The following is a 144,179-nucleotide window of genomic DNA, read 5'->3' on the forward strand; positions in this document are numbered from 1 at the left end:
TATTTATATAATCGCACACTCAATTATTTTACTGTTATATTAAAAATCGCAATCGTATAATGTCTGTCACAAGATGTTCTGCCAGGGTTTTAGCTATAATAATATTATCTAATAATAAATTTTGTCAGATTGTTTTTATCGATTAATCGGTTAGATTTATTAAACTATTTCAACATTTGAACACTAAATTCTTTCTTGATTAAAATCTTGGATTAATATTTTTTTTTGATTTTTTCATACTTTTGACAATTGAACAGCCCTACTCTCGATTGTAAGTACCATTATTGTTTTATTGGATTTCATTGGCCAATTAAATTCCTCACAATTTTTTTCACGATAAACACAAATACGCGTTGTTTTTAATACTGCGTGGTTAACTATTTTAGAATTTCAATTTAAATATTACTCGATTCGATTGAACTGCAGCAATTCAATATTGACTTTTTTTCTATTGGATGATATTGATTATTGGTTTATTTCTGGATGACTTATAATATAAACCAGGAAGTCGTGATAGCTGAGACGTAGAGTGTATTTTTTTATAGTTGTTTGTTCAATAGAACACAATTCTAGCGCCAAGAGTTATTGACATTTTAATATAACCATAATTGTGTAGTATCAAATATATTTTTTAAATATTTAATTACATAATTACCTTCTATGGTCTACGACTGGTCACATTTCAAAAATGATTTTTAATCGTAAGTTTTTTTTTTAAATTTTGATGAAATTGAAATTGAAAATTAATAATATTAGCTTCTCAGTATCTAAGTAGTGGTTGCTTATTAATAATAATAATGTGTAGTCTTACAATTATAAATTACCATTCTGCTGTATAGCAAGTGCTAGTCACTCGAGTATATCACTTAATTTAGTAGGTTATAATGGTTGTGTTAAATTAAAATTTAATGATAAATAATCATTGCATACGACAAACGTTTCTTAGCGGGAACGGTATAAAAATATTTTGTAATATAATTATATTGCTATTTGTAATTTATTTTTGTTTTAATAATACGATAAGTTGATTGTTCGCCAATAACCAATCACATATACAGGTAATAATTATTATAGTATTATATCGTAAGTTATTGTTATTAGCTTATTGTAAGACAACATGTCCTACTATACAAAACGGTGTGAATAATAAATGTTCATAGTCGAAATATCCTGAGATTTGTCTATATATTTTTAAATTTTCATTGGGTATGTAAAAATTGTGTAATTGTGTATATTTAACCATTATACAATGATTTACGTATTGGTGAGGAGTTTAAAATGTTTCAATGTTGAATTTTAATCGACCAACAAACATAATAAAATTACTAAAATCGTTATTTTTCATTTAAATTAAAATATCGTTGACATTATATTTTTTTCAAGTATCTTGAACTCGATATATTATCTAAAAAAACAAATTATATATTAGTTAAATATTAATTATATATGAGATTTTTATCCATTATAATACCAATATGCTATACAATTTTTATTAACATATAACATTATATGAATGATAAAATAATATAATTTTAAAAATGTTGTTATATTATAATACTGATATTTAAATCATATTTTAAAACAAAAATATTATTTTTATATTTATACAATGTAATTTGGGTATGAGTTTGACATATTTTATACATACGTTTTTCTATAGATTCATTCATGACTATTGATGCATTGTAATTTATAACCAATAAATTAACGGCCGTAGCCATTTTCCTCCAAAAAAGAGATACCGTTTTCCACCACTGTCCATTTTCCTCCAAAAAAAAAGGTTGGTTTCCATTTTCCTCCTCATTGTTTTTGACTAAAATTATGTCTATTTTCCTCCAATATTTTAGCGAGTGTTGTAGTGTTGCGTTCCGTATATATAAATATATAATATTATATGGCTAAGATCACATTTTGCGCGTATCTGTTGATTAAATTCTGGTCGTTTAATTTATAGGTATGTAATTACAAAAAGTAAAATAATTATCCATATTATGTCTAATTTTTATTTTCTTTAAACATGTATTTATTTGTCGCTTAAAATGTCCTATAATTATAAAAAAATTTATTATTATATACTGTAGTGATTTTACTATATTTTATATTTTACATATTGTCTGGTTGCGTTATCATCAAACACTCATCATTAATATTATTATCTAATTTTGTATTATTATTTTATTTATTGATTAATGCATCTTTATCGGCGTACGTATTTTTTTATTATATTCATTCTCTTTTTTAGCCACCCGTCAAGTCCAGCGTGTATGGTGGATTATTATATAACGAGTATAATAACTATACTGGAAATATTTAATTTGTTCTTTTATTTTTAATTTAACATTCTGACAACGAATGACGATTTTATTATTTTATTTATTAGAGGAAAATATACAGTGGAGGGTAACGGTATCTCGTTTTTGGAGGAAAATGGACTCGCGCCCAAATTAACGATAGTATTTTTTGTAGCTTTATACTTTTATTGCTAACAAACAAAAGTTTTATACGATTAATACTGATCGTAGTATTAATAAATAACAAACTATGACCATACATATTATTAATATTTATAAGTCGTCGAGATCAACTATATTAAAATAATAATAATAATAATAATAAGGATGAATATAACATTATAACACATCACGTTTATAAATATAATTTTTATCGCATTAAAAAAAAATTATTAAATTAGCAAAATGAAGTCGAATGTTGTTACCTATGTACAATTAAAGAGTCTCAGAAATGTTATATTTTTTTTATAAACAAAACTCAGTTCGGAGTTGTTTCTCAAGTATAATGGTTTATTATTGTTTTTAGTTGTACCATTAGCTCAGCGGACCACGTGTACATTTTTGTAAAAAAAAAAAACACAACAACAACAATAATTATTTCGAGCACTAGCTGTCCTAGCCCGCTGGTATACAGCGTACAGCTACACGAGTTGTACAATTAATAATATGAACTCCCGTGTTATTATTTCTTTATTTATCTGACATTTTTTAATTAGTATTAATTATACCTCACGCTGTGAGTCATACCTATTATGACTTATGAGAACAACATGCTCGACAAAGGTGACAAATATACGAGTATTACGTTATGTCATATCTTTCTCCTTCAGTATATCCAACTATCAAACATATTTCAGGCTACTTCTCTCCGTCCATTGCCAAATCTCGCCAATCCTTCGCAGGCTTAACTTATTCCACATTGCTCTTTACCCGATCTAACCATATTTTTCGTTGGATTTTATCTTTCCCTTAATGTTATACTACAATATTGGATCAAGGGCTCCTTCCATTTTCCATGCATGACCGGTCCACTGGTGCCGAGAACGTGAAAGTGAAACACATTTATAAAAGATATAATATTATCCATCTACTATGGGAAAAAGAAAAAAACATTTTTTTTATCACATATCTTAAAAAAAATATTATATTTAATGCTATAATAGCATCCCGGTTCAGATCACATTTATTTCTATAAAAATAAAAACGTTATTTTTTGTCTAGAAATTTTTATTTTCTTAAAAAAAATAAATACACCATATAGGTATTATTTAACACGTCGCACAGAAGAAAAATAATTTTTAACTACGTTTTCGTAACGTTATAAGTGTTATAACATATGTCCATTTGAGTAGAACAATTACAATGTCTACAGAGTGTGGGATCGCAGATACATAACTGGGCATCACACAAATTACATAATGTTTTTTTTTATAAATGTAATAATAAGTTTAATATTGAGAAATTTCAATGCCGATTTGTAAAGGGTTTATCAAAGAAAATTTTAACGAGATATTGAGAACATTTATTTTCACACCAATTCAAAACGTTTTACAGGAAGTACCTGCAAGCCATGTCATATTTGATAGTTGCATATTATCCATGCAGTCATGCAAAAACTTCATTAAAAATATATTGTTGACGATTGGCAACTATTGCTTAGAACGGAAATTTAGAGTTCAAACATTAAGCTAAGACATATAATGTACACACACACATACACACACACATATATATATATTAGACCATTAATGTTAGATTAAACGAAACAGTTTTAAAAATACTATAATACTGTCTATTACTTAGAATAGGTAGGCACTGTTGCCATGGCTCGTAACAGCACTATGAAAAATAGCTACTGATAGAATATAGACACGAAAAGTATTGTTATTTAGGGCATTATGTAAAAAATTCATCTGACATTTTACATAAGTAGTCAGATGAAATACAATATATAGTATTATTATTTTAAATGTATTTTTCACGATTATTATAAAAACTACATATTTTATAAATTAAGATAAACAATTATTCGCTACATTATATTTAACGTTCTACATAATTACTTAGGTACCTCACATATTTTATAATATTATATTTATATCATAATAATAAACCGTTATCCCTATAGGTTTTTAAATTTGGTAATATTTAATTTCTTTTCTTTTTTTTTTTTTTTCTTTTTGATGAAATAGATTAATTTTTAGACTGACTAGTGCAAGCGAGAAACAGTGTTCAGTTTTCTAGAATAGAAATCTAAACCATATTATTGTACATATATTGGTTAATCGGTTATGTTACCGACATAACGTCATAACATATGAAAATAAAATTAACAACTCACGAAGTCGTGAGTAATGGAAACTGCAATATGCCTGCAACTACCCGAAATAATAAGAGAAAAATATCAGAGGAAAAAATATCCGAGAGGTAAGAAAATATAATATTACACATTTTATGTACAATATAATATTATTGATGATGAATTCGCAGTGGCCGCGTACAAATGTATTATACTATTATCCGTTGCAACTCTGTAAGTATAAATCTTAATGAGAAAATCGCTATCTGAAAATCGGTTAAAACGCTGTAAGATAAATAACTAAATATATTTTATCGTACATTTGTAACTTGTTGGTATAACTGTATAAATGTAAAATATTATGATATTAAACGTAGCAGACGACGAGTAGGAAGGAAGGATATTTATCAAAACGCGATGTACAATATCTATACCAAACGCATTTACGACGTCTTGTCATTTGTCATTGTAACGTTGAGTTTATTTCAGAGTTATTTACGTCATTGTCAAGTATATTATCATATTCTAATTTACTTAGTTCATCGTTGATTTATTATATTAACTTGCAGTATTTCCAATTAAAAATATTTTACGAAATTCAATTAATATAACGCAGTGTTTTTTAGTAGGTACTCTAAAGAATATACTACAAAGAAAATCAAAATTTTTCTTTTCAGAGTAAAACCTAAATATAGTTTCTATCCTTAAAGATGCTAATTATTATATAAACGAAATAATATAGCTCACGGATGGTAATAAAACAAATTTAATATTATCTCTGACAACGTTCTGAATCCACGACGAACAAATCGAACAATAATATTAATCCAACTCAAACGTCAAAACGGTGTGTAATACCTACACAAATCGGACAAAGACATTAGATACAAGTGATACAACTTTATTTACCAACGACTGGTGGATGGCCTTTTTATGGTTTTCTGCCCACTTGTTCCCAAATCCCTTTTAATCTGGAATTTCATAATATAATACAGATACTACTAATATAGTTGTGTCACGCAATTTCTGCTCGCAAAATCTCTCTCATCGCAGATTCGCAGAATACGATATTCGCTGGAATAGAGAGATTGGAAAAGAACCTGCGCCGCTGCTTCTCCGTCGACTCCTAGCGATGGTTACAAAAACAAAGTTTATTTCTAGTTAAACCTAACCAACTAACTTTCCCGCTCTCTTTAATTAAGATTTCCAACCGTATCACCACTGCTTACATATACTACATTATTATTTATTACACGCTTCCCAACTGTTTAGCTGCAGTCAATAGCGCATTCAATAATACGGCCATAAATTATTATTTTTTCTTTGAAGTCTATTCTAACCCACCCCTTTTTAAGACTGTCATCATTTTTTGGGGCAATAAAAATGGTTCGGTTTTCAACTTTGAGAGTGGTTTCTGGTAGAAAATTGGCTACAGGGCAGTCGAATAAGCATCAGCCGAGACATTTTCGCGGTAATAATATGGAAAAACAGTTTTTAATTCGGGTGGACGTATATTTTTATGATTTAATTATTACTGTCATTATTATTTTTTTTTTATCTTTCGGTGTTAAAATATCAAAAAAACTTATTCTACGTAAATATAAATATTATATAGACAGTTATTTCATTTCTCGTTAGTGCATAATACAATCAAATTCGACCTATAGATAATATTATACAGCCATGCAGGTATAACAATATAATATTTAATAATAATAATAATATAAGATTGGCGTGTGTGATGACAGCGAACAAATCCCGGTGACAGACTATACGTCTGATACCGCCGGCGGCCCGTATAGCTATATTAATTTTCCATAACCCGCGGTACTTTAAGCATGGCTACCGCGTTGGATACCTGGTTGCTGCTATTGTGCCCGGTATCCATATTATAACCGTATATAATATATAAACTATTTAATAATGCGATAAAAAGGTTTAACTCCGTAAAAAATAAAACAAAAAAAAAATAAAAGCTAATGATAGTATAGTTATTTTTTATAGGTATTCGATCATAAAGTTTTTGAATGTATAGACGTTAATAATTTTGCATACTAAAATACCTGCGCAAGACATAACTCATATCCTCACCGCCACAACGTTATGAAATAAATTGTTATTTAAAAATATTAAGAGTTTAGATTCAATTAAGAAACATAAATAAATTTAATAATAAAATTCACCAATTTATTTTAAATTTATTTTAAACCAAGAGTCTTACAATATTATCTTGAAAATAATTGTACTCTATCAACAATTATACTCCAGTATATTAGGTATTGTAAGTTTTTAAATTCATTGTTGTTACGTAGTGGTAGTAACTATAACAAATTTGTCGATTTCTAATATGACGTATCGGCAACAGATTCATACCAAACGGGGAAATATGAGAGGGTTTTTTTGTTAATAATATATTGGACACTACACTTAGTTATAACAAGTAGACATTTAACACGAATTAAAATAAAATGTTAATACAATAATACATTTTACTTTACCGATGACCTGTGGGTAGCAAACGTCGAACAATTGATGACACGAGACTACTTCAGCAAGCCAAAGGATTATTATTGTGCATTTTATAAGTGTACTCAAAAATAGTTTATACTTAAATGGCACACGTGTCTATACAATATAATATATATTTATTATAACACAATATAAATACTTTAATGGTAGCCTGCACCATTATACTGTGATTATACCATTATTGGGGTTTTTAATAATAACAATTTAATTTTGTATACATTGTCAATTAAAAGTAGGAAATGTTAGTGGGATTTGCCGCACCAGTCGTTAACCATATGGTTATTTTACTTAAACAAATCACGAGTCTATGAATAAATTACCTACTATATTTAGTGAACGTTTACTCATTCACTCATACAACTTTAACATCATTTTCATGTCATCGATAAAATAGCTAAAAACCATACTTGAGAATTGGGATGTGGTTTTTAATTTTAATTTTTTTATCTATACCTTTGTTGTCATTCATAGAATTTTTACCTAAAATAGACGATTTAATAATTCCTATTGTACGTCTATCAAGCCATTTCATTGGATTTCATTTTTATAATTTTCGTTTAGTTATTTACTTTCATTATTTTAGCATCTGTTTTTTTTTTTTTTTATTAGATTCAAGTATACGATTTTTGGCTGTTGTTCACTGTCCACTCAAGTCGTTGAATCCAGAAGTCATACGTTTTTATTTTTATTGTTTATAATTTTTTTTTATCGAAAAATAAAAATTATTTTTACAATGTTTTTGATTATGTGTAAAATATTTTAGATAAATTGATGTAAGTACTTTGTTTTTACGACTAATTTTAATATTCAAATTATAATTTATTACTTGAACTTTAATTAAAAAGTCATAATAATCGTATATATCATAATATTTACCATTGATTTAAAATTTAATACAGTATATTATATTACTCCGTCCTGCATAATCATATTATGTAAAGCGAAATTACCAAACGAATGCCCAACTTTGCTATTTATTTTCTATATAACTGCTTTTTAGCATACCTAATTAGTTTTTAGTGATAACCATTAACCATAGCTAGAGCTTTCAATTCATAGCATTAATTACCAAAAATATATACAAATTACAAGATTGAAGATACATATAGTTTGGAGCACATTATAATAATTAATAATATATGATAATATCATTAACGAAAATCCAATATATTTTAATGACGCAGTATATGCTCATCTCATTTTGCTTCAATATAATAAAATAATTCAAAAACTAATATTTTTTAATTTTCAAGCATACCTAGGTACTTTAATGCCACATTCTCAAATTCTTGAATTTTTTTGTGCTTCTTAAATACAGTAGAAATGCAAACTTTGTTCTATCAAATGAGCGTCATAATTTTTTATTGTAAATTATTTAAGTAGATATATTTTCTAGAAATCAAAATCAAATTCAATATTTGAAAAGTATTATAGGTACCCTATATTAATTGACAATTAAAGATATACTACTAATCTATCAACATAAATGATTTTTAAAAACAGTTACAGTATATAATAAATACTATGTCAAACATTACCTCTATTTTAAATTTTTGTTAAACCTTAGTATAGATATTTTAATAACTGAGTATATGACACTACGTGTTCGAATTTTGAATTAGTTACTTCAACATTTTCAAAAAAATTATTCAATTAATAATTCTTAATAAAAAATGGAGGTTCTTATTTCAAAAACATAATTTGTTTCATTGCAGACACTCTTTATGTAGTACAAAAACATTCGAGAATTTTTAAATAAGGTATATCTTTGAGTAAATTTAAAAATTTAAAAAATCAGAATTTGAATAAATTCATTAACAAATGAGAAAATTAGTGTGATATTATGGTTAATTACCCTGTACACAATGTACACATATGACTGCTTGATGATTTACATGATTAGCTTAATTATTGTGAATAAGTTAATACAATATAAATATTGTATTGTTGTATGATATTAATATTATTGTAATTTATAAATAATACAATTTATTTTTTGTATATTAGATTCTGAGCAGAGCAATGAATGTATTTTTATTTTTACTTAATATTGTAAAATTATATGTAGTATATGGACTAATGTTATTCCCTACTGTAAGCAATGATTAAAAACAGTAGGTATATAAATCGTTTATTCAATAAATATTATAAAAAAAAAATTTACATAACAATATGACTGATATATCGTGTGATATCAATTTTGATTGCGTTATTTTCATCTCAACAGAAACAGATAGAACTAACTGTAACGCAACAAAATTTATCATTAACGCGTGACACTATATACGCTTTTTGCAAACAAACGTTTAAGTACCCGATCAATGTATTATTATAACGGTGAAGCGGGTAATCTAAATTCGCTGAGAAGTTTATGGTGAGGAAAGGCTGTGTCATTGAATGAAAAATTGCTCGTTTTGGATTGAATGAAAAAAAAATAATATATAATATTACTACGTATATTGTTAGTGATTTCCTTAAGACTGTCGGATCAATATATATATTTTTAAATTATACATAAATACATACATACATTGTGAATTGTGATCACAAATATAAATTGTCAAATTTATCGCCGATGGTTTTCTTCTTTTTTTTTTTTTTATTGGCTCAAAACAGCGATAATTGTATTCAATTTTAAACTATATAACGACAGACCATTGCATTTAAATCGTAGTAAATGCTTGTGAAATAAAATGTTTGACATACTTTGTAGATGTTTCAGAGTTGATGAAATGCATCTTGCATACTCGCTCTAAAATCTGGTATTATGCGTGAAATCAAAATGAGTACAAAATTAAATTATGATTAGAAAATCATATCATTTAATAATCATATAATCACACAATATGATAAAATATGCATGATATGCCTACCATCATATTTATAACTATGATAAAATAATTCATTATTAATAATTAATTTTTATATTATCTAAAAGTCTTAAGTGATTCAAAAGTGATCGGTATTTTCCAAGATCGAAATTTATTGAACATCTTATTATAACTACCGCTACCTAGTTAATAGTTATAAACGTGAAACCAATTGGATTATGTATTTGTCATATCAATAAACTATAACGATATGTAGATAGGTGAAAATAAATTCTGTTAGAAAATAATATTAATATTCTGACCCCGGGTTTTCATTTGTCTTTCAAAATGTAAAGGAAAATCCAATAACCATCACTATAGAGTTCCTTTTAATTGAATGGTTATGATAAAATATATATTTATGCACACCGATCGTACGATATATAATGCACCCGAGTAGCTAAAACGGAATAATAAAGTATTTCGATATTCGTCATCAATTGTGAAACGATGTCAACAAAAACGTTACGGTAGGTAAAATATGGCTCTGCAGTTCATGAAAGCTGAAAATCGAAATAGCAGCTGTTGGGCTTCTCGTAGTGGAAGTCTGGTGCGGGGCTCAAAACATAATAATACAACACAATCACATTCCCCGCCGCGCCGGCCCAATCGAACGGCTCAACAGCACTGTCTACCTGCAGGAAACTCGATGTCTAATAATAATGTCTATAATATTATATTAATATATAATACATTAGGTATTGGTATAGTGTTACGGTTACGTGATATACCGTATAATAAAAAATCGTTACCTCTCCGACGGTTCGGAATATTCGATATCCGAAAACCTTAAACAACAAAATTATAGACAGATAATATATATAATATAATATTATAAACACATACTTGAGTACTTGACGTATGTGGTTACAATACCACACGAGATACATATTGTATATTTCACGAGTCCTTTACCGCACACTTACAATATCCGCATAGCATGGTATGGTATATACACATATTATATTAACCTAAGACCGGGTGGATGGAAATCCTAAGAGACAAGAGTAATTAAATTATCCATACGATTGAAAACCGCACTACTGTGTAATATCATTGATTGTGCATAAATTATTATACATCAATCAATGGTAATTGATACGATTAATTAGCGGAAAAACATAAATCGGAATATCATAATATAGTAATATAAAAACAAATAAATATTTTAAATTCTAAATGGATGAAGAGTATTTTTTTTTGTGGTTTTTTTATAGTAGAAAAATAATTTGATCATCAAATTTAATGGAATGATTAAAAATTTGCGGAAATGTAAAATATAAATTGAGAGAAAACAGACATTTTTACGCAAAACTAGTTTTTAACAAAATCGGATTTATTTAATAATTATAATTATTTTTTTTTTTTGTAATTTAAAAATAAATAACCGTAAAGTTTTACTATTTTCATAAAATATTCATGCCAAATATAATTAATACAAAAAAGCATTTACTAGACATATAATTTTGGCTCTTTTTGTGCTAATTGAAATTTTTTAGTTTTTTTTTTATACGATTAATTTTTTGTTTACGATTAAAAAATTCTTAAAAAGTATAATACGAGGTTTTTTGTAAGTCATTGCTCTTCTATTAAACAAAATCCTCTTAAATTTAAACTTATGATTATTTAGATATTTCAAGTTCAATTTTACAAAATGGGATACCTAACTCATATTTATGAGAAAACAAAAAATAACGAATTTTGTTATTTTGTTGTAACTCAAAAATTAGTTGTTATACCTAGGAACTTGAATCAACTCATTAATTTGAACAAAAATTAACTTAATCAACAGTATTACTAATATTATTGTAAACTTTATTACAATTAATAGTAACAATATAAATTGGTATCATAAATTAGTATTATAGTTAGCAATCCGAATATTAGCTGATACCGGCCTACCGGACCTACACTCAAAATTGATTTCTGGATTTTCGTTTTAACAATTTATCATCAAAATTTAACTCATCCATTATAGTGACTTATTGAATAACGAAGAACACTTGACACTTTCAGTTCAACATAAATACCCAATAATATTTAAATATAACAATAGAAATCGTTTAAAATCTGTTATTTTTGATCTATAGTTTTAATGATTCTTTTTAAGTTTTCAAAAGTTTGATAACGTAAATTAATAATTTATAATACATTTATATATATATATATATATTATTGAAAAATTACAGGGAACTTTTACTACTTCTATTTTAAGATACCTACTTTACTTAAACAATTTTCTATGCAAATATTGGTGATGAAAACATATCATAAATGACCGATTTTTAAATACTATATATTATATAAACATTTAATATTTTTTTGAATTTTTGTTTTTATAAATGTTAACGAATAATTTTCTGTTAGAAAGCTTAAAAATATAATATACGGTTCCTCGTAAGTCAGTGTTATATAAATTCAAAAATATTGAAAATAGGTATTTAATATTATAATAATATACAAAATAATTTTGAAGACAATGAAAGTTAAATTTTTAATATTCAAACTAATTTTTTTTTTTTTTTATAATTAATATTATTAAATAATAATATAAGTATATAATAAATAATATAAATATTATTATTTTATGCACCGACACAACAATATGTATAATATTAAAAGTATTTTGACTATTTCCAAGCTATTCATTTTACTACAAACCTATTCACTACGTTTAACGGTATGTTGAAATGGACTTATAAAATAATGTATATTATTTCACTTATTGGTGTGTCATATGTACTATGTAATACATGTAATTTTTTTACCAAACACAAATTCAGCCTGCTTTAGTGTTATAGTAGTATTTTGGAAATCAAAAACATAAATTACCAAAATACAAATAATTAATAATAAAATATAATCCTTAGAAATAGAGACGATAAATCGATCCCACTCAAAATATTTCGATTTCACTAGTTTTTTTCTATATATAATTCCTATAAGAATATTATATTGAATAGATAGGTAATCAATGTTTTTTTTCCTGTTATTGGCTTCAACACGCCTGATATACATATTATTTTTCTATCAAAACATTTTATTATTATGTTATAATTGATGACGTAATAAAAATTAGAATTTAAGTTTGGTAAATTATTTATTTTATTAGGTAAAAATGTTCAATTAATATTAATAATATTTTAACTAGCATACTGTAATAATACGTACTATTATAATTATTATGTATGATTGACAGTTCATTCGTCATAAGATATTACGATGTGTACACTCCACTGACTACTACTAAACAAACATTAATCTATTTCTGTTATTTCAATATTTCAATATTCATCATACATGACTACGCATGAATACAGACCAGTGACGTAATAATTAGAACTTGGCTCAAAGTATGCGTAGGATAGTAACATAAAATAGTAATTTTCAAATTCATTGGAAATTAATATGACGTCTTGAACAACATCATTAATATGGGGTGATTTCCTTACATCACGCGTGTAGTACTTATAACGTATGCAAGATCATAATTTTGAAGAGAATTACCTTGTAGGTAATATTTATAATTACCTTTGAATCTTCAGGTTATTTGTTCTGTGTATAGTACCTAGTCATAGAGGAAAAACACAATTTAGACAACTTATTTAAAAACTATTAATATTTAGAATGAAATATCTTGTATATTATTAAATATTATACAGTATTTTGTAATTGTACAGTATGCTGTAATTCGAAATTTAATGCAGATATTGTAGTGCAGTTTTTATCAATGCGATGTATGACTAATAGTCAATCTTTTATAGTGGTCTGAAATAAAAAATAATAAAAAGAACACTTAATTTTTTTTTTTTAAAGACGAAAATCGTCATTTTGTAGAGTTATTTATTTGTAATAAGAGAAAAAAAAACAATTTTAAAATCAGATGAATTTTGAATGAACGATATAAACTTCTATTTAAAAAATACAGCATAATATATTATGGTAAAATCATATACAATTTTGGTAACTATAATGCAAGATAATCCAAATAAAGAAATAAATAATAAATATAGGTACACAAATCATTGGAATTGTATTTAATATTTGTTTAATAATATTATTGTTCAAATGTGTTCACTGTACATTGTTAATTATATCCAAGTTAATTTTAACTTCATAGTGGTAAAAATATAAACAATAGTCATATTATACAAAAATCATAATATTATGCTATATTTTTTAAACAGAAGTTTCTTTCGTTCATTCAAAATTCAACCGATTTCAAAATTGTTTTTTCCATACACAAAAAATAAATAAATAGCTCTAAAAAATAGTTAATTTTGAATTTTCAAAAAAATGTAAGTTGTTTTTGACTTTTTTTGATTTTAGATCGTTGTAAAAGGTAGGATATTAGACATATATTGCATTAAAAAAATTTCACTAGAATATCTGAGTTATTTTTCGAAGTACAGCCACTGACTTTCCAATTAATTGGAAATTAATCAATTGAGAGCGAAGGGAACTGGGATGTCATAAAAAATACCGCCTCTTAGTATCATATAGCACACTAGGTAAACAAAAAAATAAAGAGAGAATAAATGTTTCAATAGTGATTGTAGAAGAGTATTTGAGCGAAAGATATTATGAAAAGAAACGAAGAACATCTAAACGGATCATACAGAGAGAGAGAGAGAAAAGAAGCTGTTTGAATGAACTATTGCATAACCGCACTCAAGAAAGAATATGGATTTTTTTCGTAAAAATTAAAAATTATAAACAAATTAACACTAATCTGTCAAGGATATAGAAGACAAAATTTAATAGACTCAGATGAGAAAGTAATAAGATGAAAAAATTACTTTGAAGGACTGTTTAATAATGAAATACCAGTGAGACTAGTGCCATCATGTATAGATCATAGAGCGGAACAGTAGATAAACGATGTATCCATGCAAGATGTCAAAAAAGCTATCAACAACCCGAAAACTTAGAAGGCACCTGATGGAATACCGGCCAAACTAATAAAATATGGTGGGGAAGCATAACACCAAGCAATACAAGAGGTATGTCAAAAACTATGGAAAGATAAAAAAACTACCAGAAAAATGGAATAATAAGGTTATTATTTTCCCACTTCACAAGAAAGGTGACAAACTTAATTGTAATAATTACAGAGGAATATGACTGCTGAACACGGTGAATTAAGTGTTCTCAAAGATACTAGTATACTACTAGGAAAGTCACAGCCTTTTGCGGATGAATTTATAGGGGAGTACCAATGTGGATTCCAAAAAAAGAAATTGATAATAGATCAGCTTTCGGTAATTGGGCAGGTTATTGAAAAAGTTTGAATACAAACAAAACGGGTCGACCGCATTCGTCCGGAAAGCTTTTATAATATTATAATGTACGAATTAGGAATTCCAAGTAAGCTCATTTCTCTGACAAAAGTAGTGTGTATGAATGGCACAAAATATCAAGTGAGAGTCGACCATTTACTATTTGAAGAATTCCAAGTTATGACAGACTTTAAGCATGAAGACGCGCTTTCACCACTTCTGTTTGATATTGTGCTAGAGAAAGTGGTGCGGAGTGTACAGACAGATGATTATGACGTAGACATAAGCAAAAAAAGATTAGCATTTTAAGTTTTATAGATAATTGGTAACGATAAACAGGATAGCACCTTAACACTCATTGATGAGGCAAAACCAATCGGGCTGGCTGTGAATCATAATAAAACCAAAAAAATGGAACTACTGCCAACCAAAAACCATGGCGATAATGCGGTAATTAAAATTCAAGGACATATATTTACGTATTAAGGGGTTACTATCATTGATAATAATTTCAGATCAATCGTATTAAGCAGAAAGGAAATATTTTTAACCAAATACCTCAATTATAAATTGTTTTCTAGAAGATAACCAAAATGCATTTCTAGACGGTGATGATTCAGCCCTAAGTTAGAGACCAAGAGGATATCCAAAAAAAGCGACGGATAGATGAAATAAAGTAGGACTTAGAGAAATACCAAATTTTGAAAAAAAAGTACAAAATCATGAATAGTGCAAAGAGGTGTACCAACACTTTCAGCCGTAATAAACTGTAGGACGACCACCTAAAAACCTCAAACCACCTAACTTTGAGCAGCTATAACTCCTTAACAGTAAATGAAAAATAATAATTTGAACGTTAAAATTCATAAAAAAAAAAAATAGGCCTACTATTTTATGACATTTTAAATATAATTTGATATTTAAAAATCAAAAGTTGATAATGATTTCACTATTAAATATAAGGGTGAAAAAAATTAAAATGTTACACAGTTTTAGAAAAGCATGACATCAAAAATTTTGAAAAAAAGTCAACGCTTTTTGAAATAATGAGTGTTTAATGATAAAAGAATCACCCTGTAACTTTATCGATTTCGGAGATTCATTTTATGTTTATATTATTATAAATTGATTTATCCTAGTTTTTGGTAAACTTGTGGGGAGGGGTGTGAAGAGAGCAGAGCACAGAGTTCCCTCGAGTCAGCGAGCACTGGATCAGTGCACATATCCCACTCACTACCTAAAATGAAATATCTTAAAAGCGCCCGTTAACCTTTCAAACTGTGAGTTAAAAATACACACCTATATGTTGTGTAATAATATTATATCACATATATCTAACTCAAGAAATATATTCCGAAATAAACCGAGAAACGATGGTCGATATAAATGAAAATGAAAAAAAAAATATAATAATAACACTCAAACACGCCGTGCATTTGTAAATTATCTCAGTAAAATCATTTCGGTGGTTACACTTTCACGCTGATAGCATTAAAATAAATAAATATATATATAAATAAGATGTATTCCTTAAAGAATGCTTTCTACAGACAATAAATCATATAAATATATATTCTAAAAGAACTTCATTCAGCATTTATTTATTTTTAGAGATAGCTTTTCAATCTTGAACCCAGGCAGAGACCTAAGAAGTAAGAAAGAACCCGGTTGAAAGCATTTTAGGACGCAAAACCACTCACAGTGTTATTTATATAATTTTAAGTCTATTTTTTATATTGTCGGTAAAAGGCCTTTAAGCCATTTATGCTTTTTTCGTTTGATTTCTGGTGAAATCTAAAAATATGTTTCAAACGACGTGACAGCAGTCATACGGGTATACACTTATACGTGAATATACATGATACTACATTATTACCTATTCATATGAATTTATGATTAAATAGTAATGTACGCAACTCGTTGTTTAATATTGTATATTTTTATTATTTGCGTTTAATGTTTTCATATTTGTAAATTTTCTTACGTCTCTTGTGAACTTGCCAGTACTAGATTCGTAATCGACTTTAAAAAATAAACATTACAACTATAGTATTACGTAGATATATGACGGTTTTCTGAGTTTTCTCTCAGTTTCTTATGTGTTTTAACTGTTTCAGGAAAAATACTAGTATGTTGCTAAATATTATAAAAGTTATGTAGATTCATTATCAATCTTACTTGTTGAATTATATTAATAATATTAAAAAAAAAAAAAAAATGTAGAATTTGAATTGAATGGTTTTAATATATCAGAATTTGGTATGGGAGGTACATTGAAATAATAATATTATATTGAATGTGCATTATTTATAGGTACTATTGTGCATATTTTTTTAAGCATTGTGTCTTAATATTATAAATGAGGTTATACATATATAACAAAAAATATTGGAAATAGTGCTGCGCATCATAATATACTATAGGTGATTCATTTTACGCAAGATGGTCGTTATTTTAAGTACTTTTATTTATTTATTTTTTTTTTTTTACCTATTATTACTTAAAAACAATATTTTTGTAAAGAAATATATTTTTGCTATTCTTACGAACGTTGTTTATTTTAAATGTTTAAATTTATAATTACAACTCACATTTTTAATTTTTCATTCCAAAGCAGAATATTTTTTAGAGTACTTCTGTACATAATAATTACATTTTGTATAAATAGTTTACGAGTTAAAAGTATTTAAAGTTTAGATGAAAATAATGGAGTGGTACAATGGTACTCCCCTCATCTAAACATTAAGTACTTATAAAATAAAACACTTATTACTAATTAATTACTTTGACGAAATTTGATTTTTATGGAACGAAATTTTTTCCGAATAATATTCTGCTTAGGAAATAGTAAATAATAATATTTTCCAAAACGTAAGTGTTTTGGTAATGTCTTAAGTTAAATAGATCACCCGTAGCAGGTACAGATATACTATATATATTATAATATGATAATGTACAAAATACGTTTTTATAAAACAAAATCCATTATTATTTAAAAACGAATACAATGTGTCTAATACGATGTCCCAGCATAACGGCCTTAACTGCGCTTACTGTAAAATGTACTGTTTTGGATAGATAAATAAATTATGTTCATTCATTATTCATATAAACTGGGTTGCGAATACAATTTGATTGCAACACACTTCAAGTCTAATAAATTATTTACATTAGGAATACATTTTTTACAGCAATATCATTTGCAATATTGTATTCCAAACAATAACAGCAATCGCTTCCCGCTTTAAAAACTTAAAAATGATAAATGTTGCATCGTCGTAATAACATAATGTTGGTGTATCATCGATTATTATTATTAAGTATGATTTTAACTTTTTTTTTTCAATTACTCATCGTGTGAAGTAAGAAGGAGATATGTACTTATTGATTTTTGTAAGGATGTTGTTTTTGTTTTTCTGTAAGATTTTTTTTTCTTGTAGTAGAGGTAGGTAAGTCAGATCATTAATTTTACCAATTTTGATACCAGGAAATTTGATTTAAAATGTCGCAATTATTCGCAAGATGAAAACATTGAAAACTTTTCAGTTAATTAAAATAATTTTAAATGTAATATATGGAACAAAAGAGATCAGATTTCAATTAATATTAATTAAGTATCTGTGTTTTTTAAGATTTTTTCCTTTTTTGAACTCTGAACTTCAAATTTACTTTGACCTAAATAAAAATAAAAAAATAAAAATGTTTTCTTCGTCTTTGAAATAATTACCTAATGTTTCTGTAGGTATACTATACATTTTTGAAAGGTATGCACTTACATATAATTAATTTTAAAATACATAAAGTTATTTTATAATCACAGTAAATCCAGTCGTTGACATTTCAACTTCTTCAACACAAATAATAAACATTTCTTGTTTTTTAACTATGATCCTGTAGTTGAGTAATTTATATTTAACTATCTGTTTTTGAACAGAAAAGTGGATCTAATAGTCAGCCAGAATGTAATCTAAAAAAAAAATACATATCAAATTGTTTTAAAGACAGCAGAATTAAGGTATTCACAAATTGACACTTTAATCTAACTTATAGCTAGGAAATACATTTGCGGTACACGTCAATATTAATAAAGATTTAAAACTCAGGACTTTGTGAACAATTTTGTCCACAGTTATGAAAACAGCTGTTAACACAATTACTGAAAACTAAAATGACGACCGATCATAATTGATTAAATTTCTTTCAAAGATGAAACAAAATAATTAAAAGTTCTATACAGTACTTGATTTACCTAATACCAGAGTTATAAATAAATAAATATGAAAAAAAAAATTGGTGACGTAGAAATATTGTGTAGTCATAATATTATACTTTTTAAATATTTTAAGGTGATTTAGGTAAAATAAAAAGCTGATAGAGAAGTCGCATACATTAGTTATATAACAGTTTCATATTTTTCATATGAATATTTTATATTATGTGTTACTGATTCTTAAATTATTTAACACAGCTTTTTTTTTCAAATTTTTCTAAGCATGAATCTTTTATATGCATCGAATGACGTTTGCTCTCATCAATATTTCAAACTTTAGAAAGTCTCCTGCATGTGGTGCGTATATTTATTATGCAGTCAATGTATTGTCACGAGTGAGTACACATGTTGCCGACAAATTATTATCATTTGGGTCCTAAATAATTTATAAATAATTAAATATTATAGAGTATAACAATTAACCAGGAAATAATAATATTAAATAAACAGAAAATGTGTTTTAAGTTTTGCGATGAATACAGAATTCTATTAAACGAAGTACAATTGATTTAGTGATCGCATGCCTTCAACGATTTTGTTAAAATCAAATTAATCAATGTTATTATAATAAATAAGATGTATAAGATATACTGTATTTATTGTTGATTGAATCCAAATAGGTTAAGTAATTCTGTATTGTTATTTATTATTAGATTTTATATTTTTTTCCATTTGGTAAACAAATGATATTATTTTACCAATAGGTATTTTTATATAATACGATACACGAAGTTAGAAGTAATATCGTAATACTTAAACATTAAATCAACGATTGTATTAAACGAATAACATACTCGTAATTTATGTTTATATTGTTTTATTGATAAAAATATAGAAATTGATATTGAAATTTAAAAATGTTTGAATACTTAAACAAAGTCATAAATAAGTGATTCTTAAATCAATAATTAAAAACAATTATTGGAAATATAGTCACATTTTTTTTTATATAAGCGTTTAAATTCAACATTTTACGAAATTCATCAATCATGAACATTTTCAATTATTTTTAGTTAAAAATTAATTACATTTCTATTTTAATACCGAAGGTTTGAAAATTAAATACAAGACTTGTTCACTAGAAATAAAATATAGTTTAGCGTGTTTTACGTTTTTATTATATTTATTTCTTGAGTGATTAAAGTTTAAATGATGATGACATTGGATAATCAAAAACGTTTAATAACGATTTATCATTCAATCGTTATTATTATTTCGTGATTATTCAATAATCGTAAACTTAAATCATTTCACCATTGTTTAAATCATCATTTTTTATTTATTCACAATGAGATTTTAAATATCCCGAGCCTTAATGTAAGCGAATTATTAGTAGTTTAAAATTTTCAATTTTTTCTTAAGTTTTTTTCTATAACATTATTTTATAATGTTAATAAAAAATGTTTTGTTCGGTCAAAAAGTTTTAGATTTAAACACAGATTTTCTATTAGTTGTACTTATAGCAATTTAAAGTTTTTGAAAGCAGTCGATATTTTCTGTATTAGCTTTTCAAGTTTAATTATTTATAAAACTCGTATAGAAACAAATAAACTATAAAGATAATTTTTATAAAAAAATATTATGCGCGGGGAATGGAAACTTTTTTTGCTATTACTTTACACGATACACAATATTATGGAATAAATGTTAATAATATTTAGACTGAATCCAAGCTATTTAATATATTATGTCTCGTATTTCTGTTCACGCCGTTTTACGGTACGAACCCATAGCGAAACCACAGCCACGCGAACTGGTACGGATAAATCCTGCGGCGGTGTTCTCCTTATTGCCAACCGCGGTTTCGTGGCCGGAATAGATCGCGTCCTCGGATCGCGGATATGGGCACGTCCTGGGTAGCCGTGAATAATGAATAAGCGGTCTCGTAAAATTAATTCCGCACCCGACGACGGAAGGTCCTCCGTCCCGGAACGGCCGTCCTTCGTCCCGGAGCACCACCCCGTCGGCGATGTCTCGATGTCGTTCTCGTCATCCCTTCACCCGTTGCCCAGTTTTACGGGGGGTGGCACTTGTGAGGGAAGAGGGGGAAGCGGCGAATTTGACACTGCGGACGTCCCCTCCCGCGTAGTATCCGCGACACAGCGTCGGGTGTGTGGGTGGTCTGGTCGGTTCGTCGTGTCGCACAGCCCTTTTTTGGGGGTTTGCTGGTGAGCTATCACGTTCGACCCGCGATAACAGCTGCGTCTGAGAACGGCAGCGCCGGTTAGAGGTTCGGCCCGGGGCCGTGTGTCACGCCGAGGCGCGGCGGTTTCCGCCTCCGTAAGCGAACCCTCGTCCGTTGGGTTGGCTTCGTGCGAGTTTGGGGTGTCGTCGGAGAAGCCGGCGATACCATGACCGGCGGGTCCTGGGACTTGTCGCGTGACTTTCGAAGTACCTACGCGGGAAACGGCGCCACCCCAGGGCGGCGGAGTCCGTCGGCCGCATATCGACGCGTGGTTGTTTGTCTGTCGTCACGTCACCCGGACGGCGGCGGCGGCGGCAATTTAAACCTATTTTAAATTAAAAGTCAATAACAACTAGTTATTATGCCTATACAGTATATACGAAATGTACGACCATAAAAATTACTATCATTATCCTTAATGCATGCGATACGTTTTTGAAAAAAAAAACCAATTTAATCTTTAACCTTTTAGTTATTAGTAACATAAAAATAATTTATTGCTAATGTTTTAATACACTTTGCAGTACAGGGCGGTATAGGCATAATTTTATTCACGACATAATGAATTATACGATCGGATTTCTAAATAAATAAATCGACAAAATAAATAAATGTATATTTATTTTTATTTTTAAAAAGAGAATCTTAGTATGTAGTAAAAAAATAAATAAATAAACGCCAACGGGTGATACCACGAAATAATACAGTATATTATACTTAATAATCAATTTTAATGACAAATATAAATAGTTATCAAATCACAGGTAATGATATTTATCTTATAGCAGAAGGTTGAGCTTTAATGTCAAACTATCAAAAAAATAATTTCAGCCTTTTTGGCTCGGCATAATATTATAATGAAGAGGTAGACGAATGGGTACCACAGTGTGTACATTAGGTGTCGAGTAGAACTCGTTATTGAGTAAATCACTATAATGGATTTTGTTCAATGATATTCCATTATGTATACGATGAAAAACGATTCCGAGCGAAGACTGTTTAACTTTTGGTAACCGTGGTTACAAAACAGTCATGTTATTAATAATAATATTGGATTTCCTTAATTTTTTGTTATTATTTCCGATTATAAAACTTTAAAGGGAATTTTCAATTTTAACCACTTAAAGATACAAACTAGATAAACTTTATATTCAAAACTACCCTCAAAGTATAAATTGAAGCGTTTTTTATCAACTACTTATTGTGTACACCGCACATGCATGTAATATTCCAATACATATAATAATCAAATAAATTAATAATTAAAAAATATATAGTGAATAGTACCCACATTATATGCAATAATAATCCATTTCTAATAAATGTTTCATCTAGTCTACCATGGAATTAACAATACAAATATACAAAAAGAATCAAAATATTTTGAAAATATTATCATGTATATAAAATGATAATTTCAATATTTAATGAGAATATCAAGTATTTATAATAAAATATCAAAATTCGTTTGAGGAGAATATACGTTAACGATCTCATATACTTCACATTTAAATAAAATCTATTTTAATAATATATGTCGCTTTACTAGAGAAATTGTAATTATGAACGCTGCAAAATAGGTAGTTTGTATTTATACTGCACACGTGACATCACTTTTTAGTTTTTAGTTGCTTTTCTCAAATGTCCTCAATTTTTTTTTAAATAAAATTCCAAAGATATTTAAATGAAACTATAAATAGGAAAATAAATATATTAATGTAAATAAATTCTCACATAAATTAAAAGCTAATAATTCAAATAAGTAATATTTTAATTAATTATTTTTCATAATCATTGCCTATTGCCTGTGTCCTTTTATAATACTATGTTAAAATTACTTCAGGAAAAGGTTTTTTACCAAATTTAGTTTGTAAAATACTCCTAAAGCTATTTGTCATTCAATATTTTATAAAATTAATTGAAATATGTATATGTATACATATGTACACTAAACAATGATTGTTTATGTACCAATGTCTTTTTTTTAAAACTAAAAAAATATCTATAAAATGTATACATTAGTTCCAATTATAAATCTTTAAATTTCATTTTATACTGCTTGTCTTAGAAATAAAAAAGAATAGTTTAAATATTTTCACTACCTGTACCAAAGAATATGCACCTATTATAATTGTATAAAACATATAATACAGAAATAAATAAAATGTTTCGTCTGCATCCTTTGTCCACAAGAAAGTTTGAATTTACAAAATACAACCATTAAAATATTAAACAAATAAACCATTTCATCCCAGCTTAGAATGATGAAACCTTTTATAAACAAAACAAAATAAAGAAAGTACAGTTTGTTACATTTTGAGAAAATCATAAACTAAAATATGTTCTACAGCTGTACAAAGGAGGGACAATATTCATCCCTATTTGAAACTCAAATATTATAAATTGTTCAATTAATAAGTACAACATAATATATATTGCTAATAATTGTGCAATACTTAAACAATTATTTCTTATAATTCACTATCTTGTTGATATATTATTTATTTTGAACTTATGTAAAAAACAAAAAAAAACTGCAATTTTTTTCATTCGTGTGTTTATATTCATAACATCGTAGACCGCACTAATCTCGTAGTAAAAATTCTATTATTTTCGATAGTTAATCGTATTATAATGATTCAACATTTAGTGATTTTATTTAATCAATAATACTGATTTCGACCTGAAACTTTTGATTTTTTACGTCACTATTCATGCGAATTATTGACAAACAGAAAGTGATTAATTATTATATACTTTACAATTCCTTAGTCAGACCTATCTTGTGGCGCATGAAACTATAGTTTGGAACTCTTGTGGTATAATCTACGGTCATATATTATGTTCAATAAAAAAGTCAAACATAGATTTCTACGCGACTATACTTTATCTAAAGTTTTGATCAAATCTTTCACCCGATAAAGTAAACTAGAATATTCTGAACGACTATTAAGTTTACACATTAGCCTTAGACTCTTAGAGTATAGAAGATAATTTTCAAACACGACGTTAATTTATAGTCTGTTAAATAGTAAGATTGATGTTAGTGGTGTACTATCTTCAATCAACAATTGCATCTCAACATACTATTATCATATATCAAGTGCTATTATTATTTATTTTTAAAAAAAAACTGCATCAAGCGGATTATGACTTTCCAATAAATAAATTTGTGCAATTTGCATGGAATAATACCATAGGTTTTTTTTTACCGATAACCTATTTACCACAAAAACGTACGTCTTTATGTAATCCGTATAAATCTTAAATATCATTCAACATGATATTGTTATAATTTCTGTAATCCATCGAGATATATAAATGTTTGTTTTGTTCTTTCTTGTTTAGTTTTATTTTTTATTTTCTATAATAGGTATATTGATATATATTATATATATATATTATTTATTTTATTTGCGGCATTTAAGACTTTTGGGTGCTTATAAATAAATAAATAAATATTTAGATATGTTTGCTAGCTACTAAAGTTACCTCCATAAACTATATAATTTGTTGAGAATATTTAAAGTATCTACTAAATCCTCTTTGTATTATACCAATTGATAGTATGTATAATGGTGTGCATTTGTATAATACACATTATGTATCAAATCGGATTACACGCGCTTTATAGAATTATTTAATTTCTTTATTTCATTATTTCAGTTACATTTTATAGATTTATTTTAAATTTTTTTGTTACTAAATACACAAGTCATTACGATTGATTAAATCATTGATCCAAATGTATTAATTACTAGAGAAATCGCTAAGTTGTAAAGCGGCGTATATATCAATATGTGTACCTCGTCGATGAGTAGGTCACTGTTATGGGTGTGTTAAATTTGAATTAAATAATAAATTATTGCACTCGAAAAACGATTTCGAGTCTAGATCAGTCGGATTATATTACTAAAATAATTTATTATATATTTATATTTCCAATAGTAATTTATTTTACTATTCGTAAAACGGTAATTGAATTATATTTTGCCATATTCATATTAGATATTACATTGTTATTAACTTGTAAATACAATGTGTGCATAGAATTAGTATAAATAGTTTAAAATATTTTGAAAATGTCGTTAGGATGCGAGGAAAGGTAAGCAGTTTTGAGGAGTAATCATAGTCCAGCTACAAAAGTTTTTTTACTATATTTCCTATTGAGTAATTAATTAACAAAGACATCAAGAATAGGTTTTTTTTTGAAAAAATTTGGCAGTGTCGTGTTAGTCCAGGAAAACATTTTGAGCAAGTATTTTTATTATATTAGATCAAGTTTAAATAGTTTAACGACGAAGGTCATTAGCTAGACAATCCCAAGATTTGTGTTTTGCATTTTAATCACTACTAATTATAAAATTATTATGGATTGTATTGGGATTATTATCAGTGTGAGAGTTTAAAAAATTTGTTGAACGCTATGCAGAACTATGGCTGTATGGAGTTTATAGATTAATTCAATTACTATTCGAATTTTGGCACTTACGCTTTTTGGAACAAAGAGCAGTTTGAACGAAATGATTCGCAATTTTACTCCGAAAATGAAACAACGCGGTATAACACAGAGTCAAAAATACACGTGGATCAGACGAATACCACCATGAGAGTAAGAAAGAAATTTGATATTTAAACGAAAAATAATGATTTTAGTTATTTTGTTGTAATACAAAAAATATTATTCGTAAGAACTTGAAACTTATGGCTACTATATTGTATATCGTTACTTACTATACAGAATTCAATTTTCAAAATATTTATATTAATTTCAAACTATTTATACCACGAACTTATATAATAAATACTAAATTGTTCTTTGCAGAACGTCGGTATTTTGACTTAAATTATTATAATTTATGACCCAATTCGGAAATATTTTATGAAACAATATTTTTATTATTGTTATATAATTATTTAGAAAAAATTGTTTGATTTTATACCGTTTTGTCAATAGAAAAATCGAATTTCTAATTGCAATATAATAATAATATCACGATAAAACATTTTTCTCAAATTTGACACGTCTGTTATACGTATATTAACCACTAACGAGGTACACACAGTATAATATAGCAGAGTGACATCCCCGGTTTTAATCATTGTTAAATGATGTTAAATTTTAATACATTTGCATGAATTTTAAAATAAACGAAATTTAATTTTAATATTATAATATGCGGTACAACATTTGTATAATACGTACAATGTATATAATACAAAATTAATTATAGTATGGTTTAATACGCATGGCGGTATTCTCGGTATTACACATAGTATGTATGTAGTACATATTATACACGTTTGATACAAGCTATAAAAATGATATAATAAAAAAAAAATAAATGTACAGGTGCTGTATTTCTACATCACTAAGTATATAATTTTACATCTAATATATTGTTAAAAAAAAATCAATAAACGCGTGTTGGTGACTGATGGATATGAATTATTAAGTCTTTTCTTTTGTGTAGAGGCTCGCTTTTCAGATTAAATGTTTTAAAATTTATTATTGATACTTTGATCGTGACCATGTTGATGTCTTGACGGTTATTATTTTTTTTTTTTTTTCTAACAAATATATTATGTTTATAGTTATTTCGTAAAATAAGGTATACGTTCAAACTTAAAATCTAAATTCACACATAAAAAAATTAAAATTTTAAATAATTATTGTGCGAATATTAAAAAAATTAAAATTATAAGACGTGTAATGTGTACGTATTTTATAAGCATGCATTACAGTGCATTTTTAGAGCATAACTAGTTTAGATAGATACATTTTTAAGCCTTTTGAAACTTTCAATCATAACCTATAGGCATAGGTACGTAATATTAAAACACCTGTATATGATTTATTTGTAAAAAAATCTGTATGTTTTGTACTTAATATATTAATTGTTTCTAATACATTTATTAAATTCTATTAATATTTTTTTCAGTAATAATAATTTTATTGCAACTTCAATACGCAGTTAGTACATTTTATAAATATTTAAATACTGTAGCATTCACTGTTAACTAATTTTATACCGGGGGAGAGCAATTCTTATTAATTAAATTTATATACATATATATATATGAGAATATAGAAGTAATAATTAAAATTAGATTACCTACAAAATAGTACTATTTTAAAATTATAAATTTAATATAATAAAAGAAAAAGAAACAAAAATCAAGTATTTATGAATACTTGTGAAATGTTTCAAATTACTTTAATAAATTCGATAGTAAATCAAAACGCCTAACATAACTTTTGAAAGATTTCAAATTATAAAATTTGTTTAGCCTGTTTAGGTTGATATTCAATGTTTAACATAGTTTTGAATCTTTGAATAAAGTACTGTATTGGCCAAATACTTTACTATAATCGGATAATCGCATATTAATATTATGTAGGTATAAGGTATATGTTTATATCTCGCCCCATATTCTGATATTCACGATATAGGAAGGGAACTAAATATTTGTATTTATAAAATTCAATTAAAGTAGATCAATTAAAAATAAATTTATAATTATTTATCTTTAGTTTCTTATAAATCAAAGTGGTGCTAATTTGCATAGACAGATTTTAATAAATATTTATTAAATGTATAGTAACTATAATTGCGTATTTATATTATCAAGATAATATATATTGATTTAATTTTAGGAATATTTGCACAGGAGCAATGGTTATTGGTTGTAGTTCTTTGCACCTAGTCTATAATATTTATACTAATAATTCTTAAAATGTTTCTGTGTGTTATTTGTCGAGTTTATTATTATGATGATATTAGATTGATATAAATTACAAAATATAATTAAAAATAATCTATACAGCTTACAAGCTACAGGTATTTCTTGATGTAATTCCTTTGTTGAAATAATAAGTATAACTTTACAAAGGTGAAATTAATAATCTTATAAGTAAAAATGAATAACAAGATTGACTAGAATCATTACATTGTATTAGTTTCTTTTTAAGTGGAAATTTTGTGTTTTATTGTCAAAATTTATTACTAATTAATGTAAATTAGTTTATTCAACTGTGTTTATTTTTGATGCAAATTATTATATATACATATACATATGATATATACAAGACCGTATGGTGTTAAAGTTCACCTCTCCCCCTCACCTCACAAAAAGTGGTTTATTTTCGAAGTAAGACTTTGTATGTATATATATATAATTTATAGCAGAAGGTTAATGGACACTTTGTATGGTGAAAATAAATGACTAATACATTTTAAATGATGATATACTATTATAGATTACTTAATACTTTAGATCAAACGCACGCGATCTCAATTTCGATTCCAATCAGTATTTGTTTGGTGATATTTAAGGGGACACAATTATTTATACATTAAAGACAATTTTAAAACCATAAAATAAAAATTCAGGGCTATTTTACCATTTTCGTCAGTCTACACGGGTATAAATACGATGTATAGAATTATCCAAAATGTATAAAAAAAAACATGAACGAAATGCAAAAGAGTGAAAAATGATAACACCTTTAGCTTTTTTACCAATATTTGAAGAAATACCCAATGAAACAGTTAATATGTATTCGTATAATTCAAGATATATTTCCCTTTCCGTTTAGTGAGCATTTAATGAATACTATAATACATATAGATATAGTGTCTAATAAATCTTTTAAATTCTATGAATTTTTTTTAGATTCAGTGTAGAGTTATATTATTATAAATGCATTTACATTGAGTTATATTTTTATGCCTGTATCTTCACCTTTTGAGACAGTAAAAAAGTTTTCATTTCTATTTTTGGGTATAGTTTCTGGTACTAAATTGAATTTAGTTTGTACTTTGAGGGAGGGAGCCCCCCACCAGTAAAAATATTCCATTCATTTTCTTAATATTCGGAGTTAAAAAAAAATAATAAAAAAAATGGGAATTTTAACACCAATTTTTTGCACCCACTAGTGAAATCCAGTTGTACATCATTTTTTTTAAACATTAATTGAAATAAAAATGTTCTTTCTGTAGGAAAGATTTATAGGTACATAAATATATGTTCAACGACATTATGTAACACCTGCAGGCTGTAGTCGAAACGTAATTGGATGACATTTAAGTTAATAAACGATATAGTAGATATACCCAAATACATTTGTGTATACTTTTACCGGGAAAAAAATTGATTAAATTGGTAAAATGTTTTATTATTATTAGTAGTATTATTATTTAAACGATGAAACGTATAATATATATCCAAGACGGTACTATTGTTTTTACGACATTATTATAATGACAGAAAATAATGTATATATTTGTTGTTGTTCAATAATTGTACTTATGTAAGAAAGCAGTATTTTACCAATATTATTGTACCTATTCCTATACGATATATACACACATTGTATAATGCGCACAAACTATATTAATTATTACAATAATATGAAATCGGTGTACGTAATAGCACCGGAATATAATGTAATAATTTATTATATAATACCTACCCACACAATAATAATAACATGTAGTGTTGCGATGCATGTACAATAAGGTGTAATAATATATTTGTCGAAGTACATATGTACATAATTACTTAATATATATATATAAACATAATATGCCTTACTTATATACGAATCACATCAAGTGTGACTTTAGTTTTAAACCGTATAAATTATCCGGATACCATAGTTTAACCCCTATTACATACATAGTGTATACCTAACTATAATATAATGACGTGACTGTATTTTTAATAAGCGTGTAATAGGGGTGGTTTCGATGCCGGCGACCGCGGCCGACGGGGTAGGGTTAGTATAAACGATATTATTTTCGCCTAAGTACATATACACATGCGTTATTATGTGGTCAGCAAATTTACGCCACTTGTAAGTATTCATCGTGAATACGCACACACTCACACGCCCACTGTAGCGGTGGCGGTCATGGTGGTGGTGGTGGCGATGATGTGTTATGTAAGGGGTTTAATTTATATATATATGTGTGTGTATGTGTGTGTATGATACATTATCTATATAAGAAATTATTACATAATTGGATTACGCACGCACTTATGACTTATACACGCGTCGAGTGCTTAAATAGGTGTCATCCGGGGGGGTGGGGGGGTTTATATATGTATAAATTCAATAAATATTGTATATATAATACGCGTATTACGATACATAATACAATATATAGTACGAGGACGTATCGCTTACACATACACACACACGCGCGCCGCTTCCTTCCGTCCGACGACACGTCGTCGTAATAACAAACGCGAGCGCGTGTAGGGTAGTATACCTATATCTCTCCCGTCGTCGTCGTCGTCGTCGTCGTCGTCGTCGTCGTCGTCGTCCAATATATACTATAATAATACCTACGTATATACGTATATATATATATATATTGCATATAATATACGGAGTCGACGATGTGTATTATATTTAAGTCTTCACTGGCCGGAAAACCTTTTGGAGTTTCGCGGGGCCGACGTTAAGCGCGCGCACACACACACATACACTTACTCGCGATAAGGTTTTACTTTTTATACACATTTGTGTGCGCGTGTGTGTGTGCGGGGTATATAATAGGTACGGCGCGTGTATGGCCAGCGACAAACGTAAAACGTGCGGACTACGATTAGCAGTTGTCGGGTGCGGCGAAGACGGCGGCGGCGAGCGAATGGACTGCGATCGCAAACGCGAATACACGAGATGATAATATTATAATAATAATATGTCATATACTGTTAGTCTTTCCGTCAAAAATCGCGATAAAGTTCAAGTCGACACGGCGCGCGTGAACGACGACGGCGACGGCGATACGATTGTGCGACGTGCCGTGTGTAATATATACGTCGCGTCATGACGACGTCTGTCGTGTACCCATTACGACTTACGAGTATATTGCGCCGAAAACGGGACACGAAAATCACGAAAATCACGAACACGATTTATTTTAGACATACGCGACGGCGACGCGTGGCCGCGGTCTTCCGGTGACGTCCTGAGCGTCGGACAGTGCAACGCAACGGAAACGAAGCTAAGTAGTGTCATTAATATTGTATTATTATTTTGTTTATGTTGAGATACGATGATGTATATTTCTGCCACGAAAAACCATTACGTTCCTCCGACCCGAAAAGATAATATAATTATATAATATTTTATTATACGTGGTATATAATTATATTTTATACGAATGAGATATAAATAGGCAGGGGGACACGGGGGGCAAGATGAGACACTTATTATTGACTCGTTGTGATATGTTGAATTTTTAAGGACAATTTTTAATTTATGTACCATTTATAAATCGGCGTTCCTTAGTTTTAAAATTGCTCACTATAAAATATTTAAAAAATACTATTGAATTCGAAAAAAATTATGTAAAAAAAAAAACAGAATTTGTCCCATCTTTCCCACACCATGTAGTAATGTAATATATTACCACGTATTATTATATTACCATGTATTATTTTGGGCAGATAAATTCCCAATTTATATATTTTTTCAAATATACATAGGAACTTTAAAAAAAATTAACACATAAATATTAAAAAAACATATTTTATTTTATAGCCAGTCTTTGGTAATACTTAAACAGAACATTTGAAAGTTATGGACAACAACATTTGACAAAATAAGTCGTTATGAGACGAAAATAAAACAACACCGTATCAATCAGTTATCATAAAATTATTATTAACAATCATCTAGCTTGCCTCCATAAAATATTCCAAAAAGGTTTCAAATATATTAATATTAATAATTATGGAGGAATAACGCTGTCCCGACTTACATCGTACACTCATCTTGCCCCGTGTTCCCATACCTATATACATGTGTTGTATTGGGCTCGAAAGTTATTTCATTAAAAACTCATAAAATTGATTCGATATTGATATACTTGATTTCCGAAATTGTGCCATAAAAATGTATGGAACGAACTCGCAATGAAACTGACTGAGCAAGGACAGTATATAACGAATAACTGTTCGAAGGACCCGACGGACTAGAATGTAGGACGAAGGGATTAAGGCTTTTCAATAATGATTAAAAAAAACGAGATAATCAGTTGAGTTGACCACGTCGAATACAATCATAGTATACACATAAAAGTTCTATAATTATATTATGGTGATACGTCTTGTCTTAACGTCGGTAGATTAATATATTATATATATAAATATTTTTTTTTTTCGTATTTTTATATTTTTCTAGTATCACTTTATACGTACTACTAAACATACTACACTGATATAAACATTTGGAATGTAAAAGAAAATTAATGCAGTATAAGCAAGAATATGCCTAAAATTATAAAAATTGTGCTAAAAATAAAAAACCATAAATAAGTTCACATTACTTAAAAGTAAAAATGGGTTTATTTAGTTATGGACAGATTATTTTTTAGTTAAAAAAAAATATAAACATCATATTATGCAACAATTTCTGTAATCTATATTCTATTTACACAGGTGCATTATTTTATCATACAAAAAATCTATTAGTTTTCAAAAATATTTTTCCTATATAATTTTTAGTCAAAATAAAAAAAAAATATATTTTTTATTATTTTATACGCTATACTTTTTAAGTTTTTACTTTTTTGAACGACAAAATAAATTATAAATTTCATCTTCTGAAACACAATATTTTTTTAAGTATTCCATACATACAAACCGAAATTCCGTCGGGTAATTTATGAATTATAGGTATTTAGAATTTAGTTGAGTGAAATGGGATGCCTTGTAAAATATCGGTTTACCTCTCCGATTATCATAAATAGTTATAACTTATAACTCATAATATAAGCTATCTATCAGAATTTCGATTTTTATGTATCAAAATAATTCTAAAAATATTCTACTTCAGAATATCAAATTATAATGTATATTCTCATTCAAAAAACTAAGAACCTAAAAAAAAATAACAATATTTTTTTTAATTATTCATAAAGTGTTCCAGACAAAAGAATCTAACTTATTGATTACAGTTTTAAATTTAACAATTGATTATGAAAATTATTTACAGAGATTTACTAAGGTATATAAGACAAATGTCAAGTGCATAAAATAGGACTATATAATAGATAATAATAAATATTATGTATGTTTATTTATTTTTTTTATTGTTGTTAAACGAATTCATCGTGTACCCTTGACACACCCTGACCACCCTTGAGTCGTCGGAGAGTAGGTCTATATTAAATGTTAAAAAATATAATTAAAAAAAAAAAAAAAACTATATTTTATTTTGACTGGAAATTGTGTAAGAAAAATATTTTCAAAAACGTTAATATATATTTAAATAATGAGTGTTGTTCGTTAAAAGGACCACCCATATATACTAGGTGTATATGTTTATTACATTAAAATGGACGAGAAGTCAAAGGTTATGTGTCAATTTGGTCGAAAGTATTTTATGCATTTAATCAGGGTTAATACTTCCATCACGTTCTCTCAAATATTTAAAACCACATATTTTATAGCTGTATTTATAAAAAATAAATAACCTAACGTTTTTCCATTATATCATCGTTACCCTATAATTATTTCAAACACAATGTACATTGACAGTGGCAGTAAATGAGAATTAAAACATAGTAAGTTTCATTAAAACATATTGTGATAGACGACAGTGTAATATTAATCGTTGAACATATTATATAATATTATATCATGTACATAATATTATTGTCGACATCCAGGCCGATTTTATGGATTTTTCTCGACTATATACTCCTCGCCAGTTTTACGACGCGCACCTCCCGTCACAATCAATTGATTTTTATGCATTATATACACAGGAGTGGATTTATGTTTTATATGCTTTTAAAACTCATGAATTACACGCCTAAACGCTAAAAATTGGAAAATCAATATACTGGGTGCGAATAACGCGTATTTAATATTGAGTTCATTCTAAAGACAATAATAATAATTCCTCGTTGCACTTGTTTTTTTTGTTGACCGTCGGAGGTTCGTTTTGTTTTGTAATAATGTTCCGACATTTTCTGCGTCCATAGATTCAGTTTTGTTATAACAAAGTTTAGGTTATATTGTTAAATGTTGCTTATTTATTATATTTTCTAGAGCTGTTTTCATAAAAATTTTTATTGAAAATTATTAAACGCCAAAGTATAAGTACAATTGCCACGTCAACTCGACATGACAAAAGCATTCTAAATCTGCAAGACTATGACGTTACAATGGACTCTAAAATTGATTTCCTTTTATGGCTATAAAGCACGTTGTATAAAACTCGATACCTTTTAAGAAAAAAAAAATCAATAATTTTGGAACATGAGTATTATAAATTAAATGTCATAACTCATAATGTCAATCGTAAGCCATGTCCGAAAAAGTACATCTATGATATCTGACTAGTGCTGTACTAACTCGGATTAAAGAAGAGTAGTAGAGACATGATCCCCCCCCAGACATGATCTCGGGATGGTAGCACTTATGTTTAGAGAGTCGATATTTTTTCACAGTTAGGTATTAATTTTAAGGCACACGTTTTAAATTAAATTTCAAAAAATAAAATAAAAATATTCTGTAACACTTAAAAAATCTATTAAACGAAAAAATTATAATACATTTATATTTGCTAATAATATGATAAGATACGAAAACTAGGAAAATGGGAATTTTAAACAAAGGTCTATATTATAGGTTTATGTTTTATTTTTATTATGATCCACGATGAGTTGTCTATTGCTATTGGGTTTTAAATATATTACATTCGTACCTCGTAATAATATTAGTAATTATATACATTCCTACTTATGTTTCCAGTTTTATATAAATTAATTATTTTATTTTTGAACGGTATACAACTAAAGAAAAAACCGTAAAAAAACCATAATTAAAATTATTTTTTAGAAGTGAGGAGTTGGGTTCTAGTTTGAAAGTTAAGAAGGGCCCGTTAAGACTACTATGTTGAAACTTTAATCCTGCTTTGTTCGCATCACGTATGTATCTAACACTGAAATACTGAATTACATTATTAGACGTTCTCTTAATAAATCCCAAATTCCAATAATTATTGCTGTACCACATAATAATACGCCATAATATAATATCGTATTCACCGTAATTTAATTTTTTTTTTTTTAAATAATACCACGTGTAGTCTATAATGTATACACATAGGTGGTATATAATATTAAATAATATTATATTTTGTGTGCACGTTAACGTTCACCGCGTTCTTAATGAATATAATATTTTAATCGGATTTGTTGTTCATAAATCAAGTCTATTATTATTATTATTTTGCGTATTCATATAACGCATAATATATACATATATTGTACAATGTACTTTGTAGGTACATACATAATATAATATATAATATATATATTACGTGCTAAATGACCGTACGGGGAAAACAATAATTAATCGTCTGCGTCGGTCAGCCCGATGAGACGTAAACGTTTATTGGCATCTGGTGAAAGACGAAATGTAGGTTATAACTTTTATTATTCCGGTAGACGATATGGGTAATAGTTAGTGCTATACATATATAAATTGAAGTGCAGATTCGCTGTGATTAAAACAGCAGCCGTTTTGTTTTTTTTTTCAAATTTTTGCGTCGGCTGTCCTTCAACGATTTTAATCATATTCAATAATATATAGTCTTACGGTTTTTTTTTTTTACAGTATAAAATATACCATCTTTCAATATTATGATAAACGCTCGGCCTGTGAAAACAAAATTATTTGTGGGAGTGGGCATTTTTTCTCGGTTAAAAAGCTTGGAAGTTTAATAAACGATTACTCATCAGTTGTACTTATAAAAATTGAAAATTATCATCGAAAATACGAGAGCGCGCTTTTAAAGTTCAAATTTCAATAAAATCACAAAAACTTGTATACTGTTTAGAAGAAAAATATTTTAAACATTTTTGACTTCAATATCTAGGACTTAAAAATATAATACAAGTTTCCCATCCTAAATTGTTTTAACGGTAATAACTGTAATATAAAAACATCAAAAATAAATAGGAACTTGAAGAATTTCTGGTCTAAGTCTTTGTGGATTGTTGAACGAAGAATTGAGAATTTAAGGATTTTCGTATGATATTTATTTAAATAAATCATATAATAATATAATAATACAATTCAGACGATGCGAGATAGGACTGTGCACGTTAGATCTGAATCAACACGGGAAATGCTGTGCGGTATCAAACGGTAAAACGATTAGATTACAACCAAAGCCAAAGCCTCTCTTAAAAAAAAAAAAATAAAAAAAAAAATAAACTTTAATTTTTATCATTATACGAACGATTGTTTGACTAAGCGCACAAAAAAAAAAATACCTTAAAAATCGTTCCATTGCTTTATTGTGCAGCCTTTATAAACAGTTAAATTATTGCAATGACGAAGGCTGACGTTGACGAGAGGTCTTGCACTTAACCTAAATCTAATGCATTCGAAACATGATTAATTGAAAATGGCAAGTTTTTGAAATTCTCGTCGTTTAAATTCCATCATTATATTTTCGTTAATTATTTATCAACATTTATTCGAAATATTACTATTTAATTTAAACACACAATGTACATAATATAATATATCAATCTAAAGTTTAAAGCGGTTGTGTGATGTATTGATGTTAGTTAGTAAGTTCGTAATTAAAATATTTCAAAATAATTGAATCTCATTATTTCTCACTAGAATACATTATATTTCAAAATATTTTAAAGAATCTCAAAACCTTTAAACAACTGCCTCCCACAGTTACATCTAATAATTTACACACACATATTATGTAATATGTTTGTTGAGAATATTATTATTTATACTTTATGATTAGTTAATATTATATTAAGCGATTAAGTAATAGATTTATGTATTTTTTAACTTTAATTTTTTTATCACTTAGTTATAAAATAACCATTCGTAATAAATTCAAATGCTGTAAGATATGTGTATAGTTGATTGTGTGGGTAGGCGAAGAAGCCATCCTTTGAAGGAACTCTGTGTCTTTGTGTCTGTTTATTTATCTTAAAGCAAAGAAAAATACTGTTACTGATATAGTAACGATATTTATTGCTTAATATTTTCAATTTATAATATGACAAATTTTTTGTTTACATATCACATAATATAATTTCTCCGGTTTATTACAAAATAAAATATTCTTAATTATTATATAACTTTGTAGTTTATTATAATTTAAAATAGCTTCTTTAAATCTGGATAGAATACTCACATCGGATCTTGAGCACTTGTTTCGCTTCACTCGCCTCAGCCCAAAACAATAATTTTGTTTCGCTATATTAAACAAAAACAGGCAAATAAAATAAAACTATTCAACGAATGACCTCGCATTCTTGAGGTAGCTTCCCTATTGAGAAAATAGAAAAATAACTCTTCAAAATGACACCCAACATAGATATTCGATATTTAGTATTATATTATAACATAATTCTATTTTGGCCAAGTGATGAAATTTTGTGTGCTTTCATTTTACGAGAGAAAAATGTTTACAAAGGCATAAGTGAAAAACTAATAATATTAAGAGCAATAGCTATATTCTCTGACTCGAAACCTAAAATGGTAAAATGAGTAAAACGTGAACAAAATACAATTTCATTTTTTATGCTGTGAAGTCGATATTTACTTTAACTATAAATATCTACATACCTCCCACCCCTTGACGTATAAAGATATTCAAATTATTATGATATTAATAAGTATTAATTTACAACTACTGTTAAATTATTAAAAAATAATTGAAACAGTCAATAATATTATTAATAACGATTATTGCATTGTAATGATTCAATAATAAAGTGGTCAAAACTATGGAATATTCCATCTTGCGATTCCACCTTGAATTTTATAGTTAAACGTATCATAACATTACAGGCGTGTGCTTATTTATCCAATTTCATGTATCTCCTAATTTCTTCTAATACTTTTTCCATCTTGAAATACAAACTCGTTTATGCGTCAGTAGTTATATGATGTATATGATATCAACTTTAGCATCAAAAAAAATAAGTAGAAAAAACAACAGGAAGTGGTCGCAGTGTCGTGATTATTAGATTCGTGAGGGGAGGGATATGGGACCGACTCTCTCGCTTGGCTTTATATTTTTGCAGATTATTTTAGAATTTTAAAACAAAAACGTTTTCGAACAATTTTGTACTACAATTACGTTTTACAAAACTAGGTACTGAATTTCTATAAAAATCCGAATGTACCAAACTATTTCGTAAGTTTAGTTTCCAGTTTTCTCGTGTGTTTGTTCATTGATGATTCTGTTATCAATAACCATCATAACCTATAAATATATATATATATGAAAAATGATCGTACATTTTGTTAGTACTCGTTAATTTTAGAAACCAAAAAAGCTATCGAAGCCATATTCTCATATAAGGTTCAGTTGGCGTTCTCCGAGGTTTTTTTTTTTTTTTTTTTTGGTTAAAGGGTTAAATGTTACTAAAATAAAATAAATATAAATATATCATGTTATACGTCATAAAATAAACAAAAATTTATTTTATTTTACACGTGCAAATACAAAAATTCTTTACTGATTGCAAAATAAATTTTGATGTATTGATTATAATATAACGTTTTTAAAGTCAGCTATATAATATATTATAACTATTTCAAGTTTTCAATGCAATAAAAGTATTAATTACTATCTGTTAGTTTACGTCGCTATAGGTATGTATATTTTTTTGATATTGTTCAATAATATTATTATGTAATTATTTTTGTTCAAAATGAAGTACCCTTTTCTACATATTATATATAAAAAAAACAATAAAATTACGTTCTTTACATAAAACACTGATATTTCCTAAAGCCTTAATTACGCTACTGTGCATAGGCCTGGTATATATATATATACTCTAATATAATATATGTAGATTATACACACTGCACACTTTTTTGTCACTTTTTTTCTCATAATAATATCCGTTATCATTTTACAGACGTTGCCATGTCTCAACTACAGTACCAGCACAACCCGAAGAGACGACGTCAACCCACAGCCACCTGGTACCGGTAATAAATCTATCAGACAAATCCGTAAAGTACCACGACGAGGGCTGCTAACGTAGCTGCTGGACACTGCTCAAGATTAAATAATAAAAGTGCGAGCTCGGGCGCATGGTCATAATAATAAAAAAAAAAACTAAAAAAAACCATGCGCTCAGCAACGGCGTGCAAATAACTCTTGTGCGTGTGACAGCGGCTATTGTGGCAGCGCCCCGCAGACGACGTTGACCCGACCGGAAGGATGTCATTGTGAACGATATCCAGTCGTCCCGGAAACGATCGTACAATACTACTACCTATGTATAGCGCACACACAAACACATTTGATGTAGCTGCTGGACACTGCACAAGAATTACTTAAATGTCGCCACTTGGACTTGTATAATAAGTCACATTATACACACGAACAGTGGCGGCGCGCACACGTCTTGTGCGTGTGACATCGGCTATGTCGGGTGTGCGCATAACTACGACAGTGCTGCTGCAGCAGCTGTTGATGTACTGTAGTGTCGGATTATCCGATTGTGTTATTTTACCGATTTATTCATAAGCTGCACTCAATATAATGAAAGTGTAGTGGTTATAATATATATATATATACATAAATAGATCAGATTCGTTGACTTGAGAGAATTCGTGTGTGGACATGAAACAAGTTCATCTTTTTTCGCGATTCACTAAAATTTCTCGTTTTTAAATGTACTGTTTGCATACTATTTTTTTCGTTTTGAAATAAAAATATTTGATATCATTTGTATAGTTAACTTATAAAAAAAACTTTAAACCGAAGTGATTATATTTTTAAATCTGTAGGAATGCGAAGAAAATAATATATATTTTTCTAAATATCTTGTTCGCATACGAATGTTGAAAGAATTTTATATCATTTTATATTTTATGCGTATTATAAGGGAGTTATGGACTAAATAAAAGAATACATTTAAACAGTTAAAAATAATGTTGATAGTAAATCGTTTTTAACTCAAACACTTTTTATTAGGGTATTTATCATTATTAACCATTATTATTTTCCATTCCCCAACTAATATTACAATACGAGGCAGTAGCACATAGAGATCATAAACAACCATTATTTTTTTTATATACAAATTTCGTTTTTATTGTTTAGTTAAAATGTATTTAATATTTAACAGTAAGTTTCCAAATTAGATCAATTATATTTCATTTATTTTATTTTTACTAGGTAACATTTATTTTTTTATATAACTTTTAAAAATATTAATATTTTTTTCAAGTCTATAATTTTGAAATATTTAGATACTTAATTTTATTGACAAACAATCAATTTTTTGTACAAGATAAAATAATGTATAGTATGTCATAATATATTTTTTATAAGATGTTATGTGTTTATTTTGTTCCTATTGGCTATTACCACAAAAAAATTTGAACCTAAAAATGTAATGTATTGTATTTTTTTAGTTTAAAAATATGTCATACTTGTTAAGTATAACTATAAGTATAAACTATAAATATATATATAAGTAGTATAATATGTTATTAATTTATGTATTTTATTATAACTTTTAATTAAAACGTATTATGTTTTAGAAAATCAATTTTAAATATAATACTATAATATTTATTTTATACTTTAAGATATATTATATAACTCAAATTACTCTATCATATAAGTTAAAATTTGACATAGTGTAATGTCCAGTTAACGCTGTACCAAACCAGGTGTTATATGACAACTAATATAATTGTGAGTCGCCAACCATATATACCACCGAGGTCCACTATTGGACCGGGTGGTATATTATATCATATATTTTGTGTTGTATATTTAGTTTATAAGTGGAAGAGGAAATGTTGAAGGTTATATTTAACTATATTTAATAATAATAAAACGGATTAGAGTTCGATACGCTTATTTACTTTGGTAGGTAGTAGAGGAAAGCCTTGCAGAAGTGCTTACAAGTAACACATCTCCACCTAAAAAAAGAAAAATTAACACAATACAATTTGTTCACACTGGCCAATATATAATAATACAATAATATGATTAATAATACTCAATATATATATATATATAATAGTATTATAAAGATACGACTGATACAAATTACGGTAGTAATAATAACAGTTCTACAGAAAATAATCTCGTGAGAGGGGATCTCGGATGCTGGTAGACGCCCAGTTTTCATATCATTATTATTATTATTATTATGGTACATTGATGGTAATAACAATAATAATGATGGCAATTATAGCTATACGATCACAATGCAAGGTAGCAAAGGAATATATATATATTTATATATATATAATGTAGAACGCGGACAGATACGCAGAACACAATACACAATATTATTACCTTGTCGGGTGTTTTGGAAAATCAGCCAGAAATCGCCGACCGTGTGGAATGTGGGTCGTTTACTCTATATTATATTATGTCGATCGTGGTATCGTCTTGTTCAGTCTGTACCGAGCCGCACGTGAATACAAATTTTCTTCCCGTGCCGGTGTGATTTGTTCCGGGTGTGTACCGTTCGAGACAACGAAATCCGGAGGAAGAGGAAATAATATATCATATACACAAGTACTCGGAGAGATAATTAAACGTTTTTATATAATATGTAGTGCGTGTGGTGGCGTGGTGGTGGCCAAGCAAACCGCCCGTTATATACCTAATGGCAAATGATAAAAAAAATTGTCACATGTAATGATTATATATATTATGATGACAAGCATTTTATATTGTATAACATTATTACGACGTTACAGTCGAAGTGTGTATTGCAGTATTGTATATGTATATAACGCCTAGACATTATACACAATGACAAACACGATTTAGGTAATGTGTTATTATCTGCGAATAAAAATAATATATTACTAGTGCATTAGTTAGTAATCCATTCCGTTAACGTTTATTACTTAAATTAATAACTTCATGTTATAGCAATACAAAAAAATAATAAATTATTGAAGTATAATAATAAATTAATTTTTATGTTTAGTAAAATTATTTTAAGTACATTTGTACAAAAGTCTGGCCAATCTAATAAATATACATTTTTATTATCGTGTAATCGAAATGTATTTTGTAAAAATCACGTGTAACGTACAATCTTGATGTTTTTTTTTTTATGAAAAAAAACCAACTTCTCAAAGTTTAATTTTATACCTATTTCGCATAATAATGGCTTAAATAATATATAATAATATACAAAATATCAAATTGTTTACTGTTTTGTAATAACTTGTTTTTCAAATTTTCAGTTGTTATGACATCGGTTATCATGACCTTTTTTCCTGGTACTTTGAACGTCATTATCAATGATTTTTACTGGATTTATAAAACATATACTAATATGTATCTTTTGTGTATGCGAAACGATGCCTTAAAAGAAGTAAATATTTCCCAAAACATTAATAAAATATATTGGATTTTCAAGGAAAGATTTGAACATTTTTCGAGCGACCTGAAATGTGCCATAACATACATTTATTTACTACAATACATGATATTATTACGTATATAATAATATACGCACAGAATTCTCTAAAAAAACTGCCACAGTACCATAAGAATTATTTTTATCATATATTTATATATATATGTTTTTGGGCCAGAAATAACATTTATTTTTCTGACTGTGTTTGTGACGTCATCTGTATTCCTCAAATTTATACTATCCCACTGTTATTATTGATTTTTAATCTGAATTTTCGCAAGGTTACCTCTAGCAATCAATGGTTATTATAATTACTGCTATATTTAATCATAATTTTAATAACATATACAGCATAAATCGTTTATATAATGACGTTAATACAACTAGGAATAATAGCTCATAATAACCGATAGTCATAACAAAAGAAATTTAAAAAAAGTTACTACAAAACATTATATTATATTTTAATTACAAGTCATTTTAACTATGTTTACTACCTTTTATTAAAATTTATAAAGTGTACTCATTACATATTAAAAAAAAAAAATTTGTTACTTTTGTTTGTAACATGTTTTTTTGTTATAAAAATGTTGCTGTATTTTTGTTTTTACTTTTTCAATATCCGTTTTGAACTTTTATTATTAATAGTCATATAATTTGACACTGGTTGTTTAATTCACTCATGCGTCATATTTGTAACTTTTATCTTTTTTTTTTTAAATTAATTATCTATTTATGTATACATATACAATATACATTATCTTTTATTCATTATTGTATCATTTTCAAACTAAATATTTAAATTATTTTATCCGTATTTATATGTATATATATATATATCTATTATCTAAGAACTGTTACATTATAAATCATAAATTAGAATATTTTTTCTCATGCTAAAATTCATTATTGTTATAAAAAATAAAATAATGTGAACTGTATATTGTGTGGATATAATAGATGAGCTACCTATTTGTCTAAATTTTCCAAAAAAAAATAAAAATAAAAATGTCATTAAATCCGTATGGTTATTATAAGAACATCATAACATTCGGTACAAAATAGTATGTATAATATAAGTTTTTCCAGGACCTTTAATTTTAGGTCGTTAAACCATGTAAATACGGCGTCATAACATAAATGGTTTCTACTGTATATGATTCAATGTTTTTGCGTGCAACGGAGAAAATATCAAATTTTTTATACTATGATAACATTAAAAATTCATCTTGGTTATACATGCGTCAGTTTTTGCAATGATATTTTATTAATATGTAGGTATACTGTATAGTAAGTATACTTAAAATAAAATCATGTTTTATCAAACCATTACAAAAATAATATAGGTACCATAAATATATTTTTTTGGAACTTTTAGAATTAATGTGATTTATCTTTAAAAAATAATTTTTTCTAACTTATCAATACAAATAAGTAATTTTTATTTCTATTATTGATACATATCTTTCTATATAACCGACATAATATGCTAGAAAAAATATTTAAACAACATAAACTACCACAACTATATTACACTGAACGAAGCGACGTATAAAGATACACTGCAAGTTAAAAAATACAATTTAATTGTATACCTGCTTGTTGGTCATATAAATTAATCAATTTTAAAAGCCATAAAAATATTAAATCTAAAAAAGTAAATAAATGAGATTCAATAATGGTATTTTCTGGTACACACTACTGTACACAGTGGTTCTAATAAATGGTTAATTTAACATTAGCAAGTAGTAACATACTGAGATTTAATTTTTTGATTCCAATAAAAAGTTGATTCTATGAACTATTGATCACATTTAGCAGGGCTCATTGTATATTATATCTAGATTGATCCCTCATGCTTACCTAATTTTTATTTTTCATTAATGCAGTTATTAGTAATAAGATTTTTGGAATTTTTATAAATAGGTAATATATTTAAAGACTGTATTTTCTAATTCTTGGAAATGTTTGTACTATTTAAGGAGCTTACTATCGACATTCAATATTACAATTTTCAAATGTCAATCATCCTTTTCTACTGTTATTCCACATTATTTACCGAAATTTTAGTAGATAAATTTTCTGAAAATGTTGACGTAATTTATATAAATCTATCAACATTTGTAATTTATAAAAATGGTCCAAGTATAAAACATTGTTAATACTACAGATTAGCTGATATTATATTTTATATTATACTATATAAAATTATAAAATCATTTTTAAGGACTATTAGCCTTAATACAAACAGTTTAATAACTAAAAAACTACACGTTTGAATTTTGAATTAGATACATCAACATTTTCAAAAGAATTGTCCATAATTCACATTAAAAAAGGGTTGAATCTTATTCAAACCACAGAAAATTTTATCGCCACTCAGCAGTTAAGAAAATGTATGAATTGAAAATATGGTCTTTTACTATATTTAAAAATCACAGTTTTAATAAATTAAATATTAAATGGTGGTTAGCATGCTCGGTGATTCATTTGGTACATAATATTAAGTACATTTGTATATACGTACATAGTAGGTACATACCGTTCGTATTATTATTAGGGACTATTATTTCCGAATTTCATCCTGTTTGGGTAGATTTACCTATCGTGCATTTATGTTGTATATAATATAATGTGCGCAGGGCTTTCGTCAGACGACCTACGAGTGCCGCCATCACCGGAGCCGGATATTTAGCGTACACAATGCAGCACTCTCGGTGCATAGAAACGTTTGATGTCTCGTCGAAACAAAAATAAAAACCTGTGTGAATATTATTAAATTATACATAGACTATGGGAGGACGTGGCACAACGAATTGAATCGCTACTAGATTTTAATGAAAGCAGAAAACATAACCGTACACAGTAATAACGTCAAAACATAGAATAATATACAAAAGAGCTCAATTCGTGTTTTTTTTGTTTTTAAAATATAATCCTATGATAAATGTTTGGTGTATCGCTAGTTTTAAGTTATATTTATTATATGATCGATTTATAATGTAAAACGATTGTGTCGTTTATGCAGTTTTCGCGGCGTATCTACTATGCTGTCTTTAAACGCACCACATGATACGAAAACGTAAAAAATAAAAAAACGACTTCTTACAAGTAAAACATCATTTCCACGTTAAAGTGTGCACCGGAAACAATGTAGATACGAGATGATCAGATCACTAGCTATACTATTTCCGAAAAAAAAATAATTGACAAACATGGACAAAAACAAATATAAAAACCGCATAGCTGTAAAACTAATCTCGCGTTTGTTGTTTCGTTCGGAATCTAAAAAAAAATCAAAAAAAAATCCAACAAATACCACGCTGTTGCATTAGCCTACCAAACCTAACTATCTAGTGTTAGGTATACAGTTTTATATGTATATTGAAATCTCGCAGACTGTAGCATACAATATCATGTTGCAATTTTAATAATCCTATAATCATAATTGATTTAGATCTTACTAGAAATAATAAAATATTAAAATTAAATTTATAGTATAAACTGAAACGTGGTTAACAGAAAAAAAAAGCTCATATTATTATATTTTGTCCCGTTAAATTATGTGCATTAGCTAGGGAGTCTTGACCGGAAGCAGTTAGTGCACCACTACATCAGCGTCCAGCAACAGTCACGGGCAACCGCGTATTTAAGAAACAAAATGTAATTAGTTTAATAAAACAAAATTGTTTTTTAGATAAAAATTATATATAATATAATTAACATAACACTTTGCTTTGTTGTGATATTTCAGTATACTAACCTACTGCAGTTTTATATTTAAAAAACAACGTTTAGTATATTATTAAAACTTAATTAATATAAAATTCAACTAAAAATACACTTGAGCAATAGAATGTTTGAAAGTGCAAATGATATACTTCACATGATGAACGTTTTATTTTTCTATTTTACATAAAATTATTTTCTAACAAAAAATCAAAAAATATAATATTATGTACTTCTTATAATGTAATTAAAATCAGACTAGAAATATATTCACTTATAATAATATTAATATTGGATAGGTAGATATTTATGACAAATTAGAATAATAATATATTGTGTATACGAACGAAACGATATGGATATACCTTTAGTATTTTTTGGAACAATAAACTAATACATTTAACTCTACACGGTACACGTCTATGGTATATCTACAACAACAAAAGAAACGATGATTCATCGATTCACGCGTAACGAAACGATTTAAATCGATCATGATCTATGAACGCAATGATATGATAGAATACAACGTCAGTCGACCGCACTTTAAACTCTCGTTGTACCTATAAGCTAAACGTGTAATGTAACTGCAAGTAGATGTGTAACAGGTTAGTCAGTAAGTCATGATGAAGTTAGATGAATATATTCTTATATTATAATACATACATATTGATAGTGACAATTAGAATTGGCAAAATATATTCAAAAACTTCCAAAGGGAATATCCAATAAACCCTATAGGTATAATTAAAAATACCAAAAGTAAAATTAAATTATAATATTATGTATAAATAAAAAAAAATATATTTCATTAAAACCTTAGATGACGTATATAGGTAATAAAAAATACAAATTTTATAAGTAAAAAATTCAGTTTTTGTCAATCCTATTTATATATGAAATATCAAAATTCTAATTCTCAATCATATATGCATATATGTACAAACATTTTGTCTAATATGTATAATTAAGATCAGTTGTATTAAGTTATGATCATTTTTAGCTTTTTCAGTTTTTCAGCTCCATAATTATGTATTCAAGTCAAAATTTTGGAGTATAGGATATTACCAGAATTTTTTTTTCATACATTTTATAAACATCATAAACAACCTATAAATAATCATTTCTTTCCGAAATTGTGTATAGAAGTTCAGAATATTTATAAATCATAATCAATATCTCAATAGATATACATTTGTCTTCAATTGTTAAATATAACTAGGTATTTATTTTACATATTTTACTACCACAAATATTACTATTGGATGTATGGTTCTCCCTCTACATAGGCCTAAGTGGGTAAATAGTTAAAAGAAAAAATTTTGGACCAAACGGATATTACCCCCCTCTCCCTAGAAGATGAATCGGATCCGTTACTGAAACATTTACTTTTGTGTTAAATATTCATATGAACACGACTAATAAATAATAAATACAAAATTCTATTTACTGCCACGCTTACGAATTTCTACTACTTATTATGTTATAATATTTATGTATATGTGAGTGCAGTGGTGTATTGCTCAACAAATTTGTGAGTATTATGTCAGTAGTAAAAACCTGATAATAAAATTTAAAAAAAAATTTTCTCTTTAAATCATAAAATATCAATCCTAAATATGTACATTATTGAATAGTATTTTCATCAAAAACCATTAAATGTTTTATGCATATTAAAAAAAAATCTTATATTTTTATTATTAAAAAAAAAAACACACATCATTGTAAAATCAAAATAATAAAATATTAAATAAAATATTCATCTAAATTTATTAAAAAAATAAACACCATTATATACGTTTAATAATTTTACGAACCTCAATACGACCGAAACAAATTATAGCGTAATATAAAACATAAGAGTTGGGAAGCTGGGACTTTTAATCTTAGGTCATTAAACCTAGGTAGGTATTATATGTCTCTATTACAACTGGTGTCATTATAAATATTTTCTACTGTACTAGTATTTTATTTTACTAATTTTCAACTCCCAAATTCATTCTTTCAGTAAATACAATAAAAAAAAAAAAACACTTCTATATAACTATAATAATGATCATAAATTGTATTTATTCCTCATGGACGCGTTCCGTAGATATGTTTAATTGTTTAATAAATAACATTATATTAAAATCAGCCTTAAGCAGGTATTGTTATTTGATTAAGATTTTGTATTTATTTTGTTGAATATATTTATATCTTTGTAAGTACATCTACCTCAAAATTATTTAAACATAAAATAATACCACAGAACAATGGAAATTAAACCGATTGAAGTATTTACTTAAAAACAATTAAAATGAGTTATTTTCAAACGTTTGTTATTGTGATGTTTATAATAATATTCTAAGTTTAAATAATAATTAAAACAACAATATTGAGTTAATTTATCATACATTTTCGATCTGTGTAGAAATAAATTAAAAACTAAGTTTTGACTAAAAATCTCATGCTATTTATTATAAAATTAAATATTTCGATAAAGTTTCCTTTGAGGAAAAAACCAATATCATTATTACAGTTATTTAGAAGTGAATTTATATTATCTACTGAAACATTGACCAAGGGGTTGCAAATAAGTGAAAAATACGTATAAAACATGTGTATACTTTGTGTGAAATATGTTTAAAACTTCTCTATCGTACAGTATGTGTAATGGATGCGATTAATTTGAGTTCAATGATAAATCATTGTCTGCAAAAAACGACTGTGAGTGGAGGCAGTCTGCCAGCCTAAGAAGTATGTACCTATCTGTTATTATAATATGTTTACACTGATATAATAGTAACTTTACTATTAGTAATAAGGTAGGCATTGTATACGGTTTAAATAAACAATAACATAACTGTTGTTTTTTACGCAAAACCAGTTTTCGATTAAATCGATTTTGTTTTATCATTGGAATACAAAAACTAATAAACGAGACTTGAAATGAAAATTTTATATTTATTTTAGTAGTATTTACTAAAAAGTAAAAGGGTCCCAAAGGTCTCGTATCACCTTTATTAATATCTTCCTAAAATGCTGTATTTATTAAAGTAACGAGTATGGAAATTCTGTTTGAATGGTATAAAATTCAATTTATTTTTTCGAAAATTCAAAAATTATCAAAAATATTTTTTGTGCAATTATGTTTTATAAATTTTCAAAATATCCATTTTTTGATCATATTTTTAAAACAGTTCAAAAAAAATATATTAAAATCGAATAAATAACCAAGCTATAGAGCCAATTATATTTTTGAATGTCTAAGAATAATAATTATGTTACCTAGCAAAACATGAATTTCATTATTTGATCAATCTCGATTGAAACGCCGATTTTTTTTATGACAATCTGTAAATATTTAACTATTAGTGAATCTTTTAATTAAGATAAAAAAATTTCAATTTTTGGAAACTGGAATTTTATCTGTCTGTCATAATAATTTAAAACAAATGAATTGTTTTACATTTTAATAATAAAATAACTAGTTAAACCTATCTGTAATCGTGATAATGTACTCTGATTATATAGAACTTTTAACTTTGAGTGGACTGTAGGTATATACTAAATAAAATAATTTGTTTTGTTGTTGACAAATAGTATTTGATACCAATCAGGAGTATAATTGTAATGTTTATTAAACGCTTTAATAATACATATTTCGAATGGAGTCGAAATCGTTAATTTTTTTTTTTATCTATTTTTGTATGGAAATTGATAATATTTTTGTTTTTAAATAAAAATGCTTGAACATTTTATACAAATAATACAATTCATTTTTGTTATTTAATTATTATTTATAACATATTAAACCTAGAAACAAGATTCTTTCCACTTTGACTACAATTAAAATTGTCTATACACTGTGAAATTTTCAAAGTATTTAGAATAATTACTAGAAAAAACCTAACTAGTTTTTCTGAATGTTGATAAAAATGTTTAGATTGGATCAAAAAGTTAATAATTAATTATTAATTAATAAAAGCTGATAATTTAACAAAATTATAAATCCCAGTGACAGTATAATAATCCCACATAATTGTTTAGTACCTATAGAAATTTTAAATTATGACAATTGCATAGCTATATCTCAATTGTATAAGTGTTTGAAGTCAAAATATTGGCAAAATTCGACAAAAAAACAAACATTTAAAATGCATATATTATTTTTTAGTTTATTTAATAGTTCAGGCTTGAAAAGGTTTCTCGTTAATATTTCTTACAGAAGCTTAAAGTTCTTTATAACACATATGTAAAATTTATTTTTTAAAGATATTTGAAGTTCGAATTTGAAAGAAATTGGATATTTAAGTGAAAAATAATGATTATTGTTTCCATATAAGTATTATATTTCGAGGGGGACTTGAAACCGTTACGATAAGTATTATATTTTACCAAACACAGTGACAATTTAAAAGTATTTACATTAATTTTAAGCTATTGACTAAATACCGTGAACCTCTTCACACTTTTCAACGGAAAAATGATATTGATTCTAAAGTCAATAATAATAATAATAATAATAATAATAATAATAATAATAATTCATTGTGATGTGTATACTATTATAATGGTTAAAAACATAACGATGTTTTCAACAAGTAATCATTTTACCTGCCGTATTACTAAAACTAAAATAAATTACAAATGTAATATATAAAATGTAATATTATACATGACGCGTAATACAACATACACACTACTGATATTAGCTAACTGACTGTCATATATCGCAGACAATGATTTATCATTGGATTAAAGTTTATCCACATCCATTACAGCAGTGATCGGGGTACAATCGACACCTAACGCTTATTTTGTAGCAGAGTAGCAGAGCGAATTTCCCGATGTTTAATACATATATTATTATACTTTGGCTGTCGGTCGGCATTGAAACACATATCTCGTACAAACATAATAGTCACGCGTGTCTAAATAAAAGAAACACTATAATAGTAATAATAGTCGGCATAAGTGGGTAGACGGACCTTTTTTAATTTTTTAATTTCATAGTTTATGGATGAAAGGAGAGGGAAGTATATATAGGTAACTGACACTGATGCCTTTAACTGAGAAAGTTTACCTCTAGCCACTAATTATTTGTTTATAAATGTAAATTAATAATGAACGAAAAATGTAGTTTAAAAACAAGTGTTGTTTATATTTAATTAAAAATGTTTTTATACGGAACTTCATAGGTCTATCTAGATACCAGTAGTTCTTCATCAGTGTGTTTTATGTACATATATAGGAATATATAGGACACGGAGTGTGTCGTGTCAAGGAGCGTAATCGTTTTGATATTTAATACACGCAAAAAAAAAAAACAAAAATGTCTGAACTCGAGTTCTACGTGTAAAATGTGAATTTCTTGTCAACTTATTAAACTCACCAACTCGGGAATTTCGAGTCTATACTCAGATATCTCATCAACTGTATAGTTATTTTAGATTCTTTGTAGAGCGATGAATGTATTGATTTTACAGTAACATGTTTCTATGTAGGTTTCTTCATAATATGTTTTGTGTAGAAGAAAAATAGTCGAGGAAAAAAAATTAAGAAAAATTGAAATGTTTACCTAAAATTGTTCACTACATTTTCTTTTGTAATTCAAAATTGAATAACATACTATAGATTCATCAAATATTCAATATTATTTAAGGTTTTTATTTAATTTATTTTGTTCAATCTATGTATAATAAAGTTATTGTTTGTAAGTAAAAAAGCTTGAAAATGTACAAGGACCATCATTAATTATTCTTACTACAATTAAAAATATCTAAAATACATCGAGCAAAAGGGTTTTTATATGCGCATAAAGTTCAAATTAAAACTGGGATTAAAAAAAAAAATAAAAGTTTGATACATTTTTAAAAGGAGATTGAAATTCAAATTGAAATTCTATTTTTAATAATTAACTAAGCGTAATAATTAACTTACATATAAGAAAAATATAATTTCTCTATAAACAATTTTTGTTATTTTGTTGTAATTCAAAAAATATTAATTGAAAAACACTTTGAAATATTCCATTTTACTGAAATCATTCACATTAAGATTTTAAAAATACTTACGCTAAATAAAATTATAGTAGTTTGAATTTTTTTGATTTTTTTCCTATAAATGTTGACAAAAATTGTATGCCAAGTCAAAAAGCTTTGAAATTTAAAAACAGATTATTTATATTATGCTGTACTTAAAGAAATTTAAACGATTTGAAAATAGTAAAAAAATATTGTACCTATAAGCTATTAAAGTTCAAATTTTTATAATATTCATAAAAAAAATCCAAACATATCAAAATGCGTTTGAAATACTGTTTGAAGAGAATCGAAACTTTTCGATAATAGACACTTATATAAATATTTACTATACACATAACATAATACAATATTAATAATATTTAGATTAAATTTAAGCTATTTGTATCACGGACCTATAATTCACGCCGGTCTACGGTTTATCGGTACTGACTTTGTGACAAATTGTTAATAACAGTGAGTAATAATATTACGATAACTACTATTTTATTATATTTGCGATTTATTGTGAGGAAAAAATAGTTAATTATTAATAAAAAAAAAAAAAATAAATCACTTATAAAGTAATAATACACACGAAGCATAATATATTCTTAGAAGTATATGCTGATCAGAATGGTATTTCATATGAAATGATTTATCGTTGTGTTTAAATGTAATAATACATGCACTACTGCAGCTATCTACTCGACGATGAGGTACCTACACTCGACACTTAATATACATCAGAGCAACTGCCTGGGTTTTTTTCAAAATATTATTTTATAGGTACTTATATATAAACCGTTTGACTTCTACACAAGTACCGGTATACTTGGATTATTTTATAAATAGTATACAACTATTGTTCCTATTTACAAATATGAAATATACCTATGTATTTTAATATAAAAACCATACCGTGACATTGTCCATTAGGCGTTTATAAAATTATAAAAAGTATTGATGCGATGAAAAAGTTGTTGAGAGGCATTCGTCAAGAGTCGAGACAATAATACGAAACGAAGCTCAGCATAAAATGTTCATTTCTGTATTAATTCATAATTCTTAGTTTTGTGTTTCGAAATCATCTCTATTGGATCTAATCAGTTTTCATTCCTCGATACTTTCAATATTATTTCAACTAAATTTATTGTCGAAATACTCATAGTAGTAGAATGTACGCGTGCAAAATCTAAAAATAATTGCGATACTTTTATATTATTGAAAGAAGATCTGAGTGTAGATAGTTTTGTAAGTCGTTGGTCATTTGTACTTCCTGCTTGGAATTCTAAGAAGGATTTTATAAAACTCAATTCACCTTTCAAAGGTTAAATGTGTAGTAAATATGACGTTCCTATTATAAACTTTCAGATCCTTTATGCGTCTTCCCTTTAACAACAAACTTTGACTTGAACCCAGCTTTCCGTGGTTGAAAATTCTCACCTGAAACTCCCCGACATTTATAAAATATATAACAATATGCACGGTTATAATAATAATATTTGTAGAAATTATGAAAATTTTATTATTTAAGTTAGGGTTTTAAAATAATTAACTTAACTAGATTAACTTAAAATAACTAGTCTTTTGTTTACAGTAAATACAAAAACAAGCGTACCTACAAAATACATTTTGACTTACATGACTAATACATGACTTTTTACAATAAACTGTTTTTTTATGTAAATGGTATATTATATAGTTATTAACTAATACACAATGTATGTAAGTGTATACGAGATAAGGGAGGTTATAATTTATCATAGAAAACAACAAATTTGATAGGGGAAAATTAACCATATAGTTAGTAAAAATAAAAACCCAGAATTATATTTAGATAATGGTATTAACCGAACATAAGTTACCTATTATTTGTGATTTCTATTGATCAATATAATAATTTATAAATAAATGATTACAGTCTTAGAGTTCTTTCAAATAATAATATAAAATAGGTATTTCATCAAATAAAAATAAAAATATAAAAATACCATAGATTTCATTAATATACAAATAATATATTATATAGTTACAGATGATTGACGATTTAACGTTATAACTTATAATTTTAATGCTGTTGAAAGAAAACACAATCAATATTATATATTTTCATCATACAAATATCACTATTTCAATTAAAATTACGTAAATATTATATTTTCATTTATTTATTCAAATCGAATTGCAATAACACACAAAAAATATGATTAATAGTTATGAAAATATAAAATCATAATAGTTGTGTATTATGTTTATTTATTGGGAATTATTTATACACTCATATTGGACCTATTACAAATGAAAAATAGAAACAAAAATCGAAGTTTGTACTTGAGAAAAACCGTAGGTCGTGTATTTTATTATGAACTGATATTATGTTAAACGACATGTCTACATGACGTAGCTATAATTACATCGATGAAACTAGGTTCATGGATTAAAATTAAAATTTGCCTACTTTAGGTTGTTGTATATCAGTCACAAAGGTATGCATCTCCGGTCATATTCAGTGTAATATATATATTATATCTTTGTGGACAATTTTCGTGCTGGAGTACTAGAGAATTATCCGCTATATAGTTTGGTTGAAGACATGAAAGTTTTCATGTGAACTAATAAAGTGATAATTATTCAAAACTATACCAATGTTTCAAACTTATTTAAATCAATTTTTTTAATAATCTAACTTAGTAGGGTTTCCTTTAAAATGTATTTAATATGAAATGGTTACGGACTTAAAACGAATACAAATAGGTTTGAATTGTATTAAAAACAATGTAATATTGTACAGAAACATATTCTTTCATAATTGCAATTAAAGTTTTAATGAAATAATATAATTTTTTAATTTATACAATTTCACTGGAAAACAAAAAAAATAAATAAATACAATTTGTAGCATTAAACGTTATAAATTGTTAATTTTATATAAAATACATGTCGAAATATAATTAATTTTTTAATATATTTTTATATAATATCATATATTTATTTTTTAATTCTTATATAATTGCCGTCGTTCTAATTGATTTTTATATTAGTTATTTATAGTATAACATTTCTCAATATTATCCAATAACAAAATATAAATAATTGATTAAGTTCTCCAATTTCACCCACACAAAATATATAAGTACTTTGGTGGTGAATGGGGCCAAACCATTGTTGCTGTAGATCATGATAATTTGTTATGATTTTTTTTTTTATAAATGATCATGGTTTTATTATTTTAAGAACCTTTAAACTGAATTCTGACCAAATAAATGTATATTATTAACTAATATACGAATATCGTAATTATTACAAAAATATGTAAATAATATGCATTACAATTATTAATTTATTACTCGTCAATGAGAGACATTTACAAAATAAAATAAATCGTCTTTTTCAATTAATTCAAAATTTAAATTTATAATTAAATACATTTTTAAATTTATGGACTTGCAAAAATATAAATAACGAATCAGGTATACACTCGATAATAAAAATGCGGGGAAATCGCATTATGGTATGGTTAGATTTCCTAAATTAAAATATTGAATGTACCTCTCAAGGTTTTGAGATTATTGCAAAATGCATTATACGTACTCGTACTTTTCTTTTGACTAAAGAAATGTTTGATGATTACCGATGAGGTACACGCGCGGCGCTGACTTTGGTGAATGATTCTGAACTCATATAATATAGTCATTAGAAACACACATTTCTCTTTGGAATCCCTGGCCCGGTCTTAAGCGCGTGCCCTTAATTCATTCAGGGTTCATTAGGGTCAATCCAGCCACCCACTCTATAACTTTAGTCGGCGATCAATTTTAAAGTGCTGCGCGGGATACCATTGCCATTTAATCACATTTCTTGTCGTCTATCCGTTATCAATAAACATGTACGCGCGCGCGAGATGGATGGCCCTTCATTTTTAATTTAATGTATAGTAAATGTATAGTTACACGGCATTCAATCACTGCTACATTGTTATAGTATACTCGTATACGTAAAATAGTATTATTATTCGCGTATTTTCATCAGCAGGCTCAGCCCCGTACCATAATAATTAATGGTAGATAAATATTATATCAGATGTTGTGCGAACTATACACATATATATAGATGATGCTTATAATATATTCATGTTATACAAATATTTATGCTTGTAATATCGTGTAATTATGTATTAGACAAAATTAGTGTACGGTTGCCGAAAATAAATTTTATTTACTTTCGACATACGTAGTATAGGTTGATAATATTTTTTATTATTTATTTATTTATTTATTTATTTTTTTTGATTAAAACATGCGTTGATACTTTAAGTAGGTAATAAATGCCCTTCGAACCTAAACTACTAAATACTCGTATAACCGTTTACGATAGAGGAATAAAATATGTATTTAATAGCATGTTTATCGGGCTCGCTACATAACGGATATGTGTATAACAAGCTGATAATCCGTTCTATATGATTGCATAATATTATATCATATTATTTTATTTTCTACTCGTGAAATAATCTGATCGTTTTTAGTGAACAGTTTTCGACTGAAGGCGCATGTGTGATTTAAAAATGAAAACGACTTATCGATGGGCGTGTTTGGCGAGTTTGATATAAATTTAAACTTGCTTGGTATATATATAATATACGGCGTGGGTATAAACATCAGAACTGAAGATTAGTTTCAAACTCATTCATAGTTATGAACGATGCTAAATATTGTTAACAAACGGACGTTGTTGACATTGTTTGATTGAAACTGTATAAAAAGAGCAAACATTCTTCGCTCGCTATAGATCACTGTTTCAACAGTGAATGGGTGGGCGGGTATAATATCAACTGAGGTGCGATTTAATATTATGTTGTAAAGCGATTAAGAGTGGAATTATTTGGACAGTAATTTCTGGAAAATGTAGAGGAAAAAATTAAAAATATTATCCGACACCTGCAAAAAAAGATTAAAAAGGATTAAAAATATGTTTATATGCTTAAACCAATATTATTTAATTGAGATTTAAGTTATCTAAAATTAAAAAATAATTTCAGTCATGGCAGCTAGCTGTGTATATTTATATTATGGCAACTGTATAGGTAGGTACTCATAAATACAATTGCAATTATAATTTACAAATAATCCAATCAGTATCTACTGCAGGAATTGGACATTTTTAATTGTTTTGGTAGGTTTTATATGGTTGAAATTCAATAGAGCTATTTTTTTCTATTAGTGTCTTTTGATTTTTAATAACGTATGGATCATGTTTATAAAAAGGTGAATATAATTTTAGAAAAAAAATTACGTGATATAGCTAAGAATCATAATTTTATACTTATAAGTCATTAAATAATATGGTAATAAAGCTGTTAAGTTTTAACAGTTTCAGTTACAGTATTAATATTATTTAATTTCGATAGTTGTAGACATTTTTTTTTTTTTTAATAATGTTACTAAAAACTATAATATCATTAATGGAAATTTAAATTTAAATCTGTAATTAAATTTCCTTTCAGTCTTCACATTATGTTTACGAGAGCTATGATTGTCATCACCTTTTTCACGTTTTTCGTGAAAACATTCAATGCAATACTTTAATATAAGTTTGAATTCGAATTCTATAAAAACAATAACGCTCTGAATGATTTGAAACATTTGAAACATTTTGTGGTTTTTTTTTATTACCGATATCAAGTTGCATTGATTAACAAAATGTCGACATGGTGGAATAATATAGGTCAGTAGTAGGTACATATAAAAATTATATTATTTTCGACTTCAGCGTGAATACGATTCCGAGTAAAGCCAAAAATGAAAACATTATTAAAACATAATTATCTATTATGCATAATTAATTTCAGAACAACAACAAACACTATTATAAGCAAGCAAACCGAGTTCAAAATCGATAAAGTCCTCAAAATTTGGTCGCTATACTTTGGTTTTAAGCAAAGTATTTTCTTTTCAAACAAGGCGGTTCATTTATCATGAACTCATGAACCATTCATTATTTCAAAAACTATTAACATTTATGAAAATATTTCTTTTATCCGTATAATTTAAAGTCAAAATACATTTTTTTTTTTAGTATTTATTATCCTTATATTTTTTTAAGTTTCTTATTTTTTTGAATGACTACATACATCCGAAAAAGAATATTTTTCAGTGAATTTCCATAGATACAAATCTAAATTCAGACGAGTAGTTTACGAAATAACTACTATTTAAAGTTAGAAGAGCGAAGTAGTAGACCATCATTTTGCGGGGTATCTCCGTTCTTCACCACTCCGTCAACCAAAACTTTAAATTGTTATAACTCATAATCTACTCATCTGAATAAAGTTTTTTGTACATAAAAATACTCCAAAAAATGTTCTGCTTTATAGTAAAGACTTACATATATAGCGACAAATAATATTAAAAAAATTTACACATATCATTGTATTATACAGAAGCTCAATGTAAATAATAATAGAAAAATCGAATATCCAAATAAAATAACAATGAGTATAATAATGATACAATATAAAATAGCGTGTTACGAGGCGTAATATAAATACCAACGATTAACTCTTACCGAGTATTACATAGGACAAATATCATACTATACAGTATTATAGAAATTACTATTCAGCGTCTGTTGTACTACAATGTTAATAGTTTACTCATATACTACAACTAAATGTGATATGGGGCGTTTTGTTTATAATTCCAACAGTTGTTTTATTTCGAAATTGGAAATTATGTAAAAAAAAATACTTTCAAAAGCATTAATACATTTTCGAATAATGAATTTTGTATAAAAATTATTTTATGTTCCACAAAAGGATCTTAAGGATATGTCAACCCTCAGTTTTGTAATACGTCTATAATTGTGTTTACAAAGTCTGTTTTCCTCAAGTTTGTTTTCCGCATATAATTGTAATATTCCTAATAACATTAGCCATGTGTATATAGTACATATTATATTATATACCTAACTTCAGTGTATGCATAAAGTGTAATGCGTATACTATCGAGTGTATATATTTATTATAATATATTGTACTCAATACACACGTTATATTCTCGTATTATAAACATTGACCCAAATACCCATTTTTTCTTCGCAAACGGAATGCAATTCTCTATATCTTGATTTCGTTTATGGCATATCATATTATCATTATTGTCAACTTTGACCACGTAACCTTTTTCGCAAAGGAGTAAAAGAAAATGGCTTTTCCACGAATATTTTATTATAAATGTCTTCTGAATATGTGTCGGGTTATTTGTTTAAGTAAATGTTTACTGACATTCGCCAAATCGTGATTGAAACATATTTTTATTTCTTTGATAGGTACGTATAGTATAAAATAAATATTATAGACACCGCAATATCACGATTTTATTATCTATTATAGTCGTCTGGTGCTGTAAATTATTTTTCAATTTTGTTGCTAACTAATGTATTAAGATTTTTACATAAATATACGATATTATTATGAACATTGATATTCGACAACAATATTTCCGATCCACAAAATAGATAAAACAAAAAAAAATAACAAATTTGACAGATATTATTGTTGCAGTACACAATTAATTTTAGTATTCTAACATCGCAAGCACGTGTGTGTGTGTGTGTGTACGTATCGATATTGTATTTCACTGTATATTAACCTTCCACATATAATATTACTTATTAGGATATAACTTTCGATTGTTACACGGATGTAGGTATCAGTATATGACGTCAATGGCGGTATATAAATAAGGTTTTTCGATGTACGTAAACACACTTGCACACAAAACGTCATACTGTGCTCGATACGGTCCAGTAAGTTATATTATATATGTTTCATGTTTTATATTATTGATTATATTATTACAGTGTTAACATGATCATATAAAGTCGTATCTATTATATTTATTTACATTAAATACTTGAAAATTAAATCTTCTCGAGCAACATTTTTAACGGGTATCGAATAAAATTAAGCGTATTATAAAAACAACAAAAAAAAACAAATAGTTCTAAATTAGGTAGATAATTATTGTTATAACTATTAAAACTATAAGATAAACGCATAAAGTATTATGGTAATAGATATTGACTGTATAGAGTCGTGAATGTCATTCACTATATGAAAAATGAAAACTTTTAGAATTTGATACGATAAACTCGGTTTTTTTTTTTAATTTCAAGTGTCAACATATCCCTATCAAAATATGCAAACATTAAAAATAAAAATAACTATAAAATAGCAATATTTTATAATAATACCGTAAAAATAAAAATGTCGATATTTTTAACATATTATCTTACACACAATTTTCATATAAAAGCTATATAGCATGAGGGTTAAATTTTAATCAAAAAGATAAATTTAGAATACGGTTATAATAAAAATATTGACAATTTTTCTTGTTTCATAAAATGTGGTTGTTGAAAATTCGAACATTATAGGTAGTTGAAAACAATTATTCTGAACAAAGAGCTTTTCTTTATGTTTTAAGTTTACTTTATATAACATTACGTACACAGAGAATCTAAAGTAAACCAGCTATGGTAAACATGTAGGTAAGAAACTTTATGTTATACGTATAAAGCTTATAAAATATATAATGTCTGGCATTAGATATTGTAAAAGAAATAACCATCCAAATTAAATTACATCTTGTGCCATTAATAAACAGATGAAATAGTTTCAAATATCTGGTTTTGCTTTCTCTTCCAAAAAATCTCAATGTATAATTTTTACTAGAAAATGCAAATACGAATTAAAATGGTCGTTAAAATCAACGGATATCAACTAGGCAATTATTACCAGTTATTGCGTTTGAAATTATTCTTTTGTATATTAATAAATAGAGCTCTAGACATTTAAGGGTCGATAAACCAATTGCACTCAAAACATTTTACAAAGCCTAAGGAAAACTTATTAATTAGTTACCTACAATTATTTCATAAATTAATGCACTAACCGATTTTTTTAAAGATATTAATACGCTTAATATACCTAATGTTATTTTTTCACATTTAACAAGTTAATTTACTTGTGTGATCATATGTGCATAATAATAATAACGTTTCATAGAATTCTCGATACTGTTATAAAATATATTATAATCGGTCAAAGTAAACAATTGATCAATAAATAAGTTTTTAGTTTTCAAGTATTTTAGTGTGTACATTTTTTATGTTGATGGAATTAGATCGAAAAACAATATTTCCATACCTAAAAGTAGGTAAATTTGAATACAAGGGCTATTAGTATACTGAACCTAAAATTTAAGGACCGCAATTGGTCCATTCCCACTCGATATTATAACGCAATAAAATTGTATTAGGTATTATGTTCAACAAATTATACTCGTAGTAGACACATAGTATTATCAATCATTTAAATAATCAATCTCTCCACGCCTAAATAATATAATAATTTTCTCACGTTCATTTAGTGCATTAAAACTCATATGTTTGCGTGACTCTATAGGTATAGCAGATCGTTTGATGGATCAAAACTTGATGTCTGCCCTGTGCTTTGGTAAAATGCTAATAAATCATAAATTAAAAAAATTGACGTGATACATAAATTTGGCGTTTGAATATATATCGGAGCTTATTGTTCGAGTCGTACACGATCAAGATTATTTATAACCTAGCAAACATCCTTCTATTCGGTATAAGAATTTCAAAATTAACGTGAAAGTCGTTCTTCTATTATAATTTAGAATATAATAACTATGATCTCAAACTTTTCAATGTGCAATGGTCTGGCCGAAAATGGCGTTGACATAGATGAACATGATTCAAATAAATGTCAAAATTCAACATATGATGTGAACTTATATTTGGTTGACTACATGAATTCATAGGTAGAAAGTTAGTCATGCTCAGTTGACAATGAATATTTTTAAGTTATAAGGACATGATTGACTACAGATATAGAGGTAATAGAATCGAGTATTCCTAGATTCAATAATATACTTAAAAATATAATAAACATGCCCAGTGAATTGACAAAAATATTGAAAGAAAGTGTGTTTATGTGAAAGGCATAATGTAGTGTTAAACAAATAGAAATAATGTTTTAAATTTTACAAATTAGAAAAACATTATTATTCTTTCTTAATCGATAATACGTAGTTATCTATACAGGTGCAATAATGAAATATTTACAATGAAATCGCGTTCTAATGGTTTCATTTAATCAGTTGATAGAAGACATAATTTATTTCGTTACAAATTAATATTTAATTATGTATGTAAAACACATAAAATGTACAATTATGACAATGAATAAATTTCTTTTTTATTATAAATTCCAATTATTTTCTTCAAAGTACAAATAATCAAGTCTAGTATAACATTGAATAATATATAATTTGGATTTAATCATTTTATAGTTAAAATATGTATTTATATTTTGTTGTCTTTATTAGTTTGAAATAATGTCAAAGAGTTATTTTTATACTGACGAGCGTTTTTATGGAAAACTTTTTTAGGGATCGGCAAAGGAAGGCTCAAAGCTTTTTTAGTACTTTAATTGAAAAACATGTTTTGATTTAAAATAAAAAAATAATAAACTATACATTAGACAGGTGAAGTGAATCTGATGAATAAAAAATAAATTAAAAGTTAAGTATGAAGTAGGTTGCCAAATTATTCTGAACTGTCGAGATAAAAAAGGTTTAAAATTTATTTTATTAAAAATAAACAAAAAAGTAAGATGAATTAAATATTACACAAAAATATATTAAAATATTAATAACTCGAAAATTACTAATTCAAAAATCTCCTCTCAAAGGCCGAGATAAATATATTCATACTTCATAGCACTATAAATGTTATGTATATATATATATATCAATATAGCTGATGATAACAGTTGCTTACTATAGTTAGTAGTTATTAGGGATGAGAAGTTATAGGATTTGCATATTTTTTTCTATATCTTTTATTTATAGCTAGTTTAGCTAATAATCTGTTCTATAACCTAATGAATCGAAATTTGGTATTTAAATTTTGCATATTTTTGCATATATTGGTAGTTTTCTTAAAAGTTGCATATTCATGTTTTTTTGTGCATAAAAATGCATATTTAGTAAAATTATGTGGAATTTAATACAACTGACATGAAAAATTTATTATTTTATAGAATTGTATGTGTTCGTAGTCTGCAATAATCAATAAAATAAAAATGCAGATAACAAATTTGAAAATTGTAGAATTGTAACATTTAATAGTAGGTAGGTATATAAAAGTAAATCTAGGATTAGTATCTTATCAAATCGTTTATTACTCAATTTATTAGTCTGACTAGTGACAACCGTTGTTGTATAATCTAATCGTTTATAGATATATCAATATAATATGTGAGTGTTTGACGTCTTTACGTTATTTTAAATCAATTAGTCTAGTGACAACCGTTGTTGTACAATCGTATGTTCGTTCGTGTGTTTATTTACTTCAAGTATGCCCCCATAACATCAGCTGATGTGGAAAGAAGTTTTTCACGATACAAAAATATTCTTTCGGATAATCGTCGGAGATTGGATGTCGAAAATATTAAAAAAACTTTGGTGGTTCAATGCAACAAATTTACAGGTTTGAAAAATTATTAACAAATATATTAGTATATTACAAAACTTATAATTTACAAAATTGCATTTTTATTTTTTTAGATTAAATCACCTGACTATCAATATATAATCAATACACTTACCAATCATTTTTATATTGATTTTTATACTATATATTTATTTTTATATTAATTATTTTATCACTCAGTTAAAAATTATTTATATTTTAATAGAAACAAATTTAATGGAATATTATTTATATTAATTTATTTTAAACATGTTTTTATTTATGGAAAAAATTGCATATTATAATATATTTTTTGCATATTTTTAAATTTTTTATGCATATATCATAATTTTTCCTTGCATATTTGCATGCATATTTTGTCTATTTTAGCTCCTATAACTTCTCATCCCTAGTAGTTATACTACTTATAATTTAAATAAATCATATTCGTACAAGAGAAAAAAAACTAAAGTTGGCGCACGAACTTGGTTGAATTTCATCCGTGCAAAGTTACGGTTCACAAACTAGCTCATATGAATCATAATATATTATATTTCACAAACTTTTCGTGGTTTATCGAGTTTCTTAATGTATATGTCAACTATTGTCTAATTAAGTACTCCGCCACTGCTTTAATAAAAAAATGATATTTTACGAAATTAATCTTAAAAGTTTCTTAACTGCCGTGACCACGAAGCTATGTCTCCCTGCTCTCAACCGCTCAGGTTTAGTGAGATTATTGTCTTATTACGCTTATAACAGCTACCTAGTCGTCTTGTTTACCTGTATTTTTATATACAATATACATATATATATAATGTCTGGATATTATTGTATACAGCCTAATCACAGCCAATTAAATCGACATCGGTCAATCGCTATTATTTAATGCTTTCGTTTCGAAAACTGTTTGAAATAATAATTATATTATACAGTCCACTTGCACCTACCTATATACGATCACTCGATAAAAATTATCATAAACTATCACGCCCTACATAATAATATAAACCTGCTTCAAAATATTTACACTGCGTTAGAGTGGCACTCTGTTATTGTAAGCGCTTAAGGTGTTAACATTGTTTGGATAGGTTAGGTCACCGGTGCAACAATGACTGTGACCCGTAATATTATATTTCGTGAGTTTTTACACGCGGGTAAAATGTGCGCGCACATATCACTATATACGTATCTTATAAAACTACTGCCGCAGCTTACGGCAAAATCTTTCATACATCAAGACAAACAAATTAATATAATTTATGCCGAATGTGAGCTTTTGGTGTGCGGCTCTTCGGCGAGTGTATAGGAGGTACACCTATACTTGTAAACATAATATATTATTAATACACGAATACATTACATATTATTTTATTGTATGGACATAACTAACTAGGAATTTACACGTCATTTTTTTTCTTTCTGTTACATAGGTACGCGTTATTATATAGTATATTTCATTTTTACGTCCATACAGGAATTCACATTTGCCATTTTCATTTTATACTGCGGGTCGTTTTTATGTAACCATTCTGTTATTCGCGTTATCCCACTGTAATATAAATTTTAGCCTCAATACTCTATAGCTATGATATTATTATTATTATTTGATTTAATTATTATAAGAGGAGTACACTATAATAATTAATACAATAATGTACATTGTTAAAATTATTAATGTAATCGAAAATAACCCAAAACATATTATATTAGAAACTAATAATCTGATTGAATAATGTGTTTTCTTTTTTTCTTAGAAGAACACCGATTACTTTTATATTATATACGACGTAGTAAAAACATTAATACATTAAACATTTGCGATTAATTAAAGTATAGTTAAACTTTACGAACAGTTATTTATTTTTCTCTGTCAATATTATAATGTATATTATACAGTATATTTTCATAAATTATCAGTTCACGGAATCTAAAATATTGCGTCTTACCAATCAATATTATTGGGGGTACCTGGTACCTAAAATATTTCAGGTTAATTTTAATTTGTATAAGTTTAAGCATTTTTACGCGTCAATAAACTCATAAGGACTATGTTACCGCCATAACCACGAAACCAAAAAAGCGAACGTCAAAATAGCGGCGTTTCGTGGTTTTGACGTGATACCCTATGTACAAGGGTATTTATAAGGGTATTTTATAATATTATATAAGTTATTTAAATTATTTAAAGTAATTTTACAGCATTACAATAATATTATGAATGGAACATAAAAAATAAAATAAAAATAAAATTGGATTAACTATTGACAACGGTCAACAGTATATACAAAGAGTTTATAAAAAAAACTAAAAAAATACGCAGTAAAATGTTGTTATAATCTAAATTCGACTTAAAATTTTGAAGACTTTTTCATTTTATAATCCCTAAATGTATTTTATAAAAGTATCGAAATCAACCATGTGTTGACATAAGTTCCATGATCTATGTGTTTATACACAAATATTTAATAAATATCGAGTATCGCTTTTGACGCAAAAAAGTTTTTCTAAAAAATGGTGAATCGTTTAAAAACAATAATTCCTTCAATATTTTAATTTATTAACGCCAATAATTAGAGTAAATGTGTAATACTGTAATAGTATGACTTCAAATCCTCAGAGGGCGGTAACTTTTTTATTTGCTACATTGTTATTATTATCATAGTGAATCTATAACGGCGAGTGGTCTGCTGGCGAATCCTATTAGCAGTGACTGAAGATTATTGTTTCGAAAGCCTTGATTGGCATTCATCTCTAGTCGGTGATTTAGTTGTTGTCTGATAATATAATCACTCTCCAGTTCGGCGTAATTACTATTGTGGTGTGTCGAAGGGATAATTTTAGAGTAATAAATTGTTCCGTCAAATTTCGTGTTACCTACTTCAGAGTAATTGAAGTATATTGAATACAATATTATATAAGATTATATATACAGACTACATAATTAAATTTTGGACATGAATAATATGATATTAATAACAATAGCAAATTAAACAATAAACTTATAAGTAAATAAATATTTAGTCTGAAAGTGCCTGCATCATCACGTTTTAGAGTAGAAAAATGCTTCAATTCTTAATTTGAGAGTGGTTTCTGGTCTAATAAATTAGATCTGGTCAATACTTTTGAAAGGTTGGTACAAAGTCCAAGAACTTATAATAAAAATTAGGAAAAATCTATGGGAAAATATACGAAACACGGCAAACATTCATACAACACTGCAGTTTAAGGCTGCAAAATCGATTTTATTTTTTGTTCTAATTCAAAAATGAATAGCCATATATACTAACATTAATTATATTTATATCACTATATTTTTTAGACATGTGATATAAATTTCAAACTATTTTGGTTTTTTTAAGACATAAATATAATCGTTTGAAATTTTCGAATTGTCATGATACAAATTTAGTTTCTTAGTAAAAATGTTTTACAATCATTAGAATAATTAAACCAATATAATATGTATATGATATATTAATTAATACATGGCTCATCAATAGTTGTTCTTACACGCAAGTTAAAAAATATCAAAAATAAATTGTAAGCCTTTTTATTATAAGCGATCAAAGTTCAAGTTTTACAAGGTTTTCAAAATTATATTAATATTAAAAATGCATATTATGTAAATATTTGAATTATAGTGCCTAAAGCTTGAATATTTTATAAATACAAGATTTATCTTAAGTCGTTTTAACAGCAATATTAAAACCTATAAATAGAAAACAATTCTTTTTTATTATATATAAACCTTAAATGTCGATGAAATTGGATATTTCAATGAAAAGTAATGTTCTTAGTAAGTTATTCAACTTATTTTTTAATAACTAATTAAAAAACATTCATTGTTGAGATTTTTTGTCAAATTAAATTTTCAAAATATTTAGACCGTCCCATCTTAAGCTACGTATTTACACCACAAAATTATTAATCACACCGTTCTTCGTAAGTGAATACGTTAATTTGTATAAATAAATAAAAATAGGTAAGGGATATATTTAATATTTTTTGTAAAATATTATTTTAATCTGTTGTAGTGCTATTAGAAAAATGAATTACTATAATCGCGATCTACATAAATTATAAAATATACTTGGAAGTAAAAACACGCCGTCTCCGGTCAGAACAGTTTTTCGTATATATATATATATATATATTAATTCAAATTTTAACTCACTATCCATTACAGTCTTACACAGTGACAATATTGACGAGATACGCTTAAAACACACTATACAACAGAGCAACTTCATCTATGTTTTTTTTTTGTACTTATATATTATATAATATAACGCATTGTGTATAATATGGTTAATTTTATTTTCAATAAAACGTGTTATACCTAACATTTATTAGATTTATAAGATCAGGATTAGAGTTCATTTTAATTATCAGTCTAATAATAACTATCAAATGTTAGTATATAAAGTACGACATAATGTATGAATATTTCAATACAAATATGTATAATATACGCTCTATTGCGTATATTGTGGAAAATGTCAGATTAAATCACGCAATGCCGGTACATGAAGAAGTGGACTACAACTACTGTGCCTTACAGTACAGTCTTTGCTCTCCGCCAAATTTCAATACTAATCCGCCTCGGTAATGTTCAACGTACCTCCTTTTTGTTATATTACTAATTAGCTTCCATTTGGCATTTGCTAACTAATGAATGAACATCAAGGTCCCCGTCACTTTATTACAACCAGCAGCGCCGTGGTTTTTTGCTCGTGGACGCATTCCTACCCAGTAACTTCGACATAAATTAAGTTAATACGGACTACTCGAAGGTTTTTGATCTTGTAAGCCACTACAACATATTATTATTTAATTGAAAATGTGGATTTATTGGATTTGGCTCACGTTTTCTTTGGGTCGTATTTATAAGACCGGAAAGAATAAATTAATTGTTTTTATACATATGCACATACGAGTACTTTATTGTTACCACTTCTAGCATAGGTAGTCAAATGGGGTGGGGGGGGTGGGGGGTTTATTTCCTTATTATTATATTTTCTGTGCAAATTTACCTTTATTTATTTTAAACTATATTTCCAGGCCATAACTATTTTATTTATACTGAATTTAAAAATTACACGAATAAACTTTTCCACGTTAATTTTCTGAATCAATATTTTCTGTTGTTGGGTTATTTATAGCTGGTTCGTATAAACTCTACCTATAAGTGTCATGGTACAGCATTTTCTCGATCAAAGTCACGTATTCATTTAAATAGGTACATCGGAAGTTTAAGGTCCAGTGAATTCGTTATTTTGATTTTATGCTGACGAATACTGTATTCAAACTGAAGACGTTTATTGCAAATAAATCATAAACTTCTCAAATGCTTCCAAAGTATTTCACTCTAGCTTTTAACGTTTTGGTAATTGACAGTGGATAATAATATTATCACAATTGCAGCTCTACTCATTTTTAAAAACGAAATTTGACCATTTTAATTATTATATTGATGGTAAAGTTTAGTTAAAAGTTATTAGCAAGGCATGGGTGTGAACATTACCTGAAATTAAATGTTAAAGGTGTCAAAATATTTAGGTAAAATTAGTTTCAGAAATGTTCAATAAAAATAAACAAACATGAGTAAATATTTTTTTGATTATTTTTAGTTTGGAAAAATGATATTTTATTACAGTTAGGTATATTATTATTTTCAATAATCAAAAATGTATTGTTATTTGTTACCAAACAATAATATATTAATATTGATATATTTTGTATTATTTGAGAAAATTATAGTACAATGATCAAGTATGTTTTTTTTAAATGTTCTTAACGACTTTGAAATATTTTTATAGTATCAAGAAAAAACATATTTAATAAAATGTGATGTTAATGAACAGTGAACACGAAAAAACTTTTAAACCCCAAAGCAAAAAATTACAAAACATTAAAAGGGCTAATAAAGTTATTTTTTATGGTCACTTAGGATGTAAAATTAAGACATATGCTGTGTAATTTGTGATAACAAATACATTCATTTATAAGTAATATAATATAACGTAATCGAACATTTTTAATTTATTAATTTTATTAGATTTTTTATTAAAATGGGTATTTCAAAAATTAAATATAAAATGTTAAAGAATCACGATATATACCTTAATAGAAAATGAAATGGGTGTGACCTATTTTCGCCAAAGACTAAAAGTATCATATAAATTAGTAAAATTTTTAGACAATATAATATAAAATATGTATTTAGTATTGTGTGCCAAGTAATATTATGTAAAATAACTAGTGTCATTAAATTTATAAATAATTTCGAATAACGTACACTAATAATATATCTACATCGATAATCGCCGATAATGGCAAAATATATTGATAAATAGGTTGTTTTAATCATATGATTTTCAAAAACAATACTTTAATCTAATTGTAATTTTTATGAACTGCAACGACATTACCTACTGTAACAATTAATTAGTACTTACCTATTTTTAATGTTTATTAATACTACACTTTATTTGAAACCTATAAAATTATTGTGATATTATGTGTTTAAAAAAAAAAATACATTTCTTTTCAGTATGCTACCTGTGTGATTAAATAATAATGATTAGAACATTTTGCCGTTGTTGTTTACACTTTTACACACGTCATGATATTGTTATATTTTTGTTCTATTACATGATTTCCGAATAAAATTTAACAGAAACGTAGGTAATTATTAAATAAAATAAATAAATACATTTTCCCGATGATATAATAATACGAATGTGTAACATTGATAGTTAATAAGGGTAACATAAATTGTAGATATGCCCGAGAGCGCTAAGGTTCGAAATACGGTTCTGGTTATTAGTTATTAATACCGGTGCAACTGCGGAAGATGTATTTTCAAATGTTATCCGTATAGCTTATAACATATTTTTCATTATTTATAGACAAGTTAATGATATTTCACAAATATATATACAAGACATTTATTACAAGTAAAATATTATTATTTTGTTATGTTATTATTAGGTATCGTGAAATAATAATAATATTTTATTTATTTTTTAAACACAGATAACAATAAAATATTTTTAAATCAGCATACAAATATAGAGCATATTAAGCTGTTGAACAGAAGTGTGTAAGAATTAAATCGAATGAAAAACTACATAATAACTGTTATAACTTTTTATCAATTTCAAAAAATTGAATCGAAATACAAACACCCTGTTTAAACAAAGGCATACGTATATACGTTATTACTGTTAAACATTTATTGAATAAATACAAGTATTAATTATTTTTAAATAACTACCAGGAAAATTGTATAACTCAATAAGTATATAATAATATAGTTTAAATCTACAATAATTTATAAGTAAATTTAATAACTTCGTCTTAAGACTTAATTAATAATATAATAATAGTTTATACCTACTGTTATTAGTTATTTGAAAAAAAAAATGAATAATACCTGGGAATGGGATTAAAGTACACTTTGCATTGTTTATAAAAGCTAGCTATGTGATGCTCTTTTATTACAAATCCCTTTCACGAATCGTTGACTGAGTATATGTATATAACTTTACTTTGAATTGTTTTGCATTTCTTGAGAATTTTTAATTTAAAGAACGTTTAAAAAAATAAACGTAGATCACTTTAAGGTTTTTAGGACATTTTATACTCAATTACTTTGGCATACATTTTAGCATATTAAACGGTTTAAACAAATCAAACTTTTAGGAATTTCAATTTGTGAAAATAATATTTTTACACCCGCGTCTCTGTCGCCCTCCGATCAGATATTATATCATCGGACACGTTGTCTGTCTCATTGTTTCGACACTTCATTGGTTATTTTATTTATTACTCGTTTCCCGATAACAGCGTGATATTGAATTTAGACAACGGAATACCGGGAGATTATCCGAAAGCTTAGGACGAATGATTCGATCACGGCCGTTTTTAAGGAGTTAAATTTAGGCAACTATATAAGCATGTGCGTGCTGGTCGTGATATTATTTAATATTTAGTAGGTAGTGATTGTATTGTAGAAAATAATAATGAGAGTGCTCGTGTCAATATAAGATGCTACACGAATATTTTATGGTTTTTTTCATCTAATTTCCTTTGCAGGTAAAAACTTTCTCGACTATTACCGTTAAATGTCAGTATGTCTATACAATATAGAAATATAAGTACGTTAAAAGGTTTAATACATTATTGAATCACAACAAACTAATTAAAATCATTATTCTTTGTTTAAATATTTATACTGTCAAAAGTTGAAATCGGAATGTCTCTATTAAAAAAAAAATGTGTACATAACACTTTAGTTTTAGTATATTTTTAGTTACTTATGAAAAATCTTGTATTAACTGTTCAAGGTATTAGACTATTTTAAAAATATTTTTATTTAAATGCATAGAAAAAATAAAACTTTAAAATGTCAATTAATAGCACAAAAATCTTTTAAAAAAAATGTTGATCATTTTATTACCTATGCATTTTAAATGCTATTATAAATATTTAATTAAAATGTCATGTATATATAAGTTATTTTAAAATTACCACTAAATAAGAAATCGTTATTCTACGAGACTGAATTTACAATTTCGTAAAATTTTAAGCTTTAAACGTCGATAAAAAATATTTGCGAAATAATAACTTCAAATTTATATTTTATTCCAGTAATAACAATTTATGAGAAACTTTGAATTCAATTTTTAAACCTTAGCTAGGGATATTAAAAGATGTAAGAGCTGTTGACTACAAAATAATTTATAACATGTGGTAATTTTAACGATTTTTGTCAAAATTATAACTTTATACACTTATTCAAAAATATTGTTACAATGTATATTTTTGACATATTTTATTAATATTGGTATGTGATCAACTTAATATGAAGAATCTCGTACTTAATCAAAGTATGTTAAATTTTTTATAGACATTTATAGAAAATTAAATTGGAAATAGCAAACGTTTATAGCTATTTCAAAAAGATTTAGAATATTTCGAAAATCGTTTAACATACAATAGAAAATATTATTCTAAATATTTGATGAACATTTGAAGTATCTGCGATCATTCGTTTTTGAAATACAGTTTTTTACTTTGACTTCTCAAAATACTAAATTGGTGATTTAATTTGTAGTCGGAAACGACGAAAACCCACCTCAAAGTTGAAAATCTAATAATTTTTTTTCCATCTGGCAAAAGTATCTCCTGACACGTGAAAAAGAATACACCATCGTAAAAATCAATACATTCATTGTGCTTCGCTTGGAATCTAAAATAATTATATTATAAGAATAAGATAAAATATAGAAACTAGGAAAAAAATATGGGAACGTCTTGTGACCTATATATTATCATGTACCTATTACGTACATATTATTATACTGACCAAGACGTATGGGCCTACAGATACTCGAGAAAAAAAAATACAAAAGGGCGCACAAATTTATTGTTTTTGGGTATTGTTGGGGGGGGGGTGCAATATATTGGTTTTATTTTTAATAAGATTGACATAATATATTTACACAGATCAATACACACGCGACAAAAACGTAACAAAATATATTATACGATGAAAACTAGATTAGAGCTATTACTGCAGTCGGTAGTAGTATAGTCTATGGTGTATAATGTTTCGATTAAGTGGATTACGATTTACGAGAGCATATTACAGTCTAAAGTACTAATAACAATGGTGACATTACGGGCCAATGATGATTTGTCAGCTTGTCTGTACGTACATCGTCCGCGTTGACCGAATTATTATATCAATAATACAATGAGTCATGATTACACTACTTTTTCAGTCAAGTGGCCATCTGCTCATTAGTCTGACTGATCGAAGACGCGATCGGTATCTTTCCCTTGACAGATTACAGTCTGTCTACTGACTACTATGTAATAGTATTACTTGGACGTCGAACATCGCGGTATCGGATCAATGGATCGCCGAAATAATAATAATAATACGTGCTCGTTCGCCTCTTCTAATCCATTTGTTTTCAATAATTATTTGTCACTCGAATATCAGCACATAGAAAACAATCCTATTTTAACGATATTTTCATTCACTTCTATAATATCTATATAATATAACAAAAATTGTTTTTATTTTCTTGCGGAGCCGTTATCGTTTCTTACGTGTTTTTAAATATATTTTTTTATTTTTTTTCACTCATCGGTAATCATTGCACGACGTACACAATGTCACAATATATAAATTAATTTATTAATAAATTAATCATAAAAATATCATACAATTACCACTAAATTTCATGGTATTATACCAGTGGTTCCCAACCTAGGGGTAATTACCTCCTAGGGGGGTAAAAACACGATTTTTTGAGGGGTAAAGGTTAAACAATTTATTTTAATTGTAAGTATCTACTTATTATCTATTTAGTCATGTGTACTATGACTGCAGGGGCAGATCCAAACCAAGATAACTGGGAAGGCGATTTTTAAAGGGCACACATTCATTTTGATAAAGTTTTTATTTAGGTATATACATATGTTACTTTCCACAGTCTCGTACAGAACGAAAAAAAAAATATATTTTTTATAGTAATAGTAATAAAAATATATATCACTATAATTTTGTTACCCTTGAAGTATAATTGCGTCAAAAACCAAAATCAGGTACTTCAAACTTTTTTTTTTTTGTAGAGAGAACAGGGAGGGGGCGATCGCCTAACCTAACCGATCGGGGCGACCGCCACTGTATGACTGTAAATTTATTTGTAATAACTCTTGTTTTCTTTGTTTAAACAATTAAAACGAATTATAACTATAATCATAATATATATTATGTTTTCGTTATTTTTTTACTTAACTTTTTTGGGGAGGGGGGGTATTTGTTAATATTTAATCTGACTTATTGGTAATAGTCTCAAAAAAGTTGGGAACCGCTGTATTATACCTACGTACTGTATCTTACAATATATGTAGAGGTCTTATTTGTAAACATATTACTATTTATATTGCTACACGTTTTTATTTTATTAATTATACTACGAAACTGTCAGCTCCCCAGCAGCTGATTGTTTTTTGGCTGCTCGCTGGAACTTTAGGTGTTTACATAAGAATTGTATACAATATAAAAAGTATAAAACAATAAACAGCAATGTCGAAATATTTAATTATATACGCGAATTCGTTTATTTTTGTTTGTCATATTTTTATTTGATCATTCTTCTTTTCTTTTAATAAAAATGGTAAATCATTAAAAATTACTTCGCAGTAAACTATTTCCCATAAAAATATGTATGAGATTTTTACCTCGGTGAACATGAGTTTAAAATTAATTTAAAACGACCCGGAGTATTTATACAACTACCATAATATTATGTGTGTGTCTAGAAAAAACAATTTTGTACGAATATAGTGGAAAATAACAAGAAAATATAAACCATAATATAATAATATTTTTGCATTCATAAATATATAATAGGTAGGAGGTACCTATATAGAAATCGAATTTATAAATAAATATGCAGATTAAAACTGTTTTTTATTATTTTATGATTTTTATGATTCGATTGTTGTTTTTACTATACCTAATATGATTTTTAGTGATTATAATATGTATTAAATTTCATTTCGTACACGAAAATATGTTGCTTGTTTTTAGTGGTAAATAGTATTTCAATATAAAATACAAAATTAAATTATATTCAATGATTATATTTGGTCATATACCATATTTTTTTATTTGTTGAACATGTTTTTGTGTTAACTCGCATTAGTGCGCGTACACAGTGGCGTAATTGTGGGGGGGCAAGAGGGGGCACTTTCCCCCCTGACAATTTTTTGAAAGCTAAAGGTATATATTTTAACCGGGGGGGGAGGGTTGTCAGGGTTTTGATAATAATAAATATATTACATTTATTATACATTGTCCCCCCTAGATTTTTTCCCAGTTACGCCACTGCGCGTACACACTATATAGGTACGAATATTACTAATAATAATAAAAACAATTATTTAAGTGTATTTCCAATCTTATAATTAGTATAACTCTATTTTGAGCTGGTTTTATTTTCATCTGTCACAAAACAAATACAATTTCTGATCAAATGAAGAAAAGATGACATGATAATATTATATATAGGAATGGGCAATTCCCGGGAACGTTATTCGTCGGGAATTCCTGGAAAGGAATTCCCGGGAATTCGCGGGAATTTACGGGAATACGCGGGAATTTACGGGAACCTTAAATAAATTGTGAGAACGAATTATAGTGTACTAATCATATGACTAAATGATAATGTATTACATATACATTATCATGATTTTTGTTAAATTTAGTTTAAATAATTACTTTACCTTATAACAAATAGCAAATACCAATTTAATAAAATGCATATAACACCCTTTTGCATATAAAACTTCAAAAACTTATTAATCAACATTAATTAAATATGACAAAAAAAAAACCCAAGATATAATAGTAAATAGTAACATTTATTAAACCAAATAAACTACTCTTAGTTTTAGTAGGTAGTTCTAATACATAAAAACAATTTATAATACTCACTGTTCACTTATATCAATATTTAAAGAAAAAATATATATCATACATTTATTTTTTTGATCATATGTTTTCTTTGGAAAGTTAAGTTTGGAAATGATATCTGTAATCTTTACCACTGATACATCTCCATCAATAATTTTAAAATGTTTTTTAGATCCACCAACTGATTTTAGACCCTGAACTTTAAATCCAGTTTTCAGAATACTTTTAACCATACACACATATTTGCGGGTACGTTTAAGCTGCGATCTTATTGCGGGGTCTGGACAACCGGCAGCGTCGTCCATACAGTAAAATATTAGTGTTTATTTTTAAAATTAACTGTATACGCTCGTCGTTGTCGGTTGCTAATCGCTATTGTTATTGTCGATTATTATCTTTAAACATTTTTATTATTTTAAACACATTAATAATATAATAATATATTATCATCTATGATCTATATTATAATTAACAATAAACGAAGTCTTATAAATGGTAATCGTGTCACATTGTACATGCGTGTACATTTGAACTGCGGTCTTATTTATATACGCGTTTTTGTCGTTTTTGACGACTAATAATCATGCTAATAATATTATTATTTGACATTTCAACAATTTTTTTAATTTCCGGGAATTCCCGTTCCCAACGTTGTCAGAAATTCCTGGGAACGGGAATATTTCTTGCCGGGATCGCTCCCGGGAAATCCTGGAAGTGCTAACCCTAATTATATACAAGTATTTATATGCATGAAATGAGAAGGAAAGTGATGGAATCAATGTGATTGTTATTTTAGTGTTTTAGGGACTTAAAGTAAGCCAATAAAATTTCAGGTGGCATATTGGATTTTCTGGAAGAGATGGAGTGAATGTGAGAAAATTAAAAGTTTGGATGTATAGATAATTTTTAGTGGAATCTGGAGATTAGGTTTGGCATAACCTTAAATCTAAATTTTAACAAATTGATCTTTTAAATAATTAAATACCATACTATTTTTAATAATCAAGAAAAGATACAACGATCACACTGCACCTTATTATGGTAAAAATTTTGACTCAGAAATAGTATAGTTATTCTAATTATTTTAATTAAAATCATTGAATTCCAAAAGTCTTGGAATGTCTTGATTAATAAAATAGAGAACCAGCATCTTTATTTTTTATTATTAAAGTATTCCAAAACGAATAATAATGTAGTAACTATTACCTCGGAAAGAATAAGGTAATTTGATAAATATTAGAATTATAACGTAAAAAATTTGAAATTAACATTAAATATCAAACAAATTCATTTTTTTTATTCCGCTGCTGCAGCTGTTGCAAAAACAAAAAAATAAATATTATTTTATTATTATAAAAAATAGCATATTATGTCAAAATTATTATAACAATAAAACATATTATTATATACACTGTACAGTGTACACGAGCAGCTTGTAAATTATTATAGTTATGTATTATCTCATATTTTTGTATTCAATAAAATAATAAATAATTCCAAATAACAACTTATTATCATGAAACATTAATTAAAATACTTAATGATTTATTTTTTAAATATTTACAGATCGTCTTAATGTTTTTTCTATTAGGTATACGCAGTTTGAGCATATTCTCAATAAATTCTGCTTAAACTTAAAAGCGTACACAAGTAATAAAATACTTAATGGTGAAGCCATGAAGGTGATTAAAAGTACAACTTTTATGACAATCAAAAATTACATAAATGATAAATATGGTTGTTTTTAGATTAATATGTTATACTAAAACAGAAATTTTTGTTTTGGTAAACAACAAAAAATAATTTAGAACATATGATATATGTAGCTAATTAATGTAATAAAGTTGTTCGAAAAAACTTATTAACAAGTGAATTATTGGTACCTAAATATTATATTTTATTATTGTTATCGGAAAATACGCTTTAAGAAATTACTTTTTTTAGACCAAGAATAAAATTATTTTTGACGTACAGAATTAATATAAAACACTCGATAGAGATTGTATTAAAAACATTACATTCTAAGATTGTGTACGACAGCCAATAAAATTTTAAATACACACGTTATTTTTAATCAGTAAACAAAATAAATTTGAACAAACGTTATTTTGTATTATCTTCGATAGTAAAAATAAAAAACATCGAAAACATAATATTTAATTTTACTAAAGAAAGGGAAAAAAATATTGTTATAATTATTTTTAATTAAATTATTCGATTTCAAAAACAAAAAAAAAAAACAAATTTTACGTACATAATATTTTATACAAACAAATGAGTTAGGTATAGTATAGGAGTTTGTGTTTGATTTCCAAAATGAAATACATTATTATTCGTAGGATGGTTTGGGAACTGTTTGCAATATGTTTTATTGGATTCTGAGTAGTAGAGCGGACGCTATATTGGTTTTACAATTATGTATTTTTGTGTTCTCTGGAAAACTTTTTTTATGAATAAAAGTTTCATACACAGACTTATACATATTATAGACAATTGGACACGGGTATTTGTATAAAGATATACAATTCATAGGCTCTTTACTTGAAAATGGTGAAAATTGCAAATTACTTGTAGGTAATTTTGTTTTAATAATGTCAATTACATGTTGAAAATATTATAAATTTATAAAGAACCAATGACTGCTTATTAAATAACTTATTTTATATATTTCACTGTAAGTTTGTACTGTTTAATCACTAATCGACTAAAAACAAAAATCTTTATAAACAATACATTTCGATTTACAATCTGAATTTAAGCTTTTAAAAACATGTAAATGAAACGCTAAACATTTGTGTTTTACAAAATTGAAAAACTATATTTTTCTAAACTCTACTTCTTATTAGTATTCATTATATTATAATTATATGTATAGGTATCATATGTAATTCTTTGTACACTATAATGCTGTTGGGCATCAAATAAATATGATTGTATAAAAAATATTTACATTTCATAAAAATTAAAAATAATTTTATACTAATAAATTAATTTATCAACATAGCATAGTATGCTCAAAACATGTTAAATTGATTTTAAAAGACTTAAAATTTTTTTTTATAAAATGCAAAGCACAGGTATACAACCATTTCCTCACTTATAAAACTATTACATAAATACTGATATTTTAATTATGTGAAAATGTTTATTGCAAATTGTAATCTTTTAATTTTATATTTAGTAGTTATTGAATTTATTTAAATTATGGACTCATGGGCCTCCACACGAACATGTTCAGTGGGGCCCATTATTTTCTTGAAGAATAAATAAAAAAAAATAAAAAAATTATAGATATATTAAACTGGGCAAAATTTAAAAATCAATGACTATTTTAAAATTCCAAACTGCAGGATACAAAATATCAGGAGAATTTGATGATTGGTCGCATAGTGACAAATAAAATATCGTCTAATTAGGTTCGCCTACCAATGTGAAAAGCTGGGATGGTAAATCATATAGCTATTTTGATTAACTGACTTAAGCGTAATATTTAATTCATACAAAAGTGATCCAAATTTTTTCAAGACCAGATTTATTTACAATTTGCATTTATGATTGATAGGAATTTCGAAAACAAATCACTCTTAAGTCTAAAGCACTACACTACCATGATATGCGTTTGATTACAAATCCATTTATATTGATAAATGCATTACAGACATTTTGAACCATTTTTACTAATCCAATTGTAATTTATTGTATTATGAAAGAGAAGAAAAATAAGGGTACATAAATTTAAAGCCACCGTTCAAGAGTCTAAAATGTAAATAAATGATTGTTTTAACATAGAAGACATAAATTTCATTATTTATACTAAAAATAAAAAATGACTTAAAAATATATATAAATAATATAAATATTTAAATATCAAAAATGATTGTATATAAGCTTATAAATTACTTGAATTTCGTATTCAAATAATTTATACAAATAACTAATAAATATAAGTATATACAGATATAATTATGGATTAATTTTTAGAATATATTTAAATATTTAAAGCACTCCTCTTAACAGTGTTGTCATTCTACAACTAAGAAATACATAGTTATTTCACTTTTGGAATAAATTAAAATAAATAAATTAACTATTTTATATTTTTATTTAAAAACTATAAAAATTTTATATTTTAAATAGTGGCTCATTTATTTTCTTTAGTACTTAAATATAATATTTAATAATGCCTTAAGCAATTTCTGTTTTTAACATCTTAATTTATTTATTATTGATTTTATAGTAAAATGCAACACATAATCAATATTTCTATATATATATATATATATGAAAAAAATACCTAAATACATAATATATATTTATATCACTTTTAAAGTGTCTATAAGAAATATTATATATTGAAATTACATAATATTTATGAAAATATGACACTGAAACTTAAAAGTCAAATCTTAGTCATAGTCGAAACTCTATACATTTATCTATGTATTGTTCTTTGAAAATTTATAATAAAGCTTACTCATTTTTTTCCGTGTAATATCGATAAAACATCAAAAACATTGTGGTTTTTTTTAAAACGTATGATAACGCGTATTAAAAATTATTGAACTAATGGCCTTTGAAATAATATTCATTTTACGTAAAATAGTGATTACTGACTACTGTATAATTAAATACCTAAGTGTCAAAAATATTATCAACAATATTTGGTTAGGTATAAATTACCTAAATTAGGTCTATACAAATTACTCACAAAAATCCATACAAAAATCAACTTCTAGATACATTCTGAATGAATCTGATGTAAACGATATTTTTTTACTTTCGACGAAAATTGAATTCGTTTTTTAGACTATTAATATTGAAATCACATAAAAACAAAGGATCTGTGCTTATCACACCAAACAGTTTTAATCATCCTTCACAAAATAATGATACTGGAATTAAATCATAAACTAATATATAACTATTAAAAAACTATCCCCTCCAATATTTGTTGAAAATAAATTTCAAAAATATCAACAATTTTATGAAGAAATAAAAAAAAATCGAATTATCTTTTAAATGCTCTACCAATACACTAAAACGCCTCGAACTAAATGCATTATTGTTAAATTCAAGCGGATCTCTATTTTTAAGGTATCAAAACTCAAAAGTTAAATACCTTACAACTTTACAAGATATCAACTAATAGATACCATAACATAAAAAGTTATCGGGGACTTGTATCACCGGATTCATAAAAAGAAATCTTGGATTAAACAAGTTCATAATGGGAAACAAACATTTTAAAAATAACTACTTTTTTTTTCTTCTTCATAAAGTTAACAAAACATTGTTGAACCTAAATCTCTAGGTTTTACTAAAATGAAATAACAAACAAGTACTTAGCGCAGTGTTTAAATGACCTAAGCTAAAGTCACACTAGATTTTACAGCAACAATATAATATCTGTTGAGCTCAGGCAATAGAAAACCCCGTGGTTGTAACCAGTGACAAAATCCGTGATACTCTCAGAAAATGTGCCCTCTGTAAAGGTAATAACTCAAACCATCGAAGAAGCGGTGTTCAAAAACTTACAACTTCGGAACCAATCATTATCTTATTAAGGTAAAAAAAAAATTATTAATAATAAATATTTAAATGTCGATACTAATATTATATACCAGGGATTGGCCAACATGACTATGTACGCAATTATATCAAGAGCCAAATTATCTAATCTGTACTTTTATACCACAAAAATAATAAAGATAGCTAACATCCGATAAATATATCAAATGACGAAATATGAAATTACAAAATAATAATAATAATAAAAACATTTTTTTTTTTTATAAACTTAGTCAAAAAAAATTAAAATGTTGGTTTTTGTAAATAAGACTGCGAGCTGCATTTGGCTCGCAAGCCGTGATTTGGCCACCCCTGTTATATACAATCAGATTTTCAACAGTACTTCAAATTGAAATAATCATTTTTCCATGAAAACTTATTCTCAAACTAGCAAATCAAGCGTTCGACTAATGTATATAGTAAACATCAAAAAGAAAGCTTAACTCTTCAACTGACTTATTTATCAAATGATTTTAAAAAACCTAATCAACAAACCCATCACACTTCTGACAACTTAATTTTAAAAAATGTCAACCAACTGAAATACCTTTTGCCCTTATTATTTATTAAATATTATTATTGAATACAAATGGATTCTTAAGAACAAACATTTACTAAAATATTTACTATAGGATAAAATAAATTAGCATTAGATTAATTACAGAAATTCATTTAACAAATTACAAATCAAATTGAAATACAGTTATTGAATAGTTTTCCCTCTCAAATGTTCAATTATTTATTTATTTTATTCCTAATTAATTTAATTTTTATGTAATATTTTTATAGATTTGAATAATAAAAAAGTTGATAAAATTAAAAATGAACACAAAATTGAACTTTTAAGACTTCATACTTTAATACATAATATAATGTTACGTTACAACGACAACGATAATAATTATTATATTTAAGATATATTTATTATACAATTTTAGTTTGATTATATATTAATGAGTAAAAAAATAAAAATATTTGGCATATGTATTATAATTTATAATGATATAATGCATAATATCGGTAATATCAATATGTTAGTGGTATGTCTTTGATTTCAGAATAAATATTTGTTGTAGGTACAATAATTAAGGTTGAACAATTAAGAGCGGTTTGTTAGTAACACATTAGATGTAATTAGTATGAGGTAAAACGTAAAGACTATCATTAGTTGATTAAATACTTGAATCTAGTTGGAAAAGAGTAAAAAAAAAGTAATAATATATGGACGATAGAAATATTTGCACAATACCAGTTTTGTAAAAATTGATTTTTTTTTCATTGTAACTCAAAATTTAAAACCGAAAAATTTTAAATGCTTAAAGACTTAAAGTATAGGTTAACTGGTGTGTATTTATACAAGCATTTTACAGATATGAACATCTAAAATATATTTTGGCTTTTTTTTTAAATATTTAATGTAGTTTTGAATTTTCCTGCTTACAATTTTTATTTCACAACCAAAATGTTTGAAAAGTTAGTACGATCCTTATAAATTGTTAAATAAAAATAAAAATTATTAAAAATGTATAGGTACACGTTGAATTTATAAAATTTCTGAAAAATTGCAAAATTTAAATAAAAATATATTATTTTTCTTCTAACAATGTTTGGTATTTTGTTGTAATTCAATGCATAATATAATTTTCAATGTCTGCGTGCTAATATTCTTTGTTATTTACACCGCTCTATGATACTTTGGTATTGACTTAACAGTTAATAATGATAATAATAATAAAAATACACAGAATTTCAAATATAAATATAAATAACTAATAGTTATATAAGTAGGCCCTTAGAAATAAAAGCCGTTTTTGTTTAGAACTGTTTTTCATATGCAATTGACGTCAATAGTTTATCAATTTATTTTTGAATTCAAATTCAACACACATATCCATTACACAGTGGCCTACTCAACTACGACCCTATTATACACTCGACGCCTACTACATAGCAGAATGACTTCCGTTGGGTTTTTTCTTTTTGTTTTACTTGGCTATTTGTTTCAAATAACACAATATAAAAGAAATGTTATCCTAAGTTACTAAATAGTTCAACAGTTTAATATTTTTAAACGCTTCCGGCGTCTTGTATGTATTATTTATTCGTCCTCGAAGTTTCAAGCATTTAATGAAAAAGTACCTACTTCTCCGACGATATATTTTAGGATCGTATATGCACGACGTTTTTATTTTAACTTACATTTTGTCCATTGTAGACACTGTACACATGCGAGACATTAATGTTTTATCTAACCTCTAGAAATTATTAAAACCTATTATATGCGGTGTGCAGGGCATGGATACAATATGCATTCCAATTTCATAAATGTGTTCAAATAATCAACTACCTACTATACTTCTCATATTGTATACGGTACAAGTTATTATGTGTGCCCAGAACGCATGACTATAGAATTTATCACTGTGAATATTCATTACAGCCGATGCGGTGGTTGTCGGTGTACGTACACGGAGACGCGTGTTTATGTTTATAAAATAAATTGTCATTTTTCGTTTAGATGTATACGATTTTATGTATAAATCCGCAACGAAACATTGTTTTCAGCGCGTAAAATTGCAAACGACCGTACACTAAAACGCAATTTTGTTAGTGTTTTGTTTGGTTACCGCAGCATGTACCGGGTAAACAACGTAGTGGAGTTGAGTGTTTCCCAAGTATACGTCACGTACAATGTGTGTATATAATATTATTACTATATACGTATATACGTATAGATCACGAAACCGTAGGTACACGTACATTGCGTACAATGTACATATTATATATTTATACCACCTATATATATATATATATATACACGCGCTGCAGTCTATTCGGCGGCAAACAGGTGTTCCTATCGCGTTAGATTGATTTTATATCCCCTATCGCAATATCACAGAGTACCCCGTCGTAGAGATTTAAATATTTGTTGTTATTAATTTTGAGCAGACAAAATTTCAAAAATGTCGAAACTACGCCGTGCTGGGTTAATACTACTATTACGCGATATTACGGGGTGGTTGTCGGCGTATGTATAGTGTATATTATATGTGTGTGTGAGCGCGCGCGCCTTTAGATTATTTATATAAATTAAATTAATAATATACTTATATGTACCTGCCTATCTGCGCTACTAAAATAGTTGGTATCTGCAGCGGTGTAACGAGAACTTATAGTGTGCTTAAAACGAAATAAACCGGGGAATTCCGAATTTCTATGAGGGCTGTAAATCAAATAACGTCTGCACTCGGAAACAAATGTACATGGTCAATTTTCAAAATTAAGGAATTATTGACAAAACACAACACGTCATTTTATCATATCGACATTATTGAAAATACGATAATATTAGTACACTGGCGTACAAATATATATGATAGTAAGGCGTGAAACCAGGATTTTTTTTTTGCGGAGGGGTCTAAATAGTTTTGAATTCAATTTTTATTTCTTTTACACGATTAAAAATCTTTTATTTTTTAAAAATTTCAGGGTTGTCCAGACCCCATGGACCCCCCTGGATACGTTCCCGGTGATAAACCCGTCGATTTATCGGCATCAGCACACGCAGTAAAATACTAGTTATTATTGCTATTATCGTTATCCCCAAAGTACGGTTGAATGCCGCGCAGTCGTATACCTACATTTATAACCAAAACAAAAACATAACTGTATAATTCTATTGAAATTACATTCATAAATGCATATTATTCATGGATACATATTAAACAGTATGTTATTATCTTCATATTATATATAAGAGTCAACAGATTGTTGAAGAAAAATAACTCGAGTTATGTAACTAGGTAAAATCAATATTAAAATAGTTTAGCTCATGTTAATTAATCAGCAAACAATATATTATTTAGCTCTAAATATTTTAAGTGTATAATATACGGAGAAAAATAATTAGTTAATTTAATAGAAAATAGTTATACATTTTCAATTAATTAATTAAATTAAAAAGTTCGAAAAAAATTGTTCTCGAGATTCAGTATTAAACAAAGGCCAGATAAAAATCTGTACTCGTCGAGCTCTTTTGGTAGGATAAGTTTCACGCTACATAAATTGTACGTTAAGCGGTCAAAAACTTCTATAGATATAATAATTCTATAATATGGTTGAGAAACCACAATGTCACGTTACAAAGGAGAAAACGGTCTTTATGCGATATCATTGATATCAAAGCACTTTGTCACTTTTTGCAAATTGTTTTCGGGGATAGAATGTTAAAAATGTTTTATTTGTTCTCAATAATTTATGATACCTCACGATTTTAAATACTATGAAAAATATGTCCCAATCAAAGCAAAATAAACTTATTTAGGCATTTGGGTTGTTTCCAGTGGTGTCGGTGAAATGGCAAAGCGGGCATTTTACATTCCCAAATATTATCCTGAGGGTGCAAAAGTATGATTTTGCCCCCTCTATTAAAATTAGGACTTTTGCAATTTTAAATCCAATGTTTTTTTTTACAAAATTTGGCATTTTGGTAGATTATTGGAATGTGTTTACTGTTTGGCACATAATATTATTATTATAATAATATATTATGATTATTATATTATATACCTAATTAAGACATTTAATGCTAAATGCATTATTGAATAATTCATTATTTTTCAGAATTTCTGCCATTACCTATTATTGCAGTCCTGATTACAGATTTTTATAAGGTTATTAATGCAATATTGTATTATTATAAAATATAATCTTTAAGCGGGTGTTGTCTTCGTCGTTATAAATATTGTTAATATACAATTCCAAGTAAATAAATAGGGCTTTTTAATACATTATTTTAATTAATTTTTTAATAATATTGCGTAGGTAGGTACTAATATATTTTTAGTTTTAAAAACTTACACAAGTTTCTAACTTTTTTGCTATCAGTTTCATACCTATCTACCTAGTTAATATGCTTAAACAGCGTTTCTCAACCAAGGGGTCCGCGAAAAAGTATTAGGGGCTCCCCGGAAAAAATAGTGTAACGGCGAAAATATGAAGCGTGAAGCGAGCCTTTTCGTCATACACATTTATTAAAACGTTGTAGCGTGAACACATGCTGTAAATAAACATACCATATAATTGTTATAGTGTTAACATAAAAATATATATTTTAGGGGTGTTCCATTTATCATTACACGAAAAAAAAATCACAAGCTATATTTTTTACCCCCACGAAAAAAGAAATAACTATGCCACACATGGTTTCATATATGATGTGCTTGCAAAAATTAAAAAACGTCTGTTAAATTAATTTTAAAGAAACACTATTTACACACTACGTTTCAGTGGCTCGCTCAAGTTCGTCAATTACACAGTATACTATATTGTTTTATGCGGGGAGTATATTCCTGCAGGATTATTCGAGATAAATTGAAATATAAATGAACTCGTGTTTGGGGTTTATTATCAAAAACAGATGTTGGAAAAACATTACCGTATACGTAATTTATCACTGTATAATGTATATTAATCAATGTAAATGACAAAATGTAATTTATAATATTATCAAATATTTTGAAAATTATTTACATAAAAAAAATAGATAAAATATAGTGTGTGCGTCAGTGGTCGTGTTGATGAAAACTTTATGTGCCTTTAGGAGAGTAGGAGGGATCATATAGAGGTCATTAGTGGATAATATATAATTGATATGTCATAATAATATATCTCATACAACGGTTAGCATTAACTTATACCTATGGTGAATCACACAAATGTATGTCTAAAAAATAATCTAATAGTTTAATAATAACATTCAACAACTGTGGTCGTTCAAGGGGGGGAATGGATTTCTAAAAAAATATTTTCCTGGTTTGCTTAAATCTTATTTATTTTTTTTTGTGGAAGATTTGTATTACACGAAATTCTATTGCCGGTAAACACGTCTAGCTCATAATCATGTCGCAAACGTATAAAACAGTTATAGGATATTAGAATTACGTAAAAACACGGCCCAAGGGGGTTAGTTACCACCCTATCGCTTCCCCCCCCCCCACATCGTAAAATCCACTACCTATAACTTATATAATATTTTAAGTATATGCAAATTAAGTATAACATTATATAATTGTGTACTCATTGGAAAAAATCGCGTTTTTATGTGACACATTTCAAGACATTTCCTCCCTCCCTCCCCCCTCCCCACCCCATACGCGCAGTTGAATGACTGCTGCAGTCGCCTCCGACTGGCGTACGCACATGACGCAATGTGTAAAATAAAATATTTTATTATAATTATCAAATATAATATACTATTTGCGCACAATACGCGTCGTTCTATATATTCTCCACATCGCCTATTACAGTATGGGGATTGCCTACCTCTATCGCAACAACGCAATGGAAATTAATATATATATATACAAACACACATACTCACACGCACACCGTATAACAACGTCTGGGACGGAGACGATAAAAACGCAGCCATCGGATGTAATAAAAAAAAAAAAATGTACACCCGTGTGTTATATATATATATATATGTGTGTGTGTGTGTGTTATTTATGTACGTATATAATATTATTATGTGCGAGAAGAACATTTCGTCATCGTGACTTTATGGTCGGGGAGCTGTGTAACAATGTACACACACACACACACACACACATGCCTACCTCGCGTATATAGTAGACACATATAATATGTAATATTATTATGTATAAAATATATTATATATGATATTATATTATATATCCGGCCGGAACCGGCTGCCGACCGAGTTATATTATAATATTATTATATGTGTTTGTACCGCGTTAACGACCGTTTCGTGCGATTGTATATAGTGTGATTTTTTTTCATTTTTTTTTTTGTTCGCGCGAGACATACATTCTCACGTTTTATCACGGCCGATTGTTGTGTGTGTGCGCGTTTTTATTTTTATCAGTAAAACATTTTTTTATCATTATTATTATTATTAAGCATCTTCCTATACAGCGTTATTATATTACATACATAGCATTTAATTATTATTATATAACTCAAGCGTTTGCGTAATATTTCTTTTTTTTTGTGTACGACAATTTTTAAAAATCTTATGGCCCTTTAAACGTATCGATTTTTTTTCGAATTTACACCTCTTAGGCAAACGGTATTGTCCGTATTCACTATTTATCCTTCAGTTACCATCCGAAAATTATTGATAACGATAATTATTACTATGACACTTGTCTGAGTTGTCTCTATAAGAACAGATTTCATATTATACAGGTCTTCCTCGTTAATATACTCCTATCATTGCAATACCAAATCAAGTAAGAAATAATTTATCATATTAAAGTAATATAATTATATAATAATCTTATAATACAATATTTCGGGGTACTCAGCTTTTATACCTTTAAATCTGGTTAATAGTAAACGTTACATCTGTTTGTATTTTGTACCAACTTAAGCGATTGGATATTTTAAAATAATATTGGTTTTCATTTGTTTTGCTCGGTGATGTAATTAATTTACAACTGATTTCTATTTTACCCTAAACAGTCGACATTTGTTCTAAAACTAATTCACGTAAATCCTCAAGCTGTACCTTTGAACTTTAAATAAATTATTATCTAATTCACCTATGTAATTGGCAATTAATTATTAAAAATCAACCTCATAGCATTTTCTGACTTTAATGTATTGAGAATATTCTTATAAATGACGCTAGAGTCTAAAAGTGAGTCCAAGTTGTGCTTTTCGATAGAACAATATTATAAGATAAATATTATAATTTTTTTTTTGTTTTTTAATTAGGAAAAATCGAATACTTTCGATGCATTTAGATTGTTTATTAGCCATCCATGCCCTTAGAGTATCTTACACAAATCTATATTTTGTTCTATTGACAATTTCTTTACTCTAACATAATGATGACGTTTTCCACGTGCAGTTTTAAGTTGTGGTCATATATTTTTTTATACAATTAATAAAGTCGCGTGTCTATGACTCAAATGAAGAATTGAAAGTGCTCCATGAGTAGGTACAAGGTATATCAATTTAGTAAAATGTTACTTCTACTATTACATATCGCGTATTGATTAGACATTAGTTAAATAATATTATGTTGAACGTGAAAAAAATTGAATTAATCTTTTATTTTTATGTAAATATAACCAAACAAACGTAGTTAAAATTCGATTTATAAAATAAATGTTACTTAATATTATGTTATATACACGCGGTCTTTCAAAGTTGAAATAAGAGGAATGGTGTGGTTGTGGATATGACTATACGCAGGGAGGGGAGAAGTATTGACAGTTGCCCTTTCGTACATTTTTCACTGTTTAATAATTTAGGTCAATGGTCATAATAATAATAGTACAATATCACGATTTATAACATATTTATAGTATAAATTCAAATCAATACTAAATTTACGAATATTTTATTTGTATTCATAAAAGCAAATTGGAGTGTTAAAATTGTTTTTTGGTAAGAAAAGCTTACTGTATTACCTATATAATTATGTTAAGACTCAATTTTTAATTTTTTTTAGTCAATATTTAATATAATTGTTAGTTATTATTATAATTCATAACACAATAAAGAAACATACCTAAGTACTATGATTGTAATTTATACGAGCTAAATGTGTTTAAAATTATTAAAATTATTTTTTATTAGTCTATTGATATGAATAATATGTGTTTATCTAGAAAAAAATCATAATATTAAAAAGTTTAAATACGTATAATAAAAATTGGGCGCTCTGCCATCCCATCCCAACTTAAAAATTCATACTGCCACCATAGACCATGAACAAGGAATATTATATTGCTATAGAACACTGTCACGCCATCTAAATAACGTTTATAACTTAAAAGGAGCTATTATACGTGCATTAATACTCCATGAATTATTTATTATGTATTTATTTATACGTCAAAATTTTCAGACAGATAATCCGCTTCACAAAATTAATATAAAAAAATAGGTTCCGTTAATTGAAAAAAAGGAAAAACCTAAAAATACCCATTCTATTAAAAATGTAGTGCAGAGTGTTCAAGAAGCGAATAGTCCGAATTGATAAAAATATAAAAAAATCGTCTTTTTCGTCGTTTCGGTTGCGCAAAAACTTACTGAGCAAATTATAACGAATGCATCGGGTTATACAAAAATAAAAAAACTGCACCTAGTGCGTAGGTGGTAGAGGTGCACATTATTTTTTTACAGTTAAAGTGCTTCACGCTATCACGTAATAGTTTCGTTTCGTGTATGTATAATATTATGATGTTATATGTATATTATTCGTATATATACCATGTATAAAATGTTATCACGTACATAGAAGGCGGTTTATACCTAACTGTGACCATAAAATGTCAACAGCGTCGAAACGATTTGAACGTTAAAATTCGACGGGCTCGTATAATAATAAGTATATATATATACGTACATATATATGTATAGGCGTATAGTGTAGTACATTCGTACGATATACAGGACGATTCTTTTGACTTTGGCGACTCATAGGAAATACAAGAGACCACATCGTTTTTGTTTTTTTGATTAAAAGTGAACGAAAATAATATCGCTGATAACCCATCCGTTATGGGAAATTTTAAAGAATTATATCAACGCTCGAAAAAAAAATTGTAATCAAAGAAAAAAGAAGTTTAAATGTGCCTCGTAACTCATGAGATATTTGCCGGTTCGTGATAAAATAACCACTCTGTACGTAGGTACAATAATAATAATAATATATTATTATGTGCAGGATCGTAGCCCCGGACCCTCGTCGTCGTCGACTGTCGCTGCAGCGCAGGTTGCGGCAGACTGATTAGCAGCAGTATAACGACGGCGAGATGCCGAGACATAATAATAATAATAATAATAATAATATTACGACCGGCGACGGCGGTAGTGGATATTAAAAAGATATATTATTTTGATGTCGTAAACGCCGAGACGTTTTGTCATTGGACGTGAAAAAAAGAAAACAAAGACGACGACAATGGGTATACGGTTGTGCGAGGCCGCGTGTCACGTAAATATACGCGAAGTGCAGTGTGTGTGTGTGTGTGTGTGTTCGGAGGGGCGCGGGTTTAATCGATATGCCGCCCAAACAGTGTTACGAATATTATTATAGATAGATAAACACGCCGAACGGAATATGTGATGGGTGTTTATGATGATGTTTTTTACGAGACACAAATCGATCGCACGAGTACACCTACCGAAAACATCGATTCGACCGGGCAAAAAGGTATTCGCGGTTTGCAGACTGCAGTGCTCGGAGACGTAAAGCTCTTCTAATATATATATATATATACATAGATTATAGGCAGGTGCGTACTGCATTTCGTAAACAATGACCCACAACACAATGGTTTCTATACTTCACCGGTCCATACATAGACATGCAACACGTTTGTAAATATGTTTGCATTTATACTTGAAATGTTATTAAAATCATTACACAGTATAATAATATATAGTATATCATCGATTCGATTATATGCACCGCGGGTTCCATCGATTTTCCGCCCGGAACAGTGATGTTACGGGTTGTACGTAGGTAAACGCCGAACGGAAAACGGGTGTTTATACTTTTTTACGTGCATAAATCGATATCGAGCGAGCACCGAAACTGGGCGAAAGTTTCGTGATCTGCAGACTGCAACGCACAAATGCCACGCGGGGTGTGGATAGGTCCTCTAATATAATAATATAATATAAGACACGGGTACATAATATACGATTTTATATGAACGAGTCCAACACGTTGATTATCAAATTTTTATTGGTCCTTATTGCTCACAAACATGCAACGCGTTTGCAATATTTTTGCATTTGGATATTTTAGATATTTTAGTGAAATTAGTGTATTATTATTATTATGATATTATAGTATCGTTGATTTGATTATAAGTATATATATATATAAATAAAAAAAGTTCACGTAAAAAGTAACTTCATGCTATTATGTAGCACGGGTAGTTAACTATTTTTTTGGTAGGTGCATATAATATGTATTTACATAATGTAGTGATTAATATTAAAAATCTCACCTTTATTTTGATCATGTGGAGCTAATTCATTCAATATTTAAATATTTGAAACTCATCGTCGATGTACTTTGATTTAATGTTAACGTTAATATTTATTGTATTATAATACATTAATACCATTAATTTGGTTAATTTTTATATTTTAAAGTTTAAATGTAAACTTATTGTGTAAACAGCTATATGGAATGTTCTTAAATTATGTAATAATAAAAGCATTGTAACGTAAAATTTTTAATATAAAATGTTGTTAATTTAAAATTCCATAAAAGGTTTTATCGTGATCATTTTGTTAAATGTTTTCATAACAATAAACAATTTATTGTTTCGATTTGATTTTATTTAATAGAAAAAAAAAGATTCATTTTATTTAATTAAAACAGTTTTTGCGTTATTTGAAAATGTAAGCAGGAAATAATGGTAAAGACTATGTTTGGACAAAGCAGTTACGGTACGAGATGAATAATTTCAAAGAACGCACCATCTTTTTAAATGGGTTGATATACACAATTTTAATGACATTTAAAATATTTAAATACAAAATAAAAATATTAATTCAAAGAAACTTACAATTCATTCTACGTCAGTACCACTGTTTTGGTTATTGCATAACAACGTAATTATACATATAAAAAAATGACTCACCAAGTACAAACTGCAAATTGACTACATGTTTAACATGTATTTATATAGTCTAATAATATAATATAAAAAAAATCATATTCTCACAAAATATGGAAAATTTTTCAAATAGCAATATAAGTATCATTTTTATTTTGCCGTAACAATTTGACAAAAAAGTATTCGAGTTTCATATATGTACGATTAACAGATTTAAAAACAAAGACGAAGTCAAAGTTTTTTTTCTTTTTAAGGAAAACACTTGTGTTCTTGAAAACATGTTTCGAGTTAATTCTTATCCACGTAAAATTGTCGTTAAAAGAAAAAATAGGACGTGTGAACTTAATTTATTTAATAATTAGGATTTTTGAAATATTATTATTCAGTAAAATGTTAACTTAGTTTTCTGTTCAATAGAGGGCCAAATTTATGATGATTTATATATTTTATAAGTAGTGTAGGTATCTACTTAATTTACCTAAACTCAAATTAAAATGTTGCAGATTTATTTTTTCACTTTACTAAAAAAAAGAAAAGAAAATAATTAAAAATAAGATAGCTAATTTATTTGAAGGGCTAATTTATGTAAATATATATATGTACATAAAAATGAATAAATAATTTAATTTAGTATTCAAAAAGGTAATTATACAGTCGGCTGGCGGTTATAATGGGTATATAAGAGGACGACTACGATGAAACACCAGTTATAATATTGTAATAATCACTTTTTTCATGATTCGTTTAATCGTATATTATAATCTGAGAAAACGTTATAATATCATTAAATATAAAAATATTATAAAAATATGATTATAAGTGGTATCGTAGCAGACAAAAACCAATATATACCAAGGTATAAAGGAACTATTTGTAGTCATTTTAACGGCGTTTATCAAATGAGTGTGAAAATGTACGCATTCGCTGACGAAACAGTAAAAATTACAATTCACTTTAAAAATAAATTGTTATTAACCGAAAATAAATGTATTATATATTTATATTAATTATAATAAATTTTATGGTAAAAAAATAATTTTTTTAAAATAAATACGCTATAAATAACTATAACCTATGTTTATTTAAATATCTAATAAAATATTAACCTTAAATATTAAAATATTTAATAAGATGAAAATATTAGGTGGATGCGTGTAATACTTACGAAATAAAATAAAAAAAAACATAATGTTCTCAAAAATAAACACTACTCAACTATTGTGTTATCCATTGGATGTGTGTTATCTGAATAATAATGTTGTACAATGTATTCAGTATTTGAGTGTATGGGCAAATACAATGTAGGTTAAGCATCAACTTAAATATTTTCTCTTTTCAGTAAAAGATTTTACATATTATAATCCACAATAGGGTTACAAATTGAAAATTTTTAGGCGATACAAAAGTTGATAAAAATTTAGCAATCAGAATAGACAGCTTTGAAAATTTAAATATTTTTTCCACTCACCTATCCTGCAGTAACCAGTAACCAGTAATCGACATTCTGCAATCGCAGTACCACACCAACGTTGTGCATCTTAAATTCCTATTCCCGAGTATAGCGTTAGTGATTCCAATATAATTTAAACATAAGACTATCATGACGTGCCATTTAAATGAGGATTTGAAACGAGTGATACTGCGGGTCTTGAAAGCAACTTTGGATTCCTCGTATTGTTTTATTCAGATATTGCCAATAGCTATTAAACTAATAATTTGGACATAAACCTGTGAACATTTTACTTTAAAAAATGTCGATAAGTTTTTGTACCTTCGACGTGCAGTGAATTATACGCGTCTCCAAATCATTACATAAAAAATGTTGTTCGAACGATTCAAAATAAACGTTAAGACGTTTCCATCTATTTTCAGTAATAGAATATATTGTATTACAGGATCGATCGGTGTATTATATTACAATATCGTGATAAAATGAAAATTTATAAACTTAACAGTTAAAAATTTAAATAATATGTGATTATGCTCAACGCTCAACACATTCTTGACATCCTAGTGTACGTGTGAACGTGTCCTTTCTTATATCCACATCTTCGCAGACAGTTTAATGACCATTTACTATGCACCCATCACCGCTAGTCAACCGCACGCTAGAAATCGTATTATTGCCTGCACAATACTCCTTATAAACGGTTACATTTTGAATCATCCGAGCGTTTAAATCTACTAAAAAAACATCAACAAAATGCATTAATTTAATGATGAAGACCGATTGACTGGCCTAGCATTACTACACTGGTACATAAGAATATCGTTGTAGATCCAGAAGAAATTATTAATCGTTTTTCAAATGAAAACCAAAAAATCATAAGAGTTTGTCACATAAACCATTTTCCAACTTAAATGTATACAATTGAGATTAGTAATTATTTTAAAATTTAGCAATACATTTTTTTTGATTTAAATCGCATTAATAAATATTACTATATTAGTACTACAATATAAGGGTGGATATAGAATATATTTATGGGAGGGGGTGAGGCAATACAATGTGCGTATCGTATTTTATCGGCTGCCAAAAACAGACATCCAAGAATTTACCTGTGTGGCAGAGTTTACGGGAGGGGGCATGGACACTTGGACCGCTTGGGCCCCTCGGATCCGCGCCTGTTACAATATTATGAATTTTAATATGCTATATTAAATTACCTATACAATATTACAATAAAACTGGAACACTATTTTTGAGCTTAAAACCCTCCCAAAATCAATTTCCAATTACGGACTTGACATTAAGTAAAAATAAATAATTATATTTTAAAAACAGCTGGTAACCTATCACCGGATTGTCCTGATTTATTAACAAAATTAATGATTTAATTATTGAAATAATAATCCCGCGGAATAATAAATTATTATTTGCACTCGCTGATTACTATGCAAAACTCCATAGTAAATTACAAATTGATTTGATTCAAACAAATACCTATATGATCAGCATCAGGCATGATTCAGACACTTATATTTTCCATGTAATGAAAAAGTAAATATACGTACGTCTAAGTTCAACCATTTTTTATTCGATCAGAGTAATATATATTGTCTACATTATTATTTTCAGATGATCATGAAGACAACCTTTATACAATTGTAAATCGTGTCGATTTTGGAATAATATACCAGTTAATCGTATACATGTACGTGGCTGCAGAATGTGCAGTCTAAAAACTCGCGTTGCTACATTTTTTCATTGAAAAATTGAGTGTAAATAATAGTTATTGAACTTGGGCATAGTTATATGAATTAGCAATAATGCTATAACTCTACTATACATCCACTTCGGCGTTAGGCTGTACAATTATGATTAAGTGTGTGTTACTACGGTTTTTATGTTCTCGGTTTTTTTCTTGTATTATTATGTTTTTGGCCTATTTAATATTTTAAAGGGGTATTTTTTGTTTAGATAACGGATCAAGTTTATCGGTAAAATATCGTTACAGTCGTTACAGATTGTTTAATAAATCCAGGGCGAAACGAGGAATGCATCAGCTTTACAGTGTAAGTTTTGTTATATTTATAACTTACTCACCAGGTTGTAATATGTCATATGTATTTAATATTTAATCTGCTTAATATATATTTAAAATTTTCGAAATGTTGTCTTGTGGATCACACTGTTGCATTAATATTTTTATAAATTCCTTCGTTATTGCCTTAATCATAATGTACACCGGAAAAAAAAACAACTAAATAAATTGTGAAGTATATGACAAACGGTTTTCAAGAATAGTAGAATTAAGTACTAGGCTGGTCGTCTATATACCATTTGATATTACAATTTTTTTTGTTTTCATTAAACGTTTGTGAATCCTTTGGTTTCATTTCGTGTTATTCATTAAATATTGAAGCTTATTAGTTCGTGATTGAGAATTTAGAACTTTCAATTATTAAAAATATATAAATCGTTAATCTTAATTAAACATCATAGGTAGGTTCATAAATGAACATTTTTATTAAACATCAATAAAAACATCAATTATAGAATTAATAATCCGTAATAATATCATTATTTTCTGTTATTAGTTATTATTCACCGTAACACATTAAATAATAATAATAATAATAATAATAATGTGTTCATTATTATTGTTTAGTTAGGTACAAATTATTTTCATTATTATAGTAGGTGTCTTTTATTCTATTACATTTCTTATTCTTACTATTGATAATGGTAAATTCCATTATACTCTGTTAAAAATAATTTCATTAGAATATTTATATATTTTATAATTTAACCATTATCATGATGAACAAAGTGAAGTCCGGTTACATATTATGATAATGTATACTGTGTCTCGGTTGTATGCTAGCTGACTTATTTTCTTTTTACAGCCTAGTAGCTGAATACTTGCTGTAATAATTATTCATACATTTATAAATAAATTCACATTTACGGCGATAATCGAATTAAAGATACAAAAAAAATGTATTACGTTTTAATATTCGTGAGGAATTATTTTAAAATTAAATTAACGTAATGTAGTTAATACTATATACATGTATATATATAGAGAGAGCTGCGTAGTATATTTTATTTTTTGGCTTCTTGCTGAAATTGGTTACCTACACGAACCAGCCAACCGGAGTCGGAAATTATCACAAAAGGAATTCATTACTTGTAGTTAAAGAGTTGTATTTTAAATTGGATTCAAAGTAAATTAACTAAATTATTAATCGTTGAAGTAGATTGAAAATGTATTATTAATAATAACTAATGAGAAGTGAATAAATTAAATTTTTCTACAACCCATAACTAAATAAAAAATCGTTAGCTCTCGGCAATATTATTCTGTGGAGAAGTAAAAAAAAATAATTGGAACACGAAAAGTATTTATCATTAAAAACCCATTATTATAATATAAAATGTATGGGACTTTTGTGCAATTATTTGAAAAGCTTAAATATAGTTTTATACATATCAATATAATATATGAGCAGTCTGTAGTCTGTACGTGTGCTATTTCGTAACGGTTAGGATTAGATAGATACGCTCTTTTACAAAATTAAGTCCCTTTAAGAAAATGGGATCGCTTGACGATATGATCAATTTATTATACTTCGCCGTTTGAATAACTTTATCTTGCAGTCAATGAATGTTTATAATAAATCTGTGTGTGTGTGTGTGTGTGTGTGTGTGTGTGTGTGTGTGTGTGTGTGTGTGTGTGTGTATAGCATTTAGGTCAACACACATCACAACAGTTAGAATTCTTATTGGAATGAAAATATTATGTTTAAATAGTTTATTATTATTAAATTTATCGTTATTAGTGTGTAGTAATAAAATAAACAATAGGTATTTCAATTTAATTTCAATATTATAAAGCTCAAAAGTTCAGACGAAAAAAGAAATTAAATGCGCACATATTCTACTCGTGTGTGTATACTGTAATAGTGTATAGGTAGGTAAGTACACGATGTTTATAATATTATAATGTATTATATATAGCCGTGGTCGTATTCGATATTCCGATCGGGTCGTGGATTCGCAGTATTTGTGAATGAATGGATATAAAGTGGCACCGTTTTGGTCGAGATCCCGTGAAGCTCAAATCAACGGCTTTTTTTTCCAGAAAGTAAGCTAAATAATATCGTATACACATTGACAACGTTATAATATACGAATGGAAAAGGTTTCTCGATCATAGGTATAGTACTATAGTAATATAATACTGTGATATACACTGCAGGACAATATTTTGATTTTTGGGTTTTTTTAAATTTATTTTTTTATCAAACGATAAACAGCAGTTTCGGCTTTATAGATATAATTCATTATGAGTACATATTACGCAGACATATATAAGAACACTCGTTCTATATTGTGTACCGTCGTCCATTGTCATGATGGTAATTAAAAACATTCGAAACGAGTAATAGGTTTAGTCGTACGTTTTCCGCCGATGAATTTTTTATAATAGTCAAACATTCAGTTTTTAATTCAAACAGAACAACGTTCCTAATATACTTTTTATTGAACGGCATCGACCCCCCATAGACCGACCAATTCAGTCGTAATATATAAAATTGTAGGTATATAATATCATGGACACAACATATTATTATTGCCATTTATGAAATGCAAAATTAAACTTTAAACCGATGGAAATAATTGTGTATAACATGGTCGAATAAATAAGGTAGACATATAATTTAGAGCACAGTTGTTGGATTCGCAATAAGTGGAAAATCCTCATTATTTTATGAGTAAATGATGAAAAACTAAAACAGAAGAAAAAAAACCGTTAGAATTTACGATCAAAAATCAAAACCCATAACGAACTGTATTCCGCGCAGAATCGTTTTCCTGGAATACAATGATTAGTCGCTTTCAAAAAAAAAAAATAAAATAAAAAAAATAAATACATTTTCATGTTTTAACACAATTGTCCAGGTGACCCATAAAAAAACGTATAATACCCATGAAACAACGACTTGAAGTCGAATGAAGCGAAACAAGTAGCCGACACAGAAATCATACTGTTCTCCTCTTTGCCATTACGGCGCAGGCATTAAACACGATGTTACGATAATCATTTTATAATACATAATATAATTCCAATCCAATCGCTCAAAAACTCGACGACTGTACCCGTAATAGGTGCTTGGAGCGACGCAGAAGACTGAAATAATCATCAAACCGAACAACATAATATTATACTGCTCTGGTGTTACGCCGAGTTAAATAAAGCTATTATAACACTACGTGGTAATCGTGTAACAATGATGGTTCGAATGTTTGATAATAATCTATCGACACTAAATTTTTTTTCTCAATTTTATTTACTGACAAGCAGACGACGTATTTTACGCGACTATAATGATCATACTGTAAATCACATTTTTAAGGTTTATAATAACGACTGTGATGTACAATATAATAAAAAAAACTGTCTACTCACACATTAATATTAGTGTACTTAGTAATAATTTGAATAATTTTAACTGAGACAAGTAATTTCTAGTTGAAGGCGTGAAACGGTTAATATATTATTACTATATTGATTATAATCTTCAATAAAAAATAACAGATTATAATATTATTGATTTATAAGTCCAAAACACTTTGTAATAAAATTATACTCTCACATAAAACTATGAGAATGACATTTTTAGACATTGCGCAGTCTATAACCGTATAGTATTTGAGTTTGAAGAGGTGTTTTACGATTTAAGTAATTTTTTTTTTTTATGTTATTTAATAAATATTAATCGTAAAAACTCGAAACATTACACTGTTACTGAAATACCAATGTATAATTGGTTCTTAAAATATGTAGAACATAATTCGAAAAATGAAACCATTTTAATGCTGGAATTAATTATAAAAATTATATAATTTATTATTAATTTGGCAATGTAAAATATATGCTGTATTGAATATTAAAATTGGTTTTCTTCAAGCTTTAAATTATTTATATAGGTAAAGAAATACTGTTGATGAAAAAATTGAATTATTAATGAGTAATTTATATTAATAATAATATTAATTATCTTATCAATGATCTATTAGGTAGTATTATTTTAAAACCACTATGAGTCTATGAATTATATTAGTGTCTTAAATATAAGTATGAATAAGCTCTTGTCACCACATTATTATAATATAATGTCGATATGATATTTTTATTATAATATATACTTAATATAATATCTATTATTAGGTATAATACTATTGTATCAATAATCGATTCGACGAAAAAAATTAAAAAAATAATAATTTTTATTAATTGTTAATAATAAAAAACAAACAATAATGGATTCCGATTTCGTGAACTCTCTTTCGATTGAACGATTGACTATGGTCGATTTGAATAAATAGTTCGCTGTTGACAAGCGCGAATAATCATGGTTATTAGTATCGTTTATACTGTTAGATTACAAAACATTCAAACCATATCCTTAAAAAAACAAAAAATAAAAAAATGGTAGGACCCAAGCTAAGAACGTTTTATACAAAGAACTTTGAACCCGGGAGGCCGGGGACCGTGTCTAATATTATACGCATCGATTACCGCATACTGCATAGTGTAGTGGATCTCGTATAATTTATTGTTTAGTATAATAATAATAATAATAATAATATGTTATTTTCACACACTCGTTGAAATGTGTTCAATTAATAATGCAATATTATGAATAATCAGTATCGTTCATTTTATAATAAGTTTTTCGTATAATACACGACGTGCTGTACCTGTTTCGTGTTCTCTGTTTGATAGTGTCTGAAGTGTAGATAATAACACGGCAAAGTGGAAATCGAGATTGTGAAATAACATTAATTTTAAAGATTTATACGCGCCGTGTCTTCTAATTTCGTGGCTATTATCTGTCGGCGATTTATTAAATTATAATACTAGAGATGCGAGTTGAGAAAATTTAAATCGGGTAAACGTCGTAAATCGACGTGCATCGTTTTACCTAAAACGGGTCGCTCGTTTTAAATATGTTTCTGCCATTTGGTCGGTACTAATAATATGTAGAATCGCCGAATTGTATTTTACTTAGACCGGGACAAATATTTGTTGTTTACAAAGTCGTGCACCGCTCATCCACGTCCAATCACCAGTATTTCATCGTAACTATAGAATGCAATGGACACAATGAACAGCACTTTACGACATGCGCATTTCTAAAGAAAAAACTAACCCATTGTTACAAATAATCGAGAAAATTATAAATTTTTAAGGATAAGTTATAACAAACATTGTCCGGGGGGAACAGGAAACAATGAACTTATTCATCGTCAGTTAATATAATTGTCGCCACCGAATCGCGAAAATTATTTGAAAACGAATTTCGTCAGTCATCGATCATCAAATAATAACGTTTATTATTTTGTCATTTATCGAAACAATAATGTTTTTCTACTACAGCAATGTCCAGTAAAAGACAAGATGTTGACATAAATTATTGAAGTTTGATTCTGGATAAATTGGCCGTCCCGAAACACTTTGTCGGGACAACGGGACGCCATCATAATAATATTCAAAACCGAGACATACGACAACCTTTTATTAATGTATTTTATTATACTACTGTAGAAACTGTATATTTACATATTTCTTATGAACAATTATTTTACAATATTTTTAGGAAAAATGGGAAAAGGTCGAAAGGGAACATTCAAACGTATATAATATTATTATGTATGAATACATTACATTAAATACAAATTTTGAAGAAGGTAAACATGACATAATAATAATATTGTAATAAAATTTAAATTTAAAAACAGTAATTTTCCTAAGTAAATTATATTATATGTATTGTACCAACAATAAAATGTATATTTATTTTACCGATAATTGTTATAATTTAGCAATTTGTTCAATTTTTATTTCAACTATACGCCAAGTTAATCGAATGTACACAAAAAATGTTTACAAGGTTCAAGGTTGTAGTATTATTTGTATTGTATTTCAATTTTAAGTGTTTTCAATTAAATAATAAATCATACGTATTCAAATATTTTAATAATTATTTGATTGCTTGACACGTATTATAATTTATATAGTAAGCATATCGTAGTCATTGTGTCGTATGTATAATATTATAAATCACAATTTAATACATAACCTAAACAATGCATATATCACGGATTTTATACAATAGTTTTAATATTCAATTCATATTTTTATATTAATATACACATCATAATATAGTATTAAGTCAATCGTCAAATTATGTGTATTGTACACAGTAAATGCCATTTAAACAAGTTCACCGTTTAATAAAACATGTATTAAATTGATTAGGTACATGGAATATTACACAATTCTATTATATTAACTTACCACTAAAAACTACTTTCCTTCGAAAAAACACAGTAACAGTAATTGTCTTAAAGTTTAGTTTTGCCACAACTTTATTGACTTTAATATGAAAACTAAGAACGTGTTATTTGCCGACTGACAACTACACGAGGTCAAATAAATAATGCTTGTTAAATGGAATATCATATTATGAAAATCATTTTTTAGATTCCAAACAAAGCACGTGGAGTATAGGTATATTGATTTTACAACGATTCTTTTTTTAAACGGTTTCCAATGAATCCTTTTTTGCGTAGGACTGCTCCAATAATTATATTTATAGGTTCCGTGCTTAAAATCTTTAACTGGTACAACAATAGGGGAAGGTAATTTTTCCGTTTTTTTTTTCAATATTATATGTCGAAATAAAGGTTATGGACGACGAATATCTATTAAACTAATAACAATATATTATTCACTTGCATCCATTTTTATCCAAACATCCAGGTAGGTAGTTTTTATTTTTAATTTCACTCTTTAAATAAAACTATCGAGAAAACGAAAAATAACCTCTTCAGCCAAGTACCATCCACAGTAGATTTTAAATTTTTTTTTTTTTTTATTGGAAAAAAAAAAGAGGCTTCAACAACTGAGGTTATTAGCCTTGTAGGTGTTACATAGTGAGTGTTACATTAATTTTGAATTATAAAATACAAGTTATAGCATATAAATATTTTTGAGACATATAAAATTTTCATAATGTACATGTTGAAAATAATGATTTATAAGTTATTTATAATATTAATTTTTGTGAGGAAATTTAATGTTTTTGTGCTGTAGTCTTCATTTAGTGCTTCTTCTAGGTTGCCTGGTATCGATAGTGAGTTTCGTATGTTTTGGAATGATGGGCAGTCTTGGATGATATGCTGTATGGATAGGTTTTCATGACATTCTTCGCAAATAGGTGGTGGGTCTTTACTTATTAGAAAAGCATGTGTCAGAAAAGAATGTCCAATTCTTAGTCTGGTTAGAGCAACTTCGTGTCGTCTGCTTAGGTTTTGCGGGATGTGCCACTTTTTTGTGCATTTTTTAATCTTTTTAAGTTTATTGGAAGGTGGAACGGAATCCCAGTGGCTTTGCCATACCATGTTTGTTTTTTGTCTAATTGATAGTATTATGTCATTAACTGGGATGTCAGTGATTGTTGGGAGGGCGATTGTTTTGGTTGCTTTATCTGCTGACATGTCGGCCATTTCATTACCGGCAATACCCATATGTGATGGAACCCACATAAATTCAATTTTTTTTGTTGTAAGGAATAATTCATTTTGGATGTTTTGGGTTATTTCATTGGACGAAAATGGGTTTTGAAGAGCCTGGAGAGCACTTAGAGAGTCGCTAATTATGAGTATGCAGTTATTTGAGATTGTCAGCTTTGTTAGTTTGATTGCCTCTAATATGGCGTAATTTTCTGCAGAGAAATTGCTGCTTTCTGGAGGGAGTTTATGTAAGATTTTGGTTTCATCCATGATGATTGCAAAGCCTGTTCCATGGGTGGATTTGGAACCATCGGTGTAAATTTGTAAGAAGTTAGGATATTTGTTTTGGATAATTTCTTTAAAATGGGACGTGATAATTAATGGGTTTGTTTCGTGTTTATTGTACATTGTTAACTCAGTGTTGAGTTGAATTTTCCAATTCCAAGGTGGACATTTTGGGAATGTTATTTTATTTTTGACAGATGTGTGGATTTTGAATTTGTTGCATAAGAGGGAGAAGGTGTCCTGTATGGATGGAATTTGTTTTCTGATCATGTTGGTTGGATTTGTATTTTGGTTGTTAAACGTGTGGTTGTATCCTATATGATTAGGGGTGCTTCTCCTTTTGATGCCATAGTTAAGTATATCTTTTTCTCTAAGGAGTTTAAGGGGCAATTCTCCGGCGTAACATAGAATGCTGTCGATGGGGCTTGTTCTGAATGCACCTATTGATATACGAATTCCCTCATTGTGGATTGGATCTAATATCTTGAGTAGATTTTCACTGGCTGTGTTATAAATGATTGACCCATAATTTATTTGTGATAGTATTAGTGATTTATATATGTTTAGAAGGCATTTGGTGTCAGCCCCCCAAGTGTGGTGGGAAAGTGTTTTCATTATGTTCAACTTGGTTTTACAAGAGCTTTTGAGTTTTTTGAGATGGTGAGTCCATTTTAGTTTATGATCGAAGATAATACCTAATATGCGTAGTGATTTACAAAAGGGTATTTCGGAGTCTTTGAGGAATAATTTGTGATTCCCTATCGTACGAGTGTGAAAAGATATACATTGGCTTTTCCCTGGGGAGAATTTGAAGCCAGTCTTATTTGACCAGCTTTGGAGGGTGTTGAGTGCTTGTTGCAGTATTTCCACTGTGATTTTAATGTCTTGTCCGCTGCAATAAATATGGCAGTCATCGGCAAATAATAGATGTTTTGTAGGTTTAGGTATTTCTTTAAATATATTATTGATGGCTAGCAGAAACATTGTTACACTGATTACTGAGCCTTGGGGGAGGCCATTTTCAGTTAGGTAGCTGTTTGATAGTTTATTGTGGGCTTTGACTTGTATTGTACGATTATTTAGAAAATTTTGGAGGAACTGGAACATTTTACCATTTATTCCACATTCTTGAATGATTTTAAGGACTCTATTTCGCCATACCATATCATAAGCTTTTTCCAGATCTAAGGCTATTAGTATTAGGTGTTGATTCTGGTTTTTGGCGTTAGTTATGTCCGTATGTAAAGAAGAAAGAGTGTCAAGGGTTGAATGGTTACGGCGAAATCCACATTGTTCGTTTGTTATTATGTTAGATGTCTCCAAGTACCAAACGAAGCGTTTGTTTACCATTTTTTCCATTGTTTTGCTTAGCGTATTGATGAGGGATATGGGCCTATAGTTAGCGGTGTCAAATTTATTTTTATTCGGTTTTGGGATCGGTATAACGATTGCTTTGCGCCATTGGTCTGGGTATACTCCTTTATCCCATATTCTGTTATAAATTTTAAGAAGAGTTTCGTGACCTAACTTTGGAAGATTATGAATGAAAGAATATGGTATCCCGTCTGGACCTGGACTTTTGCTTTTGCATCTTGATAGAGCGTTGTGTAGTTCCGTTATATTGAAGGGTTGATTGAGCGTGTTTTCTTGATGATGGAAATTGAGTTCGAGGTCCCTTTTAATATTTGCTTCTGTTTTTTGTTTGAAATTTATAAATTCATATTCATAATTTGAGTTGCAGCTATTTTTAGTAAAGTGATGGGCAAATGCCTCGGATATATCCGTGGGGGATGATAGTGAGATACCATTATGGTTTAAATTGAAGGGTAATGATTGGTGAGGTATTCCTTTGATGGCTTTGATTTTGTTCCACATGTCCGTTGGAGATGAGCTTGAGTTTATTGAGTTTGTGTATTTTTGCCAAGATTCAGTTTTACTTTTTTTTGTGATATATTTTGCTTGTGCTCGAAATTTCTTGAGAGTTATGTGGTCATCGATAGATTTGGTCTTTTTAAATTTGTTTAATGATTTTTTGTAGGCTCTAATAGCTGAATTACATTCCTTGTTCCACCATGGAACTGTTTTCTTTTGTTTTGTGGTATTTATTTTGCCAATGGTCAGCTTAGCGGCCTTTAATATAATGTTAGAAAAATTATCGATCATTGAGTTTATTTCGGTTTGGTTGGATGAATTTCTTAGGTTAATTGGGTGATCAATGAGATCTTGGCTTATGATGTCTCGGTAAAGTTCCCAATTTGGGTTTTTTAAGTTCCAGCGGTCGAGTGAAGGGGTTGAAGTTAATTGTTCAAGGATTTTTATGGAAATTGGCCAGTGGTCGCTGCTGCTATACTCATTTAGTACGTTCCATTCTGTTTTAGGGGCAAAAGAACTATTTGTTATTGTGAGATCTATAGCTGAAAAAGAGTTATGGGCTGCATTGTGACGGGTGTAATCTCCAGTGTTTAATAAAATTAGGTGTTCATTTTCTATGAATTTTTCCATGGTTTTGCCTCTTTGGTCTGTGTGATGCGATCCCCACATTTGATTGCGGCTGTTAAAATCTCCGAGAAAAATAAAAGGTTTAGGTAATTGTTTGATGATATCATTGAGATCGTTTAGTGTTAAATTGGTACTGTCCGGTAGGTAAATATTGCAAATGCATAAGGGAGTTTTTAGGCGTATAGAGACAGCTATAACTTCAAGTGGAGATTGAATGTGTATTTCCGTGCTTTCGATGAGATCAGAGGTAAAAATCGCGACTCCGCCGCTGGCTCGAAGGTTCGTTTGACGGTTTTTGAAGAATCCGTTGTATCCTCGTATGGGAAAGGTGGTGTCAGGTCTTAGGTTAGTCTCTTGAAAACAGAAGGCTATAGGTTGGATGACATTTTTGGCACGGTGGATTTCGGTGTAGTGTTTTGTTAGTCCATTTATATTCCATTGAATAATTGAGTCCATGATTAAATTTTATAAAAGGTATAGAAAAGATTTGGGTGATTTTTTGGCGCGTGTGTTTTATTAGGTGTTTAAATTTAAATTGCACTTTATTGGAGAGGTTGGGTTTGGAAAAGTAAATTTGAAAGCTTTGTCAATCGTGTTTTCATTGATCTTTCTTTTGTTATATGCCTAATTTTATCAAGCAAGTCCATTAGAGTTGGTATGTTTGTATTTGCATTTTCAATAAGTGTGTGTATATTCATGGCTTTATTGTTGAAGTTGTTTAAGATATATTTGAATTGGAGATAAGTGACTGGTAGAGGGTCATTGGCCGTGAAGAATTCTATGATTGGTTTGAGCCCTTCATCCAGCTTTGTATCTATGCTCTCTGAAGAATTTGAACGCGATTGTAGTTTGGGTTTTTTGGTTTTTTTTTTCTTTATTAGTGGTGGAAGATGATAGTAAAAAATTTGGAGAGTTTGGAGGTTTAGAGGACGATGAGTCCGATTTCAGTCTTTTATGTGTTTCCTTAGGTGTACAGGACGCACTGCAAGGATCCGCAATGTGGCTTTGGGTTGAAGGGAAAACTTCAGTTTCTTCTAAAACTTCGTTCAAATCGTTTTCAGTTTGGTCAAGTTGTATATTATCTAGGGATGGGTTTGAGGGAGGGGGGATATTTTCAATTAATTCTGTTACGTCTTCAGTCGTGACATCAGACTTGTTTAAGTCATTTGTGTTGGATAGGGGATTTTTTTCCGATTTGTCTTCGATATTTAATTTACAATTGTTTGTTGTGTGTCCAGTAGTTTTGCATAAAAAGCAAGTTAATACATCATCGGTAAAAAAAATTCTGAACTGTGTTTCATTTAGTGAGATTACTAACGAATTTGGAAGTTTGTGTATATCTTCGTGTTTTAAAAATACTTGTCGTCGGAAACTCATAATATGTTCATAGCCTGCTATATTGATGCCAGCTTTAAGATGATTTATTTGTGATATGGGGTGTATATCGAGGTTTTTAAGGGCGTCTGTAATAGCTTGATTGGGAATAGATGGGCATACATTTGATATGATGAATCTTTTGGCCGGGTTTAATAATCTACGTATTTGTATCGTATGTTCGTTTATATTGATTGTTTGTGTTGTTTGGATTAGATTATCGAGTATTTGTTTGCTGGACAAGAATATGCAGAACCGGTTATTAGATATTCTAGAAATAAAAGTTATGTTCTTAGGAGAGACGATTTTTCCTATTGCTAAAATATATTCTTTTTGAGGTATACCATCAATTGAATTAAACACTAGGGCTTGTTCGCGGCTTGGTATCTTTTCCGTGGCTACAGCGGTTGCGAAGTTTATAATGTTCGTGGTATTTAATGGAGATATTGTCGATCGGTCCATTATCGGCTGGTCATTAGTAAATGTATTATTAATTGCCCGAGAAGCGATAGTGTCTGTGGTGTGTGTATTATCGGTTGACGATGTGGTTGTAGCGGAGAGTGGTAAAGGGGTCTTGATTGCGATGCGTGAGGCATGATTACTCGTTGGTGTGGAGGGGCCGCCGGTATTGTGTTCGGTGCCTGGCCCGACTTTATATTTAGATGATTGTAGATTCGACGCGGTTTTGTAAAGTGTTTTAGAAGAAGAAGTTGAGGTTGTAGTAGGTAAGATATTATTTTTGGTTTTGTTTAAGGTAGAAGTATTAGAACGGTTTGGTGTGAAATTTTTGGGCATATTGCCCGTTTGGTTTCTATTCATTGCGTGAATATGCGACGGTTGGGCGTTATATTAATTAAAACATATTACCTTTCCAATCGGCGACGTAAATGTTGTGCTATCGAAAGCTATAAAACGTAAATTGCGATAAACACACGTGTTGCACTGTCGGGTGTCGAACACGAACTGAGATTTTAAATCTTTGTAGGTAAGTGGTGTATTCTCGGGAAACTATAAAATTATTACCTTTCTTCGCAATTTGCTCAGAATCGAATATCCTGGTATCCAATTATCATGTTGAATTGCTCTTAATACTATAATAGGTCGGTCATTAATGTAAAGTTCATTATTAGAGTAAGTTTACTAATAAGTAATTAAAAGAGATTACCTTCACACTATTTTCTTTGTAATGCGTTTTTTCTTTTTGGTGCGACTTAATATATAAACAGATGTAAACATTGTGTGTGAATAATATTTTAACATTATACATCTGAAATATAATATAAGCTAAATAAGAAAAAAAAATAGTTGTGATAACGTAATTTAATAAAATAAAAAATAATTTGTAAACTGTAATAATAATTAGAGTTTCAATCGTGACAATTAATGAGCATTAAACAACAGAAACGAAATATTATTACGTTGTATAGTAATTAAATTGCTAAACGATTGTATAATGTTGAATAAAAAGACGGAAACCATATTATCACAAAAAGGTTAATGTTCCCGTGTAGGATCAGATTTTTAATTCTTTAACGCTTTTGTAAATTTAGGTTAATAAAAAATCGTATTAATGTATTCTTATTTATTTTTTTAGAAATAAAAAGTTAAAAATTAATTTAACCTCAGTATGTTTAGTATAAAGTCAAAACTATAATATCTTATGTCACAGATCATAAGAAACACGCGGTCGTCGCAGTATCCTTTAGGAAAATTTAAGTTATTGTTTTGAACAACAAAAAATCGAAAATAATCAACTTAAAATTTAGATCATCTCAATATAAAATGTAAATATGAATTTCCATTACGACTTTGTGCGTGTACCTCGTGGTTAAATCGGTTCTCATAGACCATAGTCGTGCCGTCATCAAACCATACAGAAAAATCACTTCTTTGCGACGCATCAAACTCGCCGACACGGGAATCGACTTATCCTTGTGTGAACTCACCATAAGCCATATTACGACTTTAGCCTCCGAAAATTTAGTGAGCCTTGTCACGTGACTCTGAGTATAATTTGCTCTCAAAGCTAACCATTCGTTACGTAATGTGTAATATTCCAGCTCATATAATATGTTTGTCCACACCGATTAATGACAGACGTTTTTCTCGACTAAATTTTCAGGTACCGCCGCCGACACGTAGAACGCGCAAAGAGATGCCATCCACCTTGGCAGGCCCTGATTTATGCAAGTGCAGATGGAGCACTTGCACTTGGCCCCCAATTTCTGGGGGCCCCCGGGCTCTGTAAGTCGTAGAAAATTATTTTTTTTAAATTAATTACACGAAAATGTATTTTCTAAAATGTAATATCATTATATAATCAATATATATATCAACTGTCAGTGTTCAGACTTTAGTATATTCTTATCATTAAATCGTCAGTTGAAATTTGGTTATTTTTGTCATTCCATACCCCAGTGCTAATAAGTTACCATCACGAAATATTAAAATAATAATAATAGAAAATTGTTTGAACATTAGAAATATTTGATACCTAATAACTAATTTAAACTCTTCTATGATAAAATGTAAATAGAAATTGGTCATTTTTTATTTAATTTTAATTATATAGAATAAATTGTTAAATTAATAAGTTATTTTCCATTTTTATAATTTTATGCAAGACCGAAATTAATTAATTTAAATTTAAATTTATATAATAAAATCCATAAATATTTTTAATATTTTAATATAATATAATTTTGTTATGTTATTTAATTAGTATCGTCTTTTCATTATTCTTAATTTACTTGACCAAATAATTAAATTGAGCAACTAAATTGTTTTTATAGTACATGAAATAATGTACAAGTATTTTATGAGTTTTGAGATAGGTATTTTGGTATTTAATACTTTTAACATATAAATATTTTTTTTTTTACTATTAACTTTCCCCCCCCCCCTCTCTATGTAGAATTTGTCTAATTTCAATTTTTTTTGACTTGAGGGCCCCAAAAAAAATTGTGCACTTGGCCCTAATTTTATTAAATCAGGTCCTGCACCTTGTACTCTTTCAAATTGTTAAGACATTCAAAATAATGCCTAACGGTGATAACCGTTCAGTCACTTCTATCTTGCAGATGACTCAGAGGCAGTGCGCATGAATAAGGAAATACATTTTGAAAGAAAGAGAGGGGGTAAACCAAAAAAGCGACGTGTAGACGGAACAGAGAATTACAAGATGATGGCGCGGTAGAAGACGTGGAGACAAATCTTGCACTGTATTATAGTTAGGAGGGAAAGTTGAAGAAGAATAAGACTAAGAAAATATAAGTATAGTTATACACTTAGTTTATATACATGGTTTACAAAAAACAGGCAAAGCCATTTGGTTTAATTCATAATTAAGAACGGATAATTTATTGTTATTTTTAATTGTGAATGAGGAATGAAATTATTATGATTTAAAAATGTACGAATATCATTAATTTTTTTATTTTTTATTTTAGTTAAGATCTGAGAAAAAAATAAGCTTAATTTGCTTCAAAATTATACTAATCTGTTAAATAATATACTGTATTGTATTTTGTATTGTTGCAGTTTATGATACAAGAACAATAAAATTCCAACTGTTGGTGGGCCGTTTGAGAAGGTCGGTAGAATATTAGCAAGGAATATTCTGTTGTAAATTTTGAAAAAAATACAACTAATAACGACATCGTATTCGTATAAATTTAATAACAGATTTAAATTTCGATACATTTAAATAGCCTTGAAAAACGTTAACGATAAGTACATACTATTTTTTCGTTTAGAGTATAATTTTTTAAGTCACAGCGTTAGTTTTAGTAAAATTAATATTGTACCTACCCCGTGCGTGTAATTGTATAACGTGTTACGCTTACGTTCATTATTTTATAGGTAAATTTTATCTTATTTTCGTAAATAGGTAAACAATTTAATAATAGATACGATATTTCCCAATGCATGTAAAATGTAACGTGATGGGTTTTATTTATTTTGTTTATTATTTGCCCATACAAATTAAATTGTTATTGAAAACTGAAAAAACGTAGTGATATACTTGAAGTTTATATAAAATATTGACTTATACACATTTATACTTTTTAAGAGATTTTTATAATTTTTCCGATTTCGATTTCAGCTTTTAAAAAACTATTGGGGTATTTCAGACTGGTATTGAATATCGGTTTTAAGTCCTGCATAATAGACGTCATTACTTATTATAATCAAATAACGCTATCGCTCAAAAACACAATACTATATTGTTTACCAGGAATGTTGATAGTTTATTTAACCTAATTTAAACGTGAATGAAAAAAAATAAAAAAAATAAAAAAATTTTACATTCCATCATAATAATAAATAAATTATTATTATTATTATTTGCTATTAGGTTGGAATTTATATTTTTTTTAATTTAGTTCAATTTTTTTTTTTATCACGTTTATTTTAATAATAGTATTGTACGAATATGCGAATTATGATTGTATTTCTATAATGTATATTTTAATTAAAAGTACCGCATTATTATGTTGATATGCTAATGGGTTTATTTTTGAATACCTAATTAATTAAAAAAATATATTTGTCTTGGTAAAGTTAATTAATTTCACAGTAGTCAGTTTATGGTGAAAAATACGTATACACCATTATGCCATGAACTGATTTTTAATATTTTTAAAATGATATTATAAGTACTACCTAATTAGAACAGTGTATTCAAAACACCGTTAAATCTTTGAAAATATAATTTTTAACAGGAATGTATAATACTAAAACTTTATTGAAATACAATATTCATGTATTCATGCGATAACCTTATATTTTATTATACTTAATAGACGACCATCATAATAAAGTACTTGAAATGGCCAACTTAAAATTTGAATATAACGAATTTTTATTAAAATGTAAATAAAATGTAATGTAATGAAGAAATATTAACTTAATGTGTAACTAAAGCATTTATGTAATATTATTGTGTCCGATCCAAATATAAATCTTCTTGGAGATTTTCTTATAATATCTGTCAATTTTTCTTTTTTTTTAACATAAATTTTCATTTTCTAAATAGCATTAAATTGTAGTAAAATTTCGAAGTAATATTATATTTTCTAAAGCCATACCGTTCAATCTGTTGATTAATCGATTGAAGTTTTTCTTAGATACTTTTTATAGTCTTTTTAAGACAAAAAATATTTAGGTACGTGATTTTGTGGCAAAGGTTACAGACAGAACAGCGATCAGTAGTAGAATATTCTTTATCATCTGCTATGATGAATTTGAACAACAATGATTTTTTTTAAATTTTTATTTATCCATATAACCTTACGGATATTATTAGTATACTAATGTTTCGATACTTTTCCATGAAAACGCACACCGTCAGTGTCAGTGTACAATATACCTAATAATATATATTTAAATATTCAACTATTGAAAAAACACAAATCCACATCGTTTATATCTGCGTACATCGTCCTCTATATTCAAATTTAGGTATTATCATACGTCAGGAAAACGGAGAATATGTATGGGACAACGAACGTCATAGCAGCTAGATATATACCATCGAATTCGTACTTTCATAACACGTATAGTTAATCGTATAATTTATAATAATATCATTTGCTGTTGAATGTTGACAATTTTGACGTAGAAATGGCGTACAAGCAACTTGAAGACTATAATAGTCGAAAACACTCGACATGTGTCGGTATGCATTATAAGATATAATAATAATAATAATAATAATATGTATATGTACGTCACGTGAGAACATAGTTGTGTGCGTATATGTGTTTGTAAATTGCGTTATACGCCCACCGCTGTGTTCGAAAACTTTTCCGTTCAAAACCCGAAAGTAACATTTCGTTAATGCACGTATGAGCGTTAATGCGATATATATAATATAGTGATATATATTATATATAGTGACTGAGCAAGTTAACTAATTTTTTTTTTACTCGTTAAGTTGAATTAGAAAAATTTAGTTTAAGTTAAAATAGCGGAAACAGAGAGGCTGTATCCAATTATAGAACCTTATAGTTACTAACAGAAGTTATTCATTATTTAGGATAATTTTTGATTAGATAAAATTATTTAAAAGACCACGACACCATCGGTACTATTGAAGGATTTTAAACTAATGTGTTAGGGTGAGATTATAATTTGAAATCAAAATTTTAGTTATAATGTAGTCAATAATTCAACACTCAACAATAACTTAGTACTCACCTAAAATATAACAAAATATCATGTATAATAAGTTGTCATTATTAAAAACATATAATACGGTAAACAATTTTCATTATTCTCTCATAAAGCATTGAATATTTAAACGAGTTTCGCTCAAAATCATATTTGTTTTTATTTTACTTTGTTTTTTTTTTCCATATTTTTAAAATAATAATTCATTATTAGATACTTATCTAAGTATGAAAATATATAATATTTTAAAGTACATTGAAAATACATGATCACAATTATTATTTTAGTGATTAAAATTCAATTTTTTAGAAAATTCATCAAAATAGTGAACATTTTCAAATTATTTTGTAGTGAAAAATTAATACAATTTTCAATTTTAACGACTAAAATTTAGAAATTTAATACAATTTTTCTCCCAAAGTTTTTTTTTAGGAAATTAAAAAAAAAGTTTAGCATGAAGCCATAATGCCACATAATATCTTACGAGCGATTGAAGTTCAAATTTCAATAAATTAAAACGTATAATATTAATTTTAGTTAATTTTTTATAATTCAATAATATTATTCATAGTGGTTTAACATTTTTATTTACTTATTTTATTCACTATACACAATAATATTTTAGAAATATCCTTATTTTAACTTATTCACACTGTTCTATGCTATTTCGATATTGGTGTATAATGATGGCTATATTATGTTTATGATTTATTTTTGGTAACAATTAGTTTAACTAACCGTATTATCAATGGAAAATAAATTACTAATAATTAACACTTTAAATTAAAAATATAATATAGTAAAATGTTCATAGAACCGTTTCCTATTGAAATAGTATTTCGTACTTATATGTATTATATTATCATTAACACATCCTACTCAATATGATGAAGTACTCTTGCCACCTACTATTCAGCAAACAGACTGATTTTTAAAGTTGAAATATCTTTTTACTGATTTTCGATTGGCATTCAAATAGGTAATTTACGTTTTAAAGTTTTACCAGGAAGTGGGTAGAGAAGTATATCGCTGGTAAGAGATCGGGCGATGACTAACGGTTGATAACCTATATGAATAAATAATAATAATAAATAACTTAAACGAAAACTTTTTATTCATTGATATTCGTTTATTGGAAATATATGATTGTTCACTGTGATATATCATAAAATATACGAAGACATATTAATACGTCTTCATTTCAAATGCCGACCAGTATTGAACGATTATATTATAAAATATGACGTGTTCATAGTGTTACCCACGTCCCATCGTAGAATAATAAACGGATTGAAGTAGGTAGCCGATAAATAAGACAGTTCGACTATTAATTTATTATACACGTCGGTACCTATACCTATTATTATTATTATTATTATTATTCACTGTGGCGATAATTAGTTTATTTGATATCCGATTATTAATAATTGGTTTGGCGCAAACGAATTACGATAAGACGTATACCTAGTTGTTTGACACTATTAATTTCGTAAACGAACTGGATTTCATTAGTCGTTCATAAACTATAAAAGAGCGAGTTTATTAGATCATCAATTTTATACTTGTGTGCTGCATAATAATGTTTATTTTATCAAATTGTCACCGATAATACCGGCAAAGTACAGGATTTTTATGTTGTTGTGTATGTCATCACTCATCACCTATACAAATCGTACATTTCTACAAACTTGCTTAAATTATTATACACACACAAATATATAATATATTATAATTATATATACATATGTGTGTGTGTGTGTGTGTGCGTGTAATGCTTATATTGAAATAAGCACATAAAGAAATTGGATAATTTTTCTACCATTATTAAGTTTTATATTTCATCAATCTGGTTTCGTGGTTCCTGCATTTCCCACAATTTGCGTAAAATTTAATTAAATATTTTATACTAAACAACACCTTTATTCAATACTTTTCAATTAAAATACTTATTAAATGATTTATTTAAAACAATCATAATCATGAAGATATTTAACACGCATGTGGTATAACTGTATAAGATATTATACTGTTTTGTTATATTAAATTGGTTTCAGGAAACGGGTATTATTTAAAATGACCTACCTATGTATATATACGTACGTTATAATTATATTGTATTTATATAAATTGTATTGTAACGCATGCGTAAGAGCGTAAATAAATTAAAATAAAATTATTGAGATTCATATAAATATATAATTATTTTGAAAAATGAAGCATTTGAAAGGATGCATTTGGAATAAAATTCAACACCGAAATCGTTTTTCGAACAATACAAAGTATCTAGTCAAGAGAATTTTTATTTATATAGTTTATGTCAGATACGTTTATTGACTTAAACTTTTTATAGTAAAAATAGTAAAAACGATACCAGTATTTGTGCGGATAAACCTCAATATTGTCTGGAAATTCCCGATGATATTATTGGGATAGTGGATTCTGTAAAACTATACACGCTGTTATATTTATTATAAAAATTATTAAACCGTACTTCACTACTCCGGTAATGTAAAAATTAAACTTTTTCAACTAAACCAGATTAATATTGAGTAGACTCCACCACTCCGGCAGATATTGGTATATATCTACTTTGTCGGTAAATTTGTTTGTAACTCATTGAGAAAACAAAGGATGAACCGAGTTTATTACAATTAAAAACTTATGTATAGGTAATAGAGAAATAATTAATACAGCGAGTGCAGTAATACTGTACTTTTAAGCATGGAATTAAAAGTGAACACTGTATATTTTATAGTTGAAAATATATAGTGGTTCAACTATTGCATATTGTAATTCGTTCGGTTTGTCGGATTATTATTGTGTTCAGAGGTTATTCTCAGAGCGTATCGTAAAATATGTTATAGTGGAGGCGTGTTGAACAATATATAGCACCCGTATAAACAAATTAACACAACAATAATATTGAAATATTATTTAGAGAAGTACAATAAACAGTCTTGTATTATTTTACATTTCTAGTAAAAAAAATAAGTGATTCAGTGCAGTATAATACTGCGAGTTCAAAACGATATGATTTATTCATAAAAATCAAGTCTCATCAGTATTAGACATTTTTAGAAAAATAACAAGTCGTAGATAAGGAAGTATAGGTAATTTTTTCTATTACTAACTGTAGTAGTGTATACAATATACATTATACAGTACATAATATACAAATGATTTGAGCCGGTGATCAAATTTTATGTAATCGAGGGATTGAAGTGTACCTATACGATTTTATACTAAGAAAATAAGTTTTTGTAAGAGTTGTTTAAAAACAGTTTATTTGAGTCACTATTTCATAAAATTCAGTTAGAGAATTTTTTTTCTATATACATCCCCTTTAAAAAAAAAACATTTATATAAAACATACTTTTTTAATTATTGAAATATTCTTTACTTGGAAATTATAGTATCCATCGAAGTTTAAGCTGTCCGGATACAAGTTAAATATTATACGTTGTTTGTACCTACGTATTCAACAGTTATAATATGTAAAGGGCGGAGGCTAAATAAATACAATATGCAGACATTAAATTTTAATTGAATATATTTATACTGTTATTTCTGTTATTGGTAACTAGGTAGTTAATTTAATTCCTATCTATAAAAGAAGAATAAATATATGTGTTAGAGATTTAAAAAATGTAGCCGAAAATATATGGTATTTTTACATTTCAATAAGAAGACTTAGTTTAAATTTATTTAAATAATTATTACATTGTATCAAATCGCCGACAGTTGAAATGAAATACCTACTTTAAGAATAATTATTAAGGTTCATATCATATAAATTAATAATGAATTTAGATATTAAAATTCAATCATCTTCAAAATATACTTTTTTTTAACACACACTTTAAAAATAAATTTCAAAAATTAAAATCAAAATGTTCATATCGTGAAATATATTTGATACAATTAACTTTGTAAATTAGTGAATTAATGAAAATAGAGGTTCAATGTAGTTACGTGGTATTAGTAAACGTGTAATATTATTTACCTAATTATATTAATGACTAATGTACTTAACATATTCAATTACAATTTATACACTATATTGTCTATATTTTATTGATTTATAGATTTGAGCCGTTTAAGGTAATATTATTTTATGTCAATGTCTATCGCTTTGAATATAATTTGTTACTGCGGTGGTTATGTATAGGTTAATTATATGTATTTAATGGTACCAATTATTATAAAATAACATATTATTATCGTAAACAATTAATAATTTATATATATATATTTTTTTTTTTTTTTTTTTGAAAGAGTTGATATATACGCGCTTTTAAAGGACCTCCTGAATGTCTAGTATTCAGGACTCCAATAAATATTGCGTGTTTGGTATTTCAGTATTTCATATACCGAAGGATTTTCGCGATATTATGAGTCATCAAAATATAACAACCATAAAATCAAACCATGTAGTATAGTAGAGCTTCCAGTATGATAACTTTAACATCGTTTAGTTAAACTCGGCTTAAATATTGGATATCCCGACTTGGCAAGGTCTTCCACATCATCTTTTATTGGTTACCAAAATCTACTTTGTTTCTTAGTTTTATTACGATAGGGTTGTATTATAGTACCCTACATCAAATTTATATAATATATTTATCGCTGATTTATAAGGATAAAATCGGTGAAGTTGAATTTTGTTTATATATTTCCGAAATGTAGCCGTTCAAAATGTCCAAAAATTAAGTCAGCAAGTACCAAATTCTATGATGTTATTTAATAGTATTAGGGTTCTAAATTTGAAATATTTCAATGAAATATTGAAAAATATTTTTTCTTCTTTTAAACCTGTTCGGGTATAGTTGGTTAGAAATAATATATTGATTATACACAGAAAATATTGATAGTGAATATGCAAAAATATGCACTATACATTTTTGATATTTTTTTCGTAGTGTCTGGGAAAAGATTTTTAGCTCACTAAGCAATAAATCAAATAGTTTAAAAAAAAGTAAATACAACAACTTCCGAGCCCTAGAATTTATCACTTGTATTATTAATTGGATTTTTATTAGTAATTAATTTATTATTATTTTTTTTTTTATATATTTTCTTAATTTCATAAAATAAACCAACTTTTTAAAATTTACACTTGCAAGTTGACGAGACTATAAACTTTAAGATATAATAATTTATATTTTATTTTTCATTGAAATAAAATATTTCATGAAAATTTCATGAAATTTTAAAACCCTAAATATTATACACTGTACTCTTGATTATCCGGGAGTGGACTATCCGTTGGCTTCCGTGGAATCATCTACATACTTATATGTATACAAAAAAAAAATATGTATCTTTACATTAAACATAATTATCGGTTTGATTGGGTTGTGATAGCCGATTGCTCGATAGCGACATAAAATACAATACGCTTCTTTAATACGTATTAATAATTGTTGGTAATTGTTGATATGTTTAAAATTCGTAATTTTAATTTTTCGGATTATCCGCAGAATTCGCTTATCCGCACGATTGACCTGCCACCCTATTCCGCGGATAATCGAGAGTACACTGCAGTATAACCAAATAATTTGAATACATAGATAAAAAATTCAAAAATCCAGCGTATAATAATTTATACGTTACACAGTGTATAGTTTATACTATGATATTTGTACGTATCTACAGCAGTATACCAAAAAACGTGGCGTAAAAGCATGGAATGAAAAAGCACTATGATTGAGGTTTATATAATTATTAATTTAGTTTAATAGAGCTTTTACTGAACATAGTGTATTTAATAATAATAGTATAAATCAATGTCCGACTGATGTTTATATATCGTGTACATTCAATATAATATGTAAAATATGTAATATGTAAATATCAGTTACCTATACTACTAAAGTTTAATAGTTTGTGGAAGGGTATACCTACTGCGTGTTCAATTGCAACCATATTATACACTCAACTCAATCAAAACCCGTTTATTTATATGACGATATTTATATAGGTATATATACTTTTTTAATTGGCATTGAGAAAGGTTTTTCAAACTTTTAATTAACAAATTAAAAAATTATCAGTTACTATTTTTTTTTATAAATTCTTATAGCAGAAAATAAAGTGAATCAATGGTTTAATGTGAAGTTTATTTTCTATAAACCCACACTTTTTCGAAGCAATAAATGTATTGATTTTATAATGTGTGTCTTTTTTTCTCTATTAATGTCGATCTCGATAAAATGTTTTTTGGCTACATTTGGACTTGATATTTTGACAAAATAGTGCAATAACGTAAAAATAAAGATATATATTACCTAGTATAGTATAAAAATTATCTTTATTTTAAGTTAATTTTATAATAAAACTAAAATAGAATAAGTGTAAAGTAAAAAAAATAGTTTTTTTTCACTTCTTATAGGTACAGGTAATACATAAGATATTAATACTCATACATTACACTATACAATAATATGTATAGTAATGTATAGTAGGAAGTGACAATATATATACGAATTATAGTCCATATTAAATATTCACAAGATATTATATTTTATTTAATATTATTACATTTATGACTTGGGGCCGGATTTCGATATAATATATGTTTTTTTCTCTTTTTTTACTGTTCTAGAACAATGCATTTCAAGTACATATTATAATAATTGTAGCATAATATAATTTAATAAAGATATAATCTCGTAACAGATATTTCAAGTGACAATTTATATGGGAAAAATGAATAAGTATATTTACGAGTAGCATTCAGATGCAAGGAAAGTATATTTAGATTTTATTAATTTTATGTCTGTTAGTCTTTTACACAGTAAAAGCACATCAATTTTAAACTTTGAGAGTGTCTTCGAATTATATCTAGTTGATCTTATCTATTTGATACTTAAGGAAACAAAAGAACTAAACTCTGCTGTAGTTATAGGTTCGAGGGTACTTTATTAGTATGCGAGTCACTGTAATAATTTGTTGATCGAACAGATGATTTTTTTCGAAATTATAGAAACAAAAACTAAAAAAAAAATCAAAATTTTTAATACATACAAACGGCACAAACGAGACGAGATAATTTGAAAATGTATATCATATGAATATGAAACGCTAATTTAATGTGAATTAAAATTATCTATTACGGTTATTCGTTTTTGATTTGAAACAGAATAAGAAAATCGTTTTTCTCGAAAACTAGTTTTTCGTGAAAATTTACCCGTCTTTCTCTGATTATATTTTTGGGGTTCTCTTATTCATAAAGTGTGGGAACATTTTTTTTTACTTTTGACCTGCCGACGTATCAACTGGATTCACTTTTACACCAGCAAAGATATTGCAGTTGAACATGCTTTTACGCATGCACGTCTATAACGTTCCCTACTTTTAATGGCAATACCGTAGACAGTACGTATATGATTAAACGTGCATGTATAAAATTAATGAATTTAAAAATATAGCCATTACATATCACTTTTGTGTCGACATTAACTTGATAAAAGCGTAAATTAATTGATTGTGCATAAGTGCTACGACACTCTACTTAATCATGATGTGCATATATTATACAGCTTAAAATACTTTACGTTTTGACATATTATGACGTTTACTGTAGAAAATTGTATTTAAAATATTATGTTCTAAAAGGGTTAACAAGCACAAATTTATATAATATATAATATTAAAATATACTCGACACCAAAAAGTAGCGACCACTAGTGCCGCGTTGATCAGAGTGCTATAGTTAATATTTTTTTTCCTAATGCCTGCAATACACAATGCACTTCGCTCCATAGCTAAAATGCAAAAAAATAAAAATGTGTTTCAGGAAGTAAAGATCTATCATTTAAATTTTTATTTTGCATTTTTGTCATATTTTCTTCATAATTGCGTTTCTAGTAAATTGAAATACATAATATTCCACGTAAAAAAGTAAATATTATAAAATTATTTAATATTATAAATGTATAGAATTTTAAATTTTTTGAACACATATTACACCTATATTATATAGATACTACATACTACATGGAATATTAAAAATTTACGATTTTTCTTGTACGCAAATGGAAACCTATAAAAAGTATAATAACGATGATGCCCGTATGAAAAAAAAATCATTATAATATTTTGTATTTCTGTGATTGACATTGACTCTATGCAGTTTAGTTGTAAGTTGAAAGTTAATTGTACGAATGCGTTTGTAGTTTACCATTATTTATGTTTTATACATACGGTTAGGGTACATGCCGTTATATATTTTTTATTTTTATTTTTTATAGCCATAAATAATCCATGTTTTATTGCGCTGTTTTTATGCTTTTCAAGACTTTAATATGCACACCAATATCGTTTTTATACAATTTCTTAGTTTATTTGGTTTTGCTGTTTTGAATAATACGTTAAAAACTTTCCCCTAGTTCACGCTTATAAAATTTCTAAATTTTATTTCGATGACATATTATATAATTGCAGTTATAAGGCTAATCAATAACACAATTTTCACACTTTTTACATTTTAAATAATTGATAGTGTTTTTGTTATAAACGGCTGAAGTAGAGCTTACAAGTGGTAATAAATTATTCGAGTGAATACAATTTTTAAAACATCCGACGACAAGTAAGTATTCAGAACATTTTTTGCGCAATGGTTTAATATAATATTATTTTCGAATGGTTTAGATAATAATAAATTTTAAAGACTTTGACGGATTGCGAGACGAATATTACTCAACACCACGATCCAGCCACGGTGATGGTTATACATTGTTATATTTTGTTTTCCCCCTTTAGTTGCAACATGTTAATACATTTTAGTCGTTAAATCTATGTTGTATGTATGTAAAGCCTATTATTTTATTTTTAATAGCTAACAGGTGCAGACGAAAACAAAATATGCAAACTAGACGCACAGTGGGTATATTTTATTATTCAACATTTTTTGAAAGCCAATTTCCAAGTTGAATTAAAAATAACAGAAATAACAATTCTTACTAATTATCTAGTTCATCGTGAATTAAATTAGATAACAATAAAACAAATATTTTAACAAATGCCATACAGCCATTCATGTAACAAACCAAAAAAATCATAGGTTACAAAAATAGTAAGTTTTTTCATTGTAACAAATCTAAACCTAAATTATTGTATTATAGCAGCTGTAATACAGTTGCCTAAAATAACAGAAAAAAAACTGTATCAAAATTAAATAAAAAATATTTCATAAAAATCATTATTTTTTTTTCAATCTTAACAATATTATTGTGCGGTCACAGTTATTACGGAAAACCGAAATAGACATTTTCAGCCCAAACACGTTGCATTGTGTGTTGTTTAGCCGTTTATTTTTATTTTATTTTTTTTTTTACAAAAATGTGCAAATCAAGTCTTTTTGTATGAATAGATTTTATTGAGTTGGCACATTTTCGATCTTTTTAGGTTCTCGTCGAATATTCGTCCAGCTAACAACATCACAAGACCAACAAAAGCAGGGTAAAATCCGAGTAAAAAAAAAAAAAAAACGATTTTCGAGGGAAAAAACTTTTAGAACTTCTTCATTCAACGACGTTTACGGTTTATGCAATCTGTCGAAACCGACGACAATCGACAGTGACTGTAATATAATATTATGATTTTGTGTTACACAGTATATTATTCGCATTGCAGCCGCGCTATTCAAATCAGTTGACGGAAATTATTATCGACATTCATACGCAGTATGCCGGTATAATTCTGAAGCCTATAGTATATACAGTCGTATTGTATAGTAGGTATATTCATAATATAATATTATTTAACAACGCATATTCAATTTATATTAACAGACAGAGAACTAAAATATGCATAATATATTATGACGTGTAATTGTGCATAATACCGTATTTCGGAATAATTACTATTAGTAGAATTAGCTATGTATATATTATATATAACGCGCAGAGGTGAAACCTCCGAATAGCGGACATTCTCCAAAACTTTTTCCGCTACTCGGAGGTGCTTTTCACTATTTGAATGGAGGGGGGGAATTAACCGAGGAGATAAAACCATTAAGATTAAATGTGTAAAATGAGAACATAATAATATTATGCACTGGGTTATAAATTTAATTTACATAATTTTATTTTTAAATTTAATTGCAAATTATGTAGAATTAATCGTATTTAAAGATATTGATAATTATTATTAGTGTCTAATTTAATACATACGTAAATACGTAAATAAAAAAAAACACCGGTGCTTACACTTAATTCCGTGTGGCAAAAAACAGTCAGTTTGGTCCGTTTATGATTTTTCCGTCCCTGTACAGCCTATCGTGTCCAAGTTTATTTGCTAAGGTCACACTAGGTAGTAGGTACTTATAAGATAAAATAGAACTGTTTTCCACCTCTACTGACCAAATCAAATGACCTACGTCTTATACAGTAGCCAATGCGTTCCGTAGTTAGTAATATACAATTTTGAAGTTTCTATACATCCTCGAGCCTGTTCAGTTTCATTGACATTATTGTTATACTACTCATACTGTATAGACGTCTAAAACTAGTGAAACTAGTTCATTTATCGTTATACCTGTGGCCTGTGGGTTATAACTACTTATAACTAAAGTATAAGGTCGTTTTAATAACGTCGTTTTTTCATTATTTTTAAATAAAGATTTATATATGTGTCCGCTACTCGGAGGTTTCTCCATTGAATAATAGTGAAAATACCTATCCGTTATTATTTAGAGGTTTCCGCTTTAGAAGGTATCAGTTGGAGGAAGTTTCACAATTATAATATAATATTTATGTAAAACAATTATTATACATTTATGTTTGAGCACAGTGAAATAAAACGTGATTAATTTCAATGTAAAATTATATGATTTTAAATTACGGTTTTTCAAGCTGTTTTAATAAGTTTGGATATTACACATACCTAATAATAATAATAATAATAATAAGACGCATTATTATGCAATGATACACGCATTGTCGTATTGATTAGTTAGTATAGGTACATGTAATTTACATCATAATATAATAGATATTATATTGTATTATTCATTGTGAATGAGCTGTGACATAGATCATAGATATGAATGATTGACATATTATTATTTTATTATTAAAATATCAAGTATAAAATGAACACGAAAACAATACATTTTAAAAATAAATACAACTCTATACTTCTACCCAACACAGTAAAACAAAAAAAAAAGCGAAATTGAACATTATTTTACGTTTGGATAGTGCTCAAATAAATAATCAATGAAAATGTCACATCACTATCGGTAGTAGTATAATATTTTTCATATATCAAAATAAGTTTGACTTTGTTAAAAAGGCATGCACATTGCACAGTAAATGTCATAGTTTATCAAAGTTTTTTATCTCTCAAAAAATATTAGAAAGTTTTGGAAATGACCTGTCTGAAGTACTGTTTGTGTTAAATTTCTAATGGATTGATATATGAAACATTATTGAAGCGTGCCTTTTACCTGTAAAATGATACTATGTTTTATTAAAAGAAAAAAGTAGGTACACCATCTTGAAACCAAATCGACTCCAAGTTTAAAATTTTCAAATAAAATGCTTAAACATGTTTTCTTAAGATAAATCAGCTATACAATATGTTATTGCCATAAATAATAATAAATATATTATATTAAATTAATCTTTTTATTTTTTTTATATTTGTTATTCACATTGTTTTATTATCTATTATAATAATTGAATAATAGGTATATATTAGTATATTGCTCTATTTCTTGAATTATTACTACATCGGATAGCAATATATTGTTATGAGTCATGATTGTCATTCATTACTATAACTGCGATAGGGTTTTGGATTTGTTAAAAATAATTCTATAATCGTAATTCGTGTATACACGTCGTCATATTATATACAATATTTAATTTACAGTAATATATTATTATATCAGTAGGGTTTACGAGTAGGTTATATAATATAACCTATATAACCGTATATATGATGATTATATATTATGTATCAAAATGTTCGTCACAATATTATACGATTAGAATGTATCGTACAAAAATATATTAAACGACACGTGGTGTTCTCGTCTCGCAGTGACCCAAAGAAAATAACTATAAAATGGTAATAATATTATTATCACTTTCAAAATGTATTGACAGTAAACCGTTTAATGCGTGTATTCCGACAGTGACATGTATTATTATTATTATACTTCCGACGCGCCCTATCGAGTGGCTCACGACAAAACATACTTAGCAGCGCGACCTTCCAGCGTAATGATATTTATCTACACGTTCGGTTATTTTACGACGTACAATGTACGCGTCTCACCGCGTTCGGATTTTCGATAGTCGACGGGTGATGTGTGTGTGCGTGTGTGTGTGTGTGTGTGTGTGTGTGTACACTTAAGTTGTTAACGAATTAGTTTACACGCACGGCATGCATATACCTACTATGGGTAACCGTTTAAGACAATAGCGCGGTTTTTGAACGTAAAACTGGAAATCTGAAGAACACTCTACGCCTATCTGAGAACATTGTAATTATTAGCACTACGAACCGACGGGAGTGGGCTCGAGAGGTGAGCGGCTCTCTGTATTGTTATATACAGCCCGACGACGTGACGTGCGCGAGACGTACAACTCGTACAAGTCCTTTACAACGGTGTTGTGAATCGCGATGGCGGAGTGGTAGTCGACTTAATCTCACCCGCGACCGTATGCGTATAGCCTTACATTGCGTGTTTACGACGAATTTATGATAATAATATGATATTATGATGTAGTCGTATTTAAATAATAGTCGTCGCGACCAGCCGCTGCAGTGACGGGTACAGTCGAGTCGCGATAACTCGAAAAACTCGACAACTCGATTGTTTTTTTTTTAATTCCCCTGATGTATAAATTAATATCAATTCGAGTTAGAATGTTAGATATCTCGAATAATACGTATCTCGAAGCGAATTTTTATCTCCCTTCGACTTCGACACTTATCACGACTCGACTGTAATATATTATGACGTGATCATCGGGGTTGTCGTGCATAATAATATGTGGGTCGTAATTGGAGTGGACTAAACACCGATAAATTGCACTGTGCGCATAAAAACCGTATCATAATATATTGTACACTTACACATGTTTGCCATGCGCACAATAATTATATATATATATATATTGTGCGAATTACACGCATTACACACGCGTAATGTATGGTGATGTCGGTATACACAATACAATATATATATATATATATATATATATACCTACTATTTACACAATAATTATACAGGACATATAGGTGTATACGTATTGTTACTAATCTTATATCATGTATATATTATATACATCGGTACGTATACATATAGTTCTGTACGACTATAATTTTACTCTCTAATAACTCTCGTGTGTGTTGTACGTGTACGACTGCGAAGGTAGGCTTTACTATGTGCACTAGTTCGTACGAAGAAGAATGTGCACTCAATCGTATAAAATACATTATGTATACACATAATATAATATATTATACCTTATTACCCGCGTATACGGCAGCCGCCACGAGTGAGCCCAGTCTATTGTACCAACGACAAAGGGACACGAGCCGTTTTATTAGCTGTAGGTATTTATATATTATATACATATATATATATATATATATGCGTATATATACGAGTATGTGTAGTCCTTTCTTTTACCGGAGGACAAAAGCGGTTTCGTTCCGAATTTGTATGCTCAACTCGAGAGTAGGTATACCTCTACCTCTATTTAGGTATATACGTTTACGTGCACTATACACATTATGTCTATATAGGTAAACGGTTACCAATGTAAAAAATAAAAAAATTAAATAAATAAACCGCACCGGAATAGGTAATATTATATAACGATGTTTGCCCTGTCCGACTATACAAAATATATTCGTTTTTTTTTTTTTTTTTAAATCAAACCCGTTTCGTCGGAAAAACAATAATCGCGTACGACGTCGCCATTGCGTACAGTCGGTTAATAAACGATGGTAGTACAATGGAACGTATACTATAACGCAGTTAAACAATAATATACAGTATAATGTGTACGCACAATACGATTTGTCCTTCATAAATACAATTAAAAGTTCTGACGTTAAGTTGGTTAACTATATAACATCGTACGCAGCGATGGCATAAATTATATTATTATATAATATAGTATAATATAATATAATATCGTATTAAACTCGGGGCGACTAAGTAAGAATAATATAATCTAGGTTTATAGCGAATAATTATTTCTATTTTCGATAGACCAACGCTAATTCAATTACAAGTCACAGGATAATATTATACAACTACGGTTATAGTATAATATATTATGATTGAATTATTTACGACATCGGAGCTCACGCCCGCACAACAGCACTGCATCATCCGCGCGCACAAAACGACGATGACTGATTGCGCCGACTCCGTGTAGAGAGAAACGATAAGATTATTATATTCAAATCATCTCAAAAAAAAAAAAAAAACGTCTTAATGTTCGTAAAGCTAATAACGTAATTTTCATATTCGGTTATTTTCACGACAAACGTGTACACACTAAAAGCCACTAAACTATATATATATATGATCAAAAGACATAAGCGTACGCCGAACGTTTAATATTATAGCAACATATTCAACCTTGTGTGGAAACGGTTGTGTGTGTAGACAAATTTACTTACCCACATAATAACATGTTGTGTTTTGAGTGGGCTGAGTAAGTCTGCTGCAGGGGTGGCGGCGGCGGCGTTGTACGCGGAAGGATGAAAATGCCAAAGCTTTTTGCCGCGTACAGAACGCGAACGTTCTTATATATACAGTGGCAATTAATTTATACTTTCGGTAAACATTAAGTGAGAAAAACGAAAACGTTCTACTTAATACTTAAACATTAAACGTCGCGCACAACGCGTATAGTTGCCGATTTAAACACACACACACACACATTTAACGGGTTAACCATCGGGTAACTATTATGACGTGTATTTAAATAGGTACACCGTGCTGCGTATTATATAATATTATGTGTAAATATATTTTATTTTTTTTTGTTTTGACGTTTTATAAAGACTCGCGGTGTTTAAACTTCCGTCGCACATAATCATATAAGCATGCGCACAGGGTGGGCCGGGTGGGCCATGCCCCAGCCTGCGAGCCGTACCGAAATTTGTATACATAGTAAATACATGATCTAAATACACGATTTTTGATTTTTTAAATCGTAAAAACATTAAATATAGGTAGGTGAAAAATAACATTGATAACATATTACCATTAAAGGTCGCGAAATTGTATTTATTTAAGATTTAAAACTGTGTTGGCAATTAAAATATTTCTTATTTAATTAAAAAAAAAAATATGTACCTGTCTTTTATCATATGAATGACGTATGCTTTAAATAGTGGGCGATTATTCGTAGGTAAATTAAAGTATGTGACATTTTAATTGTTTCTTCCGTCAGAGTTCGGGTTTCTTAATCTTTACTGACTTAGCCCGCACCCTGCCGCACAAATGCCTGCGCATAATCCTGCGCAGTGTATGCATTAATCAACCGGTTTTTATTGTATTAGAACGTTTAAAAATGCAATTCGTAATATGATTATCTATAATAATATATAGTGAATAAAATGTAATAAACATTAATTAGATTGACCGTTTAGTTGACATAATAATATTGTATATACTATATACGCGGGACGGGCACACGTGGGATACGGCGGAAAATCAATTAATCGCCTTTACCGCCGCGCGCGTACCTATACACACACACACACGCGCGCGCGATCAAAGGGCAGGTACACCGCTGTGCAGACATAGGTCCGCGCATATTACGTGTGTGCTGTATAGTGTACACGGCGGCGGTACGGACGGTCCGCGTCCGAATGGTAACTTTAATAATTAATTAATGGTATGTTACATGTGTATGTGTATATAATACATTGCAATACACGTATATATATATATACATTATATTTTATGTCTGCAACAGTTAACGAAACTGTATATAATACGAGCACCGAACAGCAGCGGCCCCGCCGATTCGACAACCGAAAGACGCGGGTCTTTTCATAGAAGTGGTTTTTTTTCTCTCGCGTTATTCCCATTGCCGCCGATCGGCGGGATCGCAAAATTAATCATAATAGAAATCCGTGAAAACCAGTTCAAAAGGGTCTGCACATTGTAGTGTATGATGCACAAATTATTTTCGAATCGGTAAAAATAAAAACATAGTATTTTTAAACGGCCAACGCAGATATTATAATGGTTTACACTTATATACAATATGACGTATAGGTCGTTTATGGGATGTAGATATATCATATATAGGTAATATTATTACATCGTTTTTATTCCATCATTAGTCTGTGTGTGTGTGTGTCTCTCTCTCTATAACGTTGTATATTATTATAATCAATGAACGAATTTATATGCACAAAAAATCCTTAAAATACGCTTATAAAATACTGTAATATTCTACGAAATATGCACATCAAATGTAATCGTAAAATTAAATATTAAATATTTATTATCGATAACATTCTTTATCTTTAATCTATAAAATATTAGTACAAATTAATAACAAGCGAAAACAAAAATTAAATTCATATTTTACATTATTGTACGGGGTGGTAATCAGAACTCAGAAGTTGCTTAAACTTTATGGATTTATCCATATAAGTAAGTAGGTATATATATATATATATATATATTTATATATTATAACTAAATAAATATTATAGCAACGAAGTACATTTTAAATTTTAGCAATTTTAGTTAGAGAATAATTATTTATAAAAATGTTCTTATTTAATATCTATTGGTTGTCTATTGTAACTGTAGGTAAAAAAATGGAGTACTTAGAAGTAAAAATTGATGTATCTAGTATTTTGATATAATAATGTAGCCTGTAAGGTACAGAGTACAGACTCTGTATAGTATATATATTATATCCGTAAATATAGATAACTTATATGTTCTATAAAAGTCTTATTTTATTATTAATAAAAAAAAGGTATCTTATATCTTTATAGATTTATAAGAAATATTCTCATTCCCGGTAAGACAGACAGTTGTCTGTTAATAACATATTTTACTTTGTTGGGAGCAAGTAATAATAATGGTACGATTTTCACAAACGTATGACAAATAATGTCACAATGTATAATAACATTAAGTATTTTTATTAAAACACAAATATCAATTAATGCAAGTGGTATTGGATAACTCTTTCAAAGGGCTCACTGAATCACACTAATAATTTATATACAAAACTATTAATAGACTTAAACCTTCATCTTTATTAATGATAAAAAAACATCGTAGTTATTAAAGAAAAAAATGTGGGCTAGTGGGTACGTACCGCTTTGCTTTACATTAGGTGTCGAGTGGGTCACAGTTATGGATGTGATAAATTTTAATTTAATGATATATTACTGTATACGAAAAATGATTCTGACCGGAGACGGTCTATTAGCCTACATCACAATGGAATATTTTTGTTCGTGTATATAATAATATATTGTATTGTAAATTGTAATGTACCGTCTGCCCTAGTGAAAAAGTTCCTTAAACGGAAACACTTGCAATACAGAAATAGTGAAATAAGATTTTGCAGAAAGTGATGATCGCCTATAGGCTTTAATATTAAACATTTTAAATGATAATTTTTGAAAATTACTGATTAAAAATGCTGTTTACCGACATTTATTAGGTGTATAAGCCACCTTCACTATCAACACCAGTGATTTAGCAAGCGTATTTCAAACCCCAACCAAAGTTTTTGAACATTTTCCACCCACATATAACTTAAAATTGTAGGCTAATTTAGAATTTGTATTATACGATATCGGTCATCGACAATTTAATATAAAAAATTACTGTGATAATCAATTATATTTTCACCCATACAAATTTAAATTTTTAAATCCCAAATAAATGTATAAGTTCAGTATGCCAATGATCAACGTCACCTTTAAATTAAAATATCAGCACAATTCTTTAATTTCAGTTATTATATATTTATACTGAATATTGTTTTACGAAAATTTGATCCATCTAATCGGTGTACAAAATATTTTTGTAAAAAAGCCAATTTCATATGAATAGCATTTTAATTATATATCGATAAAAAATACAATGACCTTTTATTAAGTGAGTAACCCAATTACTAATCATTATTTAACCAAAAAAACTAAAAACTAAATGCTCATAAGTAAGACTTGAACTTTAACGCTTTAAACACTTAATAAATATGAATAAAATAATGCATACTTAACAATACAAAAATATGCAATTCAAAACAGAAAAATGGCACTTATTACTGTTAGAATAGCAAATTTTTACATTGATAATTAACTAAAATATATATTAATAATAAATCTATTTAAAATGTCGGTTATTTTTTTTTATTATATGAATTATAAATACATAATGAAATGAAAGAAATGCGGGCATATATCATATAAATGTGTATACAAATTATTGGTCGCAAGCTCTATTTTCAATTTATAAAATTTAATATTGATATTAAATATTGTACTAATCAGCCAATTATTTTTCATTCAGACTAAAAAAATAACAAATATATTATTTTTCCTACAAAACAATAATATAATGCATAAATATAAGGAAAAATAATAGTTATTTTTTGTAACAGGAAATTAAATTGAGTTTCTAAAATATCAGATGGCAGATTGAAAATTTGTTTGGAATATTTTATTTTATATTCGTGTTAAAGTATTTAATTCACATTTACATTTACCCAATAGGTACATAATGTGATGCTTTTTAGCAAAAGCTGTGTGGCAAAGTTGATACATGTAGCTGTAGACGTGATATACCGAAAAATAACTTAGCGGTTTACATGTTAATAATTTTGAAATATCAACAAAATTGGAGAGAAACGTGATATGTATTGGTATTATACATTAATACACAACATCAGCCATCGATAAAATCAATTTTGTTATAAGTCAGAAAATTATAATTATCAAAGGGTTTAATTTTTTTATGTACATCTCAGTAGGTAATTAATACTTATAATCATTTTTTTATAAGATATAATTTTTAAAATATTCTTACTCTTTGTGAATTGTTTTTAAACATTTGAAAATTGAAATTTATTTAATTTTGTTTTTAACTTTGGTTGATAAGATTATTGTTTCTTAAAAAAAAAATCTCAACAAGTCAACAATATATTAGGTTAATCATAAGTCGTTCTTGCGGTGATTAAAAAATTAGATGTACATAGTATTAATATATAAGTTATATTACCTAAGAAATATGTATTTGGTGAAATTAATCAATAATTATAATAATTGTATAAATGATTTACTTGTAATATAACATAAACTATCATTACCTATTAAAAACAAATTATGATCTACCAGACTCAAAAACTTTTTTCGTATACAATAATGAATTGTCCACTTTCCTGTCATTGATTTCAAGCATTTCAGTGGCATATATTTATTATTCATACTAAAATATGGTGAAGCAGGTTTACTTGAAATATTGCATGATACAGCTTACTCTATAGCAGAAGTAAGTTCTATGGCTTTTTGTTTAATTTAAATTTTTATAATTTTATCCGTCGTCTACAGTCAAATTTATCAATCGTATTTAGGTTCATATTACATGGCGTTTGATAAAATACTAAATAATGTTTAGATACTAATTTCGGATGTTGGCCAGTGTCGTTTATAACTATAATATTATAATTTATAAAGTTCTATATTTCTGCGATTTTATACTCGACCCTCAAAATATAGTTAGTATGATACCTACTTTTTATATTACCCACACATGGAAGTCATCCTGATTGCACGAAAATATATTAATATATACAAACATATATAGTTATCACTTATCGAGAGATAATGACGTATGGACAGGCCACGGGTCATAATTTATCAGCGGTCGTAACTCTTAAAGTCATAAATGATGGATGGTTTATGATAATTCCTAGTAACAGCGGAAATTTGTAAAAATACTATTATATATAGACTATGGAGTTGAAGAAAATAGTGATGATAAACGAGAACGGTAAAATAAAACATTAATTAAGATTATTTTTTATTTCGATTATTATTTTACATAGAGCGATGTCACAATAATTCACCAATGAAAATAATAATGTGTACATTTTAGAGATATTAAAATATGAAATAGATTAATTACTCTGTGGTCGATATGGACAATATCTAATAACGTTGTCAGTCTCTACAATAAATCAGTTTATACAGTCAATACGAAATAATTGTCACCATCCAAGCAACTATACGTTACGTCATAATAATTCGTATTATTACGATTTCATTCATATTATGATGTATTATTATACAGATTAAAGTTATGTTCTTAATTAACAGTCATAGTAATTGCATATAGGTACATTTCACTTGTCGGGTTTATAATTTTCATTTTATGAAAATTGTTGTAGTTGATTTGTACCTTTAAATAGTATATTAATATTTAATATAATTGTCGAACAAATTCAAACGACAGACAACGGTTTACAATACTGACTATACTACGCTGTTAACGCTGTCAGAAGTCGAATAACTATAATTCACACCCATTCCTATACGGTATCAGTGTCGCGTTCAGAAATCTTGAGACCCAAGGCTAAAATAATTTGTCACCGCTACCTATCATGGTCCTAATAAAAAATATGGAATACATATTGTAAGTTCCACCGATTTTCAGACAGTCGAATTTAATATTTGATATAAATATAGGCACGTACAATAACTATAATATATTTCACAATCAATTGTACGATACTGCTATAGTAAAGATCAAATTAATTAAAACTAAATTTGCCAATTATAATTGTGATAGGTAGGTATGTATGCTATATTATATAGCTAGAAAAAATTAGTACTACGCTTCAAACGTTTTATCGAAACGTAAACTTGATAAATAAATTACCTACTAACAGTGTAAGTTCCATACTATGATAGGTAAAGAACAATTCAAACATTTAAGAAATAAAAATGATATAGGCTGTCACGTAATAATTAATTTTGGTTATAAATTGGGAAGAAAAATGCGTTTTTATTGATGAATTTAATTTTAATTTTAAATTTAAAAAAATAATAACTAAATTGCTCAAAAAATAATATCGGTAGAATTGAAATTTATTTTTACAGTTCAAAAATTAGCACCAGTATAAGGTTTTATATGTATTTTGGATAAAAAAAAATCGTACTAGTGGAATTTGCATACAAAAAAAAGAATAATCAGTAGAATTTACAATCACCCAAAAAAGTAACATTTAGTTTATTCATTTAACTTTTAATAGTGTTGACAATTTTACAAAATATATTACGAGTATATATATATTACTCGTTACTTTATTAATTTGTAATATATAAAATGCCAACTCTATAGTACATAGAGCATTGCATGTCATGCGTTAAATAAATAAATTATATAAAAAAAAAAATAGTCGCGTTTTATTGAATTCATTTACTAATTAATAATGTATTAATAATTAACCGTATTGATTACTAATGAATAACAGCAAGAGCTCAACAGTAATCTAAATGATAGAACCACGAATGAAAAGGAAAAAAAATTCAAATTCAAAATAATCATTTATATTACACTATTATAACGTCGTATTTATTTAACAATAGGGGAAATACCAGCCAGTGGAGTTGAGTACGTTGGCGATAACAGAATAACGACGTATTAAATAACTATAATAGGGTCGAACTTAAATATTCATGAACTCGATGAGCTTATTTTTTTTTTTTTTAACTTCGAACTTTTAAAAATGTAACCATCACACGTTTTAAAATATTATAACAGTAACAGAATAATCTTAGTATAGTGAAAATAAACATATGTACATACACTAAACATATATATTCTGCTGTCGGTCATAAACTCATAACTCTCATAACTATAAGTTCAAAATGTACGAGTATGATTGAATTCAAATGATGTTAATGCGCGACGAACTTCGAACTGTTCGAATTCCTTAAAGTCCGAGATGTTCGAGAATTCGAGCTGTTCGAAAAACCATTCCTATCAGCACGCCATCATGATGCCTGTTGAAACGTGAAAGCAATCGTAAACATATTTTCTAATATGTCACTAAATAACACTACGATTAATGTACATTATTATCATAACTTCTACCTAAAAAAAAAAAAAAAACAAACGAAGACATTTTTGATTGCCAGTTAATGGACCATCACCGTGATTTTATTGTTGAAGTATTTTCATTGGCTCATTCATTAGTCTTAAACTACGATAATGAATTTCCGTTCATTTAAATAAATTGTTCTTCATATTTCGAAGCTTTAATAAAATTCCAGACACATGGATGAGATGGCACGTTCAATAATACCTAACCTTAGGTACGCTCGAAAAAAAAATGATTTTAAATTTTAATAATAAGACAACTAATTTATTATGAACAATACGTTCTACCCACGTCTATATGTTATACTTAAATAAGTACATAAAATATAATTGTTGTTATATCAACATTAAAAAATTAATAATAATAATATTTTCGTAGTGATATTTCATTTTTCGTTATTCAACACAAAATAACGTAGTTGCTGTAATCGGGGTTATACTAATATACTCCTTATGTGTTTCGCCCTCCGCATGAAAAATAGTTCCTGTGCCACACGAATTCATACAAAACATTACCGTCTACTACATAATTGATCACTGTATAGTGTATATGTATATTATTATGCATGGTAAATGTCAAAATTTAATTAATTATTTACTATAATATTTGGGAATTTATTTACATCAAAGACCGTTATAAAAATAATCCTGTTGGTTCAAAGCTATTGCCCATTATTATTGAACAATATACATTATCCAAAGTTATTATTATAGTAATAAAGTTAAACATTTCAGCATTATCGTTTGTTTTGATACCATTCGGCTTTTAGGAATATTAAATAAATTAACCAAAAATATGCATTCTCATGTCAAGCGTACGAAACAAATGATACAAGTAAATTTAAAATTCAAACAGTAATATCGTAACTCAGCGATATTTGAACTCGAAAAATTAAATCCTGCACGAAAATCTTTTGAAAAATGTAAGAAAAAAATAACCATTAAGATAATAATATGAATGTTATTCGAAAAGTATTATTTTTTTTTTATTGCCATAGTAGATACGTCGTTTTGATGTCTTTTTAGTTTTTTTGCGCATAAACGATAAACATACAACAGTAATAATAATGAAAACAGAGTTACTACATGGAGAGGTATTGACTAACCCTTAAATATGTATATATATATATATACTATTATCTCAACGCACTCATCATTAGTATGCAATATGCATAGCATAACTATAATAACAGGAAATGCCAACAAAAATCGTAGACCTTGAAAATAGTTTATAGATATAATAAGTACTTATACTTTGTATACGTAGTACCTATGCGCGTATTATTATGCATAATAACCCTTTCGATACGTTTCAACCTCTTTGAAAGTGATCTTCCACGATCTGTGTGCAACAGACTACTCGACAAGACAACAACTTAATATGCTAAGAAGATATTTTGAAGTGGTCATGTTGGCATTAGACTGTTTTGATGTACCTAATACCTGTACATAATAATATTTATATAACTGTGAAAAGAAATATCCAATCGATAATAAAATAAATATAAAATAATTAATAATAAATATTTATATTTTATATACACTATTCTAATAACATAAATATTATATAAATTAATAAAGCTGAAAATTAATAATATTATTTAAAATAATTATTTTTGATATCGTAGTTATTGTTATCGATTATATTTATTTACACAAGTATTTGCATTTTATATAACATATTAGGGTGCAGATCAAATGTTTTTTTTATTTATAAACACAAAAATGATTTACGTCAACTTGGCCTAAACGGATATGAAGTGTACGCGTGTTGTCTCCGCCTTACAAACGTAGGTACGACAAATAGGAGTTCGATGAAATCTATTTTGTATTGTCAAGTGAACACTTAACCGATGATCTATGATCCAAGTCAAATAATGTCACTGATCAGATCAAAATAGCATTGGATTTTATACACAATAACAAACAATTTAATTATTAAAATATATAAGATAAAAGTGACGTTTTAAGTGATGACAATAAAATTTAAATATTTAAGGGTAATCGTGTCAAATTATATTTCATAACAAATATCTAATATTAATAAAATATACGAGAGGAAAGATTAGGTAACAGTTGACATTAAATAATATATATAAAACATATTAAAATATTACGATTATAGTAATCAGGATATAATATTTTTTTCAGGTTAGAATGATGAATAGGTACTTGTATATATGAAAATAACCATATAAGGATAATGTAAAAAATACTGGTTTTCCTGTGTTAAGTACATGTGTAAGGGAAAATCGGGTAGATAAATACGGATAGAAAAGACTATTCTCATAATAATGATGATTTTCAATTTGTTTTTTAAACAGATATTATATTAATAACGACATTTATTTTATGCTTCTTAATATTTATTTTTCTTTTAAGAAATATATTCATTTATTTATTATTTAACATAAGAGTACGCCTAACGAGTTATAGCATTATTAATAATATTTAATAATATAGTTAACAAATACCGAATAGATATTACAGTGTAACAATAATTACATATAAAATAAAAAGTAAATAAAATAGTAAAATAATATTACTGGTATTTATTTAGGGCCTTTAGAACTCTAAATCCAAATAAAGGGTCATTTGTAAAAAAGTTTTTAGATCTCGAAGGGATATAAAACAGAACAGCTGATCTGGAACAAGTATTATTTTAAAATGAATCCTTTCAAGAACTCCGTGGTTGTCGTTTTTACCCTCGATTAATTTAAAAGAAACCCAATTTCTAGTTGTTCATGTCTAGAGACCAGTGGTAGAACTTTCAATTGTTTGAGATATGTAACACACACACACACACACACATATATATATTGATTTTGTAGTATATTCGTACTTCAGTTGAGCAGCATCCAGCTGCTTGAATCACGGGCCAACAGGAATGTCATTTTTTTTTACCAAAAAATAGCGAGAAAAGCATCGAAAAACATTATTGACATTTATTTTATAAGACACGGTATTTTAAATCAAGATGAACGGAAGTGGAGACATTTCATACTGGAAAAACAGTGTGTAACCGATAGACGATTTGGTCTGCACAACAGTGGGGTTTTGAGGAAATGTATATACATTACAAAATTAAGCTGTTTGGTAGCCGATGTCGGGATTAAAATAGTAACAGTTTTTGCTTCAGCAGTTCAGCGTGATGACGTCTGCCGATGACTTGACCATATTTTTGGGTTGGTGACCGCAGCGTGATAAACAAAATCCGACAGTTCTTCGTCAACAACGTGGTATTTGGACGACCCGAAAAGGCAGACTCGGCAGAACTTTACTGGCTACGATCAATGGTTGCGGTAAAAGCGCAAGGAGCTGCTAACGGTCGTCGGCCTTCCGGCGACGTGGCCATAATACGGGTGGAATGTCCAATGCACGTATTTTGTGGTGGAATACAACTTTAGGGTATTACACGAACGCACGCGTCTGTGACAGTGGCACCCAGCAGTAAAAAAACCCCGTAGTAACGTCCGAGCTGATATTATTATTTAAAAATATTATATTGTATGCGATGATTTTTTTCAAAAAATAAAGTCTAACAAACTTTATAAATGCATTCTAACAATCTCTAACGACTCTCTAACAAATTTATTAGACTGCTTTAAAAGTCGACTTTATTTTTTAGTCAATTTTACGGTGCTAAGTTCGCGTAGGTCAAGTTTAATCTAAATTAACCTGTGCAAAATTAGCACCGCAAGAATAATAGTCAACTTTTAAAACAGTCTAATAAATTTATAAGATAGTTGTTATAGATTGTTAGAAAACTTTTATGTTTGACGCTAGAAAAATTTTAATTTTTGCACTGCTATCTGCCTATCTTCACGGCAGCAGCACAAAAGTTTACTAGAACTTTTTTATTTGACTCGAACCACGCATTTTGGGTTGTTAAATATTGTTAGTCAACTTTTACAGATTGTTATACTTAATTTTCGATGCTAAAACACGTTAAACTTTTGCACTTTTGCATTTTTGCTATCTTCACAGCAGTAGCACAAGAGCTTGTAATAACTTATTTTTTAATTCAAAGCACGGCAGAACAACAGTTTGTTAAAATGAGAATACTTTCATATATACTTACTTTATTAGTACTTATTTACGAAGCCAGGCAAATTTTAAATTATATTTCACTACTTTAATAATAAAATTATGACTTATGAGTATTGAAGATTGTTTGAAAAGGATAGTTTAAAGTTTGATCGGCGAGAACGGCTTCACGAAAATAAAACAAAATAAGTCACATTAACGTCACAATCACATTTATTATGCATATTATATAATAAAAATGGGAAAAAAACAAAACACATTTCAATGGCCATCATTTATTATTATGATATTATACACCTACTCGCAGTAGGATTAATATATAAATGTAAAATACTACAGAGAACTGAACGACATTAAGAATATGATAGGTATAATGATAAAATAATATAATATTATGGTGTCAAGGGAAAGTCACCGGATAGCCATTAGTGGGGCACCGGACGCATATTTTGAGAAAGCTCAGTAGTAATCATTGGCCAGTGCGGACCTGGATGCACATATCATGTAGGTTTATTAGTAATCGATAAATAGGTGAAACGCAAATACCGTATATATAATATCGTGTCATCGCTGTCGTGACGAGGGTAGGTCGACGTTTCGACGGTATTACAATATACCTACGCGATATTTCACTCTGGCACTGTATAATATAATAATGTTGCTCTAGTGCGTGTAGATTTTAAGCACAATAATATTGTTGTATTATAATATTATAACATCACTCCTGTAGCTAAATATAACATTGTTCGGCGGCATCGCCGGGGAGGTAAAAATATTATTGTAATACGCATAGGCAATATTCAAACTCGTCGATACCTATGATACTATGACGATATATTCCCGCAATATTATAATAATATTCGTCTGGATATTGCGTGTCGAACCAGGATAATCCCGGCATATTTTATTTTTGGATCGTGTGCGAGACGTCATTTTTTTTAAATTTTCACTAACGCAACCCTACATTATGATAATAAATAAAAAAAAATAAATAACGCGCGATAAAAATCGTTGCACACTATCGTTATATTATTTTTATGACCGCCGCGATTACGCGATTGCGATCGAGCCATGGCCGACTTTTTACGAGTTATTAAGTCCGTTTTTAGAACTCGTAAGTTTGTTGAGTTGAGTCTACAAAAATATTAAAGTTGAGTGAACTTAGACTATATCCATGATTCCTACTAACTAGGTAGTTTAGTACTGCAGCTTATCTTAACGTAATTTTGGAATTTGTAAGTCAACCTACACACACGTCTCTACCGTGGTAAATTGGACCACCCAATTTTCCATAAAAAATTCGACCATTGTTTACCAAACGATTTTGATGCGCACAGTTCCATCAGTTTTCAACATTTACGCGTTGCCTAACATATTTTAAAGATAAAATTTGTCCACCCAATTTTAACCAGACTTTAATATCGATATCGCATTATATAATATCATAGAAATGTCTTAAATTATATGTTTATAGATCTACATATTTTAATAACATTTTAATACGTCATAATATTATACTCACTGAATAAATAACACAAAAGTATAAAAATTGCATATTCAAATCGTTTTTATCACTCTATACACGCTCTAAATATCGGTATGATGAGTATATATATTTAACATTTTAGTCGTTTTAGAATTTCATTTTAAATTCCGTGACGCCGTATAGTATTATGAATTACAATAATTATAATAATAAATTATAAAAAGACGGGCTCGCCACATTTTTATAATTTTGTTCACATCTTCTTTTACGAAAACAAGACTGTATTTTGTTTGTGTGTGTGTGTGTGTGTCAGTGGTCGGGTGTCTACAGCCCCAAACCTCTATTATTAGCCTCTGGGCGTCTAGAAGATTTAATGTGGGTTTGTGTTCAGCGTGTATGCGTGTTGTACCTAGGTATTCCATTACAGTAAGTAATAACTGTACAATAAAATTATTAAATGATGCCGAGACGTGTTGCCCGCAGTGGTGGCTTAAAATTTGCAGGTATAGTCATTCGGCGAATTCGTGGTTGTAATTTTGTTTATTATATATATATATTTATTAAAAAAGGGCAGTCGCTCTTATAAATGAAACCGTGAAAAGGCATTTGACGATTAAATGGCTGTTGAATTCACCACTACATGTCAATAAAAAGGTTCATATTTGCAAAACCGCCATATATCGGATAAAATCAATACTAATCGTATTCAATATTCATATAATATTATTATATGATTAAAAACCAATTAAATGCAAAATATCAAAATAGTTTAGAAAACCAATAAATAACAGTTATTTGTATTTTGCATTATATTTAAATTAAGTTCATATTAAATAAATAATTATGAAAACTGCTAGCAAAAACTCCGTGGAGACTAAACAAATATTATTGGTATGACCTATATATTATTATATACAGATGTATATTAATAATAAGAACAACTTATATATTATATTTTCAAGGTTTTTGACCAAATCTAAATTGTTTTACTAACATTAAAAATATA

This window comes from Rhopalosiphum padi, chromosome 3, assembly GCF_020882245.1.
Source record: "Rhopalosiphum padi isolate XX-2018 chromosome 3, ASM2088224v1, whole genome shotgun sequence".
Lineage (NCBI taxonomy): Eukaryota > Metazoa > Arthropoda > Insecta > Hemiptera > Aphididae > Rhopalosiphum > Rhopalosiphum padi.